Source organism: Eucalyptus grandis, chromosome 4 (genome assembly GCF_016545825.1).
Source record: "Eucalyptus grandis isolate ANBG69807.140 chromosome 4, ASM1654582v1, whole genome shotgun sequence".
NCBI lineage: Eukaryota > Viridiplantae > Streptophyta > Magnoliopsida > Myrtales > Myrtaceae > Eucalyptus > Eucalyptus grandis.
Genome location: NC_052615.1, coordinates 22,132,041 through 22,275,591, shown reverse-complemented (window position 1 = coordinate 22,275,591; position 143,551 = coordinate 22,132,041). Strand labels below are relative to the sequence as shown.

At 39.6% G+C, this 143,551-nt stretch overlaps 8 protein-coding genes, 1 long non-coding RNA gene, 1 other non-coding gene and 3 pseudogenes across 15 annotated transcripts; 6 read left to right on the top strand and 7 right to left on the bottom strand.

Annotated features, from left to right (window-relative positions):
- Positions 1-1,620: 1,620 nt before the first annotated feature.
- LOC120292562 lies at positions 1,621-6,891 on the top strand (annotated as a pseudogene).
- Positions 6,892-29,598: 22,707 nt separating this feature from the next.
- On the bottom strand, positions 29,599-37,274 carry LOC104441267 (sugar transporter ERD6-like 5). The gene is made up of 18 exons (XM_010054324.3): positions 36,899-37,274; positions 33,753-33,815; positions 33,441-33,530; positions 33,269-33,328; positions 32,809-32,874; positions 32,666-32,731; positions 32,507-32,582; positions 32,356-32,420; positions 31,690-31,782; positions 31,524-31,604; positions 31,352-31,436; positions 31,231-31,274; positions 31,091-31,153; positions 30,949-31,008; positions 30,807-30,860; positions 30,366-30,425; positions 30,153-30,267; positions 29,599-30,043 (listed from the first exon to the last, which is right to left on the bottom strand). The coding sequence occupies exons 1-18, from the start codon at positions 37,073-37,075 to the stop codon at positions 29,919-29,921; spliced, it is 1,443 nt and encodes a 480-aa protein (XP_010052626.2). The 5' UTR covers positions 37,076-37,274; the 3' UTR covers positions 29,599-29,918.
- An 8,971-nt stretch (positions 37,275-46,245) lies between these two features.
- On the bottom strand, positions 46,246-52,084 carry LOC104441268 (sugar transporter ERD6-like 5). Of its 2 annotated transcripts, none has more exons than XM_010054326.3 (18): positions 51,824-52,084; positions 50,289-50,351; positions 49,967-50,056; positions 49,796-49,855; positions 49,328-49,393; positions 49,185-49,250; positions 49,026-49,101; positions 48,876-48,940; positions 48,151-48,243; positions 47,984-48,064; positions 47,815-47,899; positions 47,694-47,737; positions 47,552-47,614; positions 47,411-47,470; positions 47,269-47,322; positions 46,827-46,886; positions 46,614-46,728; positions 46,246-46,499 (listed from the first exon to the last, which is right to left on the bottom strand). In XM_010054326.3, the coding sequence occupies exons 1-18, from the start codon at positions 51,980-51,982 to the stop codon at positions 46,375-46,377; spliced, it is 1,425 nt and encodes a 474-aa protein (XP_010052628.2). In that variant the 5' UTR covers positions 51,983-52,084; the 3' UTR covers positions 46,246-46,374. The 2 variants fall into 2 exon arrangements, with proteins under 2 accessions (XP_010052628.2, XP_039167487.1); XM_039311553.1 differs by having other exon boundaries at positions 49,982-50,056.
- A 5,778-nt stretch (positions 52,085-57,862) lies between these two features.
- On the top strand, positions 57,863-58,602 carry LOC120292561 (ice-structuring protein 4-like). The gene is made up of 2 exons (XM_039310811.1): positions 57,863-58,175; positions 58,595-58,602. Exons 1-2 carry the CDS (start codon positions 57,863-57,865, stop codon positions 58,600-58,602), a joined length of 321 nt encoding a protein of 106 aa, XP_039166745.1.
- Positions 58,603-60,625: 2,023 nt separating this feature from the next.
- Positions 60,626-71,965, bottom strand: LOC104441271 (sugar transporter ERD6-like 5). Its single transcript, XM_039311554.1, has 18 exons — positions 71,379-71,965; positions 70,021-70,083; positions 69,711-69,800; positions 69,539-69,598; positions 69,096-69,161; positions 68,955-69,020; positions 68,789-68,871; positions 63,443-63,500; positions 62,717-62,809; positions 62,550-62,630; positions 62,379-62,463; positions 62,259-62,302; positions 62,117-62,179; positions 61,976-62,035; positions 61,834-61,887; positions 61,393-61,452; positions 61,180-61,294; positions 60,626-61,068 (listed from the first exon to the last, which is right to left on the bottom strand). Exons 1-18 carry the CDS (start codon positions 71,535-71,537, stop codon positions 60,944-60,946), a joined length of 1,425 nt encoding a protein of 474 aa, XP_039167488.1. The 5' UTR covers positions 71,538-71,965; the 3' UTR covers positions 60,626-60,943.
- Positions 66,012-67,257, bottom strand: LOC104441270. 2 transcript variants are annotated; one of them, XR_005550547.1, is made up of 6 exons: positions 67,094-67,257; positions 66,869-66,988; positions 66,703-66,774; positions 66,549-66,608; positions 66,386-66,449; positions 66,012-66,189 (listed from the first exon to the last, which is right to left on the bottom strand). It is a non-coding gene; the product is annotated as an uncharacterized LOC104441270 (long non-coding RNA). The 2 variants fall into 2 exon arrangements; XR_001986448.2 differs by having other exon boundaries at positions 66,869-66,955.
- Positions 71,966-86,020: 14,055 nt separating the features above from the next.
- LOC104441266 (mediator of RNA polymerase II transcription subunit 25) lies at positions 86,021-97,870 on the bottom strand. The gene is made up of 15 exons (XM_010054323.3): positions 97,377-97,870; positions 97,173-97,203; positions 96,973-97,027; positions 96,450-96,580; positions 95,380-95,583; positions 95,221-95,286; positions 94,635-94,851; positions 93,807-93,868; positions 92,850-93,701; positions 91,415-91,468; positions 91,255-91,283; positions 89,847-89,915; positions 89,618-89,702; positions 87,741-87,827; positions 86,021-86,698 (listed from the first exon to the last, which is right to left on the bottom strand). Exons 1-15 carry the CDS (start codon positions 97,544-97,546, stop codon positions 86,258-86,260), a joined length of 2,553 nt encoding a protein of 850 aa, XP_010052625.2. The 5' UTR covers positions 97,547-97,870; the 3' UTR covers positions 86,021-86,257.
- A 10,542-nt stretch (positions 97,871-108,412) lies between these two features.
- On the top strand, positions 108,413-109,087 carry LOC104431145 (annotated as a pseudogene).
- An 8,411-nt stretch (positions 109,088-117,498) lies between these two features.
- LOC108959256 (germin-like protein subfamily 1 member 7) lies at positions 117,499-118,438 on the bottom strand. Its single transcript, XM_018872749.2, has 2 exons — positions 118,282-118,438; positions 117,499-118,159 (listed from the first exon to the last, which is right to left on the bottom strand). Exons 1-2 carry the CDS (start codon positions 118,391-118,393, stop codon positions 117,606-117,608), a joined length of 666 nt encoding a protein of 221 aa, XP_018728294.2. The 5' UTR covers positions 118,394-118,438; the 3' UTR covers positions 117,499-117,605.
- Positions 118,439-118,763: 325 nt separating this feature from the next.
- On the top strand, positions 118,764-120,475 carry LOC108959206 (annotated as a pseudogene).
- A 939-nt stretch (positions 120,476-121,414) lies between these two features.
- LOC104442816 lies at positions 121,415-122,330 on the bottom strand. Its single transcript, XR_005550262.1, has 2 exons — positions 122,183-122,330; positions 121,415-122,063 (listed from the first exon to the last, which is right to left on the bottom strand). It is a non-coding gene; the product is annotated as a germin-like protein subfamily 1 member 7 (transcript).
- Positions 122,331-124,550: 2,220 nt separating this feature from the next.
- On the top strand, positions 124,551-125,559 carry LOC104441265 (germin-like protein subfamily 1 member 13). Its single transcript, XM_010054322.3, is given in 3 exon segments — positions 124,551-124,719; positions 124,902-125,280; positions 125,282-125,559. Coding segments are annotated over 3 exon segments (669 nt in total). The 5' UTR covers positions 124,551-124,601; the 3' UTR covers positions 125,454-125,559.
- Positions 125,560-136,535: 10,976 nt separating this feature from the next.
- On the top strand, positions 136,536-142,715 carry LOC104441263 (pentatricopeptide repeat-containing protein At3g03580). Of its 4 annotated transcripts, none has more exons than XM_039311626.1 (4): positions 136,536-139,790; positions 140,301-140,428; positions 140,764-140,842; positions 140,938-142,715. In XM_039311626.1, exon 1 carries the CDS (start codon positions 136,587-136,589, stop codon positions 139,257-139,259), a length of 2,673 nt encoding a protein of 890 aa, XP_039167560.1. In that variant the 5' UTR covers positions 136,536-136,586; the 3' UTR covers positions 139,260-139,790; positions 140,301-140,428; positions 140,764-140,842; positions 140,938-142,715. The 4 variants fall into 4 exon arrangements, with proteins under 4 accessions (XP_039167560.1, XP_039167561.1, XP_010052623.2 ...); XM_039311627.1 differs by having other exon boundaries at positions 140,301-140,675; XM_010054321.3 differs by lacking the exon at positions 140,301-140,428.
- Positions 142,716-143,551: the final 836 nt, after the last annotated feature.

The window sequence follows — 143,551 nt, the reverse complement described above, 5'->3', positions numbered from 1 at the left end:
GTTGATACGAGTCACCTTCTAGCGTGAGCCAATAGTAACCTAATCTCATAATCTTCTTAGCCAACATGTGCCCATTCATATGAGGGACACACACTCCTTCATGAACTTCTTGCATGATTTGAGTGGCTTTAGCTGCACCTACACACTACAACAAGACTGAATCATAAGATCTCTTGTACAAATTTTCACCACTAACGAAGAACTTTAAGGCCATCTTCATGATGTACTTCCTATCAGCTGGATTACTTCCCTCAAGGAATCCTGTTTTTGGATGTAGTTCATAATATCGTAATACCATGGTTTTCCATCAAGCTCTTTAGTCACTACCATACAATAAGCCGGCCTTGGCAACATAGATGATAAAGTTGAGAGTGCATTTGCAAATTGATTGTGAGACCTAGATAAATATTGAATGAAACTTCATTGAATTCCTTGACCAAATCTTCTAGGTACTCATGACAGGAGCAATTTAGCATCCTTTAGTCTTCCATTCACCTATGGCCTGTATTATAATTAGCACGGAATCCCGAACACTTTTAATTTGGCTACCCATCTCGATTGCAGCTTGAAGCCCGATGATGCAAGCTTCATACTTGACTATATTGTTAGTGCATGGGAATATCAATTTCGTAGCTACTGGGTGATGTTGTCCATTTGGGGATATCAGAACTGCCCCGGTACCAGAACTAGACAAGTTCACAGCTCCATCAAAGAACTTGTCCATGAATCTTCATTTACACTCAAGATACGGTCATCTAGGAATAATCATCACTATTTGAGACTTCCGAATTCTCAGCCAATAAATCGCAATCACTCGACCCTTAACCAACTTCTGTGGCATATATTGCACATCAAATTCTAAGATCAAAATTTTGCCCTTAGCCAACTTACCCACCAAAGCTGGCCGATCAAGTAGATACTTGATAGGATTGTTCTCAGTTACAAGGAATGTCTGGTAATGCAGTGTGTATTGTCTCAATCTATGCAAACCCACACTAATGCAGCACAAGTCTTTTCCACATCGAATATTTCAGCTCTGACATAGTAAATTTTTTACTCGGGTAATAAATGGCTCGTTCTTTTTGTTGAAGGACTTTCCAGAGCCAACATTGCATCCAATGACTCATTATGAATGGTGAGGTAGAGAATCAAGGATGCCCCGGCAATGGCGGGACAAGAACTAGTGGATTCATCAAGTACTGTTTCAACTTGTCGAATGCTTTTCAACACTCATTATCCCAGTTGACTCGTGCATTCTTTTCAAGAGCTTGAACGGCTTGGCAGTTTCGGAAAGTTGGGAAATGAATCGAGCAATGTAATTCAATCTCCCAAAAAGACTTCAGACTTCTTTCACCATTGATGGAGGTTGTAGCTCATATGGCTTTAGTTTTAGCTGGGTCGATCTCAATCCCTTTACTATTCACAATGAATCCAAGTAATTTACCAGATGTTGCTCCAAACATGCATTTAGTGGGGTTTAGAAACTGACTTGAACACATGGAGTCGATCGAACAACTTCTTCAAGGTTTCGACGTGGCTTTCCCAGTCGTGAGTCTTGTGATCATATCATCAACATAGACCTCGACCTCTTGATGCATCATATCGTGGAATAATGCTACCATGGCTGCTGGTAAGTTGCCCCTGCGTTCTTGAGCTGAGAAGGGCATAACCTTGTAATGAAAGGTCCCCACGAGGTGATAAATGCAGTTTCTCCTTGTCTTCCTCCTTCATCCTTATCGATTGTACCCGGAAAAACCATCCATAAATAAGAATAATTCAAATTCGGCAGTACTATCAATAAGGACATCTTTGTGAGGCAGCGGAAGTCATCTTTTGGGCTAGCCTTGTTCAAATCCCGATAATCGACACAAACTCGAACGACCATCCTTCTTCATCACCGGCATGATGTTTGCTACCCATTCGAGGATATTGTGAGACTTCAATGAATTCGCTTTAGAAGCTTCATAACTTCTTCTTCTATCTTCTTTGAGCTCAGGTTTAGTCCTTCGTAACCTTGCTTCTTAGGTGGCATGTTTGGATTAATAGGCAAACAGTGCTCCATGATTGACGAGTTTAACCCAGGCATGTCAGCGTAGGTCTATGCAAAGATGTCTTGATATTCCTTCAGTAGCTGAGCTAGGTGCTCGGCCTCATCTTTAGGGAGATTTGCCCCAATTTTCACCTCTTTGGCTGCTTCAGTATCACCTAAATTAATAGTGATAGTCCGCTTGGACGTAAGAGCCTTGGCTTTTTCATGTTATTTCTAGCTACGTTGCACCTCAATGGAATTCTCGATTGAGTCTTCGGAATCATCATTATCAGCACTTGTTGCATTGGATTGGACCATTTCCACACCTCTGCATGCTATATGATTGTCCCCCTGAAACATGAAATAGAATGATAAAAAAGATAAACAGGTTAAATCATATTTTCTTGTGATTTTTTGAAATTCTTTGCAAAAACATTTTTCGAAATATTTTGGCACGAGAAAGCATGATGAAGCCCATGCCTCGAGTTCTCATTGGATTTTCTTTTGTTTTATCGGCTGGATATCATCACCGGGCTGGTTTGGTGTACCTCATCATGCCCTCAAATAAAATTTGTAATTTCATTGAAATTCATCAATCAATTACATTTATTGAATGGAAAATGCGATTCCAAAGCCTTAAAAGAAAGTGAAAAGAAGAAATCGAAAACAATTCCTAGAAAGCAATAAAAATTCCCACAAATTCAGTAAAAATCCTAAATCAACTCCAAAAATTCTGAAATTTTTATATGCTATAGAAAAATCCAGAAGTAAATATTTCATGAAAAACTTGAAATCATATTTGTGATAGATTAAAAACTATAATCACCATAGCCGTCTCAACCCTCGGCAACAATTCCCAGATCTAACCATTTCGGATAAAATCGTTTCACCAACCTAAACTCATCCATTTCCTCTAAAATTTTAGTATGTTACTCCTTAACATGTCATCTTCAAGTTTCATTCAAAACACGAGATCAAATTTCAACCGGAGAATTTTATAAAATTCATAGAATCACACTAGGTCAACATTATGATTTCCAGATCTAACTTCTTCAAAGAAAATAGTTTCACCAGTCTATACTTGTTCATTTATTCTGAAATTTTGATATGTTACTCTCTAAGGAGTTCTTTACAACTTTCATCAAGAAGTCAAAGCCAAATTCCCACTAGAACATTGCATGCAACTCACGAAATCATCAAAGGTCGGACTGTTTTTCCAAAAACAGAACACTAGGCTAGAACACAAGACTTATAGCTTCGAAATTTCACACTTCATCCACATCCGAAATTCACCATTCATCACACACGAACACAGCAAGCAAAGGTAGATTAACGGAATCTACTTGCCTCTAATCCGAGCACAACACAGCAAGCAAAGATGGTGGGGCAAGGCGGGACTCGGCGGCTCGACGGCGGCGACGAACAGCAGCGAATGGCCTCCCTCTTCCCCTTCTTCTCTCGCTTGCTTGCTCTCCCTCTCTCGATTTCACTCTCTCTCTCTCTCAATCCGCTCACTCTCCCTCTCTTTCTTTCCCCTTCATCATTTGCAATCATTTGGTTGCATGGCTAATGCCACTTGGCCCTAGGGGAAGACACTTGACATTTTCCCATGCATGATGGGCTAGAAGATGGGCGGGCCTCCTCCCCTTGGTCGACGATAGCTCCTTTCCTTTGGCTTTGCGGGCCAAGCCAAAGGTTCGAATGGTGGGGCTGGTCTTGGGCTAAAAATTCAGCCCTCTTCTCTAATTTTTCCCTTTTAATCATCACCTAATTACCCATCATATAATTACCTAATTATACTTATTCACTTGGTCATAAAACTTGCAACATTACAAATTATCCTATAGCGCCAACTTTGATAACCCAAGAACATAAGATATCTTTCCATTAAAGTGTTCGGCCTTAATCTATACAATTCTTCGGTCTAGTGGCCACCACATACTTCAATGACACAACCATTTTACTTTTGCATAGGTCGTAATGCACTCTAGAAATTGTCTTGAAATTTTGGGATGCCATAATTCTCCCCTCCTTAGAGAATTTCGTCGTCGGAAATTAGACATCACTTATGCCTTTGAAACAAGTGAGGTAGCTTTCCCTCATCTCATTTTCACTCTCCCATGTGGCTTCCTCCACATCATTGATGTCGCCATAATATCTTTACCAACGGGATTTTCTTAGTCTAAAATTTGCTCCTTTCGATCCAGCACTTGCATAGGCTCTTCGATGTATCTCACTCTCGTTCACTTTGATGGCTTCATGATCGAGTATGTGACCGGGTTCGGCTAGTACTTTCTCAGCATCGACACATGAAACACATAATGTAAATTTCCCAATTTAGGAGGTAGTGCCAAACGATAAGCTTCATCTCTTATTCTTTCAAGTACCTCAAAGGTCCAACAAATCTAGGGCTTAACACCCTTCATTTCCAAATCAAGATATTCCTTTCATGGGGGATACTTTAAGGAACACATGATCTCCACACCACTAAACTCTAAAGGCCTTCTACATTGCAAGGAAGATGATTAGCGTAGTTAATGACTGACAGGTAAAGTCGGTCAAGAAAAAGGAGTTCAAGTCACATTGCAGAGACTCCGAGGCAAAAGCATCGACATTTCCCAAGAAGCAGCAGAAATTAGAGTAATATCTCCATTTAACATATCCAGAATTTTCCCTTTTCCTATCACTTATTAATATTTCCATTCATATTGTCTTACAGGACTATACAGAAACCTTTGAACGGCAATCCCAATCTAGGATTCTCGATTTGTTTCAACAAAAGATATGCTCACTCCCTGATAGTAAGCCTTCCCTAAAAAAAAAAAAATCGAATGGCTTGCTATTTTTCGCTCTTAATTTTCTATTTCCTAATGTTTGCAAAGCTTAGATAGGAGTTGGATTGATGATGCTACAACAATTTGAAGGGGCGAATGCGTTTAATTATTATGCGAGCGCCATATTTAAATCAGCTGGTAAAGATCGCTGTTAATTTGTTACTTAATCATAAAGAATGAAGACTTGTAATCTCAACTTATCATCCTGACAGACTTTTCAAGCAGCATTGGTACCAGAAGCATAGCTATTGTCCAGGTAATCGACTAACAAGAATCGTGCTAGAAGAAAATTTCGTTTGTCCCATTTTCAGATTCCTCACCTGTTTTGCAGATCCCAGCAAGCGCTCTTAGTGTAATCTTGACAGATAAAGTTGGAAGAAGACCACTTCTATTGGTGACTAAATTAATACATATTGACGTAGCTCTAAAGTTGCTCATAAGCATAACCAAATCTGACCTTCGTTTGCAGGTTTCATCCGCTGGAATGGGCTTCAGTTGCTTTCTTCTGGGATTCTCATTCTTCATGCAGGTATTCAAACACTAGCTAAGCCTACTCATTCTTATTGATGCCATCAAGTGGCCATATCCTTTGTTTTAATACCTTGCTGTTAAACCAGGACCTGCAGTATTGGAAGAAAGTCACTCCCATTTTACAGCCTATGTATGCATTTTGGTAAACATCTATAACAAATACTTTCTTTTTTCTTGTTTTTCAACTCTTATACGACTAGCTCCTATAATTGAGAGCATAACAAGTTGCGGCTCAGTTCTACTTCTCCAGGCAATAATACATTGCCAGAGCACACTTCAACAAAAGAGAAACAAGATTGTTTTGCGCTTGATTGTTTTTGTTCAGTTTTAGAAAAATCTATCGGAATGAATTTCGTTTTCAACTCATTTCTCAATTTGTCTGGGACAAGATGGGGAAAGAAAATGAAAAATGTTTGACCATGTTCTCTTTCAACATGGAAGCAACAATTAGCTGAATTCTTCATTCAATATTACTGCTTCTAAGTCGTCAGCCGTCTTTCCAGGACTAGTTGTGTTGAAGTTGCTGACAGATGATTATTGCAATTAGGTGTATTCCATAACTTACTCACTAGGCATGGCAGGGGTTACCGTGGGTTATAATGTCTGAGGTAAATAGATACCTTCAGTCTAATATTGCACTCTATAATCTCTATTTCAAGACCACGTATAGGATTAGAAAACTATCTATTCTGATGGACGTGTTCCCAATAGGTATTCCCAATAAATGTTAAAGGGTCAGCTGGAAGCGTGGTGACCTTCTCCAGGTGGTCCTGTTCTTGGATTGTTACCTACACCTTCAACTTCATGCTCGAATGGAGTGCACCTGGTAAGTAATTCTCCTTTTGTTTCCTTCTTGTTTGGTAGTTTTCATCGGGCTATGCTTCTATGGAGCTTAAATACCTGAACCGCATGTGTTCTATGTCGGTTGTATGTACTAACAAATCTATGCATTGACTATGCTGCTTTCAGGAACCTTTCTGATTTTCGCATGCATTTGTGGTTTGACTATTGTATTCACTGCGAAGCTAGTGCCGGAGACCAAGGGGCGAGCATTGGAAGAATTACAAGCATCACTTGCCCATATCCTGCATTGATTTGTACCTTGTTGAAATCTGAATCGGTAGGATCAATGTGTTGGCAACCACAAAACGCATTGTGAGTCAAGCTGCCCGGAGCCTTCTTGTAGGACTTTTAACTTTTTTGCGTCTATTTGTGGCAAAAATTGCAATACCAGACAAGTGGCTATGATTTCATGGGGCCCAACAAGGTCACTTAAGGAGTACGACCACAAGAGAATGCGAAACAAGTATGGTCCGATTCCTCCAACAATAGTTGAGGAGATGTGATATTTAGGAATTTAAGTTATAATTCCTAGAGTCATAAGAGTAATAATAGTATTAAAGATTGATGCATTTATTTAAGAAAATACGTGATGGCTCTCTACACATTTAATACCGTTGTCTACTATGATGAGTTTAAATGAGATTGAATTGTTCATGTATTATGGCTAATTTGGATTGCGTAGCTCTAAGATAGGTTCTTTCAAATAAGCTGTCAATTTTGAATAAAATTATGATCATACGAACAAGGAATTGGGATTCTGAGGAATGGATTATGATCCTCTGGCAATATGTACGAAATAGGTCTCCTAATGAGGTATTTGAATCTTTAAGTAGGGAGTTCTAGTGAGATGAGAATGGATCTTAGAAAACTAAGTTTGAAATACTAGGCTTCAAACTTTGAAATTGGGAATTATAGCTCAAAGAGTAAGTTATAGGTGTTGACGCCTTAATTTTAGGCCTATTTTATTTTATTAATTAATTTTTTAATTTATTTTGTCTTTTCGAGTAAGTAGATAATAAAAAAAAAAAGAAAACAACAAAAAACAAATAAAAACATGAAAAGAAACAAAAAGAAAAGCATAAGCCAACAGCCACAAGGGCTGGGCCTTCAAAGCCTAGCCCCTCCCTCTTTTCTTTTCCTTCGTAGGCCCGCGAGGCCCAGCCGCATGGCTCAGCCCGGCCCTTTCTCCTTGTCTTCTTCCTCCCCTGTCTTCTTCCTCAACCGGATAAGTAGCACGCGCCGATAAGAGGACGCGCGCGACGCCGGAGCAAAATGGAGGAAACAGTGAGCGCACGTGGAGCAAGGGGGCGGGCGGCGTCGGATAAGGATGTGCGTGGGAGCTCGGCATCGGATGGGACGTCGGTTCGGCCGGCGGAGGCCACTCGGCGCATGGGGGCGCGGTGAGCTCCGTCAACCGACCGCCCCCTCACCTATAAAGGGCACCACCTTCGTCAAAGAACGGGACGGCGAGCTTCGAGATCTTCCCACCGAGAGACTTCGGGAGGAATCGGAGCGAGCGAGAGAGGAGGCAGGTCGTGAGCTTAAACGACCTCCCATCGAGACATCGGGGAGGCCGTCGGCGGCGGAGCGAACTCGAGAGAGAGAGAGGCGGATCGCCGGCGGCCCTTGGACACCCCACCGAGAGACTTGGGGGGTCCGAAGACTCGCGGCCGCGGATCCAAGCTTCGCCGGAGGAGGAAGTAGGGGAGAGAAGAAGCGCGAGCGGCGAGGCGAGCCGATGACGGCCTAGATCCGACCGAGATGGGATCCGTTGTCGCCGGCGCAGCCGCGTCTCCGCCGCCGCTCCGACGCTGTTGCAAAGAACCGGTCGCCAAGGTTGCACCAGATCCGGAAATTGCAGGGCGCCGTCGCCATCCGCCGCCCACACTGCGGCCCTTTGATGCCACCACCATCGGACGCCATCGCCACGAACGGGTAGTGCTACCGCCACCGCCGCCGTTGCCATCACCATAGTTTCCCCCTCCGAGTCCAACCCTTGTCACTTTCGTCGCTGTCGCCCCGCCGCCGTCGTCGCCGCCGCGCCGCCGCCGTCGCCGCCGCCGCCGCCGCCCGCCGCGTCGCCGTCGTCCCCCAGTTATGCCTCGGCGCCGCGATTCGAAGTCCCTAGGGTTCCGATTTTCCGGTCGCGACCCAGGTTGTCGGGTCGGACCGGATCGGGAATCGGGTATGGATTCCGCAAATTGCGGGCGCAGCGGAAGACCGGGTCGCGATTCAGGTCGGATTCGGGTAGGGTTTCGCCGGGGAGCGGGTCATGGAGTCGGGTCGTCGGGCCGGGCCGGGCGTCCCCAACGCTCGGCCACGGCGTTGTTTTAAAAAAAAAAAAAAAAAAGTTGGGCCCGCGTAGCGGGCCCGTTAGTTTTGGGTGACCGAGGTCGGACCCAACCAACGGATCCGAACCGGTCGGCTTTTTATAATATTTTAATAAAAAGAAAATTAAAAAAATTATTTATAAAAAAATATATATTAAAAAATATATTAATTTCAGAAAATCGAAAAATCTTTTAAAATATTAAAAAATGTTTTAATTTCCAAAAAATCGAAAAAAATATTAAAAAATATTTTATTTTTCGAAAAATCAAAAATAAAAAATATTTCATATTTTCCAAAAAATGCCAAAAATTCATGAAAAAGCCAAAAAATTCAGAAAAAGCCAAAAAGACTTGTATTTTCCCAAAAATACAAAAAAAATCCCAAAAAAAATCCCTTTTGTGTCCAAAAAATTAGAAAAAGACCTAGAAAATGTTTTTCCTCCCAAAAATGCATGGAAAATCCCTCGAACATCCAAAAACCTCGGGGGTTTAAACAAGATTAGGTACCGAAAGGGCATTAGTGATTAACTAGTGTAATCAAGTCCCCGATCCTAATTTCTCTAGTTGCGCGGAGTGAGTATTTGTCCCGATACTTCACTTGGGTTTCTAATCAACCCACTCTAAATCGATTAGTGGCGACTCCAATTTAAAAATTGATTTACAGGTTAAAAATTTAGACTATTAAAATCGTGAATTGGTGGACTTGGGAGAGTCCGGGCATAATAAATTCAGCCGAGCCATTAGCCTCCTTAGGCGCTCGTATCCGATTGCGGGTGCGGAAAAAAAAAAGAGGTCGCGAGAAGCTTGGCGACTCATTGGGGATTTTGAACACTTAGGCCGTTTTTATCTTTGTTTAAATGCTTTGCTGACTTGGATTTTTCTCTTTGTGCGGGGTAATAGCTTAAAGTTTTTTTATTCTGTGAAAATAAAATGTTTGTGATGATAAGCTGGTCTGGCATCCTTAAATGTTTTAGCATTACACATGGCACACACAACCCGGCCCGGACCTAGGCCGCCATAAGATTTCTAGGATGGTGTTAAGAAAGATACGACCTCGAACGCGAGACTGCGATGTAGAGGTTGCCTTTCTTTTCCCCGAATTTCTTAGCCGAGGTTAGGAGGGTATGCTGCTAATGCGAGACTGTGACGGGCGTATATCCTTTTAATCTCACCAATCCTTCTCAGTTAGAAATCAAGCCGCACGTCTCATGCGCATGTCTTTGTGCTTGCCATTTTTCTTTAAAAGCAAAATGATTTCTTTACTGTTACTCAGTCTTTTTATTTGGCCCATGGCAATTTAGGATAAGCTTTTCAAGTCCCAGTTTATATGCGATGGGGAAAGAAGATATCCAGTTCATTCCTACTCCCAAGGCAGAACTCTTCAGATGGTGGGGTCAATTAGATCAATTTGCCCAAGAGCGTGTGAAGGCCAAAGTCGGTCATCTCCTATCGTTGATCCAAATTTGTTCGCCCCGAAGTCATACAAGCCATGGCACATTTGGTGCCCGAAGACGGTTACTTTTATATTCGGTAGGTTTGAGCTAACCCCAACCCTAGAAGAATATAGCATCATCACTGGAATGCCTCTTGAGAAAAAGCTCGTCAAACCATCGAGGCGCCCTCCCGTGGCGCGGGGTTGGCGCGCCTTTAGAACCGAAATCCATGTCATGAGGCAAATTCTTGAAGATAACCATAATACCTGCCCACTGGAATTTATGAATGCATGTTTCCAAAATCAGCCTATGACCTAGAAAAGTGAGATTTTCCTCCTGGCCTTTTTCGGCTTCATCATCTTCCCCCATCAAAGAAATGCCATAACTCCTAGATGGCATGGATAGTTGATCGAGATCTTAAGAGGGGGAATTATGTCAACATGATTTTAACTGAAACATTTTGTCCTTTAATCGTTTTAAAGAAAACTCGGAGAAAATCATGCGAGCCTCTCCTGAAATTTTACAAGTCGGGTTCTTTTCTCACCTAAGCGAATTTTGAGACTTCATGCGATCGTCTAAAACAAATGCTTTCGAAAATCCGTTACAAAAATTTATGGTTCTAGGACCATACATTCCCAATCAAACTGTTTAAATTGGGTAAACTTCCTAAGAGACCCAGCTCGAGGCATTCCAATGGTGTGCTGGTTGGTTCCATGAAAAGAGAGCTCGCTTTGCTTTCATACGCACCCGCCCAATTCCATTGCTCGGCCTCACCGGCGCCATTCCTTATTTACCCGTATCGAGTAGCACGACAATATGGAGCCCTTCAGGAGATCCCACTGCCTTTCAAGAGGATGATCCCTCTAGTTCTTTTCAACACAAGCCGTGACTACGCAATCGAAATTTCTATTGCTGAGGAAACTTGGGACAAGTGCCATCGCAAAAGGATCGTGGTACCTGAAGGACTTGAGGGAGAAGAAAAAACCCACCACGCCTCCATGTCCTACATCCACAACCATCGCATCCCGACAAAATGGAAGCCATCAGTCCCTCATGCAATCATCGAGAGCAGCCAGCACGAGCAAGCAGAGCTCATGGAGAGGGATTTGGGAATGGACTGGATGCACACCTCAGAGCCGGCCCAAGAAAGCAAGCATCCGCGCAAGCGCAAGACTCCCCGTCGCATATAAATTGGCAATCATGTGCCCCTTAGTGTTAATAGTGTGAAACTTTTGTCCCATTGTTTAGGAACTTTTGTTTAATATCTAGTATTTCATCCCGTCATTCCAATTTCAAGTCAGGAGTTTGCAGTCTATAAATCCTCTTTTGATAAATAAAAAAACGGTTAGATCATTGCCATGGGTCAATCTTTGTTTACTTTCATGCTCATTCTTTGTTTTCGCAACGAACAGGTAATTATGAATCGCCGGCCACCAATCGCTCGTGAATGGCCTCATGCAATAGGACCCGATCAGAATGATGTACAAAATCGTCTCATTAGCATTGAAGACGGCGTAGGACAGATGTCCATTGTCCTTCAACAACTTTCGAGACAAATGAAATCCACTCAAGCTGAGCCCAACTCTGTAGTTGCCGTCATGACACCCGCAAATTTGCCAGAAAATAGCCAGTACCATAGACACTTTGAAAAGATCATGAAAAAGTTAAGCCAGTTGCAAGAGCAGAATCCCATGGACCTGTCTAATTACGCCGACATTAAGATCCCTAAAAAACTCAAAGCACCTGAATGCGAAAGGTATGCTGATACCTTCCGCCCGAGACCTACTTGCGGGCCTACTTGGTCCGAAGGATGATTCAATCGTACCAATCGAGCTTGGCGCCCCGCCTTGCGATGGTACATTTTCGGGAAGATTAATCCCCTTAAACCTGGAGGGAACTAATTCATGTTTTCACCAAGAGTATAATCTTGACATCACCTTACCCTACAAAGAGCCGATGATCGTGGAGCACGAGGAATCGTTAGTCGCTGAGATAGGAGAAGAGCATGTCAATGAAGCCTTGCATGATAAATGGGTAGCTGAACAACACCCATTCTTGGAAAATTTCTCACTAGGAAAGGCAAGGAGCCTTTGTACGAGATCAAAGACACGAGCACTGTTCAAGACCGGGGCACTGTGGACAACTCCCCAAGCTTACTCCAAGAGCTAGGGTCCAAGAATACCAACCCCTATCAACTGGAAAGTGAATCAAACGGTGAAACTCTAATGTCTCTCACTTCCCTTGAGAATCAAGGCGGCAAAACGAAGGGTCTTACTCAAAGGTTTGAACCGAAGCCAAGAAAGAAAGCTTAAGCGAGATCAATGTAGCATGCGCCGACGAGCCACCGCACCAAAGCTTCGAACATTCCCAAGAATACAGTTTTGAAGGCTACCATCCCTAGAGGACAACCACGAAGACTTCCCGGCTCCATAATACAATCCTAAGGACTTCCCAAGCGTTATTTCGACAATGGCGACGATTCATCGTATAATCAAGCTTCCCTACTCTCATCCGGGGATGAAGGCCCGTCAAAAGAAGAAGCATACGTCTTTATCAGTTACGATCCTAACAAAGTACTAAGCTCGTCCTCTAACCATGAGGATAGCTTCAATACTTTATCATCGTTCGGAAATTTTGACCCGAAGAAAGCAATGGGATAATCTCGGTAGAATCCAACTCCTGAAACAGAAAATTCACCACTACAACGGATATGCGGTGGGAAAACCGGTGGCTAACCAAGATACATCAAGCCCGTCTTGCGCTCATAGGATCATGACCCCTGGAGAGATGTGGATACCTAATCTCCGCAAGTATAATGGCACGACTTGCCCCGTGGCCCACTTGCAGTGCTTCCATGCTGAAATGAGTCGGTACTATGACCCGATGTCATTCACAACTCAGGCCTTCCAAGAGAGTCTTACAGGATCTGCATTACAATGGTTCATCACAACAGATATATACCTCATGAGAGATTGGAATGAGCTGTCTTCTGCATTCCCGATTCAGTATCAAAGCCGATTGGAATTGAAGTGCCTTGTCGAACTTGGTTCACTTCGGAAAAAAGACCAATGGAGGATTTCTGAGTATATGCAAGGAGGTGGGAGGATTTTATGATGCAAACTTACCCTCGGCTGGCCGAAGAATAGATGATAAAGCTATTCATACGGGCTTTACCTCGCAAGCATCGTTGTTGGTTGTATGGGTTGCATTTCCATAGCTTCAATGAAGTGGTCCTCTCATGTGAATACTTCGAGTCTACTGGAGGTGAGGAACTCAAAGGCGCTTGATTTAGAACCAACACTATCAAAGCACTCCTTTACACGGGGAGTTTTCATGGGTTTTACTTGTTTTTATAATTTCATGTTTCTTATCTTATCTAGTGTGCTACGGTTGTATTTTCCATTCAAGTACTCTATTGTACAATTATAATATTTTGTTTTAAGAGCATGAGGCGCTACTCCAAACCAGCCCGGTGATGCTATCCAACCATGAAAAAAAATATATCATCCAAGGAGAATATTGAGAAATTTGGGCTTCCTCATGCTTTTTCTCCCCAAAGACTTATTTTGAAAATAAAAATATTTCATCACCCAAAAGCTTTTGTTAAAACAAGACGATAAATTTAATCATGTTTGTCTTTCGACTCACTCATTTCATGTCTCGAAGATCATTCCCATCCCCTCCGACTTAGTGTGACGGGGAGGCATTTGAAGGCTGGCACATCATGTGAACTAGCTAAATTCAAAGATACCATGCCAAGAAAACGAGGGGCAAATAGAAAGAATCATCTTATTCTCTGAATATAATTTAGAAATGATGTCCTTTCTCTTCTATTTACAGGAAACGAAAAATAGGACGTAATAGGTACAGGCATACGGTTGGAATCAAGCCGTTCCCAAGAGCTCTATACACCCCACCTTACTCATACCCAACTCCTTCACAAGCCAGAGCAATATCCTTTCCCCACAATGTGCACGAGCAACCAGATCTTTGTGGTTTCATCAACGGGACTTCCAGCTTCGACAAGCCCAAAAGCACAAGGAATGGATCTTTTCTCTTTCTTTGAATTGGCCTCTTTGTCAACGAGAAGAAATCCCGGACAGATGAAGTCTCTAGCCCCTATTCAAAATGAGGACCTGGAAACCCGACTTCCTATTCGGACGCATGCTCTCGCAAGAAGTAATTGCCATCGAGAGAGTTGGAGGTTTTGATTGTCCATCTCGGATTCCATAGAAGCTTGAAGTACACGACTTTGCTCAATGCTGCTATAGTTAAAGACAAAAGGAGAAATTCCACAAAAGGAAGGCGTTGAAGATGAATCAACGACCAGCAATCATGCATACATGGTCATAAATGAGGAAAGCCAATTGAAGGAAATGTCAAACTATGCCAAGATAAAGAGGCCATCATCGACATTCAAATATCTTTAGGAGCTAGCACATACAAGCCTTGAAGAAGAGTAATTTGATATCGTTTCCAATACTCCCCACTCTTTGAATTCGCTTTTGACGTATTTTCCCTATTGACAGGAAACATTAGGAATCAAAAACCAAATTTGATGGTCAATATTGGCCAAGCTAGTACATGGGAATGACCTACATCAAATTCACCTGACTCCGTATAAAGAATGACATGTCATCCAGAGCCAATTGGAGAATAATTGACTTAACAAAGCAAGGGACATAGGACTTTGTGTCCCCATCTCACTTCAGGTTCACCCAATCGTCTGCAAACTAGAGAAGGGTAAAGTTGTATCGATTCCAGTTATTCGACTCTTGAAAGAGTTCATGACTAACACATTCCCTCTTGTTTGTTACGGGATCTTTGTCAAAAGCAAGGATGACGAATCAATGAGAAGCATGTCTTGTTTGTTGTAGGATTAAGCGACAAAGTCAAAAACAAAGATAACAAACTCTCCCAAGCAAAATGGCGTCTCAAGTATCGCCAAAGCAAATGACATAAAATCTTCAGGCCTCAACTCACATTTGATTTTGGCCAGACTAATTGATCTACTTGTACATCTTCTCTTCTGCAGGGGCAAAAACAGAGATGCCCAATCAGATCCCCAACCCCGGCTGATCCTTCATGAGTCATATCCCTAATCAATAGGGATAACTATCGACACCCATTTGCAAATAACCATTTTGATGTTCAAAATTTAACATATTTGGAAACACCATCATGTTAACTCCTAAAGTTGTCAATATGATCTTTTTTGAGTCAAAACCATTTACTCGTTTTGAAGAGTACAAACTCTCTCATGTTTAAAATGCTGCATGTCTTTTCCAAATAGATTTTGCATGAGGATTTTGTACGTCTAAATCACCGATTCCATTGAGAATTATTAGAATAGACAGCTAAGTGAAGAATACAAGATTAATTGAGCATCTTTGGGTGAGGCACACCAGAATGATGAAAGGCAAGCCATATCTAGACACGGTTCCCCTATCTATACACTTGTGAGATGAGTGCAGAAGATTCCATGGCTGCGGGGTAAAGAGTTCTCTCGCGAATGGTACGATAACCAAAACAGTGAGAGGCATTTCATTGCTCACCCCATTAAGCCCCATACACTTTGGTGAAGCTTCTCTCATATCCCCGTCAAAGAACCACCCCCACCGGGGCAAGACGAAAACAAGTCGGCATCACAAAGTGAGAAAAGGGATAGAAATTTTCTTGCTTGCACTTGCATCAATCTTCGAGTGTCTTTATTGCATGTGAACACTCGCGTTAATTTAAGTGCCCTAGAGTCATGAAGAGCAATTCTTTCTTTACGCACTTGTATTCATTGTACAACCCAAGTGAGTCTGTAATTTTACCCTTTACATCAAGACAAAGCAAAAGTTATTATAGCCGAGCGCCGATTGAAGATGAAGACTCAAGAGTCTAATAACGGTGTTTCAATTAAGCTTGCCAAGATCGGCTCTCAAGCAACAAGAAAACGGGGGCATAAAAAAGCGTGTACCTGGTAAAAGCAAGGTCAATGCCCATAAAAGAAGAACTGGAATAAAAATAAGGGCATGAAAAAGCGGTGTGCCTAGTAAAAGCAAGGCCAATGCCCCCTAGTCAAAAATGCAGCCAAGAAAATGTTGCTTTGTTATGGTCCATAGAACCTCTATTTGACGGTGAGGAAGAAAGGCGGTGACAAATGCCAAGGCAATCACCAGCTCTACCTTTTTACACATGAATCAAGCCTACGTTGCATCCCGTTGTAAAAGTCTCTTCAGATTAGGGGCACTTCAATTGCGTAGGATTTCATATGTCTATAAGCATAGCTCGAAGAAGTACGAGCAAGATTACTCTATCTCTTTTCGTAGGGTTCTTGACTTGTAAACCCGGAGATGATCGTGCAACATTTTCGTCCATCGGCTTCAACCTTGATGGTCCCCTTCGATGAGCCACTGACCAAGATTTTATCACAGTTTCAAACAAAGACCTCTCACATTGGTAAAGTCGTACCGTTTGCGAGAATACTCAGACCCCTGCTGACATGATGACAGTGAGATAGTGTGGTCCTTATGAATCCCGCATCAATGGTCGGGATAGCCTTTTCCATGAGAGTGAGCGAAAAGTCCTTTCGGCATCGAAAGGACCTCATCTGGCATGCTCAAGACATCTACATTCTAAATGAAGGTTGTCTTTCAAAATCTTCCCAGTGGAAATCAAAAGATGCGGGCGACAAAATTATCATGCATGAATCTCATTTGAACTCATGAATTTACAGCATATACAATCATGTGTGCATATTGTGCAAATAGTGAGACATACTCTTAGAGATCAGAGATATTGCCAGGTAAGCATATCTCTATCCCCATTTGTCTTAAGGTACCTATCACTGTCTAGGTACTCTCTTCTTGACACTCGACTTATTCGAGTTGTCCCTGGAGTTTCGATTCTTGCAATTGCTATCTTAGCATCCCATTGTCTTTGAGTACCGGCCCACGGTCGCATACTCCATTTTCCCGACACTCGACCTGTCCGAGTTGTCCTCGAGTATTGATACTTGCGATTGTCCGGTATCCATTTATTTTTAGGTACCTCCCCTGTCTAGGTACTCTCTTCTTGACACTCGACCTATTCGAGTTGTCCCTTGAGTTTCGATGTTTACTACTGTCATAGCATCCCATTGTTTTTTAGTACCGGCCACTGTTCGGATACTCCCTTTTTCCTGACACTCGACCTGTTCGAGTTGTCCCCAGAGTATTGATACTTGTGACTGACCAAGTATCTCTTGGAATACCCACTGCTGTCTAGGTATCCCCATATCGTCAAGTACCCACCGTTGTCCAGGTACTTCTTTTCATGACACTCAACTTGCCCAAGTTGTCCCCAAATAATAGCAGTTTGTTCAAGCATTCCTTTGCTTTGTGTGCTGCGCCTACCAGTATGCTTTCTTACACTTGGACCAACCGAGTGGTCCCGGGTTGTATCATTAAATACTGGTGTTCATCCAAGTATCCCAGTACTTTGTACACCTTGTGGCTATCCAGGTGTTCCACCCCTTTAAGTGCCTGCGGCAATCCAGGTAAGCCTCGTGCTACATTCAAAATCCCTTTACCAGGAGGTGAGAGACCTTTACGAATATCTCACGCCCTCGATATTCCCATTTACCAAGAGGTGAGAGACCTTCACGAATATCTCGGTACACCCTCGATATTCCCAATTACCGGGAGGTAAGAGACCTTCACGAATATCCTGTACGTCCTCGATATTCCCTTTACCAGAGGTGAGAGACCTTCATGAATATGCGAGGCACGTCCTCAATATTCCCAATTACCAGGAGGTGAGAGACCTTCATGAATATCTAAGGTACGTCCTCGATATTCCAATTACTAGGAGGTGAGAGACCTTCACGAATATCCTAGGTACGCCCTCGATATTCCCTTTACCAGGAGGCGAGAGACCTTCACAAATATGCGAGGTACGTCCTCGATATTTCCCATACCAGGAGGTGGGAGACCTTCATGAATATCCAAGGTACATCCTCGATATTCCCAATTACTAAGAGGTGAGAGGCCTTCATGAATATCCAAGGTACATCCTCGATATTCCCAATTATCAGGAGGTGAGAAACCTTCATGAATATCCAAGGTACATCCTCGATATTCCCAATTACCAGGAGGTGAGAAACCTTCATGAATATCTAAGGTACATCCTTGATATTCCCAATTACCAGGAGGTGAGAAACCTTCACGTATATGCAAGACCCATCCTTGATATTTCCACACGAATATCTCAGGTACGTCCTCGATATTCCATGCACCAAAATTTTGTAGCTGTGATCGTCCAGGTACCCCTCCGATGCTTGTGATCATCCAGGTATCCCCCAAGAATTCATACTTGTGATCATCCAAGTACCCCTTCAGTGCCTATGGTCAGCCAAAAGCCCCTTCTTGATGCCGACAAAGGCCCAAATATCATTCAGGTTAGTACTTGTGAATATCCAGGTACTCATTGATATGCCTGTGAATGTCCAAGTATCTTCCAAAATCGATGCCCTGAGAAAGGTCGGCGCATCCTCCCGAGAAAGGTCGGGTTCCAACTAGTGTCTTCGACAAGTCGACACCCACAAATCGATGCCCTGAGAAAGGTCGGCGCATCATCCCGAGAAAGGTCGGGTTCTAACTGGTGTCTTCAACAGAAGTCAGACACCCCACAAATCAATGCCCTGAGAAAGGTCGGCGCATCATCCCGAGAAAGATCGGGTTCCAACTAGTGTCTTCAACAGAAGTCAGACACCCCAACAAAACAGATGCTCTGAGAAAGGTCGGCGCATCTCCCGAGAAAGGTCGGGTACCAACCGGTGTCCTCGATACAAATCGGCACCTACAAATGAGATGCCCCGAGAAAGGTCGGTGCATCTCCCGTCACGGCGACCGAAGAATGGTTCGGGTCCGAGACAAATCACGATTACTCCAACGGGTGACCGAAGAATGGTTCGGGTCCTGAAGGAGCAATCTCCCGTCAAGGCGACCGAAGAAAGGTTCGGGTCCTAGACAAATCATGGATTGTTTTAACAGGCGACCGAAGAATGGTTCGGGTCCTGGAGAAGCAACTTCCCGTCACGGCGACCGAAGAATGGTTCGGGTCCGAGACAAACCACTTATTACTCCAACAGGCGACCGAAGAATGGTTCGGGTCCTGAAGGAGCAATCTCCCGTCAAGGCGACCGAAGAAAGGTTCGGGTGCTAGACAAATCATGGATTGTTTTAACGGGCGACCGAAGAATGGTTCGGGTCTGGAGAAGCAACTTCCCGTCACGGCGCGAAGAATGGTTCGGGTCCGAGACAAACCACTGACATTACTCCAACAGCGACCGAAGAATGGTTCGGGTCCGAAGGAGCAATCTCCATCAAGGCGACCGAAGAAAGGTTCGGGTCCTAGACAAATCATGGATTGTTTTAACGGGCGACGGGAAGAATGGTTCGGGTCTGGAGAAGCAACTTCCCGTCACGGCGACCGAAGAATGGTTCGGGTCCGAGACAAACCACCGATTACTCCAACGGGCGACCAAGAATGGTTCGGGTCCTAGAATAGAGTCTCCCGTCAAGGCGACCGAAAAAAGGTTCGGGTCCTAGACAAATCATTGATTGTTTTAACAGGTGACCGAAGAATGGTTGGAGCCCTGGAAAAGCAACCTCCTCATGTCACCAGGTAAGATGACGCCTTGATACTTGCCAAAACTCGGGGTTTACACCCTATCTCACTCACTCTCGGTAAGTAACTACAGGTATCTTCTTATCTGTCTTAGTATATGTAAAGTTATATTGCTATAATAAGTCCCAAATAAAATATAATCTACTACGCATGCATGGATAAAATTTAGGCATCAGTTTGTCTTTAAATACAACCTCTGCGAGCTCACCTTCAAAGAGGGGCAGCTATTGACGCCTTAATTTTAGGCCTATTTTATTTTATTAATTAAGTTTTAATTTATTTTGTCTTTTCGAGTAAGTAGATAATAAAAAAAAAAGAAAACAACAAAAAACAAATAAAAACATGAAAAGAAACAAAAAGAAAAGCATAAGCCAACAGCCACAAGGGCTGGGCCTTCAAAGCCTAGCCCCTCCCTCTTTTCTTTTCCTTCACAGGCCCGCGAGGCCCAGCCGCATGGCTCAGCCCGGCCCTTTCTCCTTGTCTTCTTCCTCCCCTGTCTTCTTCCTCAACCGGATAAGCAGCACGCGCCGGAGAAGAGGACGCGCACGGCCGGAGCAAAATGGAGGAACACTAGCGCACGTGGAGCAAGGGGGCAGCTGGCGTCGGATAAGGATGTGCATGGAGCAGCTGGTGTCGGATGGGACGTCGGTTCGGCCAGCGGAGGCCGCTCGGCGCACGGGGACCGACGGTCGAAGCTCCGTCGACTGGTTGCCCCCTCGCCTATAAAAGGGCACCACCTTCGTCGAAGAACGGGACAGCGAGCTTCGAGATCTTCCCACTGAGAGACTTCGGGGGAGGAATCGAGGAGCGAGCGAGAGAGGAGGCAAGTCGTGAGCTTAAACGACCTCCCACTGAGAGACATCGGGGAGGCCGTCGGCGAGCGAACCCGCTGCGGGGGAGAGAAAGGCGGATCGCCGGCGGCCCTTGGACACCCCACCGAGAGACTTCGGGGGGTCCAAGACTCGCGGCCGCGGATCCAAGCTTCGCCGGAGGAGGAAGTAGGGGAGAGAGGAGGAAGCGCGAGTGGCGAGGTGAGCCGATGACGGCCTAGATCGACCGGATCCGGGATCCGTTGTCGGGCGGCGCGTCGCGTCTCCGCCACCGCTCCGACGTCGTTGTAGTAACCGATTCGCCAAGGTTGCACCGGATCCGGAAATTGCAAGGACGCCGTCGCCAATCTGCCCGTCCACACCGCGGCCCTTTGACAGCCACCACCATTCGGACGCCATCGCCACAAATAGGTAGTGCTACCGCCACCGCCGCCGTTGCCGTCGCCATAGTTTCCCCCCTTCGCAGTCCAACCCTTGTCACTACCGTCGCTGTCGCCGCCGCCGTCGTCGCCGTCGTCCCCGTTGTTGTGCCTCGGAGCCGCGATTCGGAACCCTAGGGTTCCGATTTTCCAGTCACGACCCGGGTTGTCGGGTCGGACCCAGTCGGGAACCGGGTAGGATTCCGCAAATTGCGGGCGCGGCGGAAGACCGGGTTGCAATTCGGGTCGGATCCGGGTAGAAATTCGCGGGGAGCGGGTCGTGGAGCCGGGTCATCGGGCGGGCCGGGAATCCCCCAAACGCCCGGCCACGACGTCGCTTTAAAAAAAAAAAAAAAAAAAAAAAAAAAAAAGTCGGGCATAGCGGGCCCGTCTGCAGGGTGGCCGGTCGAACCCAACCAAGCAGATCCGAACAAGTCGGCTTTTTATAATATTTTAATAAAAAGAAAAATAAAAAAAATTATTTATAAAAAAATATATATTAAAAATATATTAATTTCCAGAAAACCGAAAAATCTTTTAAAATATTAAAAAATGTTTTAATTTCCAAAAAATCGAAAAAATATTAAAAAATATTTTATTTTTCGAAAAATCAAAAATATAAAAATATTTCATATTTTCCAAAAAATGCCAAAAATTCATGAAAAAGCCAAAACATTCAGAAAAAGCCAAAAAGACTTGTATTTTCCCAAAAATACAAAAAAATCCCAAAAAAATCCCTTTTGTGTCCAAAAATTAGAAAAGACCTAGAAAATGTTTTCCTCCCAAAAATGCATGGAAAATCCCTCGAACATCCAAAAACCTCGGGGTTTAAACAAGATTAGGTACCGAAAGGGCATTAGTGATTAACTAGTGTAATCAAGTCCCCGATCCTAATTTCTCTAGTTGCGCAGAGTGAGTATTTCTCTCGATACTTCACTTGGGTTTCTAATCAACCCACCCCAAATCGATTAGTGGCGACTCCAATTTAAAAATTGATTTACAGGTTAAAAATTTAGACTATTAAAGTCGTGAATTGGTGGACTTGGGAGAGTCCGGGCATAATAAATTCAGCCGAGCCATTAGCCTCCTTAGGCGCTCGTACCCGATTGTAGGCGCCAGAAAAAAAGAGGTCACGACAATAGGTATGGTCATACTAATTATGTAGTTGGTGTTATTAGCTTGCTCAATATGTGCTTTTCTTAAGTATGATCTAAGGTCAATGGTTAAGTTATTGATCTAGAAAGTTGTGAGTGTGGAATCTTAAGTGAAGATCCTTCGAATGACGACACTCTTTTGAATTCTGGAATTTAGATAAATGGTTATTTTGGTGATCTTAGGGAGAATTTTTTTAAATGTCTTGGGAGATAATTGATATGGAAATTGAGGAACTAGATTTCTTTGTTAGTACAACAATTGAAGCAATTAAATGAGCTTTGGCAGTTTATCGATGGGATATTATTGACGAGCTAAGATGATTGCAAAGGAATTTAAGGATTTTTACATATCTCATGATAGTTCGATTTACAAAAGTCACAAGGCAGAAGATCTGATATTCTTTGGCTTTGTGATTGAAATGAAGGAAATTTTGAAAACTAATAAATGACTAGTAGTCAAAAAAATGAGGAATTTAGTAAAACAAATAATTTATTTACCAAAACGCTTCTCATTCCCTTTTAAATTTTGCATATTTTGAACCCTGCCTTAGACCATTATTAGTAGGCATTTTGCAAAAATTGAATAATTTTAAGGTAAGGATATGGTTTATGAAATTATAAATAATTAGAATTATGTTCTATTTATAAATTAATGAAATTATTACTTATAGAAATTATTTTTATAGCTATACGAATGATTAATGTGTATTAGATACACAATAAAATGTAATCAATATCCAATTTCGATTTTCTTTTTCTTTTAGTTATCTTATAGATTGTTCACTCTATGCTTAAGGAAATAATAAGATGAGAAGGCTGCTTTTTATTAAAAGTTGAACTTTTGGGCATTCTTTTGGGCCTCGAGCTGGCAATTGCTCTTAGCATTCCCAAAAAATATTGTGGAGGTGGACTTATAAGTAGCGATTGCACTACTTTAGAAACCAACTATCTCTCACCATTTCAATGACATCATCGTCTTTCCAATATGGAAATTGTTGAAGTGCTTCCAACGAGTCAAAATTCCTAGTACTTTTAGTAAATGAAGTATATGTGCAGATTGGTTGGCAAATTGGATCATTCAATCCTGCAATGTAAATGTCATTCTGGCATTAGATAGGCCACCAATGGGCTTAATCTCTTATCGATAGGAGATCAGTCTGATTTAAGCTTTTGTTATGCAAGTGTTTAAATCGGGCTTTGCCCCTTTTGTTATAAAGAAAAGAGAAGAAAGACGGAAGATGCAATATAAATTAATGCACTCCAAACAATAATGAATGAGACATTCCTTTGTTATCATTCAGAAAACAGAAAAAAAGAATCGACTATTCAAGTATTCCAAATTCGCATGAGATAAATGAGAGTAAAAGGGGCATATATATATATATATATATATATATATGAGATATGTATCACATCCATCTACACAATTGAGTTGTGGATTCCATCTCTAAGTTTGATTTAAATGGGTTCTCATGAATGAATGGTCAGTCTAATAGAACTTGAGTATCTTGAATCTAAGCCAAGATCAAGCCAGGGTGGGATTAGCTCGAAAAAAATTTAGTGATTTCTTGAATCTAAATTATGTTGTTCATCTTTGCGCTAAATGGCTTAAGATGATTAGAAAAAAGGGTTTCAAATCAAATTTAACTAAACTTTGAAGAACAAAGGTCTCCCTATGCTCATGGAATTTCGACGAATTAGGGAAAAAAAAACCTTTACTCATGGAAGAAAAAGACATAAAATACAACCTTTGCTTGGATAGATCCTTGGAAAAACTTTGGACCCGAATTTCTTTTGTACAAAAGTTATGAGAAGAGGCTCATAACTTGACTCGTTCTACTCAAGTGATATCCACTTATGATTTTGATGGTGTGGAAAATGTCTACATATTATAACTGGATTATGCCGCGTTGTTTATTTTATGCTATCATATACGTACGAGTTATTCATGAGGTTGGTATCTCTTAATAAAAGTTGGATTGAGAGATTTGGTGTCTTGTGTGAAGAATGTGATGGAATTTAGTATGGGCCCGGACTAGGCATCTCGACGTGTGACCTGCCAGATAGCGAGTCCTCGATTTAATTTCACTCCCCGGCAAAATCCCCAAGTGGTCCGGAGCGTCCCCTACATGTTTACATAATTTACATGTCATGTTACCGTCATGTTACGTGTTTGCATCATATTTAGACTCCATTTATTTCACGAGAAATTATAAATTCTAGAAAATATTTTTTGAGAAGTCATTTTCAGAAAGATAATAGTAATTTGTCAATGTTTGACTGAAATCTAAAAAAGAATTGGAAATTATTTTCCATTGTTTGGAAAGGAAAACTTGCTGTTACATTTTTAAATAGACATGCACCATTCGGCCTCCTTAGAAGTTGGGTCTAGGACCTCAATGCTCATGTTCGGATCCTCGGCACTCATGTTTGGATACATCAAGGCCGAGACTGGATCCATGGAGGCCAAGCCCAAGACTTTAGTGCCAATGCCTAAATCCCCAATGCTTAGGCTCAGGTCCATGGGGTCAAGCCCAAGTCCATGGGTGCCAAGCACGAGACCCTAGTGTCGTGCCAGATCCCCATCGCATAGGCCCAAGTCCATGGAGGCTAGGCTTGGATCCCAGTGCTTGGCCTTCCTGGACCCAAGCCTTGCCTCAATGGACTTGGGCCCAAGTGTTGAGGATACAAGCAACGGTACTAAGGTCCTAGGCCAACTTCGATAGACCTGGACTTGAATGTTGAGGACCTGAGCTTGGGAGCTAGGGACGAGGTACATGCATCAAGGTTCCAAACCTGAGCTCTATGGACCTAGGCTCTGGCATTGGGGACTCGAGCGCAAGCACATGTGTCTTAGGCCCAAGATCAAGCATCAAAACCAAGCTCGAGCATTGGGAGCAAGGGCATGGGGATCTGAACTTGGCCTTTATGGGACCTAGCTCGGCCTTGATAACCTAAGCTTGGGAGCTGAGGACCCAAGCACGGACACTAGGGTCCTAACCTTGGTTTTTATGGACCTGGGCTAACCTTTGTGGACTCAAGCCCAAGTGTTGGGGATGCAAGCACAGGCATCAAAATCCCAAGCTCGGCCTACGTAAACCTAAGCCCAACCTAATGGACTTGGGCTAGACCTCGACGAACTCGAACTCGAGTGCTGAGGAGCCAAGGCTTGTGGACTAAGGTTTCGAGCCTGACTTTTACGAACTGAGCCTGACCTTAATGGACTTAGGCTCAAGTACTAAGGTCTTGAGCCTAGCTTCTACGGAGCTAGGCTTGGCATTAGGGAATCGAGCATAGGTCTTAGGTCTTGGGTCCAACCTCTATAGACCCTGACCCATTCTTAGGGTGCGTTTGGGAAGACTTTTGGGGAAAGTCTTTAGGAAAATGCAAAGACCTTTGAGTTAAAGGTGTTTTCCAAAATGCAAACTGTGTTTGGTAAATTATAATTTGAAAGCTCTTTGTGAAGTACCTTTGAGCAAAATGGTGTTTGGGGGACAAAGGACTTTTATGATAAAAAAAATTATCAAAAGAAAAATAAAAAAATTTGATTTGTGTGGGTCATAAATACGACATTATGTACTTAAAATTTTAGTTAAATTCACATCAAAATAGTTTATAACTTATAACCTAAAATAAAATCCAAGTTTAGACTCTTTTTAATGAAATTCCAAGTAAAAATCAAAGTCTTCTTTTGGTCATTTTCCCAAGTGCCGCACGATGCCCGGCTCCTTCTTCGCGCAGCTCCTTCTTCAACCTAGACCCTCGCCGGTGATCCCCAACCTCACCGCCCCCATGCCGCCGCCGCCGCCGCCGGCCTCCGAGCCTCGTGGCAAGCGGCCGCCGCCGCCCTGCGTCAAGCTCCTCCTGGTCCCCTCCTACCGGAGCACCGACTTCGAGGTCCACCGCCACTTGGCTCGCCCCGACCCACTCCCTCCCCGTCGCCCGCCGGTACTCCGACGAGACCAGCCCTGGACCTCGACTACCCTCCCTTCTTCGCCTTCCTCGAGCTCCTCCTCTCCTTCCCGCCCGCGCCGTCGACCCGTCATCGTCCACCTCCACCACAGCCTCGGCTACGGCGCCGCCTCGACCTCCGACAGTCGCGCGACCCCGATCGGCCGTCGCCGAGGCTACGCAACCTCGCCTGAGGTCGGGGGACCTCGGCGAGGGCCGCGCCTGGGTCGCGCGACCCCGATCGGCTGTCGCCGACTCAGATCTGAGCCGTGAGGACCCAGATCTGGGCCACTGCGACTCGCCGAGGCGGCCCCTCGCCATGGTCGTTGAGTCACCGCGACTCGCGGAGGTCGCCCGACTCTTCGACGACGATCGCCTAGGTTGTCGCGATCACGCCGGCGTCCCTCTAGCCGTCACCGGCCCCTCGCAGCAGTCAGGAAGAACAGGTGGTGAAGATGAACAGTATTCTCGAAAGGGCAAAAGACGGCAAAACAAAAAGTTCGTAAGGATAATTTCGGAAAAAAAAAAGTATGAACAAGACCCAGCGTGGGCATGCCGAAAAAGCCGAAAGCCCAAGGCGGGGGAGACCGCTTGGGCTTTCGGCCTTCACAAGGCTGGCATTTGGAGAATGGAGGTGCAAAATTTTTGCCAAACGCCCTCTACTTGGCCCAAGGGGCTTTGGACTCCCAAGGGGCTTTGGGAAGTGGTTCCCAAACGCACCCTTAGTGGAGCCTAGCCTAGGCACCTGGGATCTAGGCATGGTCACGAATGTCCCAAGCTAACCTTTGTGGATAGGGGCCCAAGCATCAAAGTCCCAAACTCGACCTCTATGGATCTAGGCCCGAGCATGGGCGAATTTGGCATTAGTATTAAGGTTCTAAACCTAGCTTCTTTGGACCTAGGCCTGGCCTTGATGAGCTCGACCTTGATGAACCTCGCCCCCGAGCTTGTTACCACAAACTCAAGAAGGGGCGTTGGTTTCTCGTGGTAGAGTCTCTGTTCTAAGTGCTAATGTCCAATCATGTTTTGGAAAATGATTTTTGATTGTTGATTTAGAAAATATTTTCTTTTGACTCATTTTTCTAAGCAATCCAAATGCTAAAAAATGAGGAAAATGTTCTCCCAAAAAGGAAAATTCCGTAAAATAAAGGGAGCTTTAGTTCTACTCTTAGCACGGTACTTGGATTATTACTTTCCCGGCATGCATTTAGTACTATTTGGACTTTAAATCATGTTTGTCTAAAGAAAGATAAGTGAAAAGATTTAAATAAATCGAAATTACATTTAGATAGAAACTGCAACCTAGTATTTAGCTTAATTCAAGCCGAGTTTCATTTTAATCGATTTAATAGCTCATTGTCAGCATCTAGTTTAGGAAATTTGCATTCCATGGTTCAGGATTATTGCACGTTCAATAGCTTACGGAAACCCGTAACAAGGCGATGTTAAATTTGCTCGATATGGCCAGGGTTTTCCTTATCGCACTTTATTTGTGTTTATATCTTCATAGCGTGCTTAATTATTGCTCTGCTTAATTTTGGTTACATAAGATTTTTCTTGTTTTAGGAAAATAAAAGTGTGAAAATATTACGTGGCTGTTTTCACGTAAAAAGCAAAAGGTACTAAATTGGACATTGAATAACACTTTAGCATAATCAAGTCTCTATATTCCAAGTCTTTGGTTTGCAGAAGTAAAACAAACTCCCTTATTTTACTTGGCCTCTGGTCGGCTCATAAGAGGTTGGAGACAGCTTCTAACGAAAAACCATATGTCACAATTTAAAATGAGAAAACCAAGTTACATTCACTAGGATTTGGGAGAGCTCCTGTCAAGAATTAGCCCCACCTTGCAAGAGGAACCAGCCATGCCCACTTGAAAATTCGTCAAACCCCCTTGGGGATGCTTAAAAATCCCTCGGCGGGGTAGTGACAGATGGTAAGTCTTCTAAGGAAACTCTGTAGTTCACTAGATACTGGTCGATGCTGATGAGGCTTTGGCTTGATATTTGACCTTCAGTTGTGGATCTGACCATATATCATTTGTAAATAGACAAAGGAGGAGAGATGTTCTGGGTTCAGGGCTCTGCTTACAAAAGGGACAGAGCAGATCAATTGAAATCCTCCTCTTGACAAACTTTTCTCTTGGAGGCAATGCACTTTGACATAGATTCCTTGAAAATATTTTTCAGTTTGGGAGAGATATTCAGTCGCCCTATTTCACACTACAAGACTCTTGGACTCTGACAGGAAGAAGATGCATGTTCCCTTTTTGGTCTATCTTCGTCTTCTCTAAGTTGATACCCACTTTTTATTGAGTAGGCTCGTGATATTTTTCCTGTCCAGACCAGTTTGTCATCTTCGTTAGCAGACGGTAGGGGAGTCCCTGCGATTTCGTTCACAATTTTTAAAAAGTACATTCTGGAGAATTTGTTCATCCAAGTGGAATTACAACTGTTGATTAATTCAGCAACAAAGTAATTTCTAGACATTTATTAGGACAATCAAGTCCGAATCTTCATGCATATACTGCGTAACATGTATTCCCAATGCCAAGCCCGTTCAGCAGTCTTCCTCCAATATCCAGCCAACAAGTATTCCGTAGATTAAATGCAGTATAGCCTAATCCATGGTTTGATCATTCACAAGAATAGTTGGTGAATATTTTCCTCGCATCTTAGCTGGAAGAAGGTCAAAGTGAATTTTTTCTTTTCCTGATGGTGATCCCTTAACCAGCCAGACAAGATTGCTTGTAAGTGCAAATTTCACAAATGCAGTAACTCAAAAACATCCAACAGCATTAAATCTGAATGAACTCATCCAAATGATAAGCCTGAGAGGTGGGAAATGCGATTTGGATTATTAAGCCCGTTAGTTGAGTCATCAACAATGAAGATGAATTCTGAAGACGCGAGAACAGCACAACATATTTGAGAAAGCCACATTGCCTGCATCAAAAAATACATCTTTTTGAGAATCCCCATGAAATCTGTCGGGTTCTTCATTGAAATCAAATCTGTCCTGTTTACCAGAGCCACTATTAGGCCTCCAACTGTTGTATTGAACCAAAAGCAAGTACTCCAACATGAAAAGATTGGGGAGAATGTCAATACGAGTTGAGATCCACTTTCCATTTATTAATTTGGTGTCACCAATAGAGATGTCACTTTTAGCCAGTCTGCTAAGTCTCATGCGTTTCATTTCACTCGAGCAAATCTTATTTTGCAATATATTGACAGATGAACATGTCTAGAGACATAGCACGAATGCAGATAGGCCTTGCCGCTGCAATCCATTATGCCAGACTCGGCTGTTGAAGAACAACCAGTCTGCATTCTGCATTGTAAAAACATGCCACAGTTACTGGTAGCTTCTACTTGACGTGTACTAATCTTATCAAGAAATGTAGCAAGTAGCACAATTGCCTAGAGCATATGCGAAACAAAGTGGCAGGCCAAAGTCAGTACTCAAATGGCATCTTTCTCACAAATGTGATTGAAGTAATTAATGAAGATCATTTGACATCTTTTTTGCAAAAATGAGTTTCATGCGGTGTACTCGAGTGATCCTGAATCAGCTACTCACTTTATCGCTGTTCAAGTTGATGTTATCATATGAAAACGTGGTAACAAGTATCAAACTGTCTGACACATTCTCTCCTCCTCTGTCCTGGGTGAGTGGAATATGTTACAAAGTAGTTGTCGGAATAAATTATTACATTCTTAGATGATCCATGTCAACCTTATGTCTTGGTATTAGCTAAGCAATCAAGAATAATACAGGTGCCTCTGGAAAATAATTTACTGACTTTTAGGCACCAAAAATAGAAGTAGACACATCCAACCAGAGTTGCAGGCATTGGTCTTGGTTGCTTCATCCTACCAATTCAGATTTCAACATAAAGTACAAATCATTGCTGAAATTGGGCAAGTGATGCTTGCAATTCTTCCAATGCTCGCCCCTTGGTCTCTGGCACTAGCTTTGCAGTGAATAAAATAGTTAAACCACAAATGCATGTGAAAATTAAAAAGGTTCCTGAAAGCAGCATAGTCAAGACAGAGATTTGTCAGTTCATGTGTATAGGCTCCAGAGAAGCATAGCTGACGAAAAGTATAGAACAAGGAGAAAATGGAGAATTAATTACCGGCTGCGCTCCATTCGAACATGAAGTTGAAAGTGTAGCTAACAATCCAAGCACAGGACCACTTTGCGAAGGTCACCAGGCTTCCAGCCGACCCTTTAACATTCAATGGGAATACCTATTGCGAATATGAGCATCAGAACAAGTGGGAATCCTATATGTGATCTTGAAATGGAGATTATAGAGTGCAATGTTAGACTCAAAGTATCTATTTACCTCAGACATTATAACCCATGGTAACCCTGCCATGCCAAGTGAGTAAGCTATAGAATACCCCTAACAAAAATAATCATCTGTCAGTAACGTCAATACTACTACTCCTGGAAATATGGCTGAGGACTTGAATCAACACTACTGTAAAGAAAAATTATTAGATTGTTGCTTCCCTGCTAGAAATAAAATGTGGTCTAACTTTTTTTTCTTTTTCTTCCCCTTCTTGTCCTAGACAGATTGAGCAAAGTGGACAAAGAAATTCATTTGCCATACATGTTCTAAAATTGAATAATAACTATTAGATGCAAAATCCTTTATTCTTTTGTCGAAGTATGCTCTCCAGTGAATTATTGCCTGGTAAAGTAGGATTAAGCTGAAACTCATTATGCCCTTAATCATAAGAGCTTGCCATATAAGTTTGAAAAACAAGTTACACAGACTTACCATAATGCCTACATACACCAAAATGGGAGTGACTTCCTTCCAATACTGCAGGTCCTGTTTTCATAGGAAGGTATTAAAACAAAAATCCAAGTCACTTCATGAGATCAAGAAGAATGAGTAGGTATTATTAGTGTTCGAGTACCTGCATGAAGAATGAGAATCCTAGAAGAAAGCAACTCAAGGCCATTCCAGCAGAAGAAACCTGCAAATGAAGGTTAGATTTGGTTATGCTTATTGAGTGGCTTACTTTAGGAGATTACGTCGATATGTATTGGTTTCGTCACCAGTAAAAGCGGTCTTCTTCCAGCCTTATCCGTCAAGATTACACTAAGAGCAGTTGCCGGGATCTGCAAAACAGGTGAGGAATCTTGAAAATGCGACAAACAAGATTCATCTTCCAGCACAATTCTCGATAGTCTATTACCTGGACAATTGCCATGCTTCGGGTACCAATGCTGCTGGAAAAGTCTGTCAGGATAATAAGTTAAGTTTACCTAGTCTTTGTTCTTTATGATTAATTAATGAATTTATAGCATGATTTCTACCAGCTGATTCAAATATAGAGCTTGCATAATAGGGAAATACACCCGAGCCTCCAAATTGTTGAAGCATCACCAATCCCACTCCTATCTAAGCTTTGAAACCATTAGGACATGGAAAAAAAAAAAGAGAGGAAACTATGGTAAGCAATTCAAATATCTTGAAGGAGAGGTTTACTATGAGGGAGTGAGTATATCTTCGTTGAAACAATTCAAGAATTCTAGACTGCGATTGCAGCTCAAAGGTTTCTGTATAGTCCTGTAAGACAATACAAACCGAAATATTAATAAGGAAAAGGAAAAGGGAAAACTTTCTCCTGTTGACATATGAAATGAAAAATTACTCTGATATCTGCCGCTTCCCGGGAAATGTCAACACTTCTGCCCCGGAGTCTTTGCAAAGTGACTTCAAACTCCTTTTCTTGACCGACTTTTACCTGTCAATAATTACACTAATCATCTTGTAATGAAAAATACAGAGTCCTCACTCGAACAGTCCCACAACATTACGTTCATCTTATGATTTTAGATTTCTAAATTCTCGCAAAAATTATAATGTATGTACCTCTGGCCATTCTCATTTCTCCACTAGACTTCAATTTCAGTCATGAGTGAAGCTATTCTTTGGTAAAATATTGAATTCGTTAACACTCTTCCCATTTTCGGTCTAAAATTTCGACACGAAAGCAACTCAAATTGATTTCCATGCCTTGTAATACATCGCGGTGTGCTACAAAATACTCTTCAATGGCATGCGGCATGCTACTTGTGCAATATAGATTGCCCCGTCAACTAATCATCGATGTTCTGCTATGTCATGGTTACTCAACCCTCAAATTGTCTCCAAATTTTCTCCATTGAATAACGAATAAACACATGAAATTGTTACCATTGAATGATGCCACATGGAGTAAAAAGTGATGGCCACAATCGAAATTAAAGTTTCATAAGAATGATAATGATCTATGTGGCTCCTCACGAGAACGTGATACACTCCATAAAAAACTTACCAGCCATCTAGGAGACTCCGGGATAAAAAATAAACCGAAAATTTGAAGTAGGCAGGGACTGCAACCTGAAAATGAAATCATGGACCGTGACCTTTTGATGTTTCTCAAGATCAGTCTAACAAAATAAAGCAGAAGAGAATGAAGACAGTACCTATCAAAGCCAAGATACGCCAGGAAACAATAGTTCCCACGAAGAAAATCAACGAAATGCCACAGCATAACAAAAACTGCAACAAGACCAAGCAAAGGTTAACGGGCAATGCATCAAGTCGACACGATTAACTTTCTACAGTAGCCCATAATGTTTCACCTGATTTAATGCTGTGAATGCTCCCCGGATACTTTTGGGTGTTATTTCAGCAATGTACACAGGTACCTGTTTGGCCGCATATTATCACTAACGGTCTTCTAGAAATTAATCAGAAAAGGGAATCTGTGTGTTTCTGCATTTACCACGTAACAGATAATCCCATAGCCAACTCCATTCAACAATCTTCCAATATTGAGCCACCATGCATTCTGCAAGGTAAGATAAAACACATGATTAACTACTTCATGGCCTTTTCAAAGAATACATAACCTCAGAAAAATAAAATATGATCGAATAATCTTCAAAATTTAGCAAAATTTAGCTTTTTTTTCCTTTTCAGGGGTGACCCCTTGACTAGATGGAGGGATAATTTGAAACCCAATTTGTCGCCAGGATCATGTGACCCCTAGAAATGAAGTGAAAATCACAGAAAAACTCCCTGAAGTTCACATTCGAACCCCTTTCTTGTCAAGATGTTCTTCAGCATGCTTTCATATTATCTGATAAGCGTGAGAGCGGGAAATGAAATTGAAGTTTTGTGGATCAAGTCATCGACAATCTACGAAGCAGAATTCTGAAGTGGCAAATAAACAGAGCACAAACCTTGGCAAATGCTATAGAAAGCCATCCTGCAGCTGAAATCGTTTGTGAAATCCCCATTGTCTGCGTCACAAACACGTCAGTCAAGAATTCTGTAAGATCTTTTCGAGTTCTTCACTGAAGATATATGATTTTCCAATTCAAGAATAGCTGGAAAGGCTAGAGAATGACTTACAAGTCTGCGACCCACCACATCTGTCATCCACCCGTTAACGAAAGCTCCTATCAACCCTCCTATTGTTAATACAGAACCAAAAAGCGAATACTGAAACATGAAAAATCAGGAATGTCAATATTAGAGAACCCGAATCATGACTCATGAATTCCCCTGTTCCGATGGTATCGCAGATAAAGAAGTCATTGTTTGCATGAAATTTGCAATGATAACGATAGAGGTTCTGGACGGAATCTCACTGAACAAAGAAATGACTGAAACATTCTAGCAATACATTGAGGACGTGTAGCATGTATGCATGATGGGACTCACCATTGCGGTAGAGAGCCCCAGGTCCTCCATTATTCCAGACTCAGCAGGTGATGAATAACCAGACTGCATTAAAGAAATATGCCACTGGTTATGGTGACTTCTACTTGGTGGAGAGTAAACTCATGAGAAACTACGGCCCAAACAAAGTAGTGGCCTAGAAGATCACCTTCAAAGGCAAGACAAAATAAGGGTACAAGTACAGCATAATCTCATAAATTTTGCATGACGCTCATATTAGTACTATAACCCTTTTTTTTTCACTCCCTTAAATACTACATTGGAATAAAATCCATCATTTGAGTGCTACTTCAGACAAATTGTCTTACATGGATATTTTGCATTTTAAAAACTTTGTTTTTTTTTAATTACTTTTTGAAATTTTTAGATTTTTTTTTTTTTTTTTGTGTGTTCTGGCCACAAAGGCCTCACCTAGGCCGGCGAGGCCATCACCAGCTGCAAGCAAGAGCCTTTGTGGCGAGGCCATGAAGGCCTCACCTAGAGCCATGGTAGCCTCGCCTCGCCAACCGCAGGCAAGGGCACGAAGGCCCTTGCTAAATCTAGTTGAGAATGATGGCAAGTTTTCTAACTAGGTAAATTATCAATAGTACGTAAATGATTGATTTTTTAAATTTGTGACACAAATACTTCAATTTTTTTTATAGTACTTATGTGAGTAACAAAAAATTATAAAAATTGTATGTGTCAGCGCCTTTAGTCTAACGAGGCAAATCACCCAAGACACTTAAATGATCAATTTTCAAATTTGTGGGATTTAATTAAGCGAAAAAAATTATGATGCACCGTTTGAAAGTTATGGCACTCATGTTGTACTTATCCAAAATGAGATATTAAATAACCTGATTTTTTTTTTTTTTTTGGTTGAAAAAACCTCATTTTATTTCACTTCAAGTAAGTAAAGTAGAAGAACAACCCAAATGGGCTTAAGAGCAAAGAACGTCCAGCAATGGTTGGGGAGGTGGAGGGCAAGCTTGAGATCTATTTCAAAGAAGGAATTGACGGAGTTGGGTTTTAACGAGACAATGCACAGTTTTATTTTGGTCTCTATAAGAATGGGTCATAGACCTGGGCATGTCCTTAAAAGGCTTAAGGAGGAAACAGGCAGAGGAATCGCCCTGAGGTGAGAGACCCCGCATTGTCCTCTGTATTCCCTCTCCAACAATCGCTCCAGTAGATGTTTCGGCTTTGAAGGCTCCATAAACGTTGATTTTAAGGGACTCCGAGACAGGCAGAACCCATTTCAAAGATGAGGTTCGATCTCTTGCTGAGTTACCCTTCTAATTTGAAAACCAGATTTTAAAATTTCATGCTTTGCAAACACAACTCCTTGTGAAGCTGGTTTTTTAGCTCGGAAAATGGCCCCGTTCCTCTCTTCCCAGACAAATCAGGGCACTTCGGCTACTGAATCGAGGGTAGGTTTTTCAAGTAAGTCGCTCTTGAAGTCAAGAAGCCATCTATCTATTCTGGTAAGTCCTTCACTCTGTATTTATTTACAAATCTTTGGGTCTGACCATACTTCAGTTGTCTAGGGATAGAGGAGGAACAAGTGTTACTCTGTTTCTGACTTCGTTTTGCACAAAAGGCACATCGGGTCAGGTATAATTCTTCATCTGAATAAGTTTTCTTTGTGGGGAGTACGTTTTGGCATAGATTTCACATGAAGACTTTGATTTTTGGTAGGGACTGCATATTCCACACCTTGCGCCACAAAGTTCTATACTTTTGGTATGAGGGCGATGCTTCTTTATGAAATAAGTTGATGTCTGCTTTCCGTAAAAGATTATACCCGTTTTTAACTGAATAAGTGCCTGACGTCGTTGCCGTCCAAACGATTCTGTCTTTCATTGGCGATTCTGTCTGTTTTGAAGTTTTTCTACCTTCCATGGGCGCTCTGCTTGTCAATTAACTCAGCAACAAGCTGAGGATCCTCTCGATTAGCTGATCTTATAATTGTGCCCAGCTTTAACCATTTATCTTTGCATATTCTAATCGATTCTCCATCATCCACTAACCATTGTATCACATCCCTACCAACTAGCAAACTTTGTCCTCCCCATGAAGGTCGGTATCCCTTCCTTGTATGCCTGAAATCAGTGCGGGGAAAGTAAAGCCTTTTAAGCAGCTGAATCCATAGTGTCGAAGGATTTTCTATCATTCTCCATGCTTGCCTACCCAACATAACCCTATTAAAAGTAATATGGTCTTTGAAGCCCATTCCTCCACTATCCTTCCTCATTTTCATCACATTCTAGCTTTTCTAATGTATTTAAATTTTCGTATCGTTGTTCTTCCACAAAAAAGAAGCAATCTTTTGTTCGGTAGCTTTACAAAATAGATATTGAAATTTTAAAAGTCGACATCGCATATAGTAAAGCTTGGACTACTACTTTCAAGAGAATTTCCTTCCCAGCTTTAGACATCAAATTTTACTTCCATCCTTCGAGCTTCATATTTCCATGCAAATATTTATTTATTTATTTATTAAATTTCCCTAGTTAGAGGGGATGCCTAAGTATTTCCCCATTTTCTCAATCTCTACGACTCTCGGTTCTTGATTTTTAAGAAGTATCATTTCTCAAAAATGCAATCCAAGTAGTGAAATATGATAATTTCACGTCTCTTTGCCAAACTGAGTATCCATAAAGAAACTGAATAGATCCTAGAGAAGCAACACGAGTCTCCGATTGTTGCCCAAATTATGACATTCTCAAAATCCAGGTCAACATTATATCTAGGGTCTATTAAACCATGTGATCCACGACGCGTGCTTCTGCAACAACAGCATTCACTTTCGCTCCTCACATGCCCCCCACCAATCCCCCTCAAAAAGGAAAAGAAAAAAAAAAACATAAAGCAACCATCACGGGAATGCCAAAATCACCATTTTGAAAAGAAAAGAAGGTTGTAAAAGGACAAACATTGACCGCGCAATTTGTTTCTCGCTCTTTCTTTCTCTGACAAAACATTCACTCGAATTCGAAAGGACCTGCGACAGAAATGCAAGAAAGAAAGAAATAGTAGGAAAGCAAGACTGCCCGACAGATGCTCGACAGAAAACAGAGCCGGGTTTTCCAATGATCAAACTACGCGCAAGCAATCAACGAAAAAGTTTATGCGATGATACTCACAGCACACCCGGTGGCGAAAGACCCGCAAACGGCGACGAGAGTGCTGAAGACGACGAGAGGCGTGACCGAGGGATCACTCGAGGCCTTGGGGTTGCTGGAGTTGGGCGGAAGTAGAGAGCTTGTTGGCAACCCGTCTTCTTCTGGGCTTTCTTTCTCCATGTGTCCCTTTTTTACCATGAAGTTATCGTGAAGAACAGGGATTTGCAAAGATGGCGGTGGCAAGAATCAGCTGCCAATGCCTATGAAGGGCCGTGTATAGGTGGGACGGGGGGAGAGAGAGAGAGGGAGAAGTGGATCCATGCTTCAAAGAAATAGACTTTCAGGTGGGACGAGAGGGGGGAGGGGGAGAGAGAGAGGTGGATCCCTACTTCCGTACTTCAAAGAACGAGACTTTCAGATGGGACGGGAGAGGAGGGGAGAGAGAGAGGTGGATCCGTACTTCAAAGAAATAGACTTTCAGGTGGGCCAAGGTATGACAGAGACGCAGGATGAGGAATTTTGGGGTGCATTTCAATAATTTTGTTCCCTAAAATAACTTCCATTGAGAAATAATATTTTATTTATGTTTTCTAGAATAATTTCTAAATCAAAAAACGCGTTTAATATGATCCTAAACTTTTCAAGGACTACAACAAGGTCCCGTTGCCGAAGTCATGTCTCGTAATCAAATGAAATTCTTCGTATCTCTTAATTTTGAAAAATGACATTTTTTCATGGCTTTAAATTTGTCAATCGTTATATAATTTTCAAACTTGAGCTTTTTAATCGTTGAGGCCATAGTGACCAGCAGAGTATAGGACAAATAGAAAAAAGAAAGACAAGATAAGGTAAAAAAATATACAAATTTTAAAAAGTCGCAAAAATTGTTTACATCAGTTGTGTCCTACGTCGGTGATTTTCGATTAAAATTAACTTGAATGAATCTACTGAAAAATCGTCAAAATGTTTATAATTAAATTGATTAAATTGAAAAGTTTAAAATTGAATTAATTGATATATAATAAGTTTATGACTTTTTGGATAATTATCCCTTATGTTTTGTGAATTCATATTTCTAATCCCATTGTCTTCCTTAAGTAGTGCATCTTTGCATCATTGAGAGAATAAGAGTAGCGGTGCTCAAGTCTAGGGTCCAAATTGCGATAGAAGCAAAAAAAATGAATAAAAATCAACTCTCTTGTTTTTTAGGGTGAGCATATCGGACTAATCGGATTGGAGTAGATTGGCCGGTTTGGTCTGGTTCATGAGGGTGTTGGTTCAATTCTCAATTCCATAAATATGGAATCAATGATTTTTGGTATGGTTCTCAATTGTTGGAGGAGAACCAGACCGGACTGAACTAATTCTTTTAAATATATATATTCTTTAATTTCTTAAAAATAGCAATAAACCCTAAAATAATAGTAACTCCTAGTATTTTTTTTATTTTTTATTTTTTATTTTTGCTTAGTGACTGGTTCGGTTCCCAATCCTAGGACCGTTCGATCCAATCCCCAATATTAAAAAAGGGAACTAGTCCGATTCCTAATTCCTATATGAAATCAAATCACACCGGGAACCAATTACCCTTACCGTTTTTGAAAAAAAAAAAATAGTGTGCTTTCTTATTTTCTTATTAACCATTAATTTGATCATGTACAACGATAGGACATGTATCACCTTGTAAATGAGTCTTTTGGGTGTTGACACCTAAATTTTCATCCAAAACTTCTAATGCATTTCATGAAAGTTAAGATTCGACATCACATAATTTTTCATTTGCGTTCCTTACTATATTTATCTGCACTCAATTCTAGAGACATTTTTGCTTAACAATAACATATGCATCAAATACGTTAGGGCCCTCCTAAGAGTGAGATTCTTGGCAAAACTTGACGAATTATTAACTGGGTGCGAATGGTTCCTCATGTGAGGTGGCCCATGGGCGTAAGGTTGATCGAACATCATATGTAAAAGTTATCCTTAGTCAAAAAAAAAAAAAATGAACTTTTCAAAAAAATAGTGATCTTAGTGCGCTATCACATGGTAGTTCTAGCGTAGCCTAGTGTTGATCTAAGAGGCCCAAGCATGATCCATGATTAGCTTAGTCGTGCACTAGGCCTTGCTCATATTGGGCTACTAGAAGCCTAGTGAGGCCCCACAAGGCTCGTACGTGACTCATAAGGCAATCGTCAGGCCTATGCATTTTGGCATTTATTTTGGCCATCTTTAGGCCCATATCACTGAGATTCTACTTCTGTCACTCAACATTTACATAATTTTCTTGATACAGATTTGACAAACAGATAGATTGGAAGACGATCCTCTAGATATTGTCCAACGGCTAGTTTGGAAGCAGATGAGTATTTAAAGAGACCAAGGAGTGAGGATCAAGTAAAAGACGAAGCGTAAAATTTAAAATTCCAAAGTTTGACAAATTTCGATCATACACTTATCTTTCATAAGCTTAAACATTTGTGATTGTGAGAGAAAGACCAAAAGAGTGACTTAGTGAGATAGTGTGATCTACCACTGAGTGTTTGCACTCAAAGTTGCAATCTTTTGTTGATCTGAAATCTAGTTAGTAGGTTGTTAGCATGAGAGAGTGGATGTATATTTGATCTTTAAGCCGAGCCACTATAAATTTTATGTGCAATCTTCTCTTCCCTTAACTCTCATTATTTAAGTCTATTGCTCACTTACAAGTCATTGCAGAAGTCTAGTGTTTAGCAAAACTAATTCTGATCCTCATCCAGACTTTGCTTGTAACTGATTTTATTTCGCATTTATTTGTACACCTATTCACTCCCCTTTATGTGTTCTTACTAGCAATATCAATTGGTATTAGAGCCAAGTGCTCGTTTTATTGAAGTGTTTTTAGTTTGAGCTAAAGATCTTCTATGGCTAGTGTTTTAGCATCAAAACTTGTCAAGGGTCAAAGTAACACCAGATCACCTTATTTCGATAGAAAATAATATAATGTTTGGAAGAACAAAATGAAGGCTTTCCTAATATCCACAAATCCCTTACATTGGGATGTTGTGGAAAATGGAATCAATCTCACTGCTGTGTCTACATCAAACGAGAATAGCAAAGACAAAGAAACTGAACCCCCTGCTTTTATGCCTTGGATAGAGATGTTCAAAAGAGAAGCTCTTGATGCAAAAGCCATTTATTTTTTATATTGTGTTTTGTCTCCTACTAAGTATAATAGATTTTCTTCATGTGAAATAGCCAAAGAAGTCTGGGATAGACTTCATGTTACTCATGAATGGACTGATTGTGTATAAGAAACAAAAGTGAATATTCTATTTAGCTAGTATGAATCCTTCAAGATGAGGCTAGGAGAGTCAATTAGAGATATATTCAGTCGTTTTACAGAGATTGTGAATGGTCTGGCTTATCAAGAACAACCAATATCTACTCCAATAAAAGTCAACAAACTTTTGTGAGGACTATCAAATGACTAGAATAATGTCAAGACCTCAATATGAGAAACAGAAAAAATTATACGACTATCCGTTGATGAACTTATTAGCACTCTTCAATATTATGAAGTAGAACAAATCAATGATGAAGATCCACAAGGTAAAATGTCCATTGCATTTAGATCTAACGTTGATTCTGATGATACAAACTCTGAAATGATATGGATGACAAAAAACTTGTTCTTATGATCAAGACATTTAGAAAGCTATATAGAAAAGGAAGGAGGTTCAATTGGAAGAAACAATAGAAGCAGAATGGGCGGAAGAACAATGGAAGAAGATGATGAGTAAGAAAATATATGCTTGATGACAAATTTATATTCAGACTCAGATTTAGATTCAGAATCAGAATCGAACACAGAATTTAAGGTAAATTACCTTAAAATCCCTCATAGGCATCTAAATATATTGATGAATTGTGATTAAATCTCAAGTACGCTCTTAAAAGGATCTTCAAACTAAAAAAGGAGAATTTATTACTTAGGCAACGAGATCTTTCTCAAAAAGAAAAGTTTGAAATTTTGTAAAAGGATTTTCTACAAACAAAAGAAAGTTCAGATTTACTTGTCAAAGAAAATAATTCTTTAAAGAAAGAATCTTCAAATATTTCGACAAAATTTTCAAAGGGTTCAAAACATTGGAGCATATCATTTCCATATAGGTACCTTACTATAATAAATCAGGAATTGATTTCAATAAAGAAAGTGATTCTCTCATAGATTTTCCTAAAATCAAGAAGAGTATTAAATAAAGATCTCCTAGACTGTTTTATAAACAACATTTTCAAAAAATCTTCATAAAACCTGTTGGCTGAAGTGCTCTTAAGTGCTCCAAATGTGGAGATCTAGAACACTTTGAGAATGAATATCCTAAAGTCTAGAGACCATTTAAGAGAGACTGGATAAAGACAACATACTCTATTAACTCTTGTGGACCCAAGAAAATCTGGATACCAAAGAAAAAATGAGCTGTTTTTCTTTCAAGGAATAAAGAAAATAAGAAAGAGAATTTAGTAAGGAAGGTATATTCTTGATTTTGGGTTGGGTACATAATTTAAATTTTTATAAATTCTCAATATACTTGATATTCGATAATATCCTCTTTATGCCTTGATTCATTCAAATTTTATAATGAGCATATTCATATTGAAGAAAAATTGTGTGATATAGTTTTGGTAATTTATAAGATGAAATTTGATTGAATGAATTTTATTGTTTGGATAAATATTCAAGGATTTTATTCTCTTTGATTTTACCATGGTTTACCTAAGTGAGAATTTATTGTGCACAATTTTCTAATGAGTTGGGATTTAATTTAATACGTGTAATTGATTTGATATCTTGCTTAGAGATAATTCATATTATTTGGCCTGATTTTATGCTTTTTAATTTTGTCATATTTTGCAAAGTGGAAATCTGTTTTATGAGATATTAATTCATTATGCAAGATAGTCTCCCTTAAATACTCTATTATGATGAGTTTAGAAAGAATATTTGATTATTTATGAAAATTGCATATTTTGTTCTAACGTAAAGGAATGATCCAAATTCATGAATACCAAAAACGAAACGAGTTCATTGCAGGAAATTTTACAAATGAAGAATATTTACAAATCTACGCAAATCATGGTGCAATCAAGAAAAAGTATATCAAGCGAAGTTTGCAATGATTATCTTTAAAATCAATGATATATTTCAAACATATACCTTGGGTAAGAGAATATAAAATTTCGAATCTATCATCTTGTCTTTCAAATTTCTACTTGAATTTATGACAATTCTAGTTGATTGCTTATGAATTATATAAGATTTATATTGCAAATATCTCTTGTCATAAACATAAGGCATTGCATTTTTTTTATTACTTGATTTGACATGTGACAAAACTGTTTACTTTCCTTTTGCAAAATGCATCAATATTATGCTTTTGAGTTTTATGCTTAAAGAAAACCCTTTGATCATGAAAGATATTATTGCATATCCATGGATACTCTTGCTATATTCTTAGAAGATATATTATATCTAGCAAGTTTGATTTGCCAATCAGAGGAAGGTAGTTTGTGATATTTTTGCGAAGATTGTTATCTTATACAAGAATTTGCAGTTGGCAAAAGTAAAAATTTGGAAAGCTTAATTCAAAAAATGTGAAGATTTTGTACTATATTTTGGAGGTTTGAAAATTTCCCTTCTTGCACAAATTTTTGCAAATTATTGGGCAAGCCTCTAATGAGTCGTACGAAAGAGGAAATAAAGGAATAACATTCTGGTTAAATATGCTCAAGCCACAATAAGTTCTATTCGCAAATATTGTCATAATGACAGATTGAGAAAATGAATCCAAAAGAAAGGGGAATAATGTGATTACCTCAAAAAGGCACCAAATTGAGGGTGAGCATTGATCAAGTATTGGAAAAAAAAAATTTGAATTGATTATGATCTTGATTATTATGGAAGAAAGGAAAATGTAAATATGTTGAAACTTGTCAAGTTCTACAAAATCTAGTTAGTGCATCTTTTATTTCCCTTATTTTTGTCATTAACAAATTTGCTGTTTACATTATTGTTTTATTATAAGAAAAGGGTTAGTGAATTTTATAATGCATCCATAATTCTCATTAAATATTTGATATATATATAATGAACATGAACTCATTTCGTATCTTTGATATTCAACTTACTTTTTAGAAGTTGATATTTTTGGAAATTGTGTTTCATGCAAAATATATTTGTTATCACTTTATATTCTCTATGTGATACTCTTTCCATTGTTATTGCTTTTTGATTATGACAAAAATAGGGAAAGAATATAAATATACATATGTGTTGGTATTATTTATTTAGTTGCGATTCTCTTTCTACATGTAATTATGCTCAATCTAATTTGCTATCTTCTACTATCGTTTGATTTGAATTACATTCTTTAAAATCTGTCTTGATTTATTAATGTCTTTAAAAGCGTTTTTACATATCTACGTATTCATATATTGTTTTGTCATATTCAAAAAGGGGGAGATTGTTAGGGTAATCCATTATGTTGTTTTGAAGATGACAAAATATATCAAAGGCTACTAACATGTTTAATGATTAAATAAAATACTATGCATGTGATAGAATGTGTAAATCATATTATCAAGGATTATATTTAGAAGAACCAAAAGATAGACTCTACATTGAAGTTGAACTTATTTAAATTGTGTTTAGACCTTAAGACTAAATATATTCAGAAGCAAACTATAAGGATGAATATGTTCAAACTTACGACCAGATTGTAAAGCCTACTTTAGACATAAGACACTTAAACTTTATATACATATAGAACAAGAGACTTTACATACAAACAGAACAGGTCCAAAACATGATAGGTTCAAAACGATAGAGCGAAATCCAAAACGTGACAAATTTATAACAAAGCAAATTCAAAATGAGACAAGTTGATAGAACATGACACAAGCCCAAAACGTATAACAGCTAGTGATCTTGTTTGGATTCTACATTAAGATAGATTTGATTGACTAAATCTAATTGATTGACAATTAGATCCTGAAGACAATAACTTTCTAAATGAAGAAGTTCTATTTATGGAAACCAAGATTCTATTTGTATGGGTGATCATAATCAACTTGGGATTTTGTTTCAGTCACTCAAGGGCTACTTAATTTTCTTGATACAGATCTATCCACCAAGTAAATTGGAAAATGATCCTCTAAATATTGTCCAATGGCTAGTTTGGAAGTAGATGAATATTTAAGGAGACTAAGGACCGAGGAGCAAATAAGAGACGAAGCGTAGATTCTAGAATTCCAAAGTCTGAGCGAACTTCGATTATACATTTGTTTTTTATGAGCTTAAACATTTGTCATCATGATAGAAATACCAAAAGAATGACTTAGTAAGGTAGTATGATCTACCACTAGGTGTTTGCACTTAAAGTTGTAATCTCTTATTGATCATATAATGAAATATAGCTAGTAAGTTGTCAGCATGGGAAAGTGGACGTAGACTTAATTTAAATCAAACTATTATAAATTTCGAATGCAATTTTCTCTTCTCTTAACTCTTCTTATTTAAGTTTGTTGCACACTTACAAATCATTGCAAAAGTCTGGTGTTTAGTGAAACTAATTATAATCTTCATCCATACTTTACTTGCAACTAATTTTATTTCGTATTTATTTGTCAAGATTTCTTTTAGACACTTATTTACCTCTCTCTTGATGTTCTTACTAGTATTATCCATATTGATAGATGAACAGTTATAGAAATATAGCGCAAATGCATGATGGGCCTTGCGGCTGTTGCCCATTATGCCTAATTTGGCTGGTTAAGAATGTCCAGTCTATAGTGTAAAAACGTGCCACTAGTTAATGGTACCTTCTACTTGACGTGTACCAATCTTGTCAAGAAATGCAGCAAGTAGCACAACTGCTGAGAAAACTCCGCAATAGATGCAAAACAAAGAGGCAAGGCAAAGTTAGTATTTAAAGGGCATCTTTCACAAATTTGATTGAAGTAATAATTATCATTTGACGTATTTTTATTATAAATGAGTTTCATGCAATGTACTTGAGTGATCTAAATTAGGGGAAAAATACCAAAATAGTCCTAAATTTTTTGTAACGGTACCAATTTAGTTCTAAACTTTTTAATTTGACCAGTTTAGTCCTAAACATTTCCATATTGGTACCAATTCAGTTCATCCGGCTAATTTAAGTCAGAAATTGCTACGTGGCCGCCAGTGATCTTATGTGGTGCCACATAGACAAAATTTATTTTTATATTTTTTTCATATTTTTTAAATTATTTGTCTTTTTTTTTTTTTTCCTTTTTCCTTTCTCTTTACCCCTTGGCTGGGGAGGTTGCCAGTCGACCATCATCGACCACAAGCTGGTCGGGGTGAGGGCCCTGCGCCCTCGCCGGCCACTGGCGAGGGTCCCTTGCTAGCCACAGGTGAGGGCGTCAACCCCTGCCCAGATCCAAGAGAGGACTAAAACCCTTGCCCGTTGGCCGACGAGGGCCTCCGTGCCCTCGTCAGCCACAAGTGAGGGCACAAAGGCCCACGCTTGTGGCGGGCGAGAGCCACAACGCCTTAGGTGAGGCCGTCATGGCCTCTCGCCTGGATCTAGGCAAGGGCCCAATGCCCTCTCTCATGACAAGCGGGGGCGTCATGCCTCGCTTGGATTTGGGCGAGGGCCGCTACACCCTCATCTCGCCATGAGCGAGGGCCGCCGCGCTCTTGTCGGCCAACGGGCGAGGGTTTAGGCCCTCGCCTAGATCTAGGCAGGGCCCGACGCCTCGCCCGTGGCCGATGAGGCGCGGCAGCCCTTGCTAGTGACCGGCGAGGGCGTGGGGGTTCTTACCCCGACCAGCCTGTGGCCGGTGATGGTCAGCCGGCGACCTCACTGACCAAGGGGTGAGGAGAAAGGGGGAAAAAAGAGAGAAAAAAAGGAAAAAAATAATTTAAAAATCTGAAAATAATATAAAAAATTATAAAATTTGTCCAAATGGCACCACATAAGACCGTTGTCAACCACGTCAGCAATTTTCGGTTAAAATTAGTTGAATGGACTAAATTAGTATCAATATGAAAAGATTTAGGATTAAATTGGTATAATTGAAAAGTATATGACTGAATTGATACTATTAAGACTTTTTTGGCACTTTTCTCTCTAAGTCAGATACTTGCTTTCCTGTGATTCGAGTGGATCTTATCATATGAAAACGTGGTAACAACTATCAGATTGTCCGAGACATCCTCTCATTTGTCTAGGGTGAGTGGAATATGATACAAAGTAGTTGTTGCGAAAAATTATTATCTTCTTAAATAATCCAGGTCAACCTATTGTCTTGGTATGAGCCAAGCGATCAAGAACATGACATACAGGTGCCTCTCGAAAATAATTTTACTAACTTTTAGGCACCAAAAATACAAGTGGACACTCAGTCAGCCGAGTTGCAGACACCAATCTTGGTTGCTTCATCCTACCAGTTCAGAATTCAACACAAAGCAGAAATCATTGCAGAAAATGGGCAAGTGATGCTTGCAATTCTTCCAATGCTCGCCCCTTGGTCTCCGGCACTAGCTTCGCAGTGAATAAGATAGCTAAACCACAAATGCACGCGAAAATTAAAAAGGTTCCTGAATGTAGCATAGTCAAGACAGAGATTTGTTAGTTCATGTGTTTATAGGCTCCAGAGAAGCATAGCTGGTGAAAAGTATAGAACAGGAAGGAGAGAATGGAGAATTAATTACCGGCTGCGCTCCATTCAAACATGAAGTTGAAAGTGTAGGTAACGATCCAAGCACAGGACCACCTGGCGAAGGTCACCAGGCTTCCAGCCGGCCCTTTGACATTCAATGGGAATACCTATTGCGAATATGAGCATTGGAATAAGTGGGAGTCCTATATGTGATCTCGAAATGGAGATAATAGAGTGCAATTTTAGACTCAAATTATCTATTTACCTCAGACATTATAACCCACGGTAACCCTGCCATGCCAAGTGAGCAAGCTATAGAATACCCCTAACAGCATAAATCATCTGTCAGTAACGTCAGTACAACTACTCCTGGAAAGACGGTCGAGGACTTGGAATCAGTACTACTTTATAGAAAAATTATTAGACTGTTGCTTCCCTGCTAGAAATAAAATGTGGTCCAACTTTTTTTCTTTTTCTTCCCCATCTTGTCCTAGACAGATTGAGCAATGAGCGGACAAAAAAATTCATTTGCCATATATGTTCTAAAATTGAATAATAACTATTAGATGCAAAATCCTTTGTTCTTTTGTCGAAGTATATGATCTCCAGTGTATTATTGCCTGGTAATGGATTAAGCCGCAACTCATTATGCCCTCAATCATGAGAGCTAGCCATATAAGTTTGAAAAGCAAGTCAGACAAACTTACCATAAGGCCTGCATACACCAAAATGGGAGTGACTTCCTTCCAATACTTCAGGTCCTGGTTTCATAGGATGGTGTTAAAACAAAAAACCAGGCCACTTCATGAGGTCAAGAAGAATGAGCTGGCATAGTTCGCGTTCACGTACCTGCATGAAGAATGAGAATCCTAGAAGAAAGCAACTCAAGCCCATTCCAGCAGAAGAAACCTGCAAATGAAGATCAGATTTGGTTATATTTATGAGTGGCTTACTTTAGGAGATTACATCGATATGTATTGGTTTTGTCACCAGTAAAAGCGGTCTTCTTCCGGCTTTATCTGTCAAGATTACACTAAGAGCATTTGCCGGGATCTGCAAAATAGGCGAGGAATCTTGAATATGTGATAAATAAAATTCATCTTCCTCAGCGCAATTCAAGATAGTCTATTACCTGGACAATCGCCATGCTTCTGGTACCAATGCTGCTGGAAAAGTCTGTCAGCATTATAAGTTAAAGTTACCAAGTCTTCATTCTTTATGATTAACTAACGAATTTATAGCATGATTTTTACCAGCTGATTCAAATATAGAGCTCGCATAACAGAGAATTACATCCAGGCCTCCAAATTGTTGAAGTATCACCAATCCCACTCCTATCTAAGCTTTGAAAATATTAGGACATGGAAAAAAAAACTGAGCAAAATATGGGAAGCAATTCGAATATTTTGGAGGAAATGTTACAATGAGGGAATGAGCGTATCTTTGTTGAAACAAATCGAGAATTCTAGACTGCGATTGCCGCTCAAAGGTTTCTGTATAGTCCTGTAAGACAATACGAATCAAAATATTCAAACAGAAAAGGAAGAGGGACAACTTTCTCCTGTTGACATATGAAATGGAAAAATTACTTTGATATCTGCCACTTCCCGAGAAATGTCAACATTTTTGCCTCGGAGTCTTTGCAATGTGACTTCAAACTCCTTTTCTTGACCGACTTTTACCTGTCAATAACTACACTAATCATCTTCCTTGTAATGGAAAATGCATAGTCCTCACTCCAAAATTCCTACAACATCACCTTCATGTTATGATTTTAGATTTTTAAATAATTAGTGTATTCTCACAAAAATGATTCACGCGAATCGTATTTGAGAGGGAAATTATAACGCCTATACCTTTGGCCATTCTCATTTTTCCACTAAACTGCAATTTCAGTCATGAGGAAAGCTATTCTTGGTTAGATGCTGAATTCATTAATATTATTCCCATTTTCAGTCTAAAATTTTATCAGAGTAATGTGCTTCGCGTAAGAGCAATTCAAAGATTCCCATGCCTTTGATATGTTGCGGTGTGCTACAAAATACTCTTCAATGGGATGTAGCGTGCTACTTGTGCGATTTAAAATGCCCCATCAACTACTCATCCAAGTTTCATTATGTCATGGTTATTCAACCCTCAAATTGTCTCCATCGAATAACGAATTTGGACATCACACACATGAAATCGTTAGCATCGGATGAAGATGGATAGAGTGAAAGGTGATGTCCACAATTCAAATTAAAGTTTCAAATAAGAACGATAATGATCTATGTGGCTCCTCATGAGTACGTGATACACTCCATAAACAACCTACCAGCCATCTAGGAGATTCCGGGGTAAAAAACAAACCGAAAATTTGAAGTACGCAGGGGCTGCAAGCTGAAAATGAAATCATGGACAGTGATCTTTTGATGTTTCTCAAGATAAATCTAACAAATAAAGCAGAAGAGAACGAAGACAGTACCTATCAAAGCCAAGATACGCCAGGAAACAATAGTTCCCACAAAGAAAATCAACGAAATGCCACAGCTTAACAAAAACTGCAACAAGTCCAAGCAAAGGTCAACGGGCAATGCATCAAGTTGACACGATTAACATTCTACAATGGCCCAAAATATTTCACCTGATTTAATGCTGTGAATGCTCCCCGGATACTTTTGGGTGTTATTTCGGCAATGTACACAGGTACCTGTTTGGCTGCAAAATGATCACCGACATCTCCTACAAATTAATCAGGACAAGGGATCTGTATTTTTCTGCATTTACCACGTAACATGCAATCCCATAGCCAACTCCATTCAACAGTCTTCCGATATTGAGCCACCATGCATTCTGCAAGGTAACATGCAATACAACATTAACTACTGCACGGCCTTTTCAGAGAATACAGAACTCAGAAAAATAAATTATGATCGAATAATCTTCAAATTTTAGCAAGAAATTTAGTTTTTTTTCCTTTTCAAGGGCGACTCCTTGACCAGATGGAGGAATAGTTTGAAACTCAATTTGTCCCGGGGAGCATGTGACACATCAGTATTTGAAATGAAGTGAAAGTCGCAGAAATACTCCCAGGAGTTCACTATTCAAACTCCTTGCCCGTCAAGATATTCCTCGGTGCGCTTATACATTATCTAGTAAACGTGAGAGCAGGAAATGGAACTGAAGCTTTTTGAATCAAGGCTTTGACAATCTAAGAAGCAGAATTTTGAAGCGGCAAATAGACAGAGCGCAAACCTTGGCAAATGCTATAGAAAGCCATCCTGCAGCTGAAATTGTCTGTGAAATCCCCATTGTCTGCGTCACAAACACATCAGTCAAGAATTCTGTAAGATCTTTCCGGTTCTTCACTGAAGATGTATGACTTTCAAATTCAAGAATAGCGGGAAAGGCTAGAGAATGACTTACACATCTGCGACCCACCTTATCTGTCATCCACCCATTAACCAGAGCTCCTATTAACGCTCCTACCGATAATATAGAACCAAAAAGCGAATACTGTAACATGAAAAATGGGGAATTTCAATATTGGAGAACCCGAAATCATGACGCGCGAATTCCCTGCTTTCAATGGTATTACGAATAAAGAAGTCACAGTTAGCTTTTGGGTATCAACCATGCTTTTAGGTAAAAGTTCGGATGAAATTTGCGATTACTGAACAAAAGAAATGACTGATACATTCTAGCAATGCACGGAGGACGTGTAGCACGTATGCATGATGGGACTCACCTCTGTGGTAGAGAGCCCGAGATCCTCCATTATTCCAGACTCAGCAGGTGATGAATAACCAGACTGCATTAGAAAAATATGCCACCGTTTATGGTGACTTCTACTTGGTGGAGAGCAACCTCATGAAAAACTACAGCCCCAACAGAGTAAGACAAGACAAAATAAGGGGACAAGTACAATTTTCATCCAATAGTCATCTGAGTGTCATAATTAATTTTTATTTTATTTTGGCTCACTTAAAAAGCCACACCAAAGTAAAATCGATTATTTAAGTGTTATTTTTGGTAAATCATCCTACGTAAGTTTTTTTTTTGCATTCAAAAATAAATTAATTTTTATTATTTTTGAATTTTCTATTATTTTTCTTCTTTTTTTTATGCGCCAGCCACAAAGACCTCACCCTTAGCTGGCGGGGCTGTAAAGGCCATAGGCAAGGCCATTGCCGTGTAGGCGAGGGCCTTCACAGAGAGGACGTGATGACCTCACCCAAAGCCATGGCCATAGGCAAGGCCATCATCGTGTAGGCGAGGGCCTTCACAGCAAGGACGTGATGACCTCACCCAAAGCCATGGTAGCTTCGCCAACCATGGGTGAGGGTGCGAAGGCGCTCACCAAATCTTTTTCAAGGAGTTCAATTGTCAATGCTACTTAAATAATCGATTTTTCAAATTTGTGATATTTAAATGAGCAAAAAAACTACAAAAATTGTTTACATTGGTGTCTACGGTACTAGCAAAGTAGATCACCCATGACACTTAAATGATCAATTTTCAAATTTGTGAAACTTAAGTGCACCGAAAAATATAAAAAATTATGGCAAGTTGTATTTATCCCAAAATAAGATATTAAATAACCTGAAAACTGGTTTTTAGAAGGATCTTTTCTCAAAAATGCAATCCGAGCAGTGGAATGTGATAATTTCATGTCTTTTTGCCGTATTGAGTATCCATTTAAAAATAAAAAAAAAAAACTGAATTCATACTAGAGAAGCAGCTCGAGTCTTTGAATGTTGTCCAAATTATGACATTCTCAAATTCCAAGTCGTTTTCTGACCCCCCCCAACAAAAAAAAAAAAAAAAAAAAAAAAAAAAAAAAATCCAGGTGAACATAATATCTAGGGTCCATTAAACCATGTGATCCACGACACGTGCCTCTGCAGCGACAGTGTTCACTTTCACTCCTCACCCACCACCCCCCGCAAAAAGAACGAAAAAAACAAAAGGAAGAAAGCAAGCAGACATTTAACGAGAAGACACAGATATGGTTGCAACATCATAGGAATGCCAGAACCACCATTTTGAAAAGAAAAGAAAGTTGTAAAAGGGCAAACATTGACCGAGAAATTCGTTTCTCGCTCTTCCTTTCTCTGACGAGACATTCACTTGAATTCGAAAGAACCTGCGACAGAAATGCAAGAAAGAAAGAAAGAAGAAAACGAAGGAAAGCAAGAATGCTTCACAGAAAACAGAGCTGGGTTCTTAGTGATCAAACTACGTGCAAGCAATCGACGAAAATGTTGATGGAATGATACTCACAGCACACCCAGTGGCGAAAGACCCGCAAACGGCGACGAGAGTGCCGAAAACGACGAGAGGGGTGACCGGGGGATCATTCGAAGGCTTGGGGTTGCCGGAGTTGCCCAGAAGCGGAGAGCTTGTTAGCAACCCATCTTCTTCTGGGCTCTCTCTCTCCATCGTAACGCCCTCGTGAAGAACAGGATTTGCTGCAAATGGTGGAGGCAAGAATCAGCAGCCAATGCCTATAAAGGACCGAGGGTTGATGGGGCGCAGAGAGAGAGAGAGAGAGAGAGAGAGAGAGAGAGAGACGGGTAGATACGTAGTTCGAAGAAATGGACTTTCACGTGGGGCCGAAGGTACCGCAGAGTCGCAGGCGTGGGATATTTTACTGGCCATGATTATTGCAACTTCGGAATAAGGATGGGTAGGTTTGCTCTCCTCGAGAGATGGATGTATCTACCTCAAACGAACGAACCTGACCCAAGGCAGAGCAGAGATTCGAGGCTCAAGCTCGAATCAGCGAGACTTGTTGACTTCGCCACTGGCGCCGCTCATCGATCGTGATATAATTGAGAAAATGCGCGGGAAACCTTTCACTTCCTTACTTTGAATGGCGGGTGAATGGCACAACCAATTTTGGAGTTCATCAGAGATTATCCTTCTCTTTTTTAAGATGCGACCCGCTGATTTTTTTTTTTTTTTTGGCTCATATCACTACCTGTCCAATGCTCAACTTTTTTTTATCTTCAATAAGGTCACATGTTTTCTGAAGTATAAAAAAAATTGGGATTTTCTAATTGTGAACACATGTCTCGAAAACTAGCTATCGTGAGCATTCAAATGCAAGAAAAATCGAGCCGATCAGATATTATATATGAGGAAATAATCACATCAGTCAAACTTTTCTAAAACTACAATAAGGTCATGATGCGTGAAGTCAGATCTCATAATCAAATGAGGTTCTCCATGTCTCTTAATTTTGAAAAATAATGGTCTTTCATGGCTTTAAAATTGTCAAGCCGATGTCTACTTTTCAAACTTGAGCCTATAATTGACAAGGTCCCAGTGACCAGCAAAGGGAAATAGGGCAAAAAAAAAAAAAAAAAAGGACATGAAAAGGAAAAAAAATATAAATTTTTTTAAAAAGTTATAAAAATTATTTACTTTAATGTTGGTTGTGTCATGTCTTATATCAACGATTTTCAATTAAATTTAACTAAAATGACTACATTGGAAATTCATAAAAATGTCAAATAGGCTCATCATGCCACGTGGCCTGTGGGTGTAACAATCAGGTTGATCCAATGTCATGCTTAAAAGTTACCATTAGTCAAAATTTATTTATTTTCTAAAACTTTCGAACAAAGATAATGGCGTTAGCTCACCATGACATGGTATTTCTTGCGTAGGGTTGGCTTGTTAGGGCACCGGCCTAGTATGGATCGTCTAGGGCCCGTGCATGATCCACGATTAGCCCAGTCATGCACTGGGCCTTGCGAGCATAGTGAGGCTTCGCGTGGCCCATGCATGACTCGCGAGGCAATCAACGGGCCTGTGCTTTTTGCCTTTTGTTTAGGCCATCTCTGGGCTCGAATCGCCGGGGTTTGGGCATTTAGGGACCTGATTTGGGTCAATTTCATGTCATTTCCCTTATTCTATGGCACCATTTCTCTTTTCAGGTAAGATTTGCTTATAAATGACATCATTTTCTAATTTGAAGAATGGTAAGTTTAATATGAATTTTCTCTCTTGTAATTTTTGTCTCTCTTAAATAGAAAATCTCTCTTATTTGTAGTTCTTTCTGGTTGTGGTGATTGTTTTGCTGGTGTTGAAGCTCTCTTGATTGTACTATGCATTTCAAGCACCAATTACGGATTGCATAAGCAGGGGTGATCAATTCCAAGATGAGCTAATTCCCAACTTGCAACCGAAAACTAAATCAGAAGGCCTAGTTCCCAACTTGTAGAACCATGAAGTGGCCTTCTTGGTCTTGGACTCATTCGAAAACTGGACCGACCAATCCAATTCGATACCCTGATGGATCTAGGAATCAGTCATGGATGATCTCCAAAAACGTGAGGGTGTCTCTCAATGTAGAGTTCAAGGACCGTCCAGATGTTATGGACCTTGCTGGATGAAAAGTTGAGGGAAAAGATCAAATTGTCCACTTCAAGAAAGCTCGCGCTGGCATAGGGGTGGTTATACCAGACGTGCTAAGGATTTGTGAGGAGCAACAACTTGGTAGAGAGGAAGGAAGCTCATGATGTTTTGGAGACCGCCAAGTGTTGGTGTACATGGAGGTCTCGAAAGAGGAAGATGAAGAAGTGCTGCTGATATGCTTCAACACAAACGAGAACAAGAAGAGGGAAAGCGGAAGAAAACGAAGAAACAAATAAAAAAACAAAAGCCTCGAGTGGGCCCACATTTGACTCCGTGGGATATAACATTGAAAGGAAGAAAAATCAATGAGTAATATGGTCAATATACTATGGATGAGAGTGATTGAGCCACATGGTCAATATACTGTGAAAAAGCGATAGGTAATATTGATCTAGTCTGGGTGATCTAGGGGGTGGGTTCGCACTTGGAATCGAGAACCGGATTAATCCTCACAAGAATGATCTAGATTTTGGTGGTTCCTAGTTGGGCGATTCCTTAGCTCACCCCTAGGTTTTGTAGTAAGGCATTTCAATCACCACTTATGGACTGCACAATGTTTAGATCAGTCTTGTTGGAGTACAACTCTTTGAAATATTCCATAAATTTACTCAATCTTAAAGTAAAATTAAATATGAATAATAAACTTTAGTCGGTAGAATTTTACCCCATCTTAAAAGAAAATTAAATGATCAACTTTACTAGCTACTACCGAAGCTTGATTAGTGAGTATTATTAGAAGTTTGGACAATATAGTTGGTGGAATTTTAATTTTCATCGAATATATTATCAAATAACCACTTCGGTAAGTTTTTTTTTTTTTTGGTAAGTTCTTCTTTCCTTTCTCAGTAATTGTGGTTAAACTTTTTTTTTTTTAAAAATTGTTTAGGAAAGAAATTCAAATATTCATAAAATGAGAGAATCTTATATTTTGAAAAGGAGTCTTTACATAATTAGTGGCAAATTATATTGACCATTTTAGATCACCATTTGTGCTAGTTTTGTTATACAGTCTCATAGAAATACATCAAAAATAGACACAGACATTTATGAAGTGTAAAGACAGTGGTTAATATCGTCGAAAATTCTCAAAGCGCCCGTACCACATTTGCTTCAAGCTTATTTTTATCACAAAACTCTCACTGTTAGAATTGTGTTGCATTTACTCTAAACTAATTTTTATGTTACAAGAAATCCCAAATTGGTATAATTGTACCATATTTATCCCAAATTTTTCTTCATGTATCATAGTTGAGGTTAATGTGGTATACAGATCAATTTGGGGTAAATGTGATTGGTACACGGTGTACCAATCTAAGAATTTTTATGATATAAAGATTAGTTTGGAGTAATTGTACATATGTATTGATGTGGATTTTTGTGATATTAACCCTAAAATAATATACATGTATTTTGATCTGTTTTTTAATATAATTTAACTTGTTGCAGAAGTAAAGATAAGAGATCCATTGAATCTTGACACTTGTTTTAAAATCAAATTTAATAGATAAGAAATTCATAGACTACTTATCAATTATCTTGATTATTGTCAAATAAGATAGTAATCAATGAATGTATCCCATTGACAAGTAATACAACCACCCTTAAGAGCTTGAGGGTGGTTGAAAAGATTTTGATTATTTGTTGGGGTGGTTGTGTAGCATAGAATCTAAGAAATTAACTTATTAATTAATGCTCTTGTCCTTAAATAAGAGAGAAAAATTTACCAACTCTCGTTAATTAGAAAAGTATGAGCAACTTTTTTAAAGTTAACAATCGTCCATTTTCACTTCTGATTGATCTAATAATTGTCCAACTTTGAAATACAACGATTCACGTGGCAGAATCATTTTAGCAATTACATAAGATTTAAAATTTTAAAAATACAGATTAGGCATAGGCATCGCTGGTTTTTAGGGAAAAAAGAAACTTAGGTTCCTCCTGAACGGAAAAAGCCGTAGAATTGTGCCTATATATAGCGTCGTGAGGACGGCGTGCCTATATCCGAGCCTCTTTCGACAACATAAGAATAATGTATTAATTCTATGAGTTTAGACTTTATTTAAAAGGGTCATTACTATTGTGTCAAGTTTTCCCCATTATATATATAACTTTCTTCTAAAAAAAGAGTCAATTGCACATTCAACAAATTAACAATATGTTGGTGAGAAGGAATGAGACCAAAATGAAATCTTTATTCTATTTATCATCGCGTTAGGGTTCATCCAATCATACTGAAAAATAAGTGTTGAACGTTTAAGTATTGAATGTTATGTGATGAGATCTTTAAGTGCCCAAAACAAAAATAAAAATTCGTTTGCATGTATATATGAAAATTGAATTGAAAATTTTATTAGTTATTACCCCAATCCTGAAAAGTGAGTATGATTCGAAGGTTTTGACAATAAAATCCATAAAATTTTAATTTATATTGAGTAAACCCCTTCTTTACCTAACTCATTAAATGACGCTATATTTAAAATGACCAATTTTATTCAAGAAAGAATTTTAAATAATTATAAAATAAGAGTTTTACAATTTTGGAAAGTCAATTATTTGTAGCACTATTCGAAAATCATATTGACCATTTTCAAGCATGATTTTTGTCAGTTTTGTGATACCATCTCATTCAATACATCTCAAAAACAGATATGGAAATATTATGAAGCGTAAAGAGAAATAGTGAAGAAGATAAGTTAGAAATAGAATAAGAATACATAGAGATTTAATCCGCTTTTTTTAATATAATTTAACTTGTTGTAAAATGATATGATGTAAATATTTTTGACTTTATTAATATAATCACCAAACGGTGAATAGGATATAACAAAATACCTGAATTTCATATTCTATCATGTCCATACCTATCTAGAATGGAAACCCGGAACCAACTGTAGCTAAAGGGGATTGAAATTAGCGTGTTAATGCTGGTAAATCTTGAAAATGGGCAGTGAGATAAATTTATCCGAGCAATTTCCAAATGAAGCCGTCTATATTCGTTCAAGGATGATCTGACGCATAATTTGATCATCTTACTTGGGATAGGCATGTAAGAAAAATAAATATAATTTTCATTCCACTTGGAAATTCAAAACGACATAACAACAGAACGCAAATCATTGTTTCCAAGAAATTTCTACAAGGAAATCTGAACCATATCAAAAGGCAACATAAGCCATAGAATAACTAAACTAGGAACTAGCTTGGGCTTCGAGGTAAGCAGGTTCCGGCAAGGGAAAACCGGCAGGGATAGGATGAGGCGGTGGTAAAACGGTCGGATAGAAGTACAGTGGACCAAACCAGTGCCGGTCCGGATATGCTTCCAATGTACTAGGCAAAATGCATTATTAAAGCAGTAAAGTCATGCGAAACCTTTGCCTCTTAGGCCATATTTTCCCAACTCATTCTCAACTCATAGGGGTAGTCAAATTGAGAGCACTATTTGCCACATATCTTCACATAGGAGTAATTGAATTGAGAGCACTATTTTGGACCTTGGAAAGTCGCAGTTAAATAGAAACTCTTGCGCATGCAAAAGGGATCTCAAGCCCACCAAAGGTAGTCAAAACAGACGAGCATGAACAGAGAACCCATATAAGTTCATTTGGAAACATAAACGAAGGAACGGCAGAACATTGAGAATGATCATTTTTGCAACTAAGATCTGTACAGGATACTGCATAATGCTATCACCATACAAGGTGGAATCTATCCTAACAGGTGGCCTGTATAGAAATTCCACGGTGAGTCCCTGATTCTAATATCCAGCGAAAATGAAAAATGTAGGACTCGTCTCAAGCGGGGGATGGACTGAAGAGCACAATGTGGTTTAAGTGGGGAACTTCAGAATCTCAGATTAGCTCATGAATCCCCCGCCAGGAGTGTTGGGCAGCCCTTGTGATGAAACGGGTCCCTGTGGCATCAACTGTGAACGCCCTGGACCTTGGACATAGCCTTGTCCCGTTCCAGACCCCATCAACTGCCGCGGTGCATGTTGTTGCTGCTGCTGTGGGTGTTGCGGCTGCAGCTGTTGGAGATGTTGCTGCAGTGACTCCTGCTGCTGCTGCAGTTGTGGCATCTGCAGCTGGAGCTGCTGCATCTGCTGCTGTCGTTGGGGCATCATCTGCATCTGTTGGTGCTGGGGCTGCAACTGTTGAGGTCTCTGCCGCTGCTGCATCTGGGGAAGCTGTGTTGCTGCGCATCTGTGGATGTGGTGGGGTGGGGGGGCAGAGACTTTGTGTATTTATAGTAACAACACGTCCAATATATATCAGTTTGACAAATTTGTCTAAAGAAATTAAAAATGACACTTGAACTATATAACTCTATGTTTATACAACAGTTTTATCCTACTGTCCTAGAAGTCAATAGTATGATTCTTAAAGTATTCACACACACACACACACACACACACTGATAGCACTATCCTAAGCCAACTGATTTCTTTAACTCTGTCCTTTTGCTCTTTACAAAGTAAAGTCAAATGGCATTCTACAATAACAGGAAGTGAATTGTTATTTTGTGACAAATATGTAACTTTCATTCTCTCCTGTTGCAAATAATGCTCTTACCGATAAGTAAAAGTCTAACGATAAGCATATTCTTACTCATTGTAATGTTTTCTTGTTATAGTATCGTGACATAACTCTTGAGAATGAATATTTGGCATTAGAAAAAGAGTGTTACCTATAATTTTGTCTTTTATTAACCATATAGTAGGACAGGTACAGAAATATGAGAATATAGGATAGCAAAAAAATGTAAACCATTTAATGAACTGTTGACTCCTATAAATTTTACACAGATGAATTTCATTTAAAAGTCATTCCTTAATTGTCCTTGCACTGCGGAGGCTATAAAACAAGTGAAGAACAAAAAAAAATTTGTCTGGTCCCATTGATTTGAACCTGTTGACAGAAGATGGATTCAAGTTCAGACATGACACACCCCAGGGAAAAGCATTCCAATCAAGCGCATGCCTTGTCTGACACAGAGGGCAGCAGCATCTGAGACAGTAATAGAATGACTGCACACTACAGAGAGAGAGAGAGAGAGAGAGGGGGGGGGGGGAGTCGGGGGAGAGAGCCACAAGCTCAAGTTTAGAAGATTGGATCAGATTAATATTGGAGAGCCTGTTAGTAATGCTGCATTACACCATCAAGCAGTAGTCAAGCAACATCTTTCGGGCATGCGCGCATGTGTGTTGGAACTGGGAAGCCTGACCCGTTTTTACTTGTTTCTTAGAAGATTCGCCTCTTTAAGATGTAGCTTTGCATTTAAATATCTAAAGTAATGGCCCAAAATAACCTAATTACACAGAAGAGCATCATAAGACCATACGTATTTGCAAACAGTAAGGGCTCTGACACTGTCCATGTTCATGTAATTATACCACTTTGTAATTGTATCTATCCACTTTATGCAACTAAGATCTCTCGAAACTATTACATCAAAAGAATAAAATGAAGTCTTCTAGATTACTATTTCATCTTCGGCTCAAATTAGACACAGTCCGAGCTGCTGACCACTGGAGTCCAAATCTTCTTGCATATACCATGTAACATGTATTCCCAATGCCAAGCCCGTTCAGCAGTCTTCCTCCAAAATCCAGCCACCAAGTATTCTGTAGATTAAATGCAGTATAGCCTAAGCCATGGTTTGATCATTCACAAGAATAGGTGGTGAATATTTTCCCCGCATCTTAGCAGGAAGAAAGTCAAGTGAATCTTTTCTTTTCCTGATGGTGATCCCTTAACCAGCTAGACAGATTGTTTGTAAGTGCAAATTTCAGTACTGCATTGACACAAAAACATCCAACAGCACTAAATCTGAATGAACTCATCCATATGATAAGCCTGAAAGGTGGGAAATGCGATTTGGATTATTAAGCCTGTTAATTGAGTCATTGACAATGAAGATGAATTCTGAAGACGCAGGAACAACGCAACATATTTGAGAAAGCCACATTGCCTGCATAAAAAAATACGTCTTTGGAGAATCCGCATGAGATCTGTTGGGTTCTTCATTGAGATTCTGATAATGAAAGGGAAGGATAGAGGATCTCTTACTCGTTTACAACCAATCGAGTCCGTCACCCTCCTATTTACCGGAGCTGCAACTGTTGGATTGAACCAAAAAGCAAATACTGTAACACAAAAAGATTGGGGAGAATGTCAATACCAGTTGTGATCCACCTTCCACTTATCCGTTTGGTGTCACCAATAGAGATGTCACTTTTAGCTAGTCTGCTAAGTCTCATGCATTTCACTTCACTCCAACAAAGCTTATTTTGCAATATATTGACAGATGAACAGTTATAAATATATATAGCACGAATGCATGATAGGCCTTGCTGCTGCTGTCAGTTATTCAGTTATGCCTGATTTGGCTGGTGAAGAATAAACAGTCTGCAGTGTAAAAACATGCCACCAGTTAACAGTAACTTCTACTTGATGTGTACCAATCTTGTCAAGAAATGCAGCAAGTAGCACAACTGCCGAGAAAACTCCGCAGCAGATGCAAAACAAAGAGACGGCAAAGTTAGTATCCAAATGGCATCTTTTACAAATGTGATTGATGTAATAATGATCATGACATCTTATTTTGCAAAAATGAGCTTTGTGCAGTGTACTTGAGCAATCTAAATCAGATACTTGCTTTCTCGAAGTTCAAGTGGATGTTATCATATGAAAACATGGTAACAAGTATCAGACTGTCTGACACATCCTCTCCTTTGTCCTGGGTGAGTGGAATATATTTTGAAGTAGTAGTTGCGAAAAATTATTACATTCTTAGATAATCCAGGTCAACCTAATGTCTTGGTATAAGCCAAGCGATCAACAACATGGCATACAGGTGCCTCTAAAAATTTGCTGACTTTTAGGCACCAAAAATAGAAGCAGACACTTGTTCAGCCACAGTTGCGGACACCGATCTTAGTTGCTTCATCCTACCAATTCAGATTTCAACACAGAGTAGAATTCATTGCAGAAAATGGGCAAGTGATGCTTGCAATTCTTCCAATGCTTGCCCCTTGGTCTCCGGCACTAGCTTCGCAGTGAATAAGATAGTTAAACCACAAATGCATGCGAAAATTAAAAAGGTTCCTGAAAGCAGCATAGTCAAGACAGAGATTTGTTAGTTCATGTGTATAGGCTCCAGAGAAGCATAGCTGGTGAAAACTATAGAACAAGATGGAGAAATGGAGAATTCATTACCGGCTGCACTCCATTCGAACATGAAGTTGAAAGTGTAGGTAGCGATCCAAGCACAGGACCACTTGGCGAATGTCACCAGGCTTCCAGCCGACCCTTTGACATTCAATGGGAATACCTATTGCGAATATGAGCATCGAAATAAGTGAGAGTCCTATATGTGATCTTGAAATGGAGATTATAGGGTGCAATGTTAGACTCAAAGTATCTATTTACCTCAGACATTATAACCCACGGTAACCCTGCCATGCCAAGTGAGAAAGCTATAGAATACCCCTAACAGCAATAATCATCTGTCAGTAATGTCAATACAATTACTCCTGGAAAGACGGTTGAGGACTTGGAATCAGCACTACTGTAAAGAAAAATTATTAGACTGTTGCTGCCCTGCTAGAAATAAATTGCGATCCAACTTTTTTCTTTTTCTTCCCCATCTTGTCCTAGACAGATTGAGCAATGAGCGGACAAAGAAATTCATTTGCCGTATATGTTCTAAAATTGAATAATAACTATTAGATGCAAAATCCTTTGTTCTTTTGTCGAAGTATATGCTCTCCAGTGTATTATTGCCTGGTAATGGATTAAGCCGCAACTCATTATGCCCTCAATCATGAGAGCTAGCCATATAAGTTTGAAAAGCAAGTTACACAAACTTACCATAATGCATACATACACCAAAATGGGAGTGACTTCCTTCCAATACTGCAGGTCCTGGTTTCATAGGATGGTATTAAAACAAAAAAACAGGCCACTTCTTGAGATCAAGAAGAATGAGTAGGCATAGTTAGTGTTCAAGTACCTGCATGAAGAATGAGAATCCTAGAAGAAAGCAACTCAAGGCCATTCCAGCAGAAGAAACCTGCAAATGAAGGTCAGACTTGGTTTTGCTTATGAGTGGCTTACTTTAGGAGATTACGTTGATATGTATTGGTTTCATCACCAGTAAAAGCGGTCTTCTTCCAGCTTTATCTGTCAAGATTACACTGAGAGCAGTTGCTGGGATCTGCAAAATAGGCAAGGAATATTGAATATGTGATAAATAAAATTCATCTTCCCCAGCGCAATTCAAGATAGTCTATTACCTGGGCAATCGCCATGCTTCTGGTACCAATGCTGCTGGAAAAGTCTGTCAGGATAATAAGTTAAGGTTACCAAGTTTCATTCTTTATGATTAACTAACGAATTTATAGTATGATTTTTACCAGCTGATTCAAATATAGAGCTCGCATAATAGAGAAATGCATCCGAGCCTCCCAATTGTTGAAGCATCACCAATCCCACTCCTATCTAAGCTTTGAAAATATTAGGACATGGGGAAAAAAAAGAGAGCAAAATATGGGAAGCAATTCGAATATTCTGAAGGGAAGGTTTACTATGAGGGAATGAGCGTATCTTTGTTGAAACAAATTGAGAATTCTAGACTGCGTTTGCCGCTCAAAGGTTTCTGTATAGTCCTGTAAGACAATACAAATCGAAATATTCAAAAGGAAAAGGAAAGCGACAACTTCTCTCCTGTCGATAAATGAAATAAAAAAATTACTCTGATATCTGCTGCTTCTTCGGAAACGTCGACACTTTTGCCTCGGAGTCTTTGCAATGTGACTTCAAACTCCCTTCCTTGACCGACTTTTACCTGTCAATAACTACACTAATCATCTTTCTTCTAATGGAAATTGCAGAATCCTCACTCCGTAATTCCTACAACATCACCTTCCTATTATGATTTTAGATTTTTAAATAATTAGTACATTCTCACAAAAATGATTCACGTGAATTGTATTTGACTAGGAAGTCGTAACGCCTATACCTCCGGCCATTCTCCTTTTTCCACTAGACTTCAATTTCAGTCAAGTGGAAAGCTATTCTTGGTTAGATGTTGAATTCTTTAATACTCTTCCCATTTTCAGTCTAAAATTTTATCAGGGTAATGTGCTTCGTGCAAGAGCAATTCAAAATGATTCCCATGCCTTTGATACGTCGCGGTGTGCTACAAAATATTCTTCAATGGCATGCAGCTTGCTACTTGTGCCATTTAGATTCCCCCATCAACTACTCATCCAAGTTTCATTATGTCATGGTTACTCAACCCTCAAATTGTCTCCATCGAATAAGAAATTTGGACATCACACACAGGAAATCGTTACCATTGGATGAAGATGGATAGAGTAAAAATGATCTCCACAATTCAAATTTTATTTTTCAAATAAGAATGATAAGGATCTATGTGGCTCCTCATGAGCATGTGATACCTCCATAAACAACTTACCAGCCATCTAGGAGACTCCGGGATAAAAAACAAACCGAAGATTTGAAGTACGCAGGGGCCACCAGGGATGCGTTTATTTGATCATCAATAGGAGATTTGCATTGGCTCAAAACTGGCTGATAGTTTCGTTCCCCTACTATTTTATATAGCTGGCAGTAATAGTCAGATATGTGATGTCTAATTTCTCTTGGATCCCGACACCATCTGCCATCTTCCACTTGCAGCATTGTGATGTGATTTCTACGCCTCCTTTGCACTGTTGTTGCGTGAAAGAAGCTTGTATTTTTGTCTCCTCACTGTAACCATTTAATTCTCGATCGTATTCCCCAGTATTGCTCTTCCTGTTTTCTTAGAGTGTCGATCTGATGAATAATACTTTTCATTTCCTGTCTGCTGGAATGCTGTTGTGGCTGATTGGTGATTGCTGTTAGGGCCTGTGTTAACTCCTTTATCCTTCTAGGTGCATGTGCAAACTGTTTTTGACTCCATTGTATTAGTTTTTTGGCTGTCACTTGAAGTTTGGCTGAAAAAGTGGGCTGTGTAGGGGCTGATAATATGTTCCATACTTCACGAATTACTTCATGATATTCATCATTCTCCAACCAGAATGCCTCCATTCTAAATTCCTTTTTTCTCTTCTTTTGTGCAGGGTGAAGGCTGAGAACCAGAGGACTGTGGTCCAATCCGATTGCTGGGAGTGCATGAACTTCTGCATCGTGGTATATTACGCGCCATTCCAAGGTACACAAAACTCTATCTAGACGTTTTTTAACAAGATCTTCCCCTTCTCTGTTATTTGCCCATGTAAATGCACAGCCATGGCTTTCCATGTCCATAAGAGATAACTCATTAAGCATATTTGAAAGCTACTATTCTTTGGGTATATGCTTCCCTTTTCCCAACCTTTTCCCATACGGATAGAATGTCGTTAAAATCCCCCATGCATATCCATGGACTGGAGCTGTGTGGTTTCAACCTCTTCAATTGCTGCCATAATTGTTGCCTCTCCCCGAAATTTGTGGATGCATGAATAAATGTAATCTGCATGCTTAATTTCCTGGTAGAATCAGTACATCTTACATCAATGTAGTGTTTAGAGCTGCTTTGGACTTGCACTGTTACTTCCTCATTCCACATTAGCGCCAATCCCCCTGCTATACCCGTTGGATTTTCTAGAAATAGATGCTGAAACTGGATTTTCTTGCATATACCTTCCACCATTGTTGCTTTGTTTTTGGTCTCCATGAGGAAGACTATACTGGGCCTTTCAAGAGCAATTAAAGCTCTGAGCTCTTGGAATGTCAGGGGGTTGCCCAGCCCCTGACAATTCCAGCTAATGATTTTCATATCGTCTTTGGTGGCTTATTAGGGCTAGCCACCAAAGCCCAGTCTGTTCTTTCTTTTAGAAATTTCACTGGCGTCTCTGTCATGCCTGAATCGTCAATGAGAATAGTAGTTGGTTCAGGTAAACATCTCTGCTTCTTAGCTTTCTGCACCTTCATGTTCTTCTTGCTACTCTTTCCAATTTTAAGAGTATTCTGTGTGGGAGTATCTGAGCATATAATCTGTTTTCCATGGTCTGTATTGACCTTCTGGTTTGGGTCAGGGGGTTCCATTCTCTCCTGCTCGACAGAGCTTTCGGGTCTTTTTTTGCTGCAGGCTTCCCGACACATTTCTGGCCCTTTCTCTCTTATGATTAAAGCTTGTTCTCTGCTTGGAGACGTTGCTACCGGTATGGTTTCCTCCACAATAATGTCTTCTTCAAGATTTCCATAAAAAGTCTCCCAATAAGGACTGTGATCACTGACTTCTGCTTTCAACCATGGTCCATAGGAACCGATTTTGTTAACTGCCCATGGGGATTCTGCATAAGGAAATTCTGAACAATCTTGCGCATAGTGGCCTATCCTTCCACAGGAGTAGCAATAATGGGGTAATCTCTCGTATTTGAATTCTACCCACATCCATTTCTTGCCAATATCCAAAATGGTGCCTGCTTTTAGAGGGTTTGTTAAGTCTACCTCCACTCTCACTCTACCTCCTCTTTGCTGCAGGTGTCCCATGGTTTCAAGCTGGATTTCCTGCACCTGGCCTAACTTTCTTCCCAGTTCATGGTAAACAGTTTCGACTCTCCAACCAGGGGGAATACCTCCGATTCTAACCCAGAAAGCCGCTCTAGAAAAATCATAACAATGTTCTGGAATTTCAGGATCACATTGTTTCAGCACTAGCAAATTGCTGGAGTAAGACCAAGGTGAAGATTTGAGTATTCTGTCCTTTTCTACCTCTGACTGGAACACAAAGGTAAATAGGCCCGTTCCTTTTTGTGCACATTCTACTGCTTCTATTTTCCAAGCTTGGACGAAATTAAACTGGCAGTGTATCAGTTGGGAGCTATGAAAGCGCCAGGACCCGATGGTTTCAACAGCCTATTCTATCAAAACAGTTGGGAAATTCTTTAGACTGACCTGTTCCAAATGGTACAGACTTTCTTCAACACAGGAGTCTTGGATCCGAAGTTAAATCAAACCCATATCGTCTTGATTCCCAAAGTTAAAAATCTTGAGACAATTAGTCAGTATAGACCCATCAGTCTTTGCAATTTCAATTATAAAATCATCTCAAAACTACTTGCAAATAGATTGAAGCAGTGGCTGCCAGATATAATCACACCTGAGCAAAGCGCCTTCATCAAGGGGCGTCAGATTCAGGATAACATCCTGATCGTGCAGGAAGTACTACACCAGCTGCGGATCACCAAACGACAGAAAAAACATAAGGCAGTACTCAAACTAGATATGCAAAAAGCATATGATCGAATTGAATGGGATTTTGTTTGGGATTGCATGCTGAAAATGGGCTTTTCTGACAAATGGGTGACTCTAATAATGCAATGCATCACTACCGTGACTTTCAAAGTGTAAAGCTCAATGGAGAACCTACCTCGTTTTTCAGTCCATCCAGAGGCCTAAGGCAAGGAGATCCCATGTCGCCTTATTTGTTTATCCTGATCACGAATGTATTAACATGGTTAATGACAAAAGCAGTTGAGGAAGGCAGCATACAAGGCATACAACTTAACAGGTATTGCCCAAAGCTCTCTCACCTTATGTTCGCAGATGATGTTATCTTCTTCTTGGATGGCACCTTAACGGAATGTCAGAATCTGTCATTAACACTCAATCAATACTGCTATGCAACGGGACAAGCGGTAAACCTAAATAAGTCAGGGGTCTCGTTTAGTAAGAATTGTCCCTTACCACTGAAAAGAAACTTGGCTCAAGAGCTGAGAGTGCCTGTGGTTGACAAGACTGGAAAATATTTAGGTATCCCTACAGAGTGGGGACAATCCAAGAAAGAATTATTCTCTTGGATATTAACCCGAGTAAATTCCAAGTTGGAGGGATGGAAGGAGAAATTACTCACCAAAGCAGGTAAGGAAGTCCTGATCAAGAGTGTGGTGCAGGCTATACCGACATACGCCATGTCGATCTTCAAAGTGCCAGTCTCCATCTGCATAGCAATTGAAAAGCGAATAGCTTCTTTCTGGTGGCAAAAAGGAGATTCAAAACAGGGAATCCATTGGAAGAATTGGGCTGCTATGAAGAACAGAAAGGACGAAGGAGGAATGGGTTTCAAAGACTTAATTACCTTCAACAATGCGTTGCTGGGTAAACAAGTATGGCGGCTGCACACATCCCAGGATGCACTATGGACTAAAGTCCTGAAGAGTATATACTTCCCCCATGGAGACATCTGGAATGCACAGCAGGGCCGGCGACCATCTTGGGGCTGGAAAAGCATGTTGATGGGGTGAGATTCTATCAAACCAGATATCAAATGGTTAGTTGGGGACGGCAAATTAATTAACATCAGAGAGGATAAATGGTTAACACAGGACCTAAATGGGCAACCAAAGACAAAGAATCGAACCGTCAAGGTGGAAGGTTTGATAAACGAAGACTCTCGGACATGGAAACACACTCTTATTCATCAGTATTTTGAGGAGAAAATAGTGAACGAGATTCTCGCTATCCCCTTGAGTTCAGAGTCAAAACCGGACAGTAGAATTTGGACAGGTAACAGTAAAGGGGTATATACGATCAAAAGTGGCTATAATGAGAACACAGCAACGCAAACCAAACAAGATTTACTAAAGCGTCTTGCTCTTACCAACCCCCACGATCTTTATGGACACAGATATGGAGCCCGGTCCGTTCCGCCGAAACTTCCGGACCTTCCCGTGGAGTATTTGTCACAACGCCGTCCCTACTAGCGAAAATCTCTACAAAAAAAGATCCGTCTAGACCCTCTCTCGTCCCCGTGTCGCACGTAAATTGAAACCACCGAGCATATATTCCTATTCTGTAGATGGACAAAAGAGATCTGGCGAGATCACAGAATACAGGGAACAAACTTGACGAAACAAACCGGGCTAATCGACCAATGGCTTCTGTCAGCCTTCGAATCAAGAAGAGAATTACCTGAGAAAGAGGTCCTCGCATGGGTGCTATGGCAGATCTGGAAAGCACGCAATGCACGGATCTTCCGAGACAAAACCCCAACCGCAGAGGATGTAATCGACCTCGCACACACCCAAAATCACGCCTTCAACAGAGGAACGAAAATACGAAACCTCAACCGAACCAAAAATAGACTCTTACCAGAGGTATGGAAACCACCCGAAACTAGTGAGGTGAAAGTGAACGTGGATGCCTCATGGGTACCGGGAGAATTTCTATGTTCGGTAGCCGGCATCGCAAGAAATAGAGAGGGATTCGTGGTCGACGGTTTTGCTGCGGAAGCTAGGGTTTCGTCTGCGGAACATGCGAAGCCGAAGCACTCTTGTTACACGGTCTTCGCTTTATCTCCAACTGGCCGTCCAATCACGTGCAAGTGCTTCAAAGTCAAGAACTTCGCTTCGTATGTGAAAGCGATAGCTCAGCGATGGTGGACTATGTCTTGGGCCGGGCCGAGACACCATGGAATCTAAGAAGCATAATCCAAAGGTGCGAACAGGAGCTCCGTATGGGCCGTCAAGTATCAGTAACGCATTGTCCCCGGGAGGTAAATAAAGCGGCAGATTGGCTCGTTCGTGCACACCGCCGTAAACAACTTCCTCCAGATTGGGTGAATAGACCCCCTCTATCCCTTAGGAATATTTTACTTTCTGAATGTAACGCCTCGTTGATCTCCAAGACTTCGTAAGCTAATACATCAATAGCTATTTCGACCAAAAAAAAAAAAAAGTACGCAGGGGCTGCAAGCTGAAAATGAAATCGTGGACAGTGATCTTTTGATGTTTCTCAACAAAAATCTAACAAAATAAAGCAGAAGAGAACGAAAACAGTACCTATTAAAGCCAAGATACGCCAGGAAACAATAGTTCCCACAAAGAAAATCAACGAAATGCCACAGCTTAACAAAAACTGCAACAAGACCAAGCAAAGGTTAACGGGCAATGCGTCAAGTTGACACGATTAACATTCTACAGTGGCCCAAAATATTTCACCTGATTTAATGCTGTGAATGCTCCCCGGATACTTTTGGGTGTTATTTCGGCAATGTACACAGGTACCTGTTTGGCGGCAAAATTATCACCGACTTCTAGAAATTAATCGGGGTAAGGAATCTGTATTTTTTCTAAATTTACCACGTAACATGTAATCCCGTAGCCAACTCCATTCAACAGTCTTCCGATATTGAGCCACCATGCATTCTGCGAGGTAAGATGAAATACATCGAATACAGAACTGAGAAAAATAAATTATGATCGAATAATCTTCAAACTTCAGCAGGAAAATTTAGTTTTTTTCCTTTTCAAGGGCGACCCCTTGACCAGACGGAGGGAGAGTTTGAAACCCAATTTGTCCCGGGGAGCATGTGATCCATCAGATATCAGAAATGAAGTGAAAATCACAGAAATACTCCCAGGAGTTCATTATTCAAACCCCTTTCCTGTCAAGATATTCTTCGGCGCTCTTATACATTATCTGATAAAGGTGAGAGCAGGAAATGGAACTCAAGTTTTGTGGATTAAGGCATTGACGATCTACGAAGCATAATTCTGAAGGGGAAAATAGACAGAGCACAAACCTTGGCAAATGCTATAAAAAGCCATCCTGCAGCTGAAATTGTTTGTGAAATCCCCATTGTCTGCGTCACAAACACATCAGTCAAGAATTCTGTAAGATCATTTCAGGTTCATCACTGAAGATGTATGACTTTCAAATTCAAGAATAGCGGGAAAGGCTAGAGAATGACTTACACGTCTGCGACCCACCGTATCTGTCATCCACCCATTAACCAAAGCTCCTATTAACCCTCCTACCGTTAATATAGAACCAAAAAGCGAATACTGTAACATAAAAAATCGGGAATGTCAATATTAGAGACCCCGAATCATGACTCACGAATTCCCTTATTCCGATGGTATCACAAATAAAGTAGTCATTGTTCGAGTAAAATTTGCAATAATAATTATAGAGGTTCCGGACGTAATCTCGTTGAACAAAGAAATGGCTGATACATTCTAGCAATACATTGAGGATGTAGCCTGTAAGCATGATGGGACTCACCGCTGCAGTAGAGAGCCCTAGATCCTCCATTATTCCAGACTCGGCGGGTGATGAATAACCGGACTGCATTAGAGAAATATGCCACTGGTTATGGTGACTTCTACTTGGTGGAGAGCAACCTCATGAAAAACTACAGCCCAAACAAAGTAATGGCCTAGGAGATCCCATTTTGAAGGCAAGACAAAATAAGAGGACAAGCACGGCAGAATATCATAATTTTTGCACGGGGCTCGCCTAAGTGTCATAACCTTTTTTATTTTCACTAACTTAAATGTTACACCAAAGTTAAATCAATCATTTAAGCACTACTTCTAATAAATCGTCCTACATGGATTTTTTGCATTTAAAAATGATTTTTATTTTATTTTCTAATTTTTTCCTCTTTTTTTCTTTTTTGGTGCACTTGCCACAAAGGCCTCACCCTTGGCCGGCGGGCCCACAAAGGCCCTAGGCAATCGCCTATAGGCGATGGCCTTCACAATGAGGACGTGATGACCTCCCCCAGAGCCATGGTAGCTTCACCAACCATGGGCGAGGGCAAGAAAGCCCTGGCCAAATCTAAGCAAATCCCGTAGTAGATTTTCCAATAAGGTAAATTGTTACTGGCATTTAAGTAATCGATTTTTCAAATTTGTAACACTTAAATGAGCTTAAAAATTACAAAAATTGTCGACATGGGCATCATATGTACCATGTAGGATTTTCCAGTAAGGTAAATCGCCGATGACACTTAAATGACCAATTTTCAAATTTTTGAGACTCAAGTAAATGATAAAAAAAAATCAACAATTTTAAGAAGGATCTTTTCTCAAAAATGCAGTCCAATAGTGGAATGTGATAATTTCATGTCTCTTTGCCAAATTGAGTATCCATTAAAAAAAAAAACCTGAACTCATCCTAGAGAAGCAACTCGGGTCTTTGAATGTTGTCCAAATTATGACATTCTCAAAATCCAGGCCAACATGATATCTTGGGTCTACTAAAAGCCATGTGATCCGCGACACATGCTTCTGCAACAACAGGATTCACTTTCGCTCCTCAGTCCTCACTCACACGCCCCCACCAACCCCCGCAAAAAGGGCAAAAAAAACAAAAACAAGCATCACCGGAATGCCAGAACCACCATTTTGAAAAAAAAAACAAGAAAGTCGTAGAAAGACAAACATGGACCGAGCAATTCGTTTCTCGCTCTTTCTCTGACAAAACATTCACTCGAATTCGAAAGAACCTGCGAGAGAAAGGCAAGAAAGAAAGAAATAGAAGGAAAGCAAGACTGCTCGACAAAAAACAGAACCGGGTTCTTGGTGATCAAATCACACGCAAGCAATCAACGAAAAAGTTGATGCAATGACACTCACAGCAAAACCAGTGGCGAAAGACCCGCAAACGGCGACGATAGTGCTGAAGACGAGCAGAGGCGTGATCGAGGGATCACTCGAAGGCTTGGAGTCGCCAGAGTTACCCAGAAGCGGAGAGCTTGTAGGCAACCCATCTTCTTCTGGGCTCTCTCTCTCCATTATAAAATGATGCAAGCCAAGGTTTGGCTTTTCTCAAATAGTAGGATCGGCAGAGTGACTCGCACACGGGGAAAACAGGACGAATAAAAATTTCAGCACTGCGTAAGGTCAGGAGAACAGTCGTATTTTTGTCGATACAGATCGGATCGACCTGATTCCAAGGCCAAATGAACAAAGACTTCTGGATCTACAATTTCTCTGTTTTGGGTTTTCTGAAATAAGCACTGTAGAATGGTCGAAATTGGGTTGGAAGTGGGTGAAAAATAATGAACAAACAGGAAAAGATAGAAACTTCATTGGTTGGCTCTTCTAGGCCTCTAAGGAAGTTGAGGGGCACCGATTCTTCCAGATTGATGACTGTAATTCTTGCAGATTTTGAAAGCTCCGACTCTCCAAGGACGGAATGAAAACTAGACTCTTCTTCAAGGACGAAATGAAAACTCTTCTAAATTTCAGGGTATGAACTTTACAAGATTTACGAAGCAAAGTTTTTATTAATCAAAAAGTCGTTCGTCTTCTAGCAGAAATTGTAGAAACTAGTAAAAGCGTCTTCATGGCTCCAAGGTGTCTTTCAAACTTTCGGGATGGACTCAAGATATCGATACGGCTTCTTGGTTTCGTTGAGCTTAAATGCGGGCCGATCTTCTTGGTCGAGAGGGTTGGTCTTCAATGTGGGACAGGTTTTGTGAAAAATGGTTGAGGCAAGAATCGGCAGCCAATGCCTATAAAGGACCGGGGGTTGGTGGGGCGCACAGAGAGAGAGAGCGAGAGGTAGATACGTATTTCGAAGAAATGGACTTTCAGGTGGGCCAAGGTACCGCAGAGACGCAGGCGTGGGAAATTTTACTGGCCGATAGCCGCCCCATGATTATTTCATTTTTACTGCTTGAGCACGGGATTCACTTCGCTCTGTACTTTCTTGTTTTTTTTTTTTTTTTTTTCTATTTCTACTATGTTGCAACTTATGCATAATTTAATTTCTAGACTTGAATTAATTATCCCGTGATTTCAGAATAAGGATGATTTGGTTCACTCTCCTGGAGAGATAGATATATCCCCCTCAAACGAACCTGACCCAAGGCTGGGCGGAGGTTCGAGGCTTAGGCTCAAATCGGCGAGGCTTGTCGGCTTTGCACTTGTCCCCCTCAACGATGGTGAAATAATGAGAAAATGCATCGGAAACCTTTCACTTCCTTACTTGAATAGCAGGTGAATAGCACAACATTTCGGAGTTCACCAGAGGTTGTCCTCTTTTTTTAGATGCAACCCACCAATTTTTTTTTTGGCCCGTATCACCATCCATCCATTACTCAATTTTTTACGTGTTTTTCGCACTTTTCTCAAAAATTAGCAATCACAAGCATTCCAATGCAAGAAAAATCGAGCCGATCAAATGTATATAAGGAAATAATCACATCGATCAAACTTTTCTAAAACTACGATAAGGTCATGACGCCCAAAATCAAATCTCAAAATTAAGTGAGATTCTCCAAGTCTCTTCAAGCTAAAAATAGAGATTCTCCATATCTCTTAGTTTTGAAAAATAATGTTTTTTTCATGGCTTTAAAATTGTCAAGCCCATGTCAGCTTTTCAGACTTGAGCCTATAATCAACAGGCCCCAGTGACCAGCAAAGGGAAATAGGGCAAAAAGAAAAAAAGGAAAACATGAAAAGGAAAAAATATATATACAAACTATTCACATTAATGCTAGCTATGTCGTGTTGTTAGCAATTTTCAATCAAATTTAACTAAAATGATTACATTGAAAATCATAAAATAGTTTAGAATTAAATAGACATAAATGGTTCCTCATGCCATGTGGCTTGTGGGCGTGACAATTAGGTTCATCCAATGTCATGTGTAGAAGTCATCTTTAGGCAAAATTTATTTATTTTCTAAAACTTTCCAATAAAAATAATGGCATTAGCTTGCCATCACAAGCTAAGTAGTATTGACACGGACGTACGATACGCGACACGGAACATGACACGACATGATATGCTAACACATCATTTCTCAGAAAAAAAAAAAATTCCGACATATTGGGACACATTGTATATTAAATAAATTTTTGAATATATACATGATAAATTATTATATTTAAATTAATTTATCCAAATTCATAAATAAATAGATAATAATAAAAAGCCTATAATGAATCTATACTAATAACATTAATAAATTTATCCATAAAAAAATTGGAAAGACATTTTTTGACTTTAACAAAAGTTATCGATAAATAAATAACTAACAAGAGATTATAGTCAAAATAAATTTATATTTTTCTATAGTGATCAAAATTTATCATTATTTAATATCTAATGCTTTTATTTTCAAAATAACTTTTTAACCCACCTATTTATTTATTTTTTAGCAGTACCATTTATTAATAAAGTTATTTAACATTCGATATATTTTTTTTGGAGCTAAATGGGTCCCACCCATTTATTTCACCCTCTGCTTTCTTCCCCCACCCCACCCACCACCTACGCCTGTCACTTCCCAAAATTGAAGTCACGCTACACGAGGCTTTCGTTTCTTCCCGAGAAGCCGTCGTCTCATCTCCTTGCTCTTCTTCCTAAAACTGAAAAAACAACCTCAATAAACAGCCCAAAAACCCTAGCAATCACCTTCTCCCTCCCTTGCTCGGTCTCTACGTCTTGATCTTTGCTCCCTTTCGGGCGCCTCATCATAATTGCTTGCCGCTACCTCGCCTCTGTTCCCCCTTTTGCCGTCGTAGATCGCGTCCAACTCTCCATCGCAACATTGCGATTCTCCATCTCAACATTGCAGTCCTCACCTCCATTCCCCCATTGCCGTTGTAGCCTCGCGTCTAGCCCTCCATCGCGGTGTTGCGATTCTGTGAAACTTCTCAAAAGATTTTTGGTGCATGCTGGATTTTATAGGCGATTTATAAAAGATTTTTTGAAAATTGCTAAACGTCTTTCTAATCTTTGAGAAAAATATGCTCTTTTTAATTATTCTATTGAATACATGCATGTTCTTAATACTTTAAATGAGAAGTTAATGTCAACACCAATTATGGCAGCATCGGATTGGGATTTACCTTTTGAGTTGATATGTGATATTAGCAATTCTATAGTAGGAGCCATTTTGGGACAAAGAAAAAATAAAGTTTTTCAAACCATATACTATGCCAATTAAATCTTATCAAGTGCACAATTAAATTATTTAATAACAGAAAATGAACTTTTGATAGTAGTTTTTGCTTTCGATAAATTTTGTTCTTATTTAATTGGCTCAAAAGTTATAATTATTTTGACCATCTACTCTTGAGTATTTGCTTGAAAAGAAAGAATCAAAACCTTAGTTCATCATGTAGATTCTATTGCTATAAGAGTTTGATTTGGAAATAAAATATAAATGAGATTGAAAATCTAATTGTAGATCACTTATCAAAAATTCCAAATTCAAAGGAAGAGGTAAGACCAATTTCGAAAAGAGGTCCCCGATGAGAAACTTTTTTTCATCAAATCCACAAAAATTACCTAGGATGCTGACTTTGTGAATTACTTGGTAAGTAAGGGTGCGTTTGTTTGCGTTTCTGTTTAAAAATTGTTTCAGGGAACAGAAATAGAAAAAAGTGTTTCTGTTCCTGGGAACAATTTCTGAACAAAAAAACGCGTTTGGTAAACTTGTTCCGGGAACAAAAAATAAATAGAAACACGTTTGGTAAATTTGTATAATTTTTTTATTTCTTTTATTTTTCTATTTTTTCTTTTTTTCCTTTTTTTCTTTTTTCTTTTCCTTTTTTTCTTTTTCTTCTTTTGCCGGCCTCGCCTAGGCACGGCGAGGCTCGCCGTAGCCGGGCGAGGGTCGGCTCGCCTTGGCCGGGCGAGCTCGAGCTCGCCCGGATCCGGCGAGGCCGAGCTCGCCGGCCGGGCGAGCCTCGCCGTGCCGGGCGAGGCCGCCGGCCCTCATCGGCCGATCGCCGGCCATGGCCGAGGCCGGCGACCGGCGAAAGAAAAAAAGAAAGAAAATAAGAAGAAAAAGAAGAAAAATTTCAAAAGGGTTTCGATTTGTGTTTCGAAACAAGAAACACAAAATTTGTGTTTCTTGTTTCTTTCTTTTTGTTCCGGGAACAAAAAGAACAAAAACAGAAAAGTGTTTAAAAAAAAAAAAAGAAATACAAACAAACGCAGCCTAATGTTTCTCCTCTTGAATTATCATATCAATAGAAGAAAAAAAATTATGATATTAACAATTATTTTTTAGAAGAACTTTTCTTGTATAAAGTATGTGCAGACCAGGTCGTAAGGAGATGTGCAAAAGAACACTTCAAGTGCTAAACGTTAGCACAAATGGACATTTAAGTGCCAAAACTTACGAAAGTGCCACTTAAGTGCCACTTTTTATGAAAAATGGGACACTTGCGTGCCACATTCGGCGAGCCTCGCTGAAAATTCTACGTTAAATTTTTTTATTAATTTTCTCACTAATGTGGCTAGTCGGAATGCCAAATAAGCAAAACACACACAAAAACAACATCGTTTTAGCATAATTTAAGTTTTAATATAATATAAAATTAATTTAATTAAATTTTAAAAAATAATTTTAAAAAGGGGGTACGACGGCTCTCGGCTAGGGCTTGGCTTCCCAACCAACTATCCCCCACCTTCGGCGATGGTAGGGAGGCGACGGCGGCGAGGGCTCGCCCTCAACCGCCGGCCCCCTCCCTCCTCCTCCTCCCCCTCCTTTTAAAAAAATAATAAATAAATATTTTAAATTTAAATTTAAATTTAATTAATTATTATATTAGAATTCGAATTATATCAAAATGACGTTGTTTTGCACATAACTTGCTGGAAAATTGCCACGTTAGCATTTTGGCCGGATTTGCTCGCCCGTAACACTTAAGTGATCCATTTTACTCCGATTTTGGCACTTAAGTGTCACTTTCATAACTTTTGGCACTTAAGTGTCCATTTATACTAATTTTTGGCACTCCAAGGGTCCAGGTGTCATTCCCTAATGAGAAATTTTTTTCATCAAATCCACAAAAATTCCCTAGGATGCTGACTTTGTGAATTACTTGGTAAGTAATATTCCTCCTCTTGAATTATCATATCAATAGAAGAAAAAATTCTTTTATGATATTAAAAATTATTTTTGAGAAGAATTTTTCTTGTATAAAGTATATGCAGACCAAGTCATAAGGAGATGTGTTCCAAATAAAGGGAGGGCAAGCATTCTACATTATTGTTATGACGGAAAGGCAAGTGGCAATTTTGGTACCACCAAAACTGCAACTAAAATTTTACAATTTAGATTTTATTGGTCCATACTTTTTAAAAATGCATACTCCTACATAGATTCATGCGATGGATGTCAGAGAACTAGAAATATTTCAATGAAAAATTAAATGCCTTTAAACAATATTATTATGTGTGAATTATTTGATGTTTGAGGTATTGATTTCATGGGACCCTTTAAACCGTATGAAAATTTATATTCATTGTAAGCAGGGAATATTTATAGATTTTAATGCATTTATGCATATTTTAATTCACATAGAGATATAGTGTATTGATAAAATGAGTAGGTTTGTCATGTCTAGAAATAAGATAGTAAATAAAGTAGGAAATTCCGCTATCACAAGAAATTCATGTATAGTAGTTATAGTGAAATCGGATGTTCAAACATATTTATTCGATTGATTTACTACATTTAGTCTCCAAATTTTGCTTTTAAGATTTTTAGTTTTAATTTATTCTCAATTCTATTTCAATTTGTTAAATAAATTTTAGAATTAATCTATTTTTAGTAATTAATTAGTTTAGTAATCATCAATCTCCGCAAAATGATACTTTTTTTCATCATTATATTATTTGTTCAACACATTCACTTGCATTTAGAATTTTACAAACAATTAGTGATTATTATTAAAAGGTTTTGAATAATTTTAATTTTCATTGAATATATTATCAAATAAACACTTTAGTAAGTTCTTCTTTCCTTATCTCAGGAATTGTTGTTAAACTTGAAAAATAAAATTGTTTAGGAAAGAAAATCAAATCTTCATAAAATGAGAGAATCTTATATTTCGAAAAGGAGTTTTTACAAAATTAGTGGCAAGTTATATCAACCATTTTAGATCATCATTTATGCTAGTTTTGTTATACCTTCTCCTAAAGATACATCAAAAACAGACTCGGACATTTATGAAGTGCAAAGACAATGGTTAATATTGTCAAAAATTCTCAAACCACCCATGCCACATCCGCTTCAAACTTATTTTTATCATAAAAAAACTCTCAAAATATTATGATTGTGTTGCATTTACTCTAATTAATTTATATGTTACAAGAAATCCCAAATTGGATGTACTATATTTATCCCAAATTGGATAAGATCCTCGATGTATCCTATAAATAGGAGAGCATTGAGAGCCTGAGGAGACAACTATTTTTTTTTTTAATTCGTTTTTCATCATTCTGAGAGTTTTTTAAGGTATTTTGGAGAGAAGATAAAAGTGATGATAGAATTTTTGTTCCTTTGATTCAAGATGTTGTATTTGATTTTGATTTTGATTTTTTCTTCTACTATGTTCTAATTTTCTTTTGTTATGGCTATGATATAGCCTAACCATAATAATGTGAATTTCATGATTTTTATCTGTGCAAGTGATTTCATTCATGTGAGTTATATATTATTGTGCTTAATGCTTTTAAGTGACTAGCCATTGCTTAAATGATTTAATGTGTATATTTAAGATTGAGAAGTAATAATATGTAATTGCTCCTTTTAATATACTTATGTTTATTTTAATTTACACAGATAATAAACTGAATATGTTTGCTATACCTAGAAATATGATAGTAAATAGATTAGAAAATTCCTCTATCACATGTTTGATATTCTTATTGTATGTGTAATAATCTGAAATTCATATATAGTAGTTATGATGAAATCGGATGCTCTAACATATTTATTTAATTGATTTACTACATTTAGTCTTCAAATTTTTCTTTTAAGATTTTTAGTTTTAATTTATCCTCAATTCTATTTTGATTTGTTGTATACATTTTAGAATTAATCCATTTTTAATATTTAGTTAGTTTATTAATCATCAAACTCTATGAGACGATACTGTTTCTCATCATTATATTACTTGTTCGACACATTCATTTGCATTTCGAATTTTCCTTATTTATGCAGAATAATAAGATATGGAGAAAATAAGGAAAAGAATAACAAAAATCAAGAATTCAAATTATAAAGAATTGGAAGATGGATATCAAATCAAGGAATCCTTGATTTTGTTTTCTAATTTTATTTGCAAGCTTTAAGAAAAGATATCAAATTAAAGATTCTCTAATTTACTGCCCAATTTTATGCATAATAATAATAATAATAATAATAATAATAATAATAATAATAATAATAATAATAATAATAATAATAATAATAATAATAATAATAATAATAATAATAATAATAATAATAATAATAATAATAATAATAATAATAATAATAATAATAATAATAATAATAATAATTGCTTGGGGTAAGGGTCATGGATGTATCCTATAAATTAGAGAGCATTGAGAGCCTAAGAGGAGAGCTAGTTTTTTTTTTTTTTTTTTTTTAGATCATTTTTCATTGTCCTAAAAGTTTTCAAGTATTTTGAAGAGAAGACAAAAGTAGTGACAGAATTCATGTGATGCTAGGTTTAATTTTTATTTTTATTTCTTCTTATATTATGTTCTAATTTTCTTCGTTAGGGCTATGATGTAGCCTATGTGATGCTAGGTTTAATTTTTATTTTTATTTCTTCTTATATTATGTTCTAATTTTCTTCGTTAGGGCTATGATGTAGCCTATGTGATGCTAGGTTTAATTTTTATTTTTATTTCTTCTTATATTATGTTCTAATTTTCTTCGTTAGGGCTATGATGTAGCCTATGTGATGCTAGGTTTAATTTTTATTTTTATTTCTTCTTATATTATGTTCTAATTTTCTTCGTTAGGGCTATGATGTAGCCTAACTATAATGATGTAAATTTCATGATTTTTATGTATGCAAGTGGTTCCATTTATGTGAATTATATTATTGTGCTTAATACTTTTAATTTGAAATTGAGAAGTGATAATATTTAATCGTTCCTTATAATATATAATTATAAATTAAACGTGGATAAAAACATACTGTATTATTTGTGTAGCTTTCAATAATAAAATGATCCAAAAAACTCATTGTAAGCAGGGAATATTTATAGATTTTAATGCACTTATGCATATTTTAATTCACATAGAGATATAATGTATTGATAAATTGAGTAGGTCTGTCATGTCTAGAGATAAGATAGTAAATAAAGTAGGAAATTCTGCTATCACAAGAAATTCATGTATAGTAGTTATAGTGAAATCGGATGTTCAAACATATTTATTCGATTGATTTACTACATTTAGTCTCCAAATTTTGCTTTTAAGATTTTTAGTTTTAATTTATTCTCAATTCTATTTCAATTTGTTAAATAAATTTTAGAATTAATCTATTTTGAGTAATTAATTAGTTTAGTAATCATCAATCTCCGCAAAATGATACTTTTTTTCATCATTATTTATTTGTTCAACACATTCACTTGCATTTAGAATTTTACGAACAATTAGTGATTATTATTAAAAGGTTTTGAATAATTTTAATTTTCATTGAATATATTATCAAATAAACACTTTAGTAAGTTCTTCTTTCCTTATCTCAGGAATTGTTGTTAAACTTGAAAAATAAAATTGTTTAGGAAAGAAAATCAAATCTTCATAAAATGAGAGAATCTTATATTTCGGAAAGGAGTTTTTACAAAATTAGTGGCAAGTTATATTAACCATTTTAGATCATCATTTATGCTAGTTTTGTAATACCTTCTCCTAAAGATACATCAAAAACAGACTCGGACATTTATGAAGTGCAAAGACAATGGTTAATATTGTCAAAAATTCTCAAACCACCCATGCCACATCCGCTTCAAACTTATTTTTATCATAAAAACTCTCAAAATATTATGATTGTGTTGCATTTACTCTAATTAATTTATATGTTACAAGAAATCCCAAATTGGATGTACTATATTTATCCCAAATTTGTCCTGATTTATCATAGTTGGGGTAAATGTGCTACGACATATCAATTTGGAGTAAATATGATACGGTGTACCAATTTGAGAATTTTTATAATATAAAAATTAGTTTGGATTAATTGTTCATATGCACCAATGTGGATTTTTTGTGATATTAGCCCTAAAATAATATGCATGTATTTTGATCCATTTTTTTAATATACTTGGTGCAAAAGTGAATATAAGAGATTCTTTGAATCTCGACACTTGTCTTAAATTCAAATTTAGTAGATTAGAAATCCGTCGACTACTTATCAATTATCTTGATTATTGTCAAATAAAATAGTAATCAATGAATCTATCCCATTGATAAGTCATACAACCACCCTTAAGAGCTTCAGGGTGGTTGTAAAGATTTTGATTATTTGTTAGGGTGGTTGTATGGCATAGAATCTAGGAAATTAACTTATTAATTAATGCTCATTTCCTTAAATAAGAGAGAAAGATTTACTGACTCTCATTAATTAGAAAAGTATGAGCAACTTTTTAATGTTAACAATAGTCCATTTTCACTTCTGATTAATCTAATAAGAGTACGTTTGGTAACCATTCTGTTCCTAAAAACAATTTTCATTCAAAAATCATTATTTTTTATTTTGTTCTTGGGAATAATTTTTTAGCATTTGAAGGCGTTTGGTAATTGTCCAAAATTTTTATTCTCGGAATAAAAATGTATTTAGAAGGACTCTTAAATTTTTTTGTTTCTTTTGATTTTGTATACTCTAATTTTATTTTTCTTATTTTTCTATGTTTTCTTTTTCCTTTTCTCTTCTTCCTCCTTCTTTGTGGCCGATCGCTAGCCTTTTGCCAGTAGTGGCGACGACCCGCTGCCAATGACTAATAGTGGCCGGTGACTAGTTGGGGGAAAGAAGAAGAGAGAAGAAGAGAGAAGGAGAAAAGAAGGGGAAAAAAAAAAAAAGAAAAAAGATTTAGGCTTGATTTTGGAATTATTTTCAAGAGCAAAGAAGTAACTTTTTTTGTACTTTTTTATTCTATTCCAAATATATTCTCAAAAATAATAAATAAATACAATTTTTGTTCCCAGAACAAAAAAATTATGAAATGAATTTATGTTCCAAATCTATTCTAAAAAATAAAAGAGTAGAATCAATTACTATTTGACCAATTGTCAAAAGCACCCTAATTGTGCAACTTTGAAATACAACGATTCACTTGGCAAAATCATTTTAGCAATTACATAAGATTTAAAATTTAAAAAATACAAATTAGGCTTAAGCATCGCTGGTTTTAGGGAAAAAGAAACTTAGGTTCCACCTGTACGGAAAAAGCTCTAGAAGTGTGCCTATCTATAGTGTCATTAGGAAAGAAATTCAAATCTTCATAAAATGAGAGAATCTTATATTTTGGAAAGGAGTTTTTACAGAATTGGTGGCAAATTATATTGACCATTTCAGATCGTCATTTATGCCAGTTTTGTTGTACCATCTCCTAGAAATACATCAAAAACAGACACGGATATTTATGAAGTGTGGTTGATATCATCAAAAATTCTCAAACTGCTCGTACCACATTTGCTTCAAACTTATTTTTATCACAAAAATCTCAAACTGTTACAATTGCGTTATATTTATTCTAAACTAATTTTTGTGTTACGAGAAATCTCAAACTGGTTTAAACCGCACCATATTTATTCCAATTTTTTCCTGATTTACCATAGTTGATATAAATGTGGTACGAACATATCAGTTTAGGGTCAACGTGACACAGTGTACCAATTTAAGAATTTTTAAGATATTAATATTAGTTTAGAGTAATTATTACCTTTCACAAAAAAAAAAATATTAGTTTAGAGTAATTGCACATATGTACCAGTGTGGATTTTTTGTGATATTAGCTCTAAAATAATATGTAGGTATTTTGATTTGTTTTTTAAATGTAATTTTACTTGTTGCAAAAGTAAAAATAAGAGATTCATGGAATCTTGACACTTGTTTTAAATTCAAATTTAGTAGATAAGAAATTCATGGACTACTTATCAATTATCTTGATTATTGTCAAATGAGATAGTAATCAATGAATTTATCCCATTGAGAAGTAATTGATTATTTGTTAGGGTGGTTGTATGGCATACAATCTCAGAAATTAACTTATTAATTAATGCTCTTGTCCTTAAATAAAGAGAAAAATTTACCAACTCTTGTTAATTAGAAAAGTATGAGCAACTTTCTTAATGTTAGCAATTGCCCATTTATCTAATAATTGTCCAACTTTCAAAAACAACGATTCACTTGGCAGAATCATCTTAGCAATTACATAATATTTAAAATTTTAAAAATACAGATTAGGCTTAGGCATCGCTGGTTTTAGGGAAAAAGAAAGTCAGGTTCCTCCAATACGGAAAAAGCCGTAGAAGTGTGCCTAAGTAAATATAGGGTCGTGAGGACGGCGTGCCTATATCCGAGCCTCTTTCGACAATATAAGTATAATGTATTAATTCTACGAGTTTAGACTTTGTTTAAAAGGGTCATTACTATCGTGTCAAATTTTATATATATATATATTCTTCTAAAAAGAGAGTCAATTGCACGCTCAAGAAATTAACAATATATTGATGAGAAGGAATGAGACCAAAATGAAATCTTTATTCTATTTGTCATTGCCTTAGGGATCATCCAACCATACTAAAAAATAAGTGTTGAACGTTTAAGTATTGAATGTTAAGTACTGAGATCTCTAAGTGCCCAAAACAAAAATAAAAATTCGTTTCAGTATAAATGAAAATTAAATGATAAATTTTATTAGTTATACCCCAGTTCTGAAAAGTGAGTATGATTCAATGGTTTTGACAATAAAATCAATAAAATTTCTATTTCTATTGAATTTTTTTATGACATGATCAACTAAGTAAACCCCTTCTTAACTCATGAAGACGTTATATTTAAATGACCAATTTTATTCAAGAAAGAAATTTAAATAATTATAATGAGAGTTTTATAATTTTGGAAAGTATATTATTTGTAGCGCTACTCGAAAATCATATTAACTTTTTCGGGGATGATTTTTGTCAGTTTTGTGATGCCATCTCATTCAATACATCTCAAAAACAAATATGGAAATTTTATGGGGGTGTAAAGATAAATAGTGAAGAAGATAAGTTAGAAATAGAATGAGAGTATATAGAGATTTTAATCCGCTTTTTAAATATAATCTTACTTGTTGTAAATTTAAAGATAAAATATTTATAGAATATTTGATAAAAATTTTGGATCCAAATTTTTTGAGTAAGAGATCCTTCGAATACTTGTCAATCAAAATAATAATAAACCAAAAATATTGTCATCTTCCGCAAAAATATTTAGACATAAATTATTGTCGATGATGTAAACATTTTCTATTGATTAATTATTTCAAGTAATCATTTTTAAGAAAATAATTTTCAAATCATACATTTTTGCGAAATATACAAAACTCAACTAGTTGAAATAGTACGAGCAATTCTTCGTAGTAATAACAATAGCCTATATTTCTTATAGAAAGGGAAAATACCTAGCAATTTTGAAATGGGATTTATATTATAATTATTGCCGACATAGGAAATCGGATTTTAAATGGGCTTCCTTCCTGTGCGCAAAAAGCCCTAGAAGCCACTGCCTCTATTCTATCTATATATATACTCTCGTCAGGACGTCGAAGCTCCTCACTGCAAATTCATGGCCTAACCTCTAACGCCCGAGCGGCTTTGCCCTCAACAAACAACCCCTCCATCGGAGCAGTCGAGAGCACCCCCGTCGATCTCAAGCTCTCGTCATTTTGCTCAAAACGGAGAATCCCGGATCTACTTCCTCCTTCCGCGAGCATCTGAGTATACAGCACAAAAGAAGACGCGAAGAGACGGGCACCTGTGGTGGTGGTAGTAGATCGGGGATTCTCGTTTTGGGCAGAATGTCGGAGCTTTTTTCACCCTCCTTTCCGGATCCTGAGATCGATGGGGCGATCTTCGAACGCTTTGATGGATGGGTCGTTTCTTGGGGGCGAAACCGGTCGAGTGTGGAGGTTAGTCCATGGGTTGCAGCGAAGAGGGCCTCGGCGACCCACATTAGAAATTTTAGCGAAAAGGGTTTTCGCATCCACCGCGGTCGATTGTTCGCGTGCCGCCGCGATGAAATCTGGGAAGCAGCCTGGTGATGTTCTCGAGAGAAGCCATTGTTCCGCCAGATTATAGTTCATCTTGCTGATATGCAAGTGTCTTGGGCGACCGCCGATGTTGGTGTTTTTTCCTTTTCGGGATTTTGTCTCTGGTTCAAACCAAAGTTGCCGGGCCGGGTCGGGTCGGGTCGGAGGCTGTCGGTGTTTGAATCGGCTTCGACAGCCCTGCTTACTGTGTAAAATTTGTGAGTGAGTACGAGGGACAGGCTGTTGCTCTGCAGGAACCTTTGTTGCACGTACGAAACTCGCCTTCTCATATTCAAGTTATTGTTCTTTTTTATTTTTTTTACATTAAAATTTTTACTAGCTTGATTGTCAGTGTAAGAATTGATTTTTATGTTTAATGTTGGATGATTCACATGTGAAGAATTCGAGTAAACTATTTTGAGTGGGCATGTCCATCATGTAAAAGTTGTGCTAGCGCACTAACAATTACCCTTTTAATTTTTGGTGGAACCTAATTCATAAGAAGCCCAATAATGAAAGGAGATTGAAATTGGTGTGTTGACAATAGTGAATCTATAAAATGGGCAGTGAGTAAAGAGTAATCCGAGTGATTTCCAAATGAAGCCGTCTATATTCGTTCAAGGATGCCTATCCTAAGCAAAGCTATCTTGCTATCTTGCTTAGGATAGGCATGTAAGGAAAATAAACATAATTTTCATTCCACTTGGAAATCCAGAACTGCATAACAACAGAACGCAAATCATTGTTTCCAAGAAATTTGTACAAGGAAATCTGATCAAAATGCTATATAAGCCATAGAATAACTAAACTAGGAACTAGCTTTGGCTTCGAGGTAAATAGGTTCCGGCAAGGGAAAACCGGCAGGGATAAGATGAGGCGGTGGTAAATCGGTCGGATAGAAGTACAGTGGACCAAACCAGCATCGGTTGTGATTTACTTCCAATGTACAGGGCAAAATGCATTATTAAAGCAGTAAACTAAACTCGTGCGATCACTTTGCCTCTGAGGCCATATTTTCCCAACTCATTCTCAACTCATAGGGGTAGTCAAATTGAGAGCACTATTTGCCACGTATCTTCATCCTTCACATAGGAGCAATTGAATTGAGAGCACCATTTTGTGGACCTTGGAAAGTCGCAGTTAAGTAGAAACTCCTGCGCATGCAAAATGGATCTCGAGCCCACCAAAAGTAGTCAAAACAGATGAGCATGCATAGAGAACTCGTATAAGTTCATTTGGAAACATAAATAAAGGAACGGCAGAATATTGAGAATGATCATTTTGGAAACTAAGATCTGTACAAGATACTGTATAATGCCATCACCATACAAGGTGGCAAGTTCTCGATTCTAATATCCAGTGAAAATGAAAAATGTAGGACTCGTCTCAAGCAGGAGATGCACTGAAGAGCATAATGTGGTTTAAGTGGGGAACTTCGAAATCTCAGATTAGCTCATGAATCCCCCGCCAGGCATGTTGGGCAGCCCTTGTGATGAAACGGGTCCCTGTGGCATCAACTGTGAACGCCCTGGACCTTGGACATAGCCTTGTCCCATTCCGGACCCCATCAACTGCTGCGGCGCATGTTGTTGCAGCTGCTGAAGTTGCTGCTGTTGTGGGTGTTGCGGCTGCAGCTGTTGGAGATGTTGCTGTGGTGGCTGCTGCTGCTGCTGCAGTTGTGGCATCTGCGACTGGAGCTGCTGCATCTGCTGCTGTTGTTGGGGCATCATCTGCATCTGTTGGTGCTGGGGCTGCAGCTGTTGAGGCATCTGCTGCTGCATCTGCGGATGCGGTGGGGCCTGCAATTGCTGCTGCATCTGTTGCTGTTGTTGCTGCATCTGTTGTTGTTGTTGCTGGCTCGGAATTTGCGGCTTGAATACAACCATATCCTGAACACATCCAGAATCTATGATTTGACACTTCAGAATATTTTAGGGGGGAAAAAGGAGCCACAGTTGCTTAAAAGCAGAATCCCCCTTCTCCAGCCACTGTATGATTCAACAACTAAATAAAATCTGTAAATTTGTCCCCCATCTGACCCCTGTATTTTGCGGTAAGTTGTCATAAGGCTTTGCTTTGAAGAAAAATCACGAGTTAATTCTTTTAAGCACTTCAGCGCATTGAACTATTTTCCTTATTTTCTTCCTCTTCTTTCAAATACATGGGCAGGGCAGAGACTCTGTATTTATGGTAATAACACATCCAATGTAAATCAGTTTGACAAATTTGTCTAAAGAAATTAAAAATGACACTCGAACTATATGACTCTATGTTTATACAACAGTTTTATCCTACTGTCATAGAAAATAGTATGATTCTTCTTAAAGTATGCATATATATAATCTACCAAAGTGACTCTACTGATAGCACTATCCTAAGCCAACTGTTTTCTTTAACTCTTTGCTTTTGCTCTTTACAAAGTAAAGCCAACTGGCATTCTACAATAACTTGAAGTGAATTGTTATTTTGTGAAAGATATGTAACTTTCATTCTCTCCTTTTGCAAATACTACTCTTATCGATAAGTAGAAGTCTAATGATAAGCATATTCTTACTTATTGTAATGTTTTCTTGTTATAGTATGGTGACATAACTCTTGAGAACGAACATTTGGCATTAGAAAAAGAGTGTTACCTATAATTTTGTCTTTTATTAACCGTATAGTAGGACAAGTAGAACAAGTACAGAAATATGAAAATATAGGATGGCAAAAAAATGTAAACTATATAATGAACTATTACCTTTTTTCTTCCTATAATACACAGATAAATTTCATTTAAAAGTCATTCCTTAATTCTACTTGCACTGCGAAGGCTATAAAACAAGTGAAGAACAAAAAAAGTCTTGTCTGGTCCCCAAACCAACCCATATGCTCCCATTATTGATTTGAACATCTTGACAGAAGACGGATTCAAGTTCAGACATGACTCACCCCAGGGAAAAGCATTCCAATCAAGCGGCATGCCTTGTCTGACACAGAGAGCAGCAGCGTCTGAGACGGTAATTGAATGACTGCACACTACACAGAGAGAGAGAGAGAGAGAGAGAGAGAAACTCAAAGTCAGAAGATTGGATCAGATTAACATTGGAGAGCCTGTTAGTAATGCTGCATTACACAATCAAGCAGTAGTCAAACAATATCTTTCGGGCATGCGCGCATGTGCATTGGAACTGGGAAGCCTGACCCGTTTTTACTTGTTTCTTAGAAGAACCGCCTCTTTAAGATGTAGCTTTGCATTTACATATCTAAAGTAATGGCCCAAAATAACCTAATTACACAGAAGACATCATGAGGGCTCTGACACTGTCCGTGTTCATGTAATTATACCACTTTGTATTTGTATCAATCCATTTTATGCAACTAAGATCTCTCGAACTATTACATCAAAAGAATAAAATGAGACCTTCTAGATTACTATTTCATTTTCAGCTCAAATTAGCCGCGGTCTGGGCCGCTGGCCACTTGTTGGTTTGTCCCATTGTGCATTTGGGCATACAGCCGCATAATATTATTTTCCATATGAAAATAGCCTCAACGTAGTCAACTCTCTCCCATCTCTCCTCTCACAGTGAATCACTCAATCTGAGCAAGGCCTGGCACCTACTCACCAACACCTCGGTCCCAGCCAACACTGCTTGCAGCCAACATTACTCACAGCCACTCCCACTTGCCACCATCCTCAACATCCTCTCCTCTATCTAACAGTTGTGTCACTAACAAACATGACCAGCACAGATTCATTGCTAACACAATACCCCCAGCATGCGGCCATCACTGTGGCCTCATATCGCCATGACTCACTCACCCACCATCAACGTCTCACATCTCTATGGTCTCCGGAGGTCCAACCACTCGTTTTCCTTCACTAGTCCTGGTAGTGCGCCAGTCTGCAGCTCCTCATGGCCGAAATTTCCCTGCTTGGATTGGCTCGAATCCTCACCAGCATCTTTCTGGCCTTTTCGTAACCATCTTTTCACTTCAACATTCTTCATTTCTTCCTTATGTCCCCAGCCTTTCTTTCAGCCTCTCATATCCTTTGCCATCTCTGAGGTTATAGACCTCAAATCACTCAATTATAGGACTCAAAGAGGCAACCGTGGGCATGGTGACCGAGAGAGAGAGAGAGAGAGAGAGAGAGATAGAAGGGTGGAGGGGGCTGAGAGCGATCATCTTGGTGGTTGAGGTGGCTGTGACGCATTCCCTGGTGGCCGTGTCAAGCTGTCCACAGAGAATGAGAGACTGGCAGCTCTGCTCCTGCATGGGTGAAAGGGAGAGGTAGGGGAGAAAGAAGGACGGGAAGGTTTTCTTGGTCTTTGTAATTTAAATCACATGTATGCAGGTTTAGGATAGTTCATTCCACCATGGGCAGCAGCCATGTCTGCAGCTAATTTGTGCCCAAATCCTCCGCAGTTTTCCGCTCTTTTACTCTCCTTATCTAGCTTGACCCTTCTTTATCATTTTCTTTATTAACACTAGGTGAAGTGGGAATGGGGTTGAGCATAGAAGTAAGCATGCAACAAATTGGAGCATTACATACTCCAATTATCACCATATACCCCAATAATGGAGCAGGACAAGCAAAACTATCTCATGCATTGCTCCCTAGCACAATAATGCTCCATGGATATAACCATATTAAAGTTGCAGCAGAAGAGCATCATACAGGACTCATAACCTGTATAATAAACTGGCTATGCTTCCCATCCAAGATCAATGTGTGCATGGTAGAAATAATAACATTGGCACTCTAATAATGACATAGTGGCTAGATTAAAAATAGAAAGGACGTAGGGAATCGGTTGACTTACAAGTTTTTTCTCTTGGAGCTGCCCAAGAAAACCATGCTGATTCATTGCCCGAAAAACCAGGAAATCTGCTTTCCCAACGTATTGCCTGCATAAAGTTCTAATTCAGCAAAGTGCAGCAGTAACCTGCTGGATCAAGTATAAACAATGGCAAAAAAAATTCCTGGATCAAGTATAAACAATGGCAAAAAAAATTCCAGAGGACAAGGTTGGATCTCATGAACGCAATTACTTGTTATTCATGTGGTCCTGAGATATTAGACGAACTATCTGCATGGTTGGTGGCCAGTTTGCTGCAAGCCTGAAAGAAGCAACAGAATGCTCATGCAGTGAAAGATTAATATTGAGACAAAATTAGTGCAAGACAAGATGCAGCTGACCAGATTGACTACATATCCAGATTCCATCTAAATGATTAAACACTGGAAAGGCAGATGAAGTACAAAAGCAATTTCACAACTCTAGATTTTTCAAGAAACAAGAAAATGGATACAATCTTTATGAAAATGACAATAAGATCATGATCAGAATTTCAACAACTGATTCAACACTAAATAAGAGAATTTTATAAGTACTGTCAAATAAACAGTTATCTGGGAAAACAATAAAACAGCAAATCTTTTATTGGCATAGCTCCTATCAGTAATTAAGACATGAATTATTAAACGAGAAGATAACAAGGCTGGAAAACTTAAGAAAGGGCGTCAGATAGATAATGACAATGCAAAAAAAAGATTTCCACGAAAATTATGCTATAATTGGGAGACCCAAGGGAAAGGAGAATGCGAAGAAAAACACCCCTAACAAAAATTATATTGCACCAGGAACATGGAATTGTCCTTCTCTCTCCCTGACTTATTCTACTCAGACTAATAAGCATTTCCAGAGGTGGTAACCATTCTTATCAGTGTTGGATTTGGAGTGGTCATTTACTCGCAATGCAAAGGGCACAGATGGCAGGAGTAAGGCTTCTGGAGGTACATAATCTACTTTTCTGACCTTCACTCTGTGATCTTTTCTTGATTTATCATGAGATTAATTTGGTAAAAGATTCCTTTTAAGTATTCAACCTCCATCTCGATGGAGTTCATAACATCAGCTTAAGGCAGAGAAGTGACCTTCAGGGAATTCCAGTTTTCAACACATTTTCTTCAAACTTTAACTAGCACGGCCTTTAGATAAGTTCTATGCATAATTTAAGATACTTCTCCCCTTCAAAATAATGAAAAAAATATGTCCACTTTTTTTTTAACGAAAAAAGAGCAAAAGATTATCTTTTCAAGGGGTTTATCTTCTTGACCTCAGAAGAATGCCATCCATGTCTAATTCTCAATAAGACCATTTACGTAATTGATTTGGACCAGTTAAGAAAGTTAATATTAGACATCTGCGTTTTGCAGGAAGGCAGTGCTTTAATTAATACAATTAAAAAAAATCATCTATCCATTTTCGATTATTGTCATAAGTAAACTCATAAACTCAACGGAGCTCAATTATAGCAGATATGTTTATGGAAAAAGGAACAGAAATGCCAAAATCACCAACTGGAGCAGTATTATTTAGTTGTTCAAAAATGAAATGCCATATCAAAACGAATACTGTCCATATTTCCACTATAAAGGAAAAATAGTTCAACTTACGTCTCAGAAGCTGATGCACTCCTATACCCCTGGCACAAAAGAAGTACAGCATTAAGGATTGTGATAAATAAATAAATAAACTTAGTAACAAGTAACGGGCAGGAAAAATCATAACGCGGGTGCTGATTTTACACAAACTCATCAGAGATTGATTGAATACCTCCAATCTGGTGATTAAGACGGGCTGTCCTTGTCTTTGCCCCGATAAATTTCCCTGCTCGCATATTTTCAATGAAGATAAATCTCAGTCAGTGATCTACAACTTTATAATAGTCAACAATTTCCGGGCTAGAGAAATTATTATGGCAACCTGGTAAATAATCATTAAAAAAAAAAAAAAAAAAAAACAACAAGAACAAGAACAACGGACGACGACATTCTCTATTTGTACGCACATGCGACAGAGTATTAGTTTCATGGCAAAGTTCATATTTTTGGCACATTATCAGTCAGGCTATTTAGTTGTCTTTTGATAATGTGCCACAGTTATAAAAGAGAATGCTTGAAAAGTTCTGTAAATCTTACTCCACAACCTTTTCATGCACCCAAATGCCAGCAACCCAACCATTTTAGGAGACAAGACATGGAAAAGAATTTGGCTAAGAGCCTCTGCAAGATCACTCATCTACACTAGAGAGGCCAAAGATCTGTTTGGCTAGAGTCAGCCACCTTTTAAGAGCTAGTCAGTAGCAAGTATTTAAGCTCAGAGCTCATCCTCTGGAGAGAGTAATATCTATCGCACTTATGAATGAAGCCCCCATAGAACTTCTTTTCACTCAATCTTAAAAGAAACCATCAATGGATGATACCCCACAGAGGAACAAATCATACCTATATATTTAGACAACAAATACAGAGGCAGACTTTGAATGGTTCTTCCCACTCGTATGTTAAAAGTGCACGCTATGTGAAAAAAGATCATCATTTGAAACTACCAAAGAAGAGCCACTGTTGATTTGCAGTTCAGAATCACAGCAAACAAAAGGAAAGGTTAGGATCTTAACCAAATCACGGTCATTTTCTTTTCTAGAGGACTATTTTTGGGAAGAAGGCCTTGGCTATGGTATAAGCTCCAACCACATGTATTGCAAATTTACACGTGAACCATGGTACAAGCTCCAACCACATCGAACAGCAGAACACTAAAGTGAAACAGGGAACAAAAATAGAAAAGCCAAGAAAGAGGACCAGTGCAAAACCAAGACCCAATGCCTTATGGTGTTGTAAATAGATAGGAAAAAAAAATTAAGAATTATAAAGAAGGAATCACATAAAATTGCAGATTAATGATCTTAGGAAAATTGCTAACATGACATACTCCATATCAGGGATAGCCATCACACATATCAAATGTACTGACAAAGATAAAAAGAAAAATACTGATAAAGAAATGAAATGATAATAAAAGAAATTCTCAGCAACATGCAATGGAAGTTGACCACATGAAATCCATAAACTTATTGGGAACCAAACAAAATTAATCAAGAACCTGAGATCATCCAGCAACAATCAATGAAGAATGCAAAATGCAAAAGGTTTGTAATCCCATTGTCCATATATATTTTCCTAGAAAGAATATACGCTTGAGTTCCTACCTCCCAAACTTTCACATATTTGGACTGTGCACTCTGCAAAGCACTTGACGATTGCTGTGACAATGGCATACTTGCACCTGGACCTGGATTGCTGTTACCATTAATTGATGACATGCCAGATTGTCCTTGTGAAGGCATTCCTGGAGTGGGCATCATTGTGCCACTTCCGGAAGAGGGAGCTGTTGGACCCAGGGAACTCATCATATTAGGATTCATGCCAACTCCATTCTGCACCATTTGTGATCCTGATAGGCTTCCTTGGCTCATGCCTGGAGCTGTTTGACCCATACCAGGACCAACTTGAAGATTGCCAGTTGGTTGGGACATTCCAATGTTTGAATTTCCAGTAATGTTGCTAGTTGCTGAAGCAAATGAACCGAGGCCTGGATTTTGTGCAGATGGTATGGTCCCCGAGAGAGTGCCAGGACCCGTCACAGAGGTGATGCCCGATTGGCCTGAAGAATACCCCGTTTGAGCTGCAGGCACAGTAGACTGCATCCCACTAGAAATCATATTTGACATATGCATGGCCATTGGATTTTGACCCATAGATTGAAGCCCTATTGAAGTCCCTCCAGTCAATGTTGCAGAATTGACCACTTGTCGTACTTGAGAGAGGTTGTTTAGTATGTTTGAATTAGCAGGAACTACAGGTCGCAATGTTTGTGGAATGCCAGCACTCACCACTGGCTTCAAATCCTGTACGCTTTCATTGTTTGTTACCATGTCTTGAGATACAGAAGAAGGTGAGGAAGTCTGCAAGGCAGAGACTCCTTGAGTAGTAGGACGCTGAACAGACGGAATGTGAGAAAAGTTGGGGCCAGCTGCCATAGAAGTCACTGTAGTTGGTTCCTGAAAAGCAATATCTAAGTCCATGCAGCAAAAGACAAAAAGCAACCTTCATTTTGTAGAGGCATTAGCCCCTAATATTTAACTGGAAAGAGATGGAAGACTCACAACTTTGACAATGGCAGGAGGGCCATTTCCCGCAGAAACTGCTTGTCTGCTCAGTAAGCTTACTGCAAACAAATTGTGAGGAAGAATCAAATTACCATTGTGACCTAATTGTCCTTCACTGATAACTCAAAACACAAGCTCATGCAGAGATAGACTGCATTCCTAACATGAAGACATACTACAGACATTGCCCATGGTGACATTGAGCTCCTTTCATCAACCAAAAATCAAGAGTGTTTCGGACTCACTCACTGACAGCGGCTCCTTGCTCGTAACTACATTTTGCGCAGGGACAAGTATCACCAGAATTACAGTCTAATTACTGAATAAGATGACTGAACAATCCCATAATCTCTGTGAGAGAGAGAGAGAGAGAGAGAGAGAGAGGGAGGGAGGGAGGGAGGGAGGGAGGGGGGAGGGAGGGAGGGAGGGATATATGTTTAGCAACTTCCAACCTCCAGAGGCATAGGCAAATTTTCAAGAAATTCAAGCTCCCTTATAGACCAATAGTACATCCACTACAGTTGCCATGATTCAATAATTTGGTCCCAAAACATGCAAGCTCTATAAGTGGCTAGATGACACCTCAATTGGGTCAGATGGTAATAAAAAGCTACAGAAAGAAAACACATAAAATAACTAAATCTATGGCTAACCCAGAAATAAGGCCTCCTAGATGCAAGATAGCATATTTATTCGCAATTTACCATCTACTGAATAGACTGCAGTGAATTGTATTACCATAACTTTCATTTGGCAATTAAGGTACATAAGTTTATCAAAAACAAAGGGAAAAAATTAAGTAAGTAGTGCTACTCCATAAAACACCTGGTGGAACAGATGCAGGAGGTTGTGCCGTGACTGAATTAACTGGAGGTGGAGTTGTGTCCATCTTGACAGGACTCTGATTTGAAGGCAAACTAGCTGTTCCAGGACGACTCAAAGCTGTCCGTGCCTCAAGGAAATTCTCCGCAATTAATACAAGGAAATGGGTATTCTTTCCATTATCAACAGGTGGATCTGCTGCACGTGGATTGCGTTTTCCCTACGATTTTTAAAAACTCGTGAGCACCATGAACAAAGTCAAAGGGTGGTATAACCCTATAAAGTCAGTAAATTTTCTCAACTTCCATAGAGAATGCATGCATGAATTGTAGTGAACATACATGTTGTAACCTATGAGACATCACAATTTTCACAGTTGTATGTATTTGGAGTATCTAACTTAGTCACTATTCATTTCATGCTTAAAGGTGACCTAATTTTAAATCTATAGACTACACTAAAATCCAGGGTCCTCGTAACAGCAAAGTATGTCCTTCCTAGAGCTCAAGAGAGCACCGGTTGAACAAGAAAGAGCTCAGAACAAACAACTATAGCAAATCAAATAATAGAAGCAAAGCAACTTCCTTACAGCATTGTAGATTGCCCGAAGTTTTGGAAGCTGCTTTGGACAAATAACTGAGAGAGAAACACAGCACTGCATCACAGTAAAAGGCCAGTCATATGGGATTGTATATTGCTCAGAAGACAACACAAACCCAAGCATCGACTACTAAAACTAGAAAAGTACCTGAGGGAAAAACTTTGCAACACCCTCAGCATCACACAAAGGTTTTCCAGAGTAAGTTTCAACATGCTCATCTTCCAGTTGAAAAGTCGGTCGATAAACTGGAGTTGACAAGGGATAAGGATTGGTTGCAGCAACAAGAACACAGTGCCTTTTGCCATCTAGACTTTGCGGAGGTAGGTTTCCATTCAGAGGAAGGGGGAACATCTGAAGAAGAAGAAGATCAGAGTCAAAATGAGTCCTCTGCAACCAACATAATTTACTCATTTCTCCAAGTGTAGCAGATTTTATGAATTGTCACTTGTAGTAAACCACAGTTACTAAATACACAACTAAAACATTTGAGGCACGCTAATTAAAGATGAACTAATTCATTTCAAGGTCACATGGACAACAATGGAACAAAAGTTCGCTAATTATTTTTGCCCCCATGTGCATGACCACCCTAAAAAGGGATAGAGAGAGATAATAAGAAGAAGAAGAATGATGATGATGATAATGATGAGAGCACACAGAGAAGAATGACTAAAAGCTAAAACACATAATAGCTTCGATCATATGTACATCTACAGGCATAAAGTTGAGAGGAGGCATTTTATCCAAACTATGTTGCTGCCATAATGCTCAAAAACCTTCTTTTTCCAGAACACAAAACCTTCTTTTTCCAGAACACAATGTGGGTAGAATAATAAGAAGAGCACCAACTACTAAAGGCACAGGTGATAAACAGGAGATAAGGAACCAACTCTATGGACAGATCTTACTGAGAAAGAACTGTATTCAACTTGCACGAGTAGTGCCATTTAGCAGCCAAATATAGATCCTGAAATAAGTTGCCTTTGGCTTTATAAAGGATCAATGGCTAGTACAATGAGGCCTAAAAAGTTGTTTCATTCCAGTCAGTGGAAAACTAGACCATTGCCAACCTCTCTGAACACTCTACATCAGGCTAATATTCAGATGCCCATGCTTAAACCAAACTGATAAGTTACATAACCAGCTTGGGCTCACATATCCAATGAGGTAGTTTACTAAACCATTCAAATAATGTGTACACAAGTAGGGAAATATACCATCAAAGCTTCAGAAAGGCCTTCCGCAATAGCAGCGTCATTAAAACCACCACCACTAAAACACATTGCTGAGAGCCATTCTAGGAAACAGCTGACATCTTTTGTCCAAGCACTTCGCTGAACCATGCAAGCTGGAAAAGGATCACAGACAGAAAAAGCACTTTCATTTAACTGTACAGAGGAAAAAAAACAACCATCATAAATCACAATAGCAATCACTGAAGTTACTACAAAAACTTTTCCAGCATTATAATAACTCAAAAAATACATTTTACCTTAACTTCACAGCCATATTCTACACTCTAAAGATTAACAGATGTTTTGTTGACAACCGAATAGTTGTCACAAGAATGCAATGCAATGATAAAACAAGCCATTTGAAATTATTGCTTTAACTCCTGCTTCAATTTTACAATCTGCAGCAGTTTTGACGTTAAACTTAATAGTTACAGCAGGTCCACCAAGCACATCTTTTCAGGGTAACGCAATGCTATTTGTTCAACACAGTGCGCGAAAGACATACCAGACAAACTTCCATGAGAATTGAACATGACCAGAGAGAGATCACAGTTAGATCTCTGCAGGGAAACAAAGCCGAGAAAACAGTTTCAGAAATTCTGGAAAATTATGCGGCTGTGATGGCAAGAAAACAGGACTTCAGCAGAAGTCACGGCGCCAATTCATCATTACATACAGTATCATTGTTTCAAAACAAACGCATACCTGTGCAGGAACCTCGTTCCCCACGAAAGCCCTGCGCAAAAACCCATCTTGTCAAGCACCCACAACACTGCAATCGGTATAACATTTCTCTCTGCTACAAAGCATAAAGCGCATTCCTTTCAAGTAATGCGGACTCGATTCATCATATAACGAGTAGGATAGAGAAATCATCATCGTCAGTACAAAAAGAGAGCGCAAACGGACCTGACGATCTTCTCGAGGTAATCGGAAACGATGGTTTTCCAGTAAGGCCCCATGGCAGCGGTGCCGTCGACGGCCACGATCAGCGATCTCTCCGTCGTCGACATCGGGACGCTCGATCCCTTCGCGATGTCGCCGAGCGCCATATCGGGGCTCAACGAAGGCATGACCATTTCTCAGGAGGAGGAGGAGGAAGAGGGGGAAGAAGGCTAAAAAAACGAACTTATCCGCGGACGACGAGACGCGACGACCGAGAGGCGCGAGCCGACGGGTGAAGAAGCATCCGGATTGCGATCGGACAGGAGGAGCGAGGAGATCGCCGGCGATCGGTTCACCGGTCGGCCGGGGAATCAAGAGAAGAGCGCGCGGAGCTTCAGCGTCGAGCCCGTCGATCTCGCCGGCGCCGGAATCGGAGGGAGCGGGGGCCTGCGCAGCTGACTCTCTCCCGCGAAGTAAAACTCTCCTTTTGCTGAAGCAAGAAGTTTTGAAATGAGAAAACCAGAATATAACATGGAAAAAGAAGGGGAAACTTGTAGCATCCAAGTTGGTGCAACCCTAGGGAAAGACCCAAGGCAATAAAATGGAACCATGGTGTGTATGGTTCAGCATCTAGAGGTAAACAATCGGACCGTTTCAATCTAGGAACCGGCACTAACCGAATTTAGCCTATCAGTTCACATGATGACCGGTTCAGTTTCCAAAATTTATAAACTGGCCTTGATCTATTCGGTTTCTCATGCCATAGCCTATATCAATCGGTTATACTCGAATAATGCCGGTTCTGTGTAGGATCGAAAACCGAACCGGTGTTGAAACGGGTTCCTAAGTCAAGGTATATCTATATCCATATTAAGCAGATCTCACCATTGACTTACCTCCCTTTTTTGTGAGGGAAAAATCAGTATCCTTATCTAATTGGATGTTGTTCGCCTCAAAATTGGAAATCAGCCTTTGATTGATTCGCTTTCCGTTCTATACCTTGAATCGATCAACTCTATCCATATATGGTTCCGTGTAGAGCTGAGAACCGAAAGGATTTTGAAATTGGTCCTAATTTGATGTAAATCTAAATTCATATTAACCAAATCTCTCAATTGGCTTACCTCCCCTTTTGTAGGGGAAAGACCAATACCTAAGTTGATCGAGCTCATTGTGGAAGTAGATGTAGGATAGAAAATTGGATTAATACTCTAAAAAACTCTAAACCAATACATTTGTGACAAATATATCAAAAATTATTTTTTTTTACCACAGAAAACCCCAAACTAATACACATTTGATAAATTAGATTAGACATAATAGTTGACTAATATAGCAGTTTGAGATTTTACTCTCCGTTCATCTCAATTGTACCATTTTTATGGTTTTTTGTGGTATTAATCAAATTTAATGGATGATACATTTATCACAAATATACTAGTTTGTGATTTTTGACAATCAAACAAATTAGTTTAAAGTAAATTTGTCGTATCAGTTTAAGGTTTTTTGCGGTCAATTTGAGTAAATTTGTTACAAGTGTATCAGTTTAAAGTTTTTCATGATTAAAAAATTAGTTTGAATCAAATTTATCATATGTGTACCGGTTTGAATTTTTCAGAATATTATTCCTACAAAGTTCAGTTTTTGCTTATCGAGCGTGGCTATGTACTCGGCAAATTTGTCAAAGCTCCTGGCCCGAGGAAATCATTTTGACTTTCGCCCTTATCTAGGTTGCTAGCTAATGATTTATGGTCTAGGCAAAACTCCAAATTATTGCATTTCAAAAGAAAGGTACTTGAGTGTGAAATTTCAGCATTTCACGTGTATGAGGATGTATTAAAAATAAATAAATAAATTTTAAGAAAATGTCTTCCTCTTTCAGACTAGGGAATTCATTCTACAATTTCTTTTTGTCAAAATATTTTACTGATTTTAAACATACATATTTGATCATAAATTAGTTTTTTTCTTGACAAACTATTTTTAGCAAAACAAATACACAAAAGTCTGGAAAACTAATTCGTAAAATATTTTTCCACTCAAACAAACATGCTTTTAATAAAGTATTGTTTTCCAATTGGTACTCACTTTTAGTCAATAAAAGAACTTCACGTCATTACTTTTATAGGGAGGTGAGTTCAGAAAATCACGACTAAGGCCCCGCATGGAAACGTTTATGTTCCTTTTCTATTCAGGAACAGAAATAAAAAAAGTGTTTATGTTCCGGAGAACGGTTTTGAACAAAAAACGCGTTTAGTAACGTTTCTTCGGGAATAAAAATGAATAGAAACACGTTTGGTAAATTTTATTCTTTTTTTTGTTTCTTTTAATTTTTTAATATTTTTATTTTATTTTCCATTTTTCCTTTCTTTTTATTTCTTTCTTCTTTCGACCAGGTCGCCGGCCTCCGGCGACCGGCCGACGGGGCCGAGCCTCGCCGTGGTTGGGCGTGGCTCGACCTCGCCTTGGCTAGGCGAGCTCGGGCTCGCCCGGATCCGTGAGCTCGAGCTCGCCCGGCCAAGGCGAGGCCGAGCCTCGCCGCCGCCGTCGGAGCCGAGCACCGCGCCCGAAGCCCGCAACTCGACGCCGTCCGATCTCACCACGCCATTCGCGACGCCGTCCGCCGCCGGTCTTTGCCGCGTCGCCCGTGTTGATCTCGAAGCCTCTAGTGCTGCGCCGCCGTCGCACCGTCCTCCGGAGCCCCTCGCCGGAACCCTAGCCAAAGATCTCCCCTCGAGCGAGGCCGAGCCTCGCCTTGGCTGGGCGAGCTCGGCCTCGCTGGGGGCCGGCGATGCTCCGGCGAGGTCGCTGACCCTCGATGGTGTCGTTGGCCCTCGACGGCCGGTCGCCGGCCATGGCCGAGGCCGGCGACCGGCCAAAGGAAAAAGAAGAAAAAAAGAAGAAGAAAAGAAGAAGACAAGAGAAGAGAGAGAAGAAGAGAAGCGTTTCTTTTTGGCTTTGAAGAAGTGTTTCTTTTCTCCATAAGCAACTTTTTGTGTTTCTTTTTTTGCTCCAATTTTGTTCCGGGAACAAAAAAAAAAAGAACGAAACGCAACCGAACGCGTTTCTGTTCCTTTTTGTTAGGGAACAAAAAAAAAAGTACAAAAGTGTTCGAAACATTTTTTGGAACGTTTCCATGCAGGGCCTAACTAATCAAGAACTTTCTGGTTCCCCCTTGCCCTTCGTCCCCATATAAGTCTGAATATGAGGCATCGACCTCGATCACGAGATTTCAAGATTTTTTGGTTCTATTCAGAATTTTGAAGTATGTTGAAACTAAGCACATTCGACATAGTGTCCCCGAATAGAAAGAAATACATCCATGTTTAACAGAATGCGTATTGTATATGAAATAAAATAAAATAAAAAATGTTCAACCGGTTCTTGAGTTGATCCTAGAATTGGCCAATCCGATATAGGCCACTTCTAGAGTCAACAGGTTCAATTTTCCGATTTCATAAACTAGGAGCTGACCCTGACAAGGTAGATTCCATATTCCTAATCTAAATTTAGCTTACTCTCATACATACGTTTGTGTTTTAGGGTATATTTAGAATGATAAAAAGTTCGCGGGGAACAAGATAGGAAGTTGAAAGATTAATTAATATGACCACTAAGCATTAAGCCAAAGTTATTCTATATTTGTCTCTAACTTTAGTCTTTACCAGGGTAGCTTTTGGCTTAAAGTACTTTGTAAAAGATACATAAATTCGACTCAAAATCAATGCCACTTTGTAAAAATTTGTCAAAAGCACCCTAAGAGAAGACGTTGCAATTTAGAGAGACCACACAAAGTGAAACGAGAATCCGTTGCAACGGTGTCTGGGGACAAGTATGGCGGGAAGATATATATATCCTCCTTTCATTATTAATCGGAAGATTCCGCATGATGTCACAAGAAGAATTGCATGTGTCATTGAATAGGTCGTCTTAATTGAATATTGTCAAAATAGGTTATAAATCAAGTTCTTAATCCATATTTGATGGGTTAGGTTATTATATGATATAGTTATACTTAGTAAATGGGTCATAAATGGTTTTAGATTCAACTCCATATGTCAAAAATAGGTTTTATATGGGTATTAAATGGGTTTACAATTTACTTCAAATTAACTCACCTCTATAACTCTCTTTACTCTCTCTTGATCTCTCAATCACTCACTTCATACTTTCACTTTAGTTTGGGTAATGTATAAGTGTTTTAACAATATGGGTAAGGTTAGATTGGGTCGGATATTGGTTACTAGATTTGTATTGCATAAAATTGAGTCAAAATGGATTAAATAAGTCAATTTAGATTGAGCAATTTTCAAGTTGATGCAAATACCCCTTTAATAGGCCAAATTTTCAGTTGATTAAAGAATACCTTAGTTTTACGCTATATATTTTATGAAAGTAACATATATTTCTAGTGTCGTGCCATAAGTTTTTATTGGATATCGACCTAATTTTCTAATAAAAAACCTTTATCTATTGCAAAAACCAACTTTTTTTTTTAACTTCTGGATGACACTGATGGTAACGCGCCAAAGCGTTTATATTTACATTAATAACGGCAAAACAACTACGCACTTTGATTATATTCCCTATATTCTCTAGGTAGGAACAAATATATTTTGCTATAGTTAATTAATAGTTTTCTTTTGAGCTATTAATTAAATATCATAAGCTAACGGACATTAATAGTAAAAAATATCTGTAACGTTTTCTAATTTGAAAAGTTTAAAGTTTTATTTCATTCTTATATTAAAATTTGCAAAAGAGCTGAAAAGGTCTTTCTATTACCCCCAAAGAATAATGGAGTTAATTTGGAAAAAATTAGAGACTACTTACTCGATGTAAGTCTACTTATATACATATTTACATATATATATATATATATATGTGTGTGTGTGTGTGTGTGTGTGTACATGGGAAATTATCAAAAAAATCCCAAACTTGTTGCATTTTTTCTAATTCAATTATATACTTTTTAATCATGCCTATTAAATCATAAACATCTTCATATTTTGCCAACTGATTTCATTTGGCCAATTTCAATCGAAGATTTCTTATGAATGGACACCATATGTCCCATGCGTCATAGTTGGCATTGATGTGGACAAAATTTAATGATATTTTAATTTTTTTTTCAAAATTGTTATTTTTTCTTTCTTTTTTTAATATAAGCAATGATGGTCATTGTGGCCCTCGTCCGTGGCTAGCAAAAGTGCAGCCGCGAATGAAGGTAGCCTCGCCCATTGGATTTGACAAAGGCCTTGATGGAAGACAAATACATCACCCTAGAGTTTCTCTCTAAGCAATTGAAAATGTTATCACTCACTTAAAAAGGTTTCTATCTCCATTTTCAACACTCTTGTGAGACTAGTGTCCTTTTATCGACAGTTGATTCATTACGTCATCAATTGTGTCAAAAAGAGCATCGTAGGGTTTTGATTCCATGAGTTCTTCAGGGTTCAATTTGCGTGGGGCTCCAAAGATGCCTTGCATGGCGTCATCACGCCAGAGAACGACAACACGCAGCGTGTCACGCCTTGATCCTTCGGGCACGCGCCCATCCCTCGTTGGTCGATTAACAGCGACGTCTCAGGAAGGTTACCGACCCATTCATTTTAATACGCATGCGAAAGCATATAAATAATTCTCAAATAATAAAACAATGGGATAGAAAAGTATGCCATAAATTTTCAAACCAAAACAACCACACTTATATACATTACAAACCATAGTGTATATTATACAATACGAACTAGATAAGTCAAGTCCTACTCAAAACAGTCAAAAAACAAAGTCTGTAGATAGGGGTGGGGGCTTCCAATCTACTCCTGGTCATCCCCCTCGACGATCTCTCCTTCTTCTATGCTCCAAGTGGAGCCCATAGCTAACTACTTCGAAGAATTAGGATCATCCAGCTTGGGATCCTTCGCATGCACCACCGATCCATCCTTAAGGTCTGCAAGTACCCTTACCAAAAGCAACATCCATCACATACGAGGTATATCAAATTTCGGCATCGGGCCATCTCTTCGTCCATCACTGTAATGGCGATATCATGCCCTGTATTAATGGGGTACCTTTTTGGGTAAACCCGCATCAACCCAAACGATGGACTTTACCAGTACATACTCTAACCCTTCAAGGTGCTCATGTATTGGAATGTGATAATTCTGTTCTGTGAACTTCTTTGGTATGCCAAAATGCTCGAGAGGAGCAAGAGAGGCGGCTATCTATGGACCTGAAATGTGATCCCACAACGGAATAAGACTATGTCTCAGCGAGTTATATCCCCTAAGACTCGATTAGGAAGAAAATATGCCCCTAAGGGCTGCCTAAACACAATCACGGGGTGTAAGACTTACCTAGGTCTCCACTTCTTCCTGCAAATCAGTTTAATTTATAAACTCGCAATCATAACATCTAAATCAATTCGCATCGATTCATTGATCAATTGACTTAATCGATTACATGTCATCACAACCCCTTTCTAAGTCGGCTCATCTCATACTATCTATAAAGTCCGATCATATCAAGATTGCTCATTACTAAGCTGATAAATAGATAGTATAGCTCACTTTTAAGATAATCGATTATACCGCTCTCTATCTAAGTTGTCATATGGCCCGTAAGCTGATATAATATATCAACATTGCTCAATCTAAGCTGATAATGTATATTGTTTTCCGCTAACCTAACATATTGCCCGTAGGCTAATATAATATACCGGTATATTGTTCTCTACTAAGCTGGCATATCGCCCGTAGGCTGATATAGTATACCATCTTAATCATACAACCAATTCAACATTTTTATCATTCCCGATAAAAATAGTCATGTGTAGGTAGACGATCGGCCTTAGCCAAAATATAATAATTTTCTTTCTATAAATCCCACCATTTCATATGGTCCACCAAAATATTTTTGACGTTGTAAACTGACACTCGGTTATTTTCCAATTAAATACTGAAAATAAAAAAAAAATTAGGAATATATCCTAAAATCACAATTCACACCAAATCAGTACAAATTCGAGCTCAATTAATTAAACGAATCACACCATCACAATCAGTATAAAATTTTGGTCACCAACTATCCCGGTCTAATTTCCGAAAATTAAATAAATAAATAAATAATTACGGAAATTAATAAATAAATGCAATAAATAACAACTTAGGCTTGTAAAGCCTAATTAAACGCCAAGACGGACCCAAAATTTTCCGAATCACTCTAAATAAATACTAGAGCTTGTTTAAGCTCTAATTGCACTAACTATCCACCTAATATGCATCGGTAATTAATTAAATTCGCTAATCTAATCTAACTAATTACTAATCCACACTTAACCTAAACTAATCAACCCTTAAGTGTCATTAACATACTAAGCAAGGATTAGTGAGGTAAAATCACTTGATTAACGAACTGTTCGGTTCGAAACAACGGGAACGCCACGAGGGACGGAAAACTCCAAAGTAGGCTTAGCTTTCGGGGCCTGGAACACCTTCAAAATGGGCCCGAGGTGCTACTAGAAACCCACTCTTTCGGGTTCCATTCTTGGTTGAAATAGAGGGAAACAAGGGCTAGTTAGAGCAAGCAAAGGTGGTGAAGGTAGCTACAGGGTACTCGGCGGCCAACGGCAAGGACTCATGGCAGCTAAACGAAGGCGAAACGGCTTTGAGTGAGCTCAACCAATCCCAAAACAGCAATTGGGACACGAGACAAGGTTGTTGGGGGCATCGGGGTCGCACGGACGGGCACGGAGTAGTGGCGGCGCGCATGCGAGGCGAGGGCGGCTACGGCGACGAGTAGCGTGCGATCCGGCGGCGAGGGTTGTCTTCGGCGGTTCTTCTCTAGTTGCTAGAAGTCCGAATGGCGCAATGAAGAGGGAAGGGAGGGTGTTCAGCCAGCTGAGGGAGAAAGAGGAAGAGAGGAGACAATAGGGGGTCACCAAGCTTCAATCCTCATCTAATGGTCTCCTTGACCATTCCTCCTCCACAGCTATCCTCCTAGGCTGAGAATCAACCACCAAGGCTTCATTTGCAACCCTTGAAATGGTCTAAAAGCCTTAGGCGGTGGGGGCACATAAGGTTGGCTTGGTTCTCTTCAAATGGACACCAATTCTTTCTTGAATCAACACAAATCGACCTCTATAAATTCAACTAACACCTCAATGATCCAATTGATATTTTTCCTCACCACTTGATCCCATTCGCATCCCAATTGCGTGAACAAAAACAGTCCCTCACATTTTCTGAACAAAAACAGCCCTAGGATGACTTTTTTCCAAAAAGTCTCGGTTTTCAGAAAAGTCTTCTGAGACTAAGTCGATGTTCCTAAAATGATTCGTGACATGACGAAACTTTCAATTTCTAAAATCGGATTCAAATTCACGGTCAATTTCACTCAGGAGCGTTTTTAGCGTGACCTAAGCTATTGGGTAGGTTTCAGAAATTTTTAGTGCAAATGACCCGTGATCGATTTTCTTCGAGCCACAATGAACCCACTCGACACATTGGTGACTCTCAGTTGTTGTAAAAATCTCGAGGATTTAATTACAGACACAGGGTACCAAAATGATAGAAAAATTAGTCTAGTGCTGGCCAACAAGAATTTTCCAATTTAGTGGAGTCACCCATGTTTAGCCACACATCTTAGTCGAACCGACCTATCTCTGATCTCTAATCATTTTTTGAACTGTGCCGTAATGACCTCTAAAAATGAGCACAGTCGAATAATCGATTTATGGTCGAATTCTTGAGTCTATTACATTAATTCCTTAATGGCTTCTCCAAATAGTCTAGTTATCTCGAGAGTGATTAGCTCTGAGAATAGCCCTATAGGCGCGTCGATGAAAGGTCCGATTTATTCAATGGAAAACAGAATTGAAAATTTGGGATGTCACACAACGGGAGCACGAATTCACCAAGGCTTAATGCGAGGGCAAGCTCGCTCCTTTGCCGAGCAGCCGAGAGAGCGCATTGAGCTCAAGGATAGAGTTGCATGAGTCACCAAGGAGTGGAGAGGAAATTGGCGGAAATAGATTTACTCAATTGATAAAATATAAAATAGTTTATGATAAAATTGGTAAAAGTGCAGTAGATTTAGGCCTCTTTTTTCTTTTTTCTTTTTTTTTTGTGGTAATTTTCCCATATTTATGTGTCATGGGCCAATTGCTTGGAATTGGAATGACTTAACCTTCCTTGATATGTTTCCTTGGATTGGTGGAGCACCTAAGCTAAGCTTTTTTTCTAAAAGATTGATTGCTCGCTCATTTGGATAATAGAGAGAGAGTTTCTAGTGAGAAAAGTTTTGTGATAGAGTACTTTTTATTACTCAAATGTGGGTGGATACTAATGAAAAGGAGGACACCCCCATTTATACAAGAGTCCCTTTCATTATAGCCAATGATTGTCTTTTGATCTAATGGTAGAGATTGTATCTCCATATTTATTAATTTCCGGCATTTATACCAAGAATACTGTAGAACTCGATAAATTTGCCGTGCCTGTCCCTGGAAATGTTCCAAAATCCCTAGGAGACTGGCTCAAAATTCTTGGATCAAATATGATTCTTTGTGCATGGGAAACCTCGGGACCGTGACATCTGTATGTGTATATGCATGTGATATGTACGTGAAAATAAACTTAAAAAAATTAACTACATAAAGCAACTAACGCGCACTGTTTACACTTAAAGAAAAAATTCTACTTTTTATTTTCCTCCAAAAATTTAAGAATGTTTTAAGTTTTCAAAAATTGTCAAAAGACAAGTGTCACTATATGTCAATATTCGTATTTTTTTTTGTTGGAAATTTTATGTTTACAAAAGTTAAACCAGGAAAGCCAGAAGATCGAAGGAAAAAAAATATGGCAGTGAAATAGTAAAAGTAACTTTAAATAGATCGTTACCATTTTTTATACGGCCTTAGCCATAACAATGATATGACGAAATGACTGAACTACTGATAATATACTAAAAGTGACTTTTGCATGTCAATGCATTAGATTTGAGTGAAGTGAAGGGAGTTCTTTCTTTTCCAAATGAAAATGTAAGAGTTTTTTTGGGGAAAAAATGAAGGTTTAGAGAATCTCTTGATAATAAGGGTCCGTTCGTTTCACGAAAAGTATCACGTTTTCAGAAAATATCACGTTTTCCGAAAATAGTCATTTTCGAAGAAAATGATTATATTTATCGGTGTTCGGCTAAAACCTGAACTTTAGGTGGAAAATATTTTCACAGTTCATTGGCTAATTTAATTATTTAGGAAAAATTATCAAAGAATTAAAAAAATGAATTTTTAATTATTTGTATTTTTAAAAATCAAAATTTTTATTTATTTATTTATTTATTTAGTTTTCTTTTTCCTTTTCTTTTCCTTCCTCTTTCCTCCGCCGCCACAGGCCTAACGATGGTCGGCTGCTAGTCGGCCAATCTCGCCAAGCTCGAGCCACGAACTCGTCGGATCTAGCGGCGGAGCTCGGGCTCGCTGGGATTGGGAGCCCGAGCTCCGCCACAGATCCGGCAAGCTTGCGGCTCGCCGAGCCCAAAGACAAACCTCTAGTGAGGCCCGAGCCCCGCCTAGCTCGCCAAATCCGGGCGAGGCTTGAGCTCCGCCCCTAGGCCGGCAGGGCTCGCCTCACCCAATCTAGCGAGGCCCGAGCTTGGCGAGCTCGGGCAAGCTTGACTTCGCCGAGATCAAGCTAGGCAAAGCCTTGCCAACCTGGGGCGAGGCTCGAGCTGGCTCGCGGCCAATCACCAGCCGCCGCCGTGGCCGGCGATCGGCCCCCAAGGAAGAAGATGAAATGGAAAAAAAGAAAAAAAAAAGAAAAGGAAAAAAATTAAAAACTCAATTTTAAAAAAAAAGAAAAAAAACGAAAAAGAAAAAGAAAGCATAAATGTGTTGGTGAAAAGAAACAAGGTGGAAGAAGTTATGGAAAACATTTTTCTCATCTTTAAAGGTTGTTTTTTCTAATGATAGAAACATTTTCCTTGATTATTTCATTTTCCATGGAACAAACATTGGAAAATTCAAAAAATGTTTCCCGAAAGTCATTTTCGTGAAACGAATGGAGCCGAAGTTCCTTCTAACATTTGTCCTCTTGGCTTTGGCATCATCTCATGCTTTTACCTCCGACCCAAGTCCTCTTCAAGACTTCTGTGTAGCCATCAACGACAGCAACTCTATGGTGCTTGTGAATGGAAAGTTCTGCAAGGATCCAAAGCTTGTCGTTGCAGATGATTTCTCCTTCACAAAGTTCAGATATCCTGGGAACACATCGAATCTGCTCGGATCCAAAGTAACGACTACCTTTGTTGACCAATTCCCAAGACTCAACACTCTTGGCATTGCCATGGCCTGCCTTGACTTTGCTCCGTATGGTCTAAACCCTTCCCACATCCATCCTCATGGCACCGAGATGGTAGTGGTCGTGGATGGTACGCTTTACGTCGGTTTTGTCACATCCAACCATTTGAACAATACTCTCTTCACCAAAGTCTTGATCAAAGGAGATGTTTTCATGTTTCCACAAGGCCTTGTACATTTCCAGCTAAATATTGGCCAAGCTAATGCATTGGCCTTTGCTTTCTTGAGCAGCTAGAATTCGGATCTCATAACCATAGCAAATTCAGTCTTTGGATCGAAGCCACTGATCAATGTTGATGTCCTTACAAAGGCTTTCCAAGTGGACAACAAACTGATCAATTATTTGCAAGCACAGAACTGGTTTGACAACCATTAGGCATATGTTCCCTAGTAATTGGGTTTGTTCATTACTAATGGTTTTATTAGTGATGGGCTTAAGGCCCGTCCGCCCATGTTGGGCCTAAAAGCCCGGCCCACAGAATTAGGGCCTGTGGATGGAGGGACGTATAAAAGGGATGAGAGAGAGAGGAGAAGACACCTTTTGAAAAAAAAAAAAAAACGTACGTACGTCTTCTCCGCGCTCTCTCTCTCTCCAAAAAGAAAAGGAAAACAGTAAGGCTCCGGCAACTTTTTCCTTTCCTTGCGTTACGGATGGATTCTCTTCCTCTTATCGGCGTCGAGTGTCTAATTTGTGGCTAACAAGGTACGCTCGAATTCGTGGTGTGCTTTAGGATCGGTGATACGTGTTTTTCCCGGGCTTGTCTTCCGCATTGCTTTAGGGGTTCGATTTAGTGTCGAATCCGGTTTGGAATCCGTTATTCCCAACATTGGTATCGAGCCCTAGTTCACGTTTTTTCGACCTGTTTGATGTTTTTGATTGATTTTTCGCGAAAATTTCGGCTGTACGGATCGGGCGAGAAATCTTGACACCCGAGCGTTGTTCGTCCATTTTTGACGTGACTCGAAATCGATTTCTAAAGACATAGGGTGAAAAGTCGTGCGCCGCTGACGCCGCACGTGCCCCATGCGCGGCCATGTCTTTTGCCCACGTGGGCGGGCGCGCCAGCGGGCTCGGCCAGCGCGTGTAACGGCGGCACAACGGTGGCGAACCGGCACGTGGACGCCTAGCACGCGGGCGGCATGTGCCACCTAATGTCCGCGTGACGTCAGCCGCTCACGCACACAGCACGTGCGGTCGGTTTGTGCAACCCGGCCTGACCGATCCGACCGGTCCGACGATCGACGACCGTTGACTGTTGACCAAAAAAAAGAGAGGAAAAGAATGTGTTTCTTTTTCAATTAAGTCTATGTGGATTATATGTGATCTCTTATTTGTTCTGCATTTGTTGCAGGAACAGTTCTGCATTTGTTGCAGGAAAAATGCCTTCCCTGAGGTTACGCACACCTATTCGCGCAGTTACCGATGAACAAAAGGATAGGCTGTCTAAGTTGATAGCTGAGCTGACTGATCATCGATGGGAGAGTGGTGACTTAATTGATCACGTCCTTGAAGTCAACGAGAAAATTCAACAGTTCATATGGAATGGTCTTCATATGCCACAGTCAGAGATGGTGCGATTTTTCATAAACACTCTTCCACCTGAATGGCAAGATGTGTTGAATCGCATATGGGATGTCAACGGAGGTGATTCATATAAGAAAATTGTGATGAATTTTGTAAATGAATATTACTGCATTGTTACAAGGGAAAAGATCAAGAAATTGAACAAAAGAGGATCTTTCCCAGTTCGTGTGCTGGCTTGGTGTTATATGTATTGGTTGTTTTCTTAGTTAAGTGTGCTTTGTGGACATCTTATGTAATGCTTACTACCTAATTGTTGTTGATGAAGCAACCTATATGTTAGTTGTATTAAGTGAAAGCATTACTGTTTTATTGGATGTCAATTATCTGTTACTTTCTGTTATTGTTGGTTGTTGTGGGTAGTTAGCTGTGGGTAGTTATAGAAGTTTTTGTAACTTCGTAGAATTTATTTTGCATATGACAATCATATTAATGATAGTTTTAAGTTAGGTTTTTTGGAGGATGATTGGAAACATAGTGACCTTTTGATTCTGAAACCTTGCTTGAAATTGTTCATTAATATGATGGGTCTATGCAAATAGGGATGTATAAATGATAGGCATTAATAATTTGTGCATATATGTCTGATGTGTTCAGATCAATGGCTTCAGCCACAAATAGCATAGTTGCCGAGCTAAACAAATGTGAAAAGCTCAATGGCGACAACTATGAAATCTGGCACATGAAAATCCAGTATGTGCTGGAAGAGCAAGAGGCACTAGAAGCTCTTAACCTGATCATGGTAGAACTTGAAGAAGGAACCACTGCACAGCACAAGAGAGATAAGGAAGCTTTTGCTGTATGGAAAAGAAAGAACTCTCTTGCTCGCATCACGTTGCTGAGCAGCATGGAAAATGACGTCATGCGAGAGTTTAGGTGTTTTGACAATGCCAAGGAAATGTGGAAGGGATTGGCAGCTAGATTTGGTCATACTTCAGTGACCAGACTGAGACAGTTCACTATTAGGTTTGACTCTTACAAGAAGCCTCATGGTCAGACCATGAAGCAACATCTTAGAAAGATGTCAAACATGATAAATAAGCTGAAAGATGCTGGTCATGTCCTCACAAATGAGCAGCAAGTGTAAGCAGTGATTCGTTCCTTGCCTCAGAGTTGGGAGCATATAAAGGTGCACCTGACCCATAATGAAAATATCAAAACTTTTGAGGATGCGGCGCCATCTTGAGCCGGAAGAGGACCGCCTCTTTAAGCGAGATGCTGAACTCTATCATGCTAGTTCTAGCTCACATGGAGCTTGAGCTCCAAGCGCAAACGCCTCTAATGGTTTGATAAAGGGAAAGGCAAGGAAGACGCCTCCTTCAGGTCCTGAACTCTATCATGAAGAAACCCAAGTTTAACCAACATGAAAGAGGAAAGCGCCCTCGCATGAAAAAGCTTGCAAGGGTGAAATGCTACAAGCGTGACAAGAAGGGTCACTATGCTCGATCTGTCATGAGCCAAAGAAGGTATGCACCCTTGTACTTTTCAGAACTTTGCTTTTGTGTCGAGTTTTGTATTCTTAACTGGGTCTAATCCTTTGTGGATTGTGGATTCATGAGTGGCAGACCATGTAGCGAAGGATAGAGGATCATTCGTGGAATTTCGACGAGTACCGACTGGAACTAAGTGGATCTATGTGGGAAACAACTCCAGAGCTGAAGTGAAAAGAATTGGCACATGCCAACTGAATATGCGTGGTGGACGCACTTTGTTCCTTTATGATGTGTTGTATGCTCCGGAGATTCGTCGGAATTTAGTATTTGTTTTAGTGTTGGTTAAATTAGGTTTTAATATGAACTTTTATAATAGAGGTGTGAATTTGTTTTTGAATACAAATTACTATGGTTGTGGTTATTTTCTGGATGGTTTCATTGTATTAGATATTGATTATGTTAATGCAAATGTTTGTTATTCCCTTATCACGTCTCCTAATACATATGATAATGATGTGAATGTGTGGCATGCTAGACTTGGTCACATTGGCCAACGGCGTATGAATAGACTAGCCAAAGAGGGCTTGTTGAGCAACATTGAAAAAGTCGATTTGCCCATATGTAAGTATTGCCTAGAAGGGAAAATGACAATGAAACCATTTGGAAAAGGTAAAAGAGCTGAATTTCCTCTACATTTAATCCATTCTGATGTCTGTGGTCCAATGAATGTGAAAGGAAGGCATGGGGCTGTTTATTTCATCACTTTTATAGATGATTATACTCGATTCGAATATGTCTATTTGATTTCTCATAAATCTGAAGCAATAAGTTGTTTCAAAAGGTTTATGAACCTGGTAGAGAATCAATTAAACAAGAAAATAAAAGCATTGAGATCCAATCGAGGTCGAGAGTATTTATCTGATGAGTTCAGAAAATTATGTGATGAAAAAGAAATAGAAAGACAGTTGTCTATTCCATATACTCCTCAACAAAATGGTGTTGCGGAGAGAAGAAACAGAACCCTACTGGAAATGGTTAGGTCCATGATGGCGCATGCTAACTTACCTATTACCTTTTGGAGTGATGCGTTGTTAATCGCTTTGCCTATATACTTAACCGTGTGCCTTCTAAATCAGTTACTTCCACTCCATATAAGTTATGGACAGGTAGAAAATCGGATTTAAGTTTTCTTAAGCCATGGGGTTGTGCTGCCTATACACATGAGTCCTCTCACAAGTTTGGGAAATTGGGTCCCAAAGGAAAAAGAGTATTTTCATAAGATACTCTAAACACTTGAAATGGTATGTGTTCATAGGTGAGTAGGAAAGTGGGAGTATAACTGAATTTGAATCATGGGATGTCACATTCTTAGAGGATGAATTTCCTAAGAATGGCGAAATAGGGGAAGATTACTCCCTATTTGAGACCTTGGATCGAGATAATGATGTTAGTGGAGTTAATCCAAGTGGGAGTAATATGAGAAGTGATGAATTGAATTCAACTCATTCTCAATTGCAACCATATAACGAGACGACATCATCATTATCTCATCCAAGTGGGAGCGTAATGGGGAATAATGTGCAAAGTGTACAATCTCCCATACGGTGAACAAGTCGCCAAAGTATTCCCCGTCGACGTTTTGCCATTGAAGGGGAAACTTTTATGGTTGCTCCACAAGATGAGGATGAGCCAAGAAATATTAATGAGGCTCTGAATTGCTCTAGTAAGAAAAAATGGATTCATGCAATGGAAGAGGAAATGGAGTCAATGAAATCAAACCAAGTCTGTGAACTGGTTGATCTTCCAAAAGGACGCAGAGCTATTGGAACAAGTGGGTTCTCAAAATAAAGCAAAAGGCTGATGGCTCGATAGAAAGGCATAAAGCTCGCCTAGTGGCGAAGGAGTATAATCAACAGGAAGGAATTGATTATGAAGATACGTTTTCTCCTGTAGTGAGATTTACCTCGATTCGCATTATTCTGGCAATAGTAACTAGTATGGATCTTGAGTTACATCAGATGGATGTAAAGATTGCTTTCCTCAATGGAGAATTAGAGGAAGAAATATATATGGAACAACTGCTGGTTTCATAGTGAAAGGCCAAGAAGAAAAGGTATGTCGACTTTTGAGGTCGATATATAGCCTTAAGCAGATCATCAAGACAATGGTATATACGTTTTCATAATGCCATAATGGCATATGATTTTACAATGATTGATGAGGATCATTGTGTATATATCAAAAGATCCAAGGATCAATTTGTGATCTTATTATTATATGTTGATGATATACTGATTGCCAGAAGCAATATGGAGTTTGTTAATACTATCAAGAGTTTGTTGTCTTCCAACTTTGAGATGAAGGATATGGGTGAGGCTGCATACATTCTTGGAGTTAAGATTTCAAGAGATCGTTCGAAGAGATTGTTGAGCAAGAAACCTATATAAATAAGGTTCTTGAACGATTTCGTATGCAAGATTGTAAACCCATAGACACTCCTATTGCAAAAGGTGAAGGATTGAGCCATAGACTGTGTCCAAGGACTCCACAAGAGAAGGAACAAATGAAACATGTCCCTTATGCTAGTGCTGTTGGGAGCTTGATGTACGCTATGATGTGTACAAGACCCGACATATGTTTTGCGGTTGGAATGGTGAGTAGATACCAATCCAATCCAGTCCAAAGACATTGAAAAGCCGTTAAGAGAATATTGAGGTATTTGAAGGGAAGCGTTGATTTCAAGTTGAATTACCAAGGAAAGGATCTGCGACTTAAAGGCTATTCAAATGTTGATTGGGAGGAGATTTAGATGAAAGAAAATCTACCTCAGATTTGCTTTCTTCGAACAATGGCGCCATATCATGGAGCAGTAAGAAGCAAACATGTATAGCCTTGTCCACGATGGAAGCTGAGTTCGTGGCATTATCAGCAGCGGTACAAGAAGAAGTTTGGCTTAAGAGATTTTTGGATCATTTAGGTGTTAATGAGAAAGCTGCAAATCCATTGTTGGTTAATGATAGCCAAGCAGCTATAGCGTACACCAAAGATCCAAAATATCATGGCAAGACCAAATATATAGATACAAAGTATAACTTTGTCAAAGATATGGTTGTACGAAAGGATGTGAACTTGCAGTACATATCTACGCATAAAATGGTAGCAGATCCTATGACAAAGCCAATACCTAGAGATGTGTTTTGTGGTCATGTAAAATCTCTAGGATTGCGTAGAAATCGATGTCCGGATTGTAATTTCCCGAGTTGTTCACATTTATGAACTAGTGTTGTTTCATTATTAATGCCTATAAATCTTTGTTTGATCTTTATGCATCTTAATGCTCAGTGCATTACTTTAAGTTGAGAAAGTATGTCGGACAGATAAAAGATTAGCCCACTCACACGGGTAATCGCATCTATTTACTGTATGATAAATAGAGATGAGACTGTTTTTAAGCTTATTATCTAGGTGATAATCGAGAGCTCAAGCTTAAAATACGTATGTCGCTTAACTGAGTGTTAAGATGAGGACATAATACTTACTATGTCCGAAAGTAAAATACCCCACATATTTTACTTTATCTGTCTAAGATGCCGGATGTGAGTTACGATGAATTTTGTAAATGAGTAGATACGTGAACTCAAGTTAGACATTGGGTATGTCGAACTATCATCTCGTACGGTATTGAAAGGTGTAGACATACGCTCCATGGGAAAGGAGTTAATACTGTAATATGTATTTCATACTACGTATGCATGAGCCGACCAATAAGAGTGGCAAAAAATTTGATCTTAACTTTTATGACGTGTGAGACTCTTGAGGAAAAGAGTTCCTCAATTTTAGTGCCCTCATGACTTTTACTTATTCTCAAGGTTTCTATTTAGTGTTTGCTATCTTAGGATGTTGCCAAAGGTCATGAATTGATTCGATCTAATGGGACATTTCTAAAAAAGCAAGCTGAACTGAAATTGAGAGTTTGAAGGAAAGAGGAAGATCGATTTTGGAGAATCACATTATAGTTTTGTATTCACTGGTTGACCAATTATGATCGTCTTTGTAATAATTATAATTGTGAATACAATATATGTATCATTGTTTAAAAGAGATCAAGATAGATATAAATGTGATCGATTGATCTAGGGTACGCATACTAAATCTACTCAGATTGTGACGCCCATTATGAGCTGCTATATATTCCTACGGATGTATAGCAACGAGCTCTCAAAGTATGCTGGTCGCACGGATTATTCACCGGTATGAATGTTGAAGAGAGGTAAAGAGAATCCTGTTCAGCCCACCATGTGCGAGTGGGAGATGATGGTTTTATTAATGATGGGCTTAAGACCCGTCCGCCCATGTTGGGCCCAAAAGCCCGGCCCACAGAATTAGGGCCCGTGGATGGAGGGACGTATAAAAGGGATGAGAGAGAGAGAGAGAGAGAGAGAGAGAGGGAGAAGACACATTTTGAAAAAAAAAAACGTATGTACGTCTTCTCCCGCGCGCTCTCTCTCTCTCCAAAAAGAAAAGGAAAAACAGTAAGGCTTCGGCAACTTTTTCCTTCCCTTCAAGGCGTCATCGGATCGAACAGGGCCAGATTCTCTTCCTCTTATCGGCGTCGGTGTCTAATCTGTGGCTAACAAGGTACGCTCAAATCCGTGGTGTGCTTTAGGATCGGTGATACGTGTTTTTCTCGGGCTTGTCTTCTGCATTGCTTTAGGGGTTCGATTTAGTGTCAAATCCGGTTTTCGGGGATCCGTTATTCCCAACAATTACATTACAGAGAAGAATTCTTTCCAATAACATGCTGACTTTTGGGTACTAGTACATTTGTTTGTTATCCAATTTATGATAAGATTTCTATCTCTCTCTCTCGTAAATATTTAGAGGGCTCAAATAAAAACTGATTCAAGGTCTCTTTCCATCTTGCTCGCTCCAGGTCTCTGTCTTTCCAAACAAGACATATTACTCAATCACTCCAGACCAATCTCAAATATCAGCCTGTGAATAATTTTGCCTTCATAGCATTGTTTAAGTCACGCAATTTCATGATTATGATATAGAGCTGCGTCTTATGTAATTTTCTTCCTCACTTTGGGTTTGTTTATTTTCCGTAAGGATTAAGAGTTTGTTTAAGACCGACCTTGGAATAGGGCCATCAAACATTAATTATCTCTTTGTTCCATTCATGCCCATAAAATGTTACAATGACCATGAGTGGTATATCTTGAGGATCTTCATTTATTTATCCAAATAATTCCAATGCAATAAAGAAATGTTTCACATTGTCCATAGATAGCAGTTTCCCTATTTCACTCGACTTCAACGCAAGAAGAGATGACTTGCGCGCAGAGTTCCTTCGAGAGGCAGAGAGACTCTATATATAGGATGCCTCTGCTAGGCCACTGATAATGCTCAAAACTGGTGTTTGTACTAGGGAGTCGAGATGCTAAAAAGAATAATGAATTAGCCAGTGTCATGAAATTAAAGATATGCTTGTTCCCTGTAACATTTAAATGCTAAGGAATAGTGTTATTAAAGTTTTTCTGATGTAATATTCTAGCTTGGCCAAACTTCATAGTTTTATTTTATGTGTTATTGCACGGGTATATTCAGCAAACTCACTCGAGCAGCTTGCCAAGGTTTGCATGTGGTAATGGTCAGGCAGAACATGGAAACCTTTTAAAGCCAACATTGCATTTGGGTGGGGGCAGGCGGGGCGCGTGAGAGAGAGATTCTTAAGAAGAATGATCATTTATGACTCAAAACGTTCACGATCAGTTACAATAAGAACAATTCTTTTATTGGGAACCAATTATCAATCTCAGCAATCATGTATGGAGAATACAGGGGTAGTTTGACATCTTGGAGTTCAATGCGTCCACCTAATTGTTGTCATACCAAAACTGCGCCTGAAGGTAGTCAACAACCTTCTTATCCACTTGGAAGGCCTTGGTGAGAACATCAGCCGAAATGGGTGGCTTTGATCTGAACACTGAATTAGCAATGGTAATCACTCCTGGGTTCTGGCTGCTCAGAGCAGCAAAGGCCAGCGCAGGGGTCTTTCCAATGTTCAGCTGGAAGTGGATGAGACCAATTGGGAACACAAACACATCCCCTTTGTACAACACTTTGGTGAAGAAGGTGTTGTTTAATTGATTGGATGTGACGAAGCCGACAAGCAGTGTGCCCTCAGCAACAACCAGAATCTCGGACCCACGAGGGTGAGTGTGGGGAGGATTCAGGCCACCCGGAGCAAAGTCAATACGAGCCATGGAAATGCCCAAAGTGTTAAGTCCTGGAAGTTGGTCGACAAAAGCAGGTGTGACTTTCGATCCAAGCGGGTTCACAGTATTCCCAGGATATCTGAACCCCTTAAAGAGAAAATCATCTGCTGTAACTTGTTTTGGGTCCTTGCAAAACTTTCCGTTCACAAATACTGCATAAGAAACAGAATTCACGTTAATAGGCTTACCTAAGCAGAAACTCCTTTCACGGAAATACTTATAGCATCATTACACGGAACAGAAAGATACGAATAATGCGTCAGTGAGCTCCAACCTTTTGGGTCATTGATGGCCACACAGAAGTCCTGAAGAGGACTCGGGTCATATGCAAAACTGGTGGCAGTTGCTAGAGCCAAGATGAGAAGGCTAATTGGAAGAAACTTCATTGTGGTGGAATGGGGAGTCTCTGGTCAGGGCTTTGATATCTACCTCTTCACTTGTTTGCTTGAGATGATATTATGTGTTTTGCATGGACGCATGACCCCCTTTTATAGATGACAGTCGTGTTGACCCGGTATTTGATTTTCCATGACAAGCAACACTTCCCAGATCTACAGCTATACCAAGTCTCCGATATGGTAGTTCATTTCTTATTCCGAGAGAGGAATTGTTCCACATCTGCCGCAACAAAATGCCCCTTTCTTTGACCTATCCTCTTTCCCTGTTAAGAAAAAGCATGATATCTGATATGGAAGTGGACTTCTTCAATAATACGTAAATCTTCGGTTTCCTACTTCTTTACTGTTTTGACGTACTATGCGGATTCAGCTGGATGGAGCGAGGGCCAATTCTTCTGGAAGTGCTTCGGATGATCATACCAAACTGTCAAATGAAAATGATGTAGGTACAAGTGTTTTCACATGCATCTCCATCTTTCACCATGAAACACTTGCCAAGCTGCCGAATTACTTCCTACAGACATTATGTTTACTTTCTCATATAAAACATGCAGGGTTTTCACACCATCTGGATGATATAAGATTAATAATCAAAATCTGTTTGAATTGCATCGGAGAGGTAAAATGAATGGTTTGACTCGTTCTTAAATTTGCTGCTGTGAACATGTTGTAAACCTATATTTCACAAAACTCAGATGATCCATCCATATCTACATGCCAAATTTTACACCTTATCATTGGGACGATTGGATTCCACCAAAAGTATGACCTGACAAACTTTTCACTATTCAATCTACTATCGATACGATTCCCCAAGAAGATTACCGAGAATATCATCAAGTATATAACTTTTCAATAGTAGTCCTGAAGATCGATTTTTCGATAACATCCAACAAATAAGGCTAATCCTTGGAGATCATGCGAAAAATAAACTGTTCTCTTTATGTTGTTAGATAGCCTAGAGTAAAGACCGATTCTCCCTCCAATATAATCACAGGAATCAATTAGGGGCAGTGAGAATGTAAAATTTGAACATGGCGTCTAAAGTTAAAAATCTGAGATTGTAAAAAGACGAGAAGTAAAGTGGGAATGCTTCATCGAATGACTAATTCTCAATTAGAACGGGTTTAGAAACAAGAGGGGGTTGAAGTTGTAGAATGGTTCACCAATCACACGGAAGAATAAACAATTGTTATAGACTTAGCACTGTTCCTTGCTTCAGCTGCTTCCTGCAGGCCCGTTGACTGGGACTAAGTCAAATGACTAACTACTATAAATAGATGAGCCGCGTTTCACAACAATCCTCAACAGAACAGAATTTCCGAGACAGACTAATCGAAGCTTAGAAAATATTCCATGATGGAGTTCCTTCTAACATTTGTCCTCTTGGCTTCGGCATCGTCCCATGCCTTTGCCTCCGCCCAAGTCCTCTTCAGGACTTATGTGTAGCCACCAACGACAGCAACTCTGTGATGTTTGTGAATGGAAAGTTCTGCAAGGACCCAAAGCTTGCCGTAGAGATGATTTCTCCTTCACGAAGTTCAGATATCCTGGGAACACATCGAATCTGCTCGGATCCAAAGTAACGACGGCCTTTGTCGACCAATTCCCAGGACTCAACACTCTTGGCATCGCCATGGCCCACCTTGACTTTGCTCCGTATGGTCTAAACCCTCCCCACATTCATCCTCGTGGCACTGAGATGCTAGTGGTCATGGAGGGTACACTCTACATCAGTTTTGTCACATCCAACCAATTGAACAACACTCTCTTCACCAAAGTCTTGACCAAAGGAGATGTTTTCGTGTTTCCACAAGGCCTCATTCATTTCCAGCTGAATATTGGACAAGCTAATGCACTGGCCTTTGCTTTCTTGAGCAGCCAGAATCCGGGTCTCATAACCATAGCAAATTCAGTCTTTGGATCGAAGCCACTGATCAATGTTGATGTCCTTACAAAGGCTTTCCAAGTGGACAATAAACTGATCAATTATTTGCAAGCACAGAACTAGTTTGACAACCATTAGGCAGATGTTCACAAGAGTAATTGTGTTTGTTCATTATATTACAAAGAAGAATTATTTCCAATAACATGCTGAACTTTGGGTACTAGTACAATTGTTTGTTATCTGATATTTGATAAGGTTCCAATGTTTGTTATCTCTCTCTCTCTCTCTCTCTCTCTCTCTCTCTCGTAAATCTTTCGAGGGCTGTAATGAAAAATTAATTCAAAGGTCTCTATCCATCTTGCTCGCTCCAGGTCTCTCACTAACTTTCCAAATGGGATATGTCACTTGATCACTGCATACTAATCTCAAGTATCGGCGTGTGAATAATTTTGCTTTGATAGCATTGTTTAACTCAAGTAAATTCATCATTCTGATATAGAAGTACAACTTATGTAATTTTCTGCCTTACTTTGTTTTGTTAATTTTCTACAAGGATTAAGAGTTTGTATAAGACTGACTTTGCAATGGGGCCACCAAACATTAATCCTCCTTTTATTCCAATGTCAATAAATAGTGGTTTGCCTGTTTCACTCCACTTTTTCAGCGCAAGAAGAGATGACACGCGCTTGGAGTTCCTTCAAGAGGATGGCTCTGCTTGGCCTCTGATAAAGCTCAAAACTGGTGTTTGTGCTTCGAGAGTCAAGAAACGTAAAAAATCATGAATTAGCCACTGTTATAGTATTAAACATATGCTTGTTCCCTGTAACATTTAATTGTCAAGACAAAATAATAGTGTTATTGAGGTTCTTCTTATGTAATATTCTAGCTTGGCCAAACTTCATATTTTTTCGTTAGTTGTTATTGCACCAGAATTTTTAGCAAACTCAACCCGCTAGCCAAGGTGTGAATGTAATTGTTGTCAGGCATTACTCGGAATCCTTTCAATGCCTATATTGCGGCGGAGGGAGGGAGGGAGGGAGAGAGAGAGAGAGAGAGAGAGCGAGATTCTTATTAAGAATCATCTTTTATTACTCAAACATTCATCATTGGTTTCATAGAGAGCAATTATTTTATTTGCAAAGCAATAATCAATCCCAGCAATCATGTATGGAGCATACAGGGGTAATCCAACGTCTTGGACGTCAGTGTATCAACTTAATTGTTGTCATACCAAAACTGTGCTTGTAGATAGTCAACAACCTTCTTGTCCACTTGGAAGGCCTTCGTGATAACATCAGCTGAAATGGGTGGCTTTGATCCGAATACTGCATTAGCAATGGTAATGACTCCTGGGTTCTGGCTGCTCAGAGCAGCAAAGGCCAGTGCAGGGGTCTTTCCAATGTTCAGCTGGAAGTGGATGAGACCGATTGGGAACACAAACACATCCCCTTTGTACAACACTTTGGTGAAGAGGGTGTTGTTTAATTGGTTAGACGTGACAAAGCCGACAAGTAGTGTGCCCTCAGTGACAACCAGAACCTCAGTCCCACGAGGATGAGTGTGGGGAGGGTTCAGGCCACCAGGAGCAAAGTCAATACGAGCCATGGAAATGCCAAGAGTGTTGAGTCCTGGAAATTGGTCAACAAAAGCGGGCGTGACTTTTGATCCGAGTGGGTTTGCAGTATTCCCTGGGTATCTGAACCCCTTGAAGAGAAAAATCATCTGCTGTGACTTGTTTTGGATCCTTGCAGAACTTCCCATTCACAAATACTGCAAAAGAAACAGAATTCACGTTGTTAGGCTTATCTAAGCATAAACACTTGCCAGGGCAGTTCTTTTAGCATCATCAGAACAGAAAGATTCGACTGTCCCTAGAGCAGAGCTCCAACCTTTGGGGTCATTGATGGCCACACAGAAGTCCTGAAGAGGACTTGGGTCAAAGGCAAAAGCGGTGGCGGTTGCTAGAGCCAAGATGAGAAGGCTAGTTGGAAGGAACTTCATTGTGGTTGCAGACAGGAGAGTTACAGGCCTGGATATCTTCTTTTCTTTGCTTGAGATAGGAGTGAGATGTCTAGCATGGACACTTGATTCCTTTTTATAGATGAAAGTAGTGCTGACCTGGTATTTTGTTTCTATGATAAGGAACGCCTGACAGGTACCAAGTCTCCGGTGTGCTGGTTAATTTCTTACTCCAGAAAAGAATTGTTCCACAGCTGCTACGTCGAAGCACCCATCACTTTGACCTGTCCTCTTTTCCGTTAATCTGATATGGAAGTGGTCTTCTCCGATGGAATTTACGTCTTTTTTTATTTCTGCTTTACTGTTTCATATGCCCGGTGCAGATTCACGTTCAAAGAGGTATAATTCACGGTTTGACTTGTGTTTCCAACTCCGTTGGGGTGATGCCAACGTGGTCTAAAGCTATGCTGCACGAGCTTATACGATTCATCCATTCCGACCACTATCACAAAGGATGACTAGCTTTTACCAAGAATTATGATTGGCAAAACTCTTCAGTATTCAAACTATCATAGATAAGATTCTCCTAGAACTTTACTCAAGATAATTTAAAAAGTAAAAAGCAAATCACAATGTCAAGTTAAGAAACTATGGAAACAGAGACTTGTTACAATGAAATTGAGCTCTTCTAGCTTAGTTTCTAAGGAGCAGGTGCCTGTCCACGCTTAGAAAACGTTTGAGTCGTGAAATTCTTCATAATTTTTGTAGTTTTATTTAACAAAGAAAAGAAAATTTTAAATTGCTGAAGTTTCAGTATTTAAAAGGTGTTGAACAGAGATATGGGCAGTAAGTCACCATAATCGAACCATCTCAGCAATCTCTCCCACTTTAATTTTTTGACTGGGTCTTCCCTATGTGGGCCTCCTTCAGAAGCTAAACTATTGTGCTCCTATTTATCATCGTTCGCCTTGAAACCCCAAAAAAGAAGCGAGTCCATATTCATGAATTTTTGCAGAAAAAAAGAAAGCTTGGTTTCTAAGTACATCCCATGTACTTTGGTGCTAATTCGTACATTGTTAATCATTACTAACGGGGATATATCAGCAACTTGAAAGTCTTCATGCTGCAGATGCGGAACATTTCTCCTCAAACAATCTCGATGGCCACCTCAATCTTCTTCTGATTGACCGTGACAATATTATATGCAAACCAGAAGAGTAACGGTCACAATCACAAACAAATCAAAATGGGTGATGCTGCAACGTGTATTTTATTGGTGCGGGCGGAGAATAGAGGGTGCAGGAGTATTTAAGTTCAAAACATGATGCGGAGGGAAGGATAAAAATATATCTGTTCTCTGAATGGTTCAGCGTTTGAGAAGTTCTTTAGAGGGACATTTGGTAATTTCAAGGGAATTAGCTAAAATTCTTTGGTGTTGATAGCAAAAGCCTCTTTTGAATTATAACCTTCCGAAGCTTCGTTTTTCCAACAGAATTAGGTGACTTAATTAATATCCACCAGCTCAACATGGAAACAATCACGCCCTTGATCCTCAAGTAAGCGATGTTATGTAAGTTCTAGAAGCCATTGGAATTTGGAATAAGATATTGCTCACAAGTTCTAACTTTCGTAAAACTTTTCTGCTCATAAGGTTGTAAAGCAGTCGCAGCTTTGGACAACAGCATCTTATTTCTGACCTCCCATGAACTTGTGTTCCCAAAGGTACTTAATGAATCAAGTTTTGTGCAACAGGAGAGTGAATCACTGCTATGTGGATTGCTACTAAGTTCAGTGTTTGGGATGTTAAATCAGACGAAGTCCCCTAATTATTACTGATAGGAAATATCTGCAGCCCAAAAATTTCCATGGTGAAGATGAGTGTGAAAAGAGTTTTTCCTACTCTAGAAAGGATCAATTCAATCCACTTTGGACGCATGAAACTGTGTTCAGAAAACAGTCCTTGTTTAATCATGCTGCTCCAAATTGATGCTGAAGAGCTGAAGAAGTGAAGGAGGAATAATGCAAGGTTGTAAAAGTTATGAATGAGCACTTCCATAGCTGATAATATGCATTGTTTAAGCTGGAGATGAGAAAATAAAATTGACTGCCACCCGGGCATAGTGGTTATGGAACGGTTCATTGTTTGGAATTAAGAAAGGGGAAATAAAGATAGAAACGTTGAAAACTTGGTCTTCTGCAAGGAAACTTGCTGCATAAATTGTTTACCAGGTCAAGCACTGTCATGTATAAATAGACACCATGTCATGCAAGGAACCTCACTCCTCCCTCGAGCAATAAAACTCTGAGCTAGGAAATAGAACCTGAGATCAGCCCCAACTCCCGCCCACAATGAAGTCCTTTCCAGTTAGCCTTCTCATTTTGGCTTTGGCAACTGCAACTGCCTTTGCTTATGACCCAAGTCCTCTTCAGGACATATGCGTGGCCATCAACGACCCGAAGTCTGCAGGTTAAACCTCTATTATAGTGTTTTTGACGTACTGTTTTCTTCTTGTCAATGATGCTATAAACAGAACATGCAAAAATGTTTTGTTTTGGTAGCATGACGACATTGTCATCGACTATAACTAGTACAATAGTCATCGCATATTGAGTGATGCATCTTAAGATGAGTTCTGTTTTCTTATGCAGTGTTTGTGAACGGGGAGTTTTGCAAGGACCCTAAGCAAGCCACTGCAGATGACTTCACCTTTATGGGGTTTAGAAACCCTGGGAATACTGCAAACCCTCTTGGATCGAAAGTCACACCTGCAACCGTCAACGAGTTTCCAGGACTCAATACTTTGGGCATATCCATGGCTCGCATTGACTTCGCTCCTGGAGGTTTAAACCCTCCCCACACTCACCCTCGTGGCACTGAGGTCTTGGTCGTCATCGAGGGCACACTCCTTGTCGGCTTCGTCACATCCAACCAATTGAACAACACTCTCTTCACCAAAGTCTTGTACAAAGGCGATGTGTTTGTTTTCCCAATTGGACTCATTCACTTCCAGTTGAATACCGGAAAGACCCGCGCTGGCCTTTGCCGGTTTGAGCAGCCAAAATCCAGGAGTCATTACCATTGCTAACTCCGTCTTTGGAGCAAAGCCACCCATTTCTGCTGATGTTCTCACCAAGGCCTTCCAAGTGGACAAGAAAACTGTTGACTACCTCCAGGCACAGTTTTGGTACGACAACAACTAAATGGAATGGATGACCAGAAAAACACAACGGAGCATTTGAGCCATTTAACTTGAGCAAGCATTCCTAGTTTCCATGAGAGACTTCCAAGAATAAAAACACCGCTTTATGTCAGTGGTCAATGGGTATTTTTACCTCTTGTATGAGTAATTGATCAGTAAAGTATTATTTACTAAGAATCTCCTGTTTCTTGATCCCTGTTTTGACGAAAGTTTCTCATATGGACCGGAGCCAAATGCCAAGCAAAGTCATAATAGAAAACACAGATTTCGATCAGATGCATATAAGCTCAGTGAAAACAATTGCAACGACTTTGGGCACTCGGATCAGCCTCAAAATGATCATTGAAGTGTTGCTTGTCAAATTATCAAGCACAAAAGGTTATCGCACACTTTCCATTGCGGGACCTGAACTCTCGTTTTGATCAGACATCCATCAAGAACGATCCATCCGTATTCCATTGATGTCAAATTTTCATGCTCTGATTTTGTGATACTACGGCACAGTAAGTCCCAATCCACACTCAGCATGTCATGAAGATCAATGCTTTGTGCTGCCAAGTTGCTGACTTTGTTCCTATTGCTCGGATGTATCGTCGTTCTTGTAGAAAACATGCTGTACTTTCACAGTTCGACATCTGCTACCAATTTGGTGGGAACTCTTACTATTCTTGTATTTCACCGCTCGCTGAATTTCTGACGATTTTCGAAATGAAGACAACTATCAATAAAAATCCCAATCTGAAAAACCATTCACTAAGAAATCGTGCCATATGCAAAGAATACTCTCTAAAGTAACTCTAGACAAAGTAGTTGATTAAAAGAAGAATATCAAAAGTTGGAAAAAAAAAAAAAAATTAAAAAAGTGGGAGACTAAGGGTCCGTTCGTTTCGCGGAAAATATCACATTTTCGGAAAATATTTTCTAGAAGTCATTTTTTATAGAAAATAACTATATTTTCCGATATTCGACAAAAACCTAACTTTGAGTGGAAAATATTTTCCATCATTCGTTAGTTAATTTAATTGTTTGGGAAAAATTATCAAAAAAATTGAATTTTAATATGTTTAATTGACCTAAAAATTAGTTTTATTTTTTTTATTTTTTAAAATAAATTTTAATTATTTGTATTTTTAAAAAATCGAAAATTTTATTATTTATTATTTTTCTTTCTTTTTCTTTTTTTTTCTTTTTTTCTTTTTCTTTTCCTTCCTCCTTCCTCCTCCTTCTTCCTCCTCCTTCCTCTGCTGCCGCAAGCCTAACGATGGCTGGCTGCTCGGCAGCCGACCAAGACGCAGTTGCCAGATCTGGCGAGCTTGAGGCTTGGCCGATCTCGCCTGAGTTCACGAGATCTAGTGGCGGAGCTCAAGCTTGCTTGGATCGGGAGCCCGAGCTTCGCCACCAGATTCGGCAAATTTGCGGCTCACCAGAGCCTAGGGAACCTTTGGCGAGCTCAAGCGAGGCTTGAGCCCCGCCCTGCTTACTGCAGATTTGGCGAGGCTCGAGCTTTGCCCCAGGCCGGCAACGCTCCACCTCACCTGATTTGGCGAGGCCCAAGCTCGCTGGGCTCGGGCGAGCTTGGCTTCCCCAAGTTAGGCTAGGCGAAGCCTCGCCGGCTTGGGGTGAGGCTCAAGCTGGCTCAAGGCCGGTCGCCTACTATCGCCGTGGCTGGTGACCTTGCCAAGGCCGAGGAAGAAGATGAAAAGGAAAAAAAAACTCGATTTTAAAAATAAAATAAAAAAGAAAACGAAAGCATAAGAATAAAATGAAAATGTGTTGGTGAAAAGAAGTAAGGTGGAAGAAGTTATGAAAAATGTTTTCCACTTTTGAAAAGTGGAAAACATTTTTCTCATTTTTAAATGTTGTTTTTTCAATAATGGAAAACATTTTCCTTGACCGATTCATTTTCTATAAAATGAATACTGGAAAATCTGGAAAATGTTTTCTTGAAACTCATTTTTCGTGAAACAAACGGAGTCTAAGTAGTAAAATTGACCTATGGCAATGAGAAAATGATGTTTTTTAAAATATTGAGAGTGGAAATATTAACATAGTTATAGATATTTCATCTATTGAGTAATATTTAAAGTTATTATGAGTAGTAAAAGTAACTCTACAAGAGTAAGACCGTAATGATATCTATAGTAAAACTTAAAATTGACTCTATTATGCACGATATGTGATGTGATAGTGCTTATATATCTATAGAATAATATGGAGAGAAAAATGGACTTACAAGGCTTGCAATATAATTCAATACACCATAAGGAATAAGTTTATCATTCTATCTAATACAACATGCAGTGAAATAAACATTAGAGTTAAAATCTGATAAATTATAACGTTTACTCAAAAAGAAATGACCAAACGATCTAGTTGAATTCAACAGAAATGATTCCCAATAAACCCAATTTTTCTAGAATATGACAAAGGAGGTGTGAGATTTTTTGGAAACGCTTATTTTAGAAACTTAAGCTGGGTCTTTTTTCACGAGGTATGAACACCTGGAGTGCCAAAACTTAGCACGAATGGACATTTAAGTGCCAAAAGTTTGGAAAGTGACATTTAAGTGCCAAAATCAGAGCAAAATAGATCACTTAAATACCAATTCGATCAAAATGTTGACGTGACGATTTTCTGACGAGGTAAGTACAAAACGACGTCGTTTTGCACGCCGATATGGCTAAAAATGCAAACACGACATCGTTTTGTCTCTAACATGATAAAAAAATTAATATTAAAATTAATTAAATTTAATTTAAAATGTTTAAAAATTAAAATACAAATATTTAAAAAAGGGGGGAGGAGACGGCCGAGGGCTAAGCCCTCACTATTGCCACCGATTTGGAGTGGCAAAGGAGGGGGAAGGTCAGCTAGGGTCACGGCCCCCGGCCGATCAGCGGCAAGGGCTCGCAAGCGCCGTTGCCTCCCGCCGTTGCCGAGAAGGGGCAAGTGACGGCGGCGAGGGCTCAACCCTCAATTGCTACCTCCTCTCTCCCACCTTTTTTTTTTTTTAAATTAAAATAATTTTTATTTATTTTTATATAATTAAATTAATTTTTATATTAACATTTGAATCCGCTAAAAAACGATGTTGTTTTTGCCTTTTTTTTGTTGAGTCAGCATTCTGGCGAGCTATGTAGACGAAAAAAATAATAAAAAATTGCCTTGTAGGATTTCCGGTGGGGTTTTTTCTGAAATGGCACTTAAAGTGTCCCACTTTTCAAAAAAAAGTAGCACTTAAGTGTCACTTTCCTAACTTTTGGTACTTAAGTATCCCTCCGTGCCAAGTTTTAGCACTTGGTGTCACGCCCGGACCCCGAGCGTGTGCCCATCCCTCTCTGGTCGATAAAAAATTTGCGACTTCCTAGGACGAGTCGCCGACCCTTTCCATTTTATTGCACATGCGGAAGCGAAAAGAAATCCCCTGACAGTAATCATCTCGGGATAGAAAAGCAGGATAATAGATTCACAAACAAACATGCTTTTATATATACACTGAGTCATGAACACGGATCTATGGCCAAAGACTACAAAAAGACTGGCCTTCCAAAAGAAGCGGTCCTAATCGACCTACGCTTCCGATCACCTCCTCTAAGCCCGGGTCCTCCACTCGACGACCCTGAAAATGTTGTCCCACAACGGGGTGAGATATCATCTCAGCGAGTCTAAGCTCTAAACCCCAATTAGGAGGGAAATACGCCAAGAAGCGTCTTAAGCGCGCAATCACACAATCAAGGAGACTTACCTCGTCTCAGATCCACCCCGCAAGTCGTACAATTTATCTCACAAACAACATGAGAGCATGAGCAACAAATAAGCTCCAGTAATTGAAACGCCACACTCAATTAATCATGCGTTCCTAATTTTGATCTCGGCATATAGCACGGCCTACTCTCAATTCGGCGGTCTTCTGGCATTGCCAGGCTTTGTCTCACCCCATTGAGCACGGCAACGTCTCTTTATCAAATGGCTTTCCCGAAGGAGCATAGGGTCCAGAATCAACTGCGACCGGCTTCCCGTTGTCCAGGGGGTATCCCAAATAAGGATAACGTCCAGCTCAACAGCCCGGGACGATTTCTCATAACCATCATACGATCACTCAAATATAGCCCAGGACACCGTGCATTGCACTCAAATGCTTCAATTAAAATGGTGAGCCTGGCCTTTTTCTTTGTATTAGAAATTCACATGAAATTACTCGTGTGTGGGTACACGGTCAACTTGATCTAGAAAAATTGATATTCCTCCTTTTTGAAATCCCACTATTTCATATAGTACTAAAAACCATTTTCGGTATCAAAACCCGACACCTGGGATTTTCTGAATAAATATTGGAAATTCAAAATTTTTGGAATTAAATACCAAAATTCAATCGGCACTCAATTTGCATAATTTAACACTCAATTGCAGAAATTAACCACACCATTGCAATCGGCACGAAATTCCGGTCACCGACTATCCCGGCCTAATTTCCGGAAAAATAATTAATAATTAAATAATTACTGAAATTAATTAAATAAATCAATTTCAATTCTAAAAATACTAACCTAGGCCAGAATCATTAAATTAAACACCAATACGGACTCGGAAAATTCCCGAACCCTTCTAGATAAATAGTACAATTTATTTAGGCTTTAGCTAAACCATGCTAACCACTTAACATGCTCAATTAAATAATTCAATTTCTAATTTAATCTAACTAACCACCTAATTCCTAATAAAATAAATCTAACACCCCTTAAACGTCATTAACCTACTAAGCAGAGTTTAGAGTATAAACTCACCGGTTAATTGCGGAAACCGGTTCACCGCGACAACGACGCGACGGCGGCCGAAACCTTAATTTTCGGCGGCGTCGACGAACTCTCGGACCGGGCCTAAAACGGGCCCAACAAATCTCAACCCAAATCGAGATTTGTTTCCAACTTGGGCTGGGCTTCACTTGATTCGCGGGCTGAACCGGTGGACTTGGGCTTCAATTAACGCGGGCTTGGAAAGGCCGAGTTGAGCTTGAATTCAAGTGGGCCTTAAGCTTGCAATGGAATTGGGCCCGAGCTGAATCATTTGGGCTTTCTTTGGGTTGAACAAAATGGGCTTCTCTGGTTTCTTGGACGGGCCCAACCGCGGGCCGTGAAATCCACCGGATCGAGCGTTGCCAACCGGCGTAAACGGAGCCTGCAGTCTTCGGGGCTTGCCGGCTTAGGTCAAGGCGTCGAGTGAAGGTGACGCCGGCGAAGACACAAACGAAAGATGGAGCAGGAAACGGTGGCGATGGAGTCTTCGAGCGGATGAAGTCCACGGCGTTAATGGCTGAAGAAATCGAGTAAAGGGACTTCGGTGGTGGTGAGTCACGGACGGTGGCAGCTTCGCCGTGAGCTGCTTCAAGGAGTTTCGGTGGGGTGTGGCTTCGGTTGCTGCACCCGGTGGTCAACTAAGGAGAGGGAGAGCTTGGGTTGTTGACCGATGATGGGGGCTTCGCTGGCGAGCTGGTGGAGAAGACACGAGGAGGGGCAGAAAACGTGGACTGCTGCGGTTAGTTAAGGGAAAGATGAACTGATTTGTTGACTCACGTCTTTGGCGTCGATGGAAGCAGATGGAGAAGCGCTTCGGCCACTTGTTGGAGTCAACACACGGGCAGCTTGCTCGTGTCTTCCATTGATTTGTGGGCGCTGGAACTTGCTGGCCAACACTCGGCGAAAGGAAGCGGGGCTCGCGGACGTGGAGAACAAGAGATGGTGGGAATGGCAGAGAGCGTGGGAAGGGAGCTTCGACAAAAACGAAAGAAAGAAAATGACAGATGCAATCGGTCTTCAGCTCATCGCACGAAGGGAGAGAGGCAGTGGGGAGGCGTGTGAAGGAAGCCAAGGAGGGGCCCAATATCCTCAACCCTTAGCCATTGCCTTAATTGCTTGTCCCCTTCATAATACTTTCTAGCCAATTTTCCATAAATGGCTCAAATTAAAGTCTAAAATACAGCCCCCCCAAGCTTAATCCGAATTTCACTAAAAATGAGCTTCAATCTCTCCACTCAATTTCTTCACCAATTCTCTAAGTCGAGGTCCAATTTCACCAAGGAAAAATCCTGAACAATTTTCTGTAAGTCCCTGACGCTCACATGCTCAGTTTAGAAGTCCCAATTTCCATCGATTTAGCCCATCTGAATTTCCGCTGATTTTCCGTAACGTCCGAATCAATTTTCCACAAAAAAATCCCGGAATCTCTGAAAATTTCTCGGAGAGTGAGTCGACGTTCCTAAAATAGCTTGTGACACCTCAGAACTTTCAATTTCTAAAATCGGGTTCAAATTTGCGGTTATTTTCAATCCGGCGCGCTTTTAGCGTGACCTAGTCTACCGGATAACTTTTAGGAATTTTTGGTGCAATTGACCTGTGATCGATTTATCTCGAGTCACAAAGTACATCTTCGACACATTAACAACTCTCAATTGTTGTGAAAGTCTCGAGGTTTCAATTACGAACACCGAGTACCAAAACGACAGAAAATCAATTTAGTGCCGATCGATGAGAATTTTACAATCAAGTGGAATCACCCATAATTTGATCACATATCTCAGTCGAATCGACCTATCTCTGATTTCTAATCGATCTCTGACGGTGCCGTAATGACCCTTGTAGATCAACACGGTTGAGCAGTCGATTCTTGGTCGAATTCTCAAGTGCAATTGCATTTAAATTCCCTACTTGCTTCCCCAGATAGTCCAGTTATCTCGTGAGTGATCAGCTCAGAGAATAGCACTATTAGCGTTTCGATGAAAGGCCCGATTTATTTAATCGAAAACGAATTCTGAAAATTCAGGATGTCACACTTGGGCTGTACTTTGTCCCTTTTTTTCACTTAGTACTATGCATAAAAAAATTTCATGTGAAGGTAAATACCCCTAAATTGATATTATATGAGATTTTGTGGAACTACTGCTAATTGTTCTAAAAATTTTAACTATTAGATAAATGTGTGATTTAATATTAAATATTATATTAGGAGATGTTTGGTTTGTGTAAAGTAAATTTACTTTAAGAGAGACGGTAAATCCTCCTTTCATTGCATTTGCAATTGACTTTTCTAATTTGTCCATTTATGTAGATTTTATTTGATGTATCTTCTATATATTTTTCTAAATATGTGGATTCGAGTTTTTGCTTTTAGTGATACCGATGCATATGTCACGGTAACAAGGAATTCTAGCTTGTGTCTTTTACTCCATCTTCTTGTATGTATGTATACATATGTATGTATGTATGTATGTATGTATGTATGTATGTATGTATTCTTGTTTTCGGTCAGTTTCACATACACTTAGTAAAATATATCCACTGAAGTTCGTTCTGCAACCAAAAAAAGTTGGAAAAAATGGAGAGACATTATCAATTAATCATAAATCTATTGTACACAAATGCCTTTAATCATAATGTTTTAATTTTGTCAATTTGTCCTAAACTTTTGTGCGAAATTTCACGATTGTCCTTCGGGCTAATTTTAACTAAAGATTCATTAACGTGATGATACGTCATGTAAGATGGTCAATAATGACTAAGGGCGCGTTTGGTTGCGTTTCTGTTTAAAAATTGTTCCAGGGAACAGAAATAGAAAAAAGTGTTTCGTTCCGAAGAACAATTTTTGAACAAAACAACGCGTTTGGTAAACTTGTTCCGGGAATAAAAATAAACAGAAACATGTTTGGTAAATTTGGATAATTTTTTTATTTCTTTTATTTTTTCTATTTTTTTTTTTTTTTTCCTTTTTTTCTTATTTTCTTTTTCATTTTTTTCTTCTTTTGGCGAGGGTCGGCCTCGCCTTGATCCGGCGAGGCCGAGCTCGCCTGGGGCCGGCGGGCGAGGCGCGGCCTCGCGAGCCACCACCAGCGACGCCGACTCGCTTAGATCCGGCGAGGCCGAGGCTCGCCGGCCGCCGGGCGAGCTCGGCCTCGCCGGATCCGGGCGAGATCGAGCTCGCCCGGCCGGCGCGAGGTCGGCCTCGCCTTGATCCGGCGAGGCGCGGCCTCGCCGGCCACCGCCGGGCGAGGCCGAGGCTCGCCGGCCACCGCCGAGCGAGGCCAAGGCTCGCCGGCCGGGCGAGGTCGGCCTCGCCGGATCCGGGCGAGATCGAGGTCGCCCGGGCCGGCGCGAGGTCGGTCTCGCCATGGCCGGGCGAGCTCGAGCTCGCCCTGCATTCGGCGAGGCCGAGGCTCGCCGGCTCGAGCTCGCCCGGCCATGGCGAGGCGACCCTCGCCCGGCTACGGCGAGCCTCGCCGTGGCCGGGCGAGGCCGCCGGCCCTCGTCGGCCGGTCGCCCGGCCATGGGCGAGGCCGGTGACCGGCCAAAAGAGAAAAGAACAAGAAAATAAGAGAAAAAAGAAAAAAAAAAAAGTGTTTCTCAAAAGTGTTTCAGAAACAAGAAACACAAAATTTGTGTTTCTTGTTTTGTTTCTTTTTTTTGTTCCAGGAACAAAAAGAACAAAAAGGAACAAACGCGTCCAAACGCGTTGTTCCTTTTTGTTCCCAGAACAAAAAAACAGAAAAAGTGTTTAAAAACAAGAAAAAGAAACACAAACAAACGGGGCCTAAGTGGGTAATTCTTTTTTTAATTAAAAAAAAATAGAGAAATGAGGTTGAACACTATATAATTGGACATGTTCCTCAATTTACACTTGTTTTACTCATCCATAGCAATCAAGGATGCCATCTACTCATATATTACAGCCTTTGCAGATTACTAATTTAAGTTTCTAATAATGTTTGTGGCATGCTATTGTGCAATGGCTGTTGTCTCTCAAAGGTTTCTCAAAATAATGGTTGCGGATAACATAATATGCTCCTTGATAAAATTGCCACCATAATTAGAGTAAGTTCCATATAAGCCTACTTTTATCAATTGGTAGAGTTATGCAATGCGGTTTTTGCATTCGTTTTGTCAAGACTCAAGAGAAGGTCTATGATTAGATTTTCAATGTTGGGTCCTAATATTTGTCGGTGTTATGTAATGTAATTGCATGATTTCAGTATTGCATATCATTAGTCCCACAAGAAAGATGAACCTAATTCTCACTCATTTAATGATTTCTATTCCCAAGATGATCGCGATACAAGATTACACTCTTATCTTTTTTCCATTTTATTTTGTTTTTGTCTTGCTCTTTTTCTAACGGGAGATGATCCCAAATAAACGTAACGGGTATGGAAACTATAGTTATAAAGCACGAGCGAATTTGTGGAAACACTGGTTTATACCTTCCTCTTAATCTTGACTATAGAACAGGAACCATAAAGAATATACAAACTTGGCGTAGCACGGGCATGATGGTGGGTATAACTAAAACGTATGATCTTACATCAACTAATATTATGGCAAAAAGTCTACTTATACCGTGGCAAAGCGTGGGATACTCGTAGTAGCAATTTGCTTTAGTAGAGCTAGGAAATGAATTTCTGTTTTTTAAAGAACTAATATAAACACCTTCATTGTTAAATTTCCCGAAGCATGGCGCGGGTAATGTGCTGTTCATATTGAAATTAGTCTTTGAAATGAATTTAAAGTAAACCGATGCCCCCAACGTTTCAACATTCGCAATTTGCCTCAAAGCACATCGATATAAAGTTTTGGAATATATTTCCGAATAGCCCTTGTATATTTTCTTGCATATATAGATGACATAAAATCGATTTGGATTTCGTAACTAATCATAACAGCCACGTGGTCATATATGTGAAAAGAATTTGGGTAGAGTCAATATAAGGGTATAAATAATAATCATTATGTTTCAGATTGTTTCTGAAACAAAATTAGATTTTTCAATTTCTATTCACCGGACAAGTTTTTAGCAAAAATACACGTTTGATAACAACACAAAATACTTGTTCCCGGAATAAAAATTCGTTCGATAATAACACAAAATTTCTCCCCCTTGAGTTGCGGTGGCGGATGGCAACAGTGGATGATGATTGGCGAACGATGGTTGGTGGACGATGGGCAGTGGACGACAAGCGGCGGCAACAACCAATGGTGTGTGGTGAGCAATGGCGACTGGTGGCAGGTGGCAAATGGCGAGCAATAGACAACATTTGATGGTGGCGGCTAGCAATGTGTGGTGAACAGTGGACAATGGCTTCCGGTGACTGGCGGCGGGTGGTGGACGATAGATGGTAGCAAATGGTGGGTGGGTGGCCGACTAGTAGTGAGAACGAGTGATAAAAAGAACATTTTTTTTTTAATTTCTATTCTAGACTTAGAGAAGTAAAAATATTTACTTTTTATTTTTATTTCAAACTTAGAGTAAAAATTTGTTCCAAAAACTAAAAGAATGAAATTGCGTTATCAAATAGATTTACATTCCAAACTTATTTTCGAGAACTAAAAATAGTTCTAGTTAGAAATTAAGGGTGTGCATGGTAACGCTTCTTGGCTGGGGAATAGTTTCTTTTTAGAAATAGTTTTTTTTCTATTTTTATTCCCGCCGACGGCCGATGAAGTGTGCGGCGGCAGTCGGCAGTGATGGTCGGCGGCCGGCGGTCATGCGGCGGCAGCGACGAGCAGAGGTGGCCGACGGTGGCGACATACGGCTAGTAGTCGAAGGCGGTGGCGGCCAACAGGCAAGCGGCGACAGTGGCTCTAGGCAATTGGAGGTGGCCGTGGTAAGAGAAAAGAACATAAAAAAATAAAAATAAAATTTGCTTATTTATAGAAATTGTTCGAGAACAAGAAGTTACCTTTTTTTTTTTCTTTTTTAATTTCTTGTTGCTCCAAATCTATTCTCGGGCTACTTTTCTATTCCGAGGAATAGATAAACAAGTTGACGTTACCAAACGGAATTCTGTTCTTTTTTTTTTTGTTTTGAGAAATAAAAGAACAAAAATCGGAAGGAACATAAATGTTACCATACAGGCCCTAAATGGTTACCATGCGTGCTCTAAGTGGTACTTTGTCACCAATTTTAAAAAGTCGGGAGAGGGGCGCAATTGCAAAGATTGGAACGTGGGGGGAGGAGTTTCAACAATCCCAAAAGTTCAGGGGCCAAAATGTATATATTCTCCCTCGCTATCAACCACGCGTGGCAGGAAAGGAAACGGAGAAAACGCAGCGAGGCTGCTGCCACCCGAAACAGGTCGAACTCGGGGGGTCTCATGTCCTTGTCCGCCGCAGGATGCAGCTTTCACGCCCGAGAACTTCTGTATTCTTCCATCTCCAAAGCCTTGTCGTCAATCCGAAGCTCCACAGAACTGCGCAAAGCGCACGCGCTAGCCATCACCGCGGGGCTCGACCGATCCGCCTTCCTGACCGGCAAGCTCATAAGCAAGTACGCGCGTTTTCGAGAGCCCGCCTCCTGTATCTCCGTCTTCGACCGCGTTGCGCCCACCAACAATGTCTACCCGTGGAATTCCATCATCAGAGCACTTACCCAGAACGGCCTTTTCTCCGAAGCCCTTGGGTTCTACTCTAGGATGCGGGACGTCGGTGTTCGACCCGATGCGCATACGTACCCTTCGGTCATCAATGCCTGTGCGGGCTTGGGCGATGCCGAGATGGGTAAGGCCGTTCACCGACGTGTTTCGGAAGCGGGGTTTGGCTCGGACCTGTACATTGGTAATGCTCTGATTGATATGTACGCGAGGCTTGATGACATGGGCGAAGCCTGCCACGTGTTCGAGGAAATGCCTCACAGGGATGTCGTGTCTTGGAATAGTCTGATATCGGGGTACAGTTCAAATCAGTACTGGGAGGAGGCTTTGTGGTATTATAATGAGTTGAAAATGGATGGGATTCTGCCGGACTTGTATACCGTGTCCAGCGTTTTACCTGCTTGTGGAGGTTTGGTAGCAGTGAGAGAGGGTCGAATGCTTCACGGTTTGGTTGAGAAGATCGGGGTGGATGGAGATGGCATTGTGAGGAATGGGCTACTCTTCATGTACTTCAAGTTTGGCAATGTTACGGATGCTCGGAAAGTTTTTGATGAGATGGTATTTAGAGATATTGTCAGTTGGAACACCCTGGTCTGTGGGTATTGTCAACTGGGATTGTTTGAAGACTCGATCAAATTGTTTAGGGAAATGATCACCACATTTACACCTGATTTATTGACGTTCACCTCTGTTCTCCGTGCTTGTGGACACTTAGGTGACTTAGAATTAGGAACTAATATTCATGATTACTCAGTAAGGAAAGGAATGGAGTTTGATACTAGGGCTAACAATATTCTTCTAGATATGTATGCTAAAGGTGGCAATCTACTTGCTGCACGTCAACTATTTAATAAGATGAAAGATAGGGATTCTGTATCATGGAATTCCTTGTTAAATGGTTATATCCTACATGGGTCATATGGGGAAGCAATGCAGCTTTTTAAGATGATGAAGATGGAAGATGAACCTGATTCTATTACTCATGTGATGCTCCTATCTCTATCTACTCAGTTTGCAGATATTTACATTGGGGGAGAAGTCCATTGTCACATAGTGAAGTCAGGATTTGCTATGGATTTGCGTGTTTGTAATGCCCTCATAGATATGTACGCCAAGTGTAGTAAATTGGAGGATTCTCTGAGAATTTTTGGGCTCATGGATATGCGTGATATTGTCACTTGGAACACAATTATCTCTGCATGCATTCATCATCAGGATTGTTATTTAGGATTTCAAATGATCAATGCTATGAGAAATGAAGGACTGGTGCCAGATGAGGCCTCGTTGTTGGGCATATTGCCAATATGTTCCTTACTTGCTGCTAAACAGCAGGGGAAAGAGATACATGGATATATTTTCAGATTGGGATTCGAATCAAATGTACCAGTGGGAAATGCACTAATTGAGATGTATTCCAAATGTGGCAATCTAAAGAGTGCTGTTGGAGTATTTGAGCTTATGAAAGTAAAAGATGTGGTGACCTGGACTGCACTGATCTCTGCTTATGGGATGTATGGTGAGGGGCAGAAAGCATTGAAAGCTTTTGCACAGATGGAAGTTGCTGGCATCCTTCCTGATCATGTCGCTTTCATTGCTATAATTTTTGCTTGTAGCCATTCAGGTTTGGTGGAGGAGGGACTAAATCTATTTGACTGCATGAAGAATAAGTACAACATAGATCCTAGAATGGAACACTATGCTTGCGCTGTGGATCTTCTTTCTAGATCAGGGCATTTAAATAAGGCAGAGGATTTTATCCTCTCAATGCCATTGAAGCCAGATGCAAGCATATGGGGAGCTCTACTTAGTGCTTGTCGTGCAAATGGTAACATGAGAATTGCTGAACGGGTCTCGAAGAGGATTATTGAATTGGATACAGACATGACCGGGTATAATGTTTTAGTTTCAAATGTATATGCCTCGATGGGGAAGTGGGAACAAGTAAGATCAGTACGGAAATCAATAAGATCCAAAGGACTTAAAAAAAGTGCCGGCTGTAGCTGGATGGAGATAAAGAAAAGGGTTTATATATTTGGTACAGGGGATAGATTCTTCGAACAATTTGAGGAGGTTTATCAGTTGCTCGATATTCTAGGCAGTCTGATGGCTAAACAAGGCTATGTTCCTGATTTGCAATGTGTCCTGCATGATGTTGACGATGATGAGAAGAGGGACATGCTTTGTGGGCACAGTGAAAGGCTCGCGATAGCATTTGGTTTGCTAAATACAAAACCTGGAAGCCCCTTACAGATAATGAAGAACCTTAGGGTTTGTGCTGATTGCCATACTGTCTCCAAGTATATATCTAATATTGTACAAAGAGAAATTTTAGTGAGAGATGCGAATCGCTTCCATCTCTTTAAAAATGGAGCTTGTAGCTGTGGTGATCGATGGTGAGAGATCCACTCATTTAGTAGGTTATTTTGCTTGTGTGAGTGAGGATCAATCTTTAGTGCCATGAATATTTTTACAGAAATCTTCCAGCTGGAGTTTGCCGCTAAGTTTTGCTTTATCCACGTTGATAACCAACATAAGGGAACGCTCATATAGTTGGAGAATTGGAGGCAGAGAAGAAGAAAAGGTTGGGAGGACTTCCTTTGGCAGATTGTTTATCAACGTTATCAAGGAGATTATATCCTTGGGAAAGACAGGTGGTGTAGGGAATGCTCACTGAAGAAGCAGTGCAGAGACTTCGGTTACAGTGTATGGCATCCAGGTGGGCGTGAGAAATGTGCCAGGCTTTGAGTTGGAGATTCTCTTCAGGTTTTTTAGTCCGTATGAGATTCACGCCATGACAGAGTCCGAAAGAGAGAAATATGGACAGAAGGGTGGCTCAAATGCTGGAATCTTTTAAGGTGAAACGGCTTGTAGCATTGCCAATGTGGATGAGTACTTGAGTAGTATAATTTGCAGCAAGCACTTCCCTTGGTAAGGAGTTCCGACTACTAGATCCTGTTCAAAGTATGTGTAATTTAACTTGGATATCTTTTCACATAAATTATGATTTGCATTTGCAAAATTTTTCATGTTAAACCTTATATAATTGAATAAAAGGGGGTAAGTTAGGGATGAATGGATTATGCTTCCAACTTTGAAGCAATAAACAGGTTGTGTGAGTGACTCCTGTTAGATACTTTTCTCATTAAGGAGAAAGCAGTTGTCTTTACCTTACGGATAGTCAGTGTGCCTCTGGGATTACTAAACAAACAAAACAACTATCATGGGAGAATTTGGACAAACATTACAACCATCAAAGAGAAATGGCAAAAGAATATGTAAGAAAACAGACTATCTGTACTTTCTCTGTTACTGAAAATGATGTGTAAATTTACTGAGAGGTGCATTTTGCTTTATCTTCTCTGTGCATCCTATATGATTTCTTATGTATATTTGAAATAATCAGTCTTTTTTCACAAATCTTTTTTATCACTTCTGCAGCAATTCTATATACATGAGAAGCACTCGAGCAAAACTAGGCATGTGGATTCACACATTTGCGCCAATTGGGAAATGGTCCAATGACGTGGACTGCTCTAATTCAGTAACTGATGACAAAAGTTTGTTAGGTGATTTTTCAAGGACAGATGAGTCGGGTGATGTTAGAATCGTGGTTATTCAATATTAGTACACATTATGTTTGAATAGTAAATGATGTTTGTGAAATTTGAATATGGATTGTAGACTCAAGTTACACTTAACTTGGAAAGTTATTGGGACAGCTTGTTCGAGGCCAAAAATTCTGACTCTAAACAAGTATAGTTAAGCTGTATGTAAATGAACATTAATTCTGATTTTCGAGGACAGATGAGTCAGGTGATATTAGAATCATGGTCATTCAATATTCATACACATTATATTTGAATAGTATATGATGTTTGTGCAATCTAAATATGGATTGTAGGTTCACTTTACATGGAAAAGTTAATGGGACAGCTTGTTCGAGGCCAATAATTATGATTCCAAACAAGTACAGTTAAGCAGTAAGTGAACATTAACTCTGAATTGAAATCTATATCAAAATGATTAAATTATAGTTTGTTTTCTGCTGCAGTAATAACTCAATTTTTCTCTGTAGTTTTAGTGGGGAGAAATCTGTGATGACTACTCAGTCTTCTGGTGCAAAGTATCTGAGTAGAAATCTATCTTTCTATGCAAAAGACCTGAAGAGTCTGAGCAGTAGACTCATTTTTCAGCACTGGATAGCCAAATTCTATGCTGCAGCAACTAAACTCGGTTTCTGGTACAGAAAACTGAATCTGGAGCGGACTAAAGTTCCCTAAGTTTGAATTTTGCACCGGAAAACCTAGTCTTCTGTTGCAGATTACTGTGGAAAAGCCGAGCCTCTATAGTTGCAGAAACTGAGCTTTCTCAGTATAATTATTGAGGGGGATGTTTACAGCAGAATTCAGAAAACTTGTCAAGATAATGCATGTTAGTTTTAAAACTTTCATTTCATGCATTTTAGTCCTAAAGCTTGTCACAGTCGTCCACTTTAATCATTCCTAAGTTCCATTAGGTTTCACGGAAGGAAAATCTATATGGCCCTTTTTATTACCAAAGGTATGCTTACCAAACTGGTTTGATGTTTATTCTGGAAAGCCTGTTTGGGGTCAGGTCTGAATAAGAAGATCAGCCCAATGGAGATGAAGGAGGTCTACTTGGTAGTTTTGTAGCCTTTGCGAGAAAGGCTGAGTTAGCACCACTGAATTTTAGAAAATGGCATTAGATGCCTAAATTAATTGAAAGAAAAAAGGACATCAGGTGAATTATTTAGGTAATCTATCATTTTGAATATAAAGGTATTCATGTTTGATAATGAATGCTTATTGTAAAAGTGATGTTATGTGTTTTCTCTCTATAATCTTGGTTTGATTCTACCCATACACAAGCTATGAAGAAGAGGTTCGCATCATCCATAAATCCAAATGGAGAATTTACAAGTGATCTAAAAGCAGCACATTATGATCGCTCCTAATCACTGTCACATAATGGGCACGTTGCTCTTTGGAATGTAGAACGTTTCGGCTAGGTCCACTTACAGAGCAAAACAAATCTGCACCACCAGGAAAAAGAGCTGTGTAAGGATGGCTGCAGAGAAGGTATTCAGTTCATCTGCTTCTGAACTAGAGATTTGTTGATTTAATCATGCTGCAGCTTAGTGCTGTTCCTAGCTGCAGCAGAAACTTAATTCTGCTGTTGAAAAAGAACTCGTGTCTGTTTATTCTGCCGTAACAAATCAAAGTCGTCTTGATTTTTGGCCGTCATTCCAAAGTCATTGGGTTTGACAATGAAAATAAGAGATCACAAAAGAGTCGAGTTGGGTGGATCTGCAACATATGTTCGATGCAGTCACCCTGATAAAGGACAAGATGCTGGTTATGAAGCTGCTGGAGAAGCAGTTGTTTGCATTCTCATCTTTCTGAGAATGGCAAGATTGTGAAACTACTGGTCTTAATGCTGCGTTAAGTTCTTTGTGTTCTCAACCTATAAGATTTTGAGAAGATGCAAGATCAAATGAAAATCATGTCTGGCATGTTTGAGAAGTCGTCAGCTTTCAACCAGGATGAAAGTCACCACCAAGCACAGCAAAAGTAATGGCTTCAAGCTTATATCGTTCTTGAAATTCTCAGAATGAGATGGAAGATAAGGTGTTTGACTTGTGAAAAGTAAATATAGGTCGGAGGAATCCGTGGTCATAACCCCACTGGCTTCGTCGTCCCTCGTTCACTTGCTTGATATCATTCTTTGCTGGGATGAAGTTTGTTTGATGGATTTTTGTCTGGGTGGTTTAATAGGGAATCTCTGTGTGTTAATGTTATTAATAGAACTTAGTGGACTCGTGGTGGTTTACTACCTCTCTTGACACATTTATGTTATAAAACTCTGCTTAATCTCAATAGGCTCTAATTGATGTTCCATGTTGTTCCATTATCTTCTGTCATTGAGTAATCACCTGTCAACGTTTAACTATTATTGCAAATTTTCGAGCATCTTGAGAAACACATGACCTTTTAGTTGTGCTGTAAATTTCATACGAACTCGTAAATGTCTCAAAGAAATACACAACTTTCATCATTGTTGCCAATTTAGCGTCCGTTAATATTCTATCCATCCTCATTTCTTCCTATGTGTTGTTATAACGTGGTTGTTACTGTGCCGATGTGCACATGTTTCCCCTTCAAAACGAAGCCTTGCAAACTCGTCAGCAAAATTAAATTGAAATTAGCTAGAGCTGAAGAAGAAATTGGAGCTATTAGAACTGAGGCTATTGCGAGTTAAAGTTACTCCCTATGTTGGGCAGTGATGAAATTAAGGCCAATAATTCGTGCTAATGTGACATATTCAGATTTTAAAATTATGCCAAGTGGATCATTAAACACTCTTCTGTTAATTATGCTATGAAACTTATATATGTTAAATTTGCGTCAATTCATATTTAACCCAAGGAAGAGATGACGACAAGAATAGATGGAATGTTAACCGGATGCTAAATTTGCAACAATGGTAAAAGCTTTTGTATTTTTTTAGATGGTTCAAAATTTCTGCTAAATTTGCAACAATGGTAGGAGGTGGTGTGTTTTATTGAGACGGTTGAAAATTCGTGTTAATTTCCCAGCAACGGCAAAAGGTTGTGAACCTTTTTGCTAATCAGCCTGAAAAACCGAATGAATATTATATATTGCCTCTCC

Coding starts and splice junctions, on each gene's coding strand:
- LOC104441267 (XM_010054324.3), bottom strand. CDS start 37,075: ATGGTAAAAAAGGGACACATGGAGAAAGAAAGCCCAGAAGAAGACGGG. Junction 33,816..36,898: donor CTTTCGCCACCGGGTGTGCT/GTGAGTATCATC, acceptor TCTTTAATGCAG/TCTGGTTATTCATCACCTGC. Junction 31,009..31,090: donor GAAGAAGACCGCTTTTACTG/GTGACGAAACCA, acceptor CTTCATTTGCAG/GTTTCTTCTGCTGGAATGGC.
- LOC104441268 (XM_010054326.3), bottom strand. CDS start 51,982: ATGGAGAGAGAGAGCCCAGAAGAAGATGGGTTGCTAACAAGCTCTCCG. Junction 49,251..49,327: donor ATGGGATTGCATGTTACGTG/GTAAATGCAGAA, acceptor GCAGCCAAACAG/GTACCTGTGTACATTGCCGA. Junction 46,500..46,613: donor GTTTGAATGGAGCGCAGCCG/GTAATTAATTCT, acceptor TGCTACATTCAG/GAACCTTTTTAATTTTCGCG.
- LOC120292561 (XM_039310811.1), top strand. CDS start 57,863: ATGAAACGGGTCCCTGTGGCATCAACTGTGAACGCCCTGGACCTTGGA.
- LOC104441271 (XM_039311554.1), bottom strand. CDS start 71,537: ATGGAGAGAGAGAGCCCAGAAGAAGATGGGTTGCCTACAAGCTCTCCG. Junction 69,801..70,020: donor TAGGGCTCTCTACTGCAGCG/GTGAGTCCCATC, acceptor TTTATGTTACAG/TATTCGCTTTTTGGTTCTAT. Junction 62,180..62,258: donor GAAGCATGGCGATTGCCCAG/GTAATAGACTAT, acceptor CCTATTTTGCAG/ATCCCAGCAACTGCTCTCAG.
- LOC104441266 (XM_010054323.3), bottom strand. CDS start 97,546: ATGGTCATGCCTTCGTTGAGCCCCGATATGGCGCTCGGCGACATCGCG. Junction 94,852..95,220: donor TTCGGGCAATCTACAATGCT/GTAAGGAAGTTG, acceptor TAAAAATCGTAG/GGAAAACGCAATCCACGTGC. Junction 86,699..87,740: donor TTGGAATGCTTTTCCCTGGG/GTGAGTCATGTC, acceptor GGATGTGTTCAG/GATATGGTTGTATTCAAGCC.
- LOC108959256 (XM_018872749.2), bottom strand. CDS start 118,393: ATGAAGTTTCTTCCAATTAGCCTTCTCATCTTGGCTCTAGCAACTGCC. Junction 118,160..118,281: donor GGCCATCAATGACCCAAAAG/GTTGGAGCTCAC, acceptor TTTCTTATGCAG/TATTTGTGAACGGAAAGTTT.
- LOC104441263 (XM_010054321.3), top strand. CDS start 136,587: ATGTCCTTGTCCGCCGCAGGATGCAGCTTTCACGCCCGAGAACTTCTG.